Genomic DNA, 144179 nt, shown 5'->3' with positions numbered 1-144179 from the left:
TGTGTGTGTGTGTGTGTGTGTGTGTGTGTGTGTGTCAGCAACATTTCCTTACAAAATATCAGTCTGGAAAAGTTTAAGACAGCAAATGGCAGATGTGCATGACAATTTCAAGAATAATGATGTAATGTTTTGAGAATAATTTCATGATTAGCCTTTTACGAGAATAGAGTCATAATATTACAAGCTTAATGTAGTAATATTTTGAAAACAGATTCAAAATTACGAGAAACAGTCATAGCATTATGAGATTAAATTTGCAATGAAAATAACATCAAAGAGAACAATCTTCTCATAATTCATAATATAATTCTCATTTATTTGCATAATATAGTGACTTTAACAACTATTACGTAACTTTGACATTTTTCTTAAAATATTACTACTTAAATCTCAAAATTTTATGATTTCCCTATTATAAGATTATTCTAAAATCATATACTAGAACAACACAGAACCAGAATGTTAAATTACACACACACACACACACACACACTTACAAGGCAGTATCTCCTAACCAATATTAATTCAAAATAAACACAATAATGACATAATAAACATCCAATATTAACATTTAAAACAATTAAATTGAACAAAAAAGGTATATTTTTGGCTCCAGTGACAGCTTTTGTACCAGTTTGTATGTTTAATCTAATTCCATTAATTTGACCTACTATCCCAGCTCTAAGGAATCCCTTGGATAATACGAGCAGGATGATCCGTTCCGCAGTATCGACACTGATTACGTGTCGTACCACCCACATTGTTTGCAATGGCAGAGTCCCAATGTCTGTCTGTCAGCATCGGCCACTACTGTTTGATTACAGTGTGCCACATCTATCAGTCAACACATGCTGCAACACACATGTGTATATATGTGTTTGGAGGCAGCCGGGGGAGAGAGGAAGTATCAGGTGTGGGTTTGGTTAACAGAGGGCTTTTCCTCTGTCAGTGCGCACCTAAAGAGCAGCCTCCAGGGCCCGCGGGCATCAGGTGCTGAAAGCTCGGCCTCTGTCTGAACACATGTGAAGAGGGTTCAATGCAGTTATACATGAGAGAGACCAAGACAATTCCTTCTGTTTTTCTGTATGGATTTGTGTCGTACATCATTGTAACCTGCAAAACCTGACATAGGAAATAATAGTCTGAAATATATATAACTCTAAACAATGGTTAAATATTGGGTTAAATATGATCAAAAAAAGCAGTTGGGTTAAATGTTTGACCCAGTGTGCTGGGTAGTTTTATTTAACCCAACTATTGTTTAAAAATTACTATATATCTGGCTTAAAAAGAACCTAAAATAGGTTGAAAATTAAAAAGATAAACATTTATTAATAAGCAATTTAATAAATGTTTATTATTTAATATTTTAAGTTTAGTTTAGTATTTATTAAACTTAATAAATGTTCATTTATTAAACATATTAATAAATGTTAGTTTCCAACATATTTGGAGTTCATTTTAAGCAAGAAATACAGTAATTTTTAAACAATAGTTGAGTTAATATATAAATATTAAAGTTATATAGGCCTATATATATATATATATATATATATATAATTGAACTGCCTTTAGTCAAAATACAATAAAAAATAACAAAAATATTGTTGCATGTTTTTTTTTTGTTTTTTTTATATATGAGGCTTTTATAGTTCACATTTATAGCTCACATGAGTAGGAAAAAAGGCCCAAGCTGAGAAAAATTATGCAATTTGATGCATGCTGATATTTACATTGCCAAAAAGTAAGATGAAATTCTGATGCTTATAATGTAAATCATTGAGATCTTTATAACAATATAGCAGAAACTTACATAAAGTGCATATTAATATCAGTCGTCACTCTATATCTGCCAATAATATTTCTTAGTAAGATGATATTGCTTAGTTTATGAACAAAGCTCTGTCATTTTAAAACATATAATGCAATGCAATACAGTGATGATTGACAGATTAACCAAAAATAAAAGTTTGACGCTCAAAAGCCTGATGGATCATATTTGCATGATTTTTCTGAAACCATCTTGAAATATTACTAACAGTTATTACGTTTACTTCATGAAGATTTCACAGCAAAAAGACATTTTTATTTGCATATCAGGTAACACTGCCTTTACCATAATGATATTTAAACATTTTTACCGGTTGACAAATCTCTACAGGTAAATTTCATCCGACTTTCAACTCAACTTACCCTGGGTCAGAAAGTCTACAAATATCCTCAAGCTTTTCAAGATCTTTGAGTGATATACAGTATCAGTAAATCCTTTTATAAATGCAGCCTTCGAGCCAATTAAATATCGAAGAAAAACACGAAACCCTAAATTAGTGGTTGTAATCTAAAAGAATGACTGCATCTTTGGTTTGGTCTTAACACACTTTTAAATGTTGGATATTTCAAACACACATTTGGCAAGTAAATGCAATCCCTCCGGCTCGTACTGTAATTTAGAGAAGAGTTTCTACAGCCATTAAGAGAACATATCATATTACTGTAAAGAGCTGATTCAAATCATTCACTGTCTTATATGTCAAGAGAATGTCTGAATGTGAAATTTGCTTTGTGCTTTTGCTTCAGATGTAATATCTGGCTAAAATCAGACACTTTATTTCAATAGTCGAGACATTCTACAAGTAACTTTGCAACTACATGTCAAACTAACTCTCATTAGAGTATTAGTAGAGATGAAAGTAGAATAACTTAAGTTGACATTTACTTGCAAATTTACTAGTCAGTAGAACGTCTGTTGAGGAGAATCAAAATAAAGTGTTAAAGTCAGTCTACTAATATCATAGACTTTATAGGAAGATGGTGCACTCCTATTACTTATGAATGGGAGAAAGGGCAACACCCAACATGGCGAATAAGCCCCGCCTTCTAGGTGAAAGAGCCAATCGGGCACATGACTGTGCATGTGCATTGGCTGGTCTCACATGAAAAACAAGCTATTAAATGCTATTTGAACAAAAGAAACAAGCTTTATGTTTATGTTGTTGTCAGATTTCATTGGTGAAATTTAATTGTGAGCTTAGTGAACAGTTTTGTAGAATTTGATGTTTCTTCATTCAAAACGAAGAGAGGCGTTTCAAAGATGACTGCCGACTTTGCTAATAGAGGGTATGCACGTGATGTCACGGTCGACCGTTATGTCTGCGGTTACGCCCACTGAGTGGCAAAAGACTTGAGTGGCAGCATTGGTTTTCAGCGTGAATGCAGCGAAAAACACACAAAACACATCCAAAATGGGAAAGAGTCTTGTGATTGACCCTTTGCAGGGAGTTTGATTGACAAGCGATCTAACCAGTCAGAACGCCGAATCCGCCATTTTGTCCGACAAAGCAGTCAGGAGTTAGAAAATTAACCTCGGTGGACTTGAACTTTGAAAAATGGTGTGTATTGACGTCTTTCCGCGTTTGAAACAACATTCCTTCTGATGTTCATTCATGTTTATTTGATGCTATGAATTAACTAGTAGGAAGAGATGATCGGTTCACGAGCCGCTTGAGCTGAGGCGCTACAGCGATCTGTCACGACACATTAAAGAGCCACAAAACGGTTTTTATTGTTTGAATTTCTTTAAAAAAATTACACACTTTGAAAGCTGGGACTTTGTTTAATATCATAAATAACCTGCTCTGTCTTGTCTGTCGACGTGTTGTCAGTGTCCTCTTTGCTCCGCAATGTATTTTTCACTCTGTGTGGCGTGACAGCGCCATGGCTTGTCGGACAAAGCAACAGTAACTAAGGGGGGCGGGTCTCTGCGAAGGGTCAATTGACTGTACAAACAGCTTTGACACAAAATCTGAGGTATATTTTTACAGACTGTTGAAAGCTACAGAAAAAAGAAGCAAACTGATCACTGCAATTCACAGAAACAGCAGGACTCCAGGCAAAGAAACATGTTTTGCAGTTATCATTGTGTGTCAAATGTTGGATTTTGGGGTAAAATCATACCCTATATATTGTATTGTTATATATTGTGTTGACAACTCATCAATTAAATATTTACCATCTTATGTTCTGTATAATTGGGTGCTTTGGGTGACTAAAACTATACAAGTTTTAAGGCTGGACGATATGACGAAATATATAACATTGATATATAACATTGATATTGATCCAATTTATACCTACCGATATTGTAGTTATATAAAGCAGATTTGCTTTATGTATTTCCCCGGCGTCAAAATCAGGCACATATAAATGTCAGGAAACACGACTCCTGGCTGCATGTCAATATCCATGGATTAGGTTTCTTTGACATGTCATTAGGAACACTTTCGAGCCCAACCTTTAATGTAATCGTTTGTTTTACTCGCGTTTTCGCAGTTTCCTCTATTAAATCCAGTCATGCAGCAGCTTCTTTTGCCACTCAGTCCAGCTGAAGGAGCGCGTTCCGGCGGGAAAGTGACATCTATGCATACCCTCGATAGAGTACCTCAGGGATGACGTGTTTTTGTAGGCCAAACCGGAAGTAAGCAGCACACGGGTTTCTGTAGGTTTAAAAGCCTACGCATTTTCCCCATTTGAAAATCTTAAAAAATAAGCTCTGAGTTTAACAAAGGGTTATGACACTTACACGTTTTGTCTATAAAGATAATCTTTACAAGTTAACACGACATTTATACATTTTGAAGCATAAATAAAGTGGTCAGATATAAAAAGCTAACAGTAACGGACTACAGCACATCATGGCAAAGTCCCTTTAAGAAGTCATTTCACTCGGCGGCCATCTTTGAAACGCCTCTCGGGTATCCTGGGTATCATGCAGCTCCAATCTCTTTGAATGGGGAAACATTAAATTCTCCAAAACTGTTCGCCAACCTTACGATTAAATTTCATATTTGAAATCACCAATGAAATCTAACAACAACCGGCTCATAAATTTAGTTTCTAAACGCTCGAATCATGACAAAAAAAAACTGTTTTTTTCAAGCTGGATCAAGCTAATGCGCATGCGCAGACCTAAATGCACGTCTCTTCGGAGGCGCGCGTCTGACTGTTTCTATAGAAACCGGTGATTCTAACGGCCGCTGAAGTGACGCGATGACTTTACCAGTCAGCGATTGGCTCTTATTTAGAAGGCGGGACTTATTCCGCCATATTGCGCGTTACACTTTCTCCCATTCAAAACAATACGAGTGACACGTCTTGTGTTATTCTATAGTCTTTGATCATGGTCGCGGATCAATGTCACCACCACCAAACTTCCTCAAACTTAATTTAAAAAACAACTTTATTTAAAAACATGCTTGCTGATTATGATCTGCGCTGTGTATGTGTAATACTTATCCACTTTTTCATGAGAAATGCTGTCCAAATGTCCTGTTTGTCATGATGACGTCTAAAGTCCCCGCCAAAGGAAGTAGTCCCTTTTAGCAACTTGTTAGCAACCGCCGTTTTTAAGACACAATAAAGGTTTAAATGATCACAACTGGTGTGTTTTATGTCATAGATCAAAATGTGAAAATATTTAGAAGCTTTGTTAACCACAGACCTTATTTCAGGTGATTTAGCAAAAAAAAAACATTGACTTCGGGACATTTGATATTGGTATGTACATTTATAACACAATACTTAGTATTATTACCTTTGCATCAAATTACAAAAAAAAACTGTGAGTGTGTTTCTAATACAGCAGCAGTGGGAGTGACAGTAAAAATGACATATTTCTCTCTTCTGACTACCGTTATCAATCGCTTTCTATTTTTTTTCCTCTTTGAAAGTTGTGGAAACCCTATTGTGGAGTTTTTCTTTTGCTATTTGAGCAAATGGAAACACAAAAAAAATATATTTAATGTATTCTCTCATTCACCGCCATAGAATTTTACCCAACTATGACGACTTCCGCTTCCCGGAAATGTGAAAAGGGTCTATACTCTAATGACTGAATGTCTAAAGTGAACCATCGAAATAAAGTGTAACCCATGACTATCATTTTATCAATTACCATCAACATTTTTTCCCTTAAAGAGTCAATGAAGCATATTAAACCTGTATATGTTCCCACTTCTAAACAAACGAACTAATTGCTAAGCATAACAGATTCTCAAGAGAGGAAATGAGCAGAGATATGAGAAATGAAACAGCAGCTCCTGTAAACTATCCATTCACCATCCTCATCTTTAACCCAAACAGCTCTAAACACTTCACCTCCAGGTCAGAGAAAATTCAATCATTCTGAAAACATAAAACACCAGGCCTCCCATAATCCCCCAGTGGTATGTTTCCACTTTAACAATAATTGTATTTTCTCTTCAGATATCTAATAGAACAGCAGCAGCAATGGCTTGGTGCTTGTTTAATTTCTTCCATCTGTTCTCTTTTGGACCCAAAGAGATGTTGAACAAAAGGGGGAGGCCATTAATAGGAATACAGTTTACAGAAGTGCCAACGGAGCCTGTAGGTTCGGACTGGAACGGGCCAAGAATTTCACCTCATACTTTTAGGCAGAAAAATCTTTCCTCAAATCCTCAAAAGCATGGAGCAGCTCATTCATCTGCATGAAGATCTCCAAAAGACTGTTGTCAAAATGTTTATGCAATTCTGTATATAATCAGCAGATGGAATCTGAAACTCTGAACAATGGGGGATAATAGCAGGGTGCTTTCAGTAGAAAAAAACCTAAATGCATGGACTCAAAAATACCTGTCCTTAATAACTACTGAATTGTGAGGCAGCTCGGGTATTTATGTATGAAGCATTGAGTATTAAGTAATACATTTCACTGCTAAAATGCCTAGACCGCTCAACTTCTCTGCTAAAGCATCAGCCAAGAACCAAACACTTGCAGATGTGCTGAAATCAAAGTTGTTTCCTTGGTCATCAGCGCCATCTAGAGGAGAAAACTGATCATGAAACCCAAATCCTTTTTATACTGTACAAGGCATTTTGGTGGTTCATTTTTGTGCATGCTTGTCACTTGAGTGAGTAATTGTAATGCAACTATAGCAACACCATTAAAGAAAAGATAAAAATGACAGTCCCACTTTGGGAACGTTCATCCCATGCTATATGAGTTTATTCCCTCAATGATTCTGGGACAAAACAGCCTACAAAAATAAAATACAACTGCATGTATCAAGGTATAATCACTCGATGTATGGGGCAAAACAATCAGATACAAAAATATTGTGAGCTGTTTTACAGATATATGTAGCTTTCATTTCAATAAATGAATAATTCATTCCCTGGTTTTCAGCAGCTTCTATTCAATTGTCACCACTCTGCAAACAAATAAATAAAGCATTTTTGTCTTGTTTTGCAGTAAAATATGCATTTTTAAATCAAGATACATTTTCTTGAGAAGCAAAATGAGATATATGAGTCAAGACATAAAGTCTTGTTTTCTGACAAACGCATCTGCCAGTGAAGTAAGAAAAAGAAAACTCACTTTAAAAAACATCCCAAGTTGGGTTAAATATGGACAAACCTGGCGATTGGGTTGTTTTGACCCAGCGGTTGGGTTAAATGTTTGTCCAACCTGCTGGGTAGTTTTATTTAACTCAACTATTGTTTACAAATTACTGTATTGCTTACTTAATATGAACTCAAAATTAAAAATCAGACACTAATTACTAGAGGTAACACTACTAATCAAAAGTTTACCATATATTAATAAGCAATTTAATAAATATTATTTAATTATTATGTATTAATGTTATTAATAAATGTTAATTTCCAACCTATTTTGGGTTCATTTTAAGCCAGACATATAGTAACCAGTTGAGTTACTACCCAACAGGTTGGGTCAAACATTTAACCTAACTGCTGGGTTAAAACAACCCAATGGTTTGTCCATTTTTAACCCAACCAGAGTCCCCTTAAAGGATTAGTTCACTTTCAAATAAAATCTTCCTGATAATTTACTCACCCCCATGTCATCCAATGTTTTCATCAAAAACCTTAATTTCTTTTCGATTTAAGAAAGAAAGACATGAACATCTTGGATGACATGGGGGTGAGTAAATTATCAGGACAATTTTATTTGAAAGTGGACTAATCCTTTAAATCAAGTCAAAAATACTAAGAAAATATTTTTTTTTTTATGCAGTGCACAATCAGAAAATCACACGTGCGAAGCCTTAAGAGTTTAAGATTATTATATTATTATTTATTAGCATCTTCCTTCTTTTAGGACATAATACTGTTTATTTAAAAGTGTTTAAAGTTTAACATATATTAGAATGTACGTGAAGAGTCATGGTCTGAAGTCAGTGCCCCGCATGTCAAAGGCTGTTAATGAGGATGATTTGAAGACACACAGATGCCTTACAGAAAAGGCAAACACGCTTCGGGTAACAGTGAGTAAATCTTCATTTCCATTTGCGTCATAGTCATGTCATTGCGTTTACTTCTGTCAGTATGGGGGACCTGGCTGTCCTGAGATAACAGACAACAACCTGCTAAAACCAACAAGGACATGCAGCAATTTCCAACATTTGTCTCTTCGTTGATGTTATCGTCTAATGACGTCTAAACCAGATCCAATATTGTGATATTCAACAAGGCTATAAAATACGGCCTTGAACTCTAAATGAGGCATATACATAAACGCATAAAAATGTGTTCATGAAATTTGTCATAAACAAAAGTGAAGATGCCACGAGCAAAACTTGTTAAAAAGTTAATGCTTCCTTTTAAAAAATGAATGCACTTTTTGTTTTTTTCTTTTAGAAAAGGCTATGTTGGTGAGAAAAGAGAAAAGGAAATTCAAAGGTGGCCTTAATGGTGTATGTATCTGATTAATTAATATGAGGCAGACAGTTTATTTAACTTTAGTCATGATGTTTGACCTGAAAGGCTGTCTGTTCACTCTTATCTGTGCGGGGTGAGCAGCATACAAACCCTTGTGTAAACTAAGGTGTAAATTTATAGTTGGTTTGAATGCACTGTCACACCAGTCCATCTCAGCTGCATCACAGCAGCAGGTGCAAATTCACACTCTGGTTGTTACAGTGGTCAAATTAAGATCTGCACGGTCAGAGATGAAGTTACTGACCTTTTACCTCTTTGGGATTTTTGCTTTTGTGTCATCCTCCACCTCAACAGATGTGCAAAAGATAACAAATGCAATTAAGATGCGCAACTGGAATGAAATATTCCAGATAAAAGATTTGACACGCAATGTTCCGACCAATAGGAAGGCACCTGAGTTCATGATGGAGTTATATGATGCCGTTGCGGACTCGAACGGAACGCTGAAAAACTCGAAAGTGCTGGAAGGAAATATTGTTAGGAGTTTCGAAGGTGCGTAAATTTAAATGGTGAAATGGCTGATGTTACAGTGGACGTTTGAGATGGTAATGCGGAGATTCTTTCTGATCTAGGACAATCCAGTGGCTCATATCACTTCTTTAATCTGACATCATTCGGACAGGACGAGCGCGTGATCAAAGCAGAATTCCGATGGTTTCGCCAGAAACAGCCTTTCATGGGACGTCGTCGTTTTTACAAAGTAAGTTGGGCATTTATAAGTAGTCGACTTAAGCATGCAGCTGGTTATAAGGTGACTTCAATAGCCTAGTTATCTGAATGTCCCCTGAAAGTTCAAAGCAGTTTAAAACACATTTTATGTTAAAAGAACATTCAATTTTGTAATTTTGCAGACATGCGAACTTTGCTTTTGAAAGTTCGCCGAACGTTCTAAAACAAGTTACATTTAAAAAACAAAACATTACGAACGTTCCATGAAAAGTAGTTACATTTAAAAAACGTTCCATGAAAGATTTTTTTTTGCGTGCTAACATTTTGAGAACATTATTAAAGACTTGATTACTGAACAAATGTTCTGTTAATGTTATTGGAAGAATGTTTGTTTATAACTTTGAGACTACTTTGCCAGAACGTTCTCTGTTAGCTGGAAGGTATCACCCAAAAATGAAAATTCTGTCATCATTTACTCACTCTCAGGTTGTTCCAAATCTGTGTAAATTTCTTTGTTTTGTTGAAAACAAAGGAAGATATTTTGAAGAAAGTTTGTAACCCGGCTGCTTTGGGCCACCATTGACTTCCTACTTTGGGAGTCAATAGTGGCCCAAAGCAGCATAGTTACAAACTTTCTTCAAAATATCCTCCTTTGCGTTGAGCAATACAAAGAAATTTATACAGGTTTGGAACAACCTGAGAGTGAGCAAATGATGACAGAATTTTCATTTTTTGGTGAACTATCCCTTTAATCTGTTGATGTTCATCTCAAGCAACACATACTGTCTTACAGAAAACTCTGTTTTAGGTTGAGCTGGATGAAGTGCTGGACAGCAGACCTAAACCTTGGCGAGGAAACTTGATAAGTGCAAGGTTATCGCCTGTCTACACCAGAGGATGGGAGGTATTCAACGTCACACAAATGGTAAATAAAATTTCACTATGAAGAAGAAATCTGTTTGTGCTGCTGTTGCAATAACTCCTAAATTATTAACAGGTGACCAAATGGATTCTTCACAAGATAAATAACGGTATCCTGGTCGTGACTGCTTTACCTTCAGGTAACTGGTTTGAGTCCAGCATTCAGATGAACGGGCAGTCTGATGAGACAAATGCATATTTGGTTATATATTCAGATGATGGACGAAAGCACTACCAACACCCACCTTTCTACACAGGTAATTATTCCATAAAACATACTGAAGTTTTCCAGGCACAAGTATAATATATGGGTGTTTTCTAGACTATGGGCACTTTTAGCCATGTGGTCTTTCAGAAAATAAACATTCAAAACACTTTTCACACTTTCTCTTATTTATTTATGGAACACTTCCAGTGTTAATTTACAATGTCATTTCCATCACATCCCAAATAGAATAGGAAATGGGTGGACATTTTCATATTTTAAGATTGAAGGTCTGGGTCTGCACCAGGAGTAAAACAACACATTAAGAGCCATTTTAAAAGTAGTAAAAATTATTGATGAAGTCCTGGTTAAGGGTTAGTTCACCCAAAAATGAAAATTCTGTCATTAATTACTCACCCTTGGGTCGTTCCACATCCGTAAGACCTTGGTTCATCTTCGGAACACAAATTAAGATATTTTTGATGAAGTCTGAGAGATTTCTGTCTCTCCATAGAGATCCAACGCAACTACCACTCCAAGGTCCAGAAAGGTAGGAAAAAGACATCATTAAAGTACTCCATGTGACTCCACTGGTTTAAACTAAAATTTTATGAAGTGACATGAGTGGTTTGTTTGCGCAAAAAAACATAATTTACCACTTTACTTTCAAATATTGATCTGCAACGCACATTCACAAGAGCTTCAAGATGCATGCTTTTTGTGTTCAGACTCACGCTTCAACTCAATGCACATGCGCGAGTGTTCACGAAAGCATCACGACGCATGCGTGTTGCGTTCAGACTCGCGCATCAACAACACACATGCGCGAGTGTTCACGAGAGCATCGCGATACATGCGTTTTGTTCATACTTGCGCGTCAACTCAACATACATGCACGAGTGTTCATGAGAGCTTCGCGACGCATGCGTTTTGTGTTCAGACTCTCGCGTCAACTCAACATACATGGCGCAAGTGTTCACGAGAGCATCACAACACATGCGTTTTGTGTTCAGACTCACGCATTAACAATGCACATGCGTGAGTGTTCACAAGCATCACAACGCATGTGTTGTGTTCAGACTCATGACGCACATGCGCGAGTGTTCACGAGAGCTTCACGACGCATGCGTTTTGTGTTCATACTCGTGCGTCAACTCAACATACATGCACGAGTGTTCACGAGAGCTTCACGATGCATGCGTGTTGCGTTCAGACTCGCGCATCAACAACGCACATGCGTGAGTGTTCACAAGAGCATCACGATACATGCGTTTTGTTCATACTTGCGCGTCAACTCAACCGTACATGCGCGAGTGTTCACGAGAGCATCACGACACATGCGTTTTGTGTTCAGACTCGCGCAATAATGCACATGCGCAAGTGTTCACAAGCATCACGACACGTGTGCATCGTGAGTCTGAACGCAACACGTGTGCATCGTGAGTCTGAACGCAACATATGCGTTCAGACTCACAACGCACATGCGCGAGTGTTCACGAGAGCTTCGCGACGCATGTGTTTTGTGTTCATACTCGCGCATTAACAATGCACATGCGCGAGTGTTCACAAGCATCACGACTAGGGCTGCACGATTAATCGCATGCTATTCTCACGCGCATTTCGTCAGTAAAGCCGGTTCCCTGATTACCGCTAAATCGCCATCACCTGCTTTCAAATGAAGCGGCATTTAATAGACAGAGCCGTAGGTCACTGAAAAGCCACGCAATATCGCGTTCATATCGCAGATGAATCGCCTGCGATAATGAACGCGATATTGCGTGGCTTGTCCGTGAACTACGGCTCCGTCTATTAAAAGGCGCTCCGTTTAAAAACAGGTGATGGCGATTTAGCGGTAATCAGGGAACCGGCTTTACTGATGAAATGCTCGTGAGAATAGCATGCGATTAATCGTGCAGCCCTAATCACGACGCATATGTTGCATTCAGACTCACGATGCACATGCGCGAGTGTTCACGAGAGCTTCACGACGCATGCGTTTTGTGTTCAGACTCGCGCATTAACAATGCACATGCGTGAGTGTTCACAAGCATCACAACGCATGTGTTGCGTTCAGACTCATGACGCACATGCGCGAGTGTTCACGAGAGCTTCACGACGCATGCGTTTTGTGTTCATACTCGTGCGTCAACTCAACATGCACGAGTGTTCACGAGAGCTTCATGACGCATGTGTGTTGCGTTCAGACTCACGCATCAACAACGCACATGCGTGAGTGTTCACAAGAGCATCACGATACATGCGTTTTGTTCATACTTGCGCGTCAACTCAACGTACATGCGCGAGTGTTCACGAGAGCATCACGACACATGCGTTTTGTGTTCAGACTCGCGCAATAATGCACATGCGCAAGTGTTCACAAGCATCACGACACGTGTTGCGTTCAGACTCACGATGCACATGCGCGAGTGTTCACGAGAGCTTCACGACGCATGCGTTTTGTGTTCATACTCACGCATTAACAATGCACATGCGCGAGTGTTCACAAGCATCACAACACATATGTTGCGTTCAGACTCACGATGCACATGCGCGAGTGTTCACGAGAGCTTCACGACGCATGCGTTTTGTGTTCATACTCGTGCGTCAACTCAACATACATGCACGAGTGTTCACAAGAGCATCACGACGCATGCGTGTTGCGTTTAGACTCGCGCATCAACAACGCACATGCGTGAGTGTTCACGAGAGCATCACGACACATGCGTTTTGTGTTCAGACTCGCGCAATAACAATACACATGCGCGAGTGTTCACAAGCATCACGACACGTGTTGCGTTCAGACTCACAACGCACATGCGCGAGTGTTCACGAGAGCTTCACGACGCATGCGTTTTGTGTTCAGACTCGCGCATTAACAATGCACATGCGCGAGTGTTCACAAGCATCACGACGCATGCGTTTTGTGTTCATACTCGCGCATTAACAATGCACATGCGCGAGTGTTCACAAGCATCACGACGCATGTTGCGTTCAGACTCACGATGCACATGCACGAGTGTTCACGAGAGCATCACGACGCATGCGTGTTGCGTTTAGACTCGCGCATCAACAACGCACATGTTCACGAGAGCATCACGATACATGCGTTTTGTTCATACCTGTGCGTCAACTCAACGTACATGCGTGAGTGTTCACGAGAGCATCACAACACATGCGTTTTGTGTTCAGACTTGCGCATTAACAATGCACATGCGCGAGTGTTCACAAGCATCACAACGCATGTTGCATTCAGACTCACGATGCACATGCGCGAGTGTTCACGAGAGCTTCACGACGCATGAGTTTTGTGTTCATACTCTTGCATCAACTCAACATACATGCGCGAGTGTTCACAAGCATCACGATGCATGTGTTGCGTTCAGACTCACGACGCACATACACGAGTGTTCACGAGAGCTCCACGGACATGAGTTTTATGTCAGACTCTCGCGTCAATTCAACATACATGTGCGAGTGTTCACGAGAGCATCACGAAGCATGCGTGTTGCATTCAGACCTGCGCGTCAACAACGCACATGCGCGAGTGTTCACGAGCATCACAACACATGTGTTGTGTTCAGACTCATGACGCACATGCGCGAGTGTTCATGAGAGCTTCACGATGCATGCATTTTGTGTTCAGACTTAATTTGTGTTCTGAAGATGAACGAAGGTCTTATGGATGTGGAACGACATGAGGGTGAGTAATTAATGACAGAATTTTCATTTTTGTGTGAACTAACCCTTTAAAATTTCCAGAGCATTTTTAATGTGATATTCGTATAACAAAAATAAAAAGGTGAAATCAGTTTAGATAAAAATCAACCACAGGGACATAAAAGCACCCAAAGTTGAAGAAAGACTCATATGTTGATAACTATAATGCATAATGAAATGTGCATGTCATAAATGTTGTGTGTGAAAGTTCTGATATCATTGATTCTCTTTTAGGGCAAAATATCAACGCATCCCTTAAATTCCTCGAGCCTACAGAAAGTTTAGTGAAGTCAACTATGCGGAAGCGCAGGAGCATGCGCACATTAGCTTCTACATGCCAGAGAACAAACCTCTATGTAGACTTCACTAAAATTGGCTGGTCAGGGTGGATAATATCTCCTAGAGGTTATAACGCATACAGTTGCATGGGCTCATGTCCGTTTCCGCTGGGCGAAGGTCTACGGGCTACGAATCACGCTACTGTAAGATCCATCATGAATGCGCTGAAACTATCGCAGGAGGCGGGAAAACCATGCTGCGTACCTGATGCGCTTCACCCCATCAGCCTCCTGTACTTCGACGATGAGGAAAATGTTGTTCTAAAACAGTACAACGACATGGTTGCGGGCAGTTGTGGCTGCCATTAAAATACAAAACGGCAAGATGTAAACTTATCTGTTGATGTCTACGGTTTGAAGCATTACATGTCACACTTCAATCAAATGTAAATTTAGATAGCATTAATATAAGTTGTTATTTGTATGGGTATTTGTAAGTCTAAACCAAATTAAAGATATTAAATGCATGCAATACGATAATGTCTTTTATAAGTGTGAAACAGATCTACCTCTATCGTTGTAAGCCATCTACTGTGACTGGAAAATGGAAACGTCATACTTGAAGCTCTGCCCACCTATAGAGTTCATCTACCACAACTCTATTAAACTTGTTACAACTTTTTACCATGCCAGTGTGGTATTCGTTTTAGGCTTAAAGTTTGTGTTGCCAGTAGTAAGTCATCCTGAGAAAGACGTGCATATTGTCAGACAGGCTTGACCCCGATGAGTCATCCTGAGTTCCTTTATTTTCTCAGCCAATGATGTGTCATGAGAAATAGCACATAATGTTGCAACCCAACTTTACAGCAGTTTTAGCAGGTGATTTTGCTAAAGGCACTTAATAGTATGATGTTAACTAGATATCCATGAGCAGAACTGTATTTTCTGCTTTGTTTTCTGAGATATGTCTGCGAAATAATCAGCAGTTACGACTTCTGAATGGACAAAAATTCTGGTATAAAATATTTTTCAATGCTGGTTTATTGTTGTGGTGTAAACTATTTCAGATAACCCGGTGGGTTTGAGCAGCTTGTGGTCATGGTTGGTCACTGTACAGTGTGTCGATCAGATGATCTCTTCCTATCTTAAAAGAATAGTTCACTTCGGAATTAAAATTTCCTGATAATTTACTCACCCCCATGTCATCCAAGATGTTAATGTCTTTCTTTCTTCAATCGAAAAGAAATTATGGTTTTTGAGGAAAACATTCCAGGATTTTTCTCCATATAGTGGACTTCAATGGGTTCAACGGGTTGAATGTCCAAATGTCAGTTTCAGTGCAGCTTCAAAGAGCTCTACATGATCCCAGACAAGGAATAAGAGTCTTATCTAGAGAAACGATCTGTCATTTTCTAAAAAAAAAAAAAAAAATAAACATTTATATACTTTTTAACCACAAATACTCGTCTTGGACTAGCTTTGCAATGCGGCACGCATTACATAATCACGTTGGAAAGGTTGCTAGACAAGACCCTTATTCCTCGTCTGGGATCGTGTAGAGCCCTTTGAAGCTGCACTGAAACTGACATTTGGACCTTCAACCCATTGGTAGACTTTAGAGTCCACTATATGGAAAACAATCCTTTTTTGGAAAAATAGTTGGCACCGTTGGTGGTTGGAAAAATGTTTTCCTCAAAAACCTTAATTTCTTTTCGATTGAAGAAAGAAAGACATGAACATCTTGAATGACATAGAGGTGAGTAAATTATCAGGAAATTTTAATTCTGAAGTGAACTAATCCTTTAAGTCTGGCAGAATAATCTGCAGTGGCGGCTAGACTTGCAAGTCTAAACTCTGGCTTTCTGAGACTATAAACTGAATGTGATTTTTCTTCGAGTAATCCAAATGAAATAATTAAACAATTGATCATTGATGATGCTTTTATTGGAATGGTTCTTTTCTGAAGCAACAATCCATTTAAATGGATTCATTCCAAAATGCACCCTGGAAAGTGATGCAATCAGCATTTGTCAAATACAACATTTTAAGCATATAAAACACATTAACTATGTTAATCTCTTAATTTTTACAATACTTTTCTGCTGTGAAAAATACTGTGGACTAGTGTATTTCCAAACCTCAAATACAAGATGTATCAAAATAATCTGTTAAATAATGATCAAATATTTGTATGAAAGCAAAGCTACTTTCAATAAGGCGCAAATCCAAATCTCAACCCTGCTGTTACAAATAGACAAGTGCTTTTAACAGTAAGAGAACTAGGTAATTGCCTTACTTTAAGAAGAAATAAACATTTACAATCCAAGACTTGTGTACTACAAACAAAGAACAGCATCCATACTATAAAAACTTTTCCACGTCACACCAGACTGCAAGATGGAAATGGTGAAAACTGCATTCATCTACAAACAAAACAAATCCCTGATTTCAGTCACATTCAATCTCTAGACCATCCACTGGTTCAGTCTGGATGTTGTCATCTCACACTATCAATTTCCTCTTCAGGTGTATGTTCTTGTGATATATACACTGGCTCAATGTAAGGATTTACTTCTTCATTATTTATCTGATAAAAGTCCTCCTGCATCTGTTTCCTGCTAGGTTCAAAGTCCTCCAGGTCATCGGGAGGAATCATAGATCCTCCAGTCCTGACAACAGACTTCTGTGATGATACGGGCACCGGAACAAACCCATGATACAGCATAAGTGATGGTGTGTTCATTACCTCCAATGGCGGAGCTTGTCGCAAAGCAGCCTCAGGAGACTGTACTGGCAGTTGCACATAACTTTTAGTTTCTGGGTCAAAGAAAGTTTTCGTTTTGACCTGTACTGGCATATCCACCAGAAAGTACTGTCCTGAGTCAGGGTCCTGTAAAAGCCTTCTCTGGGTGATCGGGAAGGACTGTGTTAGAAGATTAGTGGTTGGTGCATAAGTATGTTCAGTGCTGTTTTGGCGCAAAGGCAATGCCTTTGGAGTAGAGTAATGTGATCCATCTTTTGAACCACCAGTGCTACTTGACATGTTTTCGTGTTTTTCCCTTAGAAATCTATCCAGACTTTGAGTCCTATGTTCCAGTTTCTTGGGCAAATGTTTCTCATTGCTTCGACCTAATCGATCACTGTCATTACTTATATTGCCATTCTCCAAATGATCCCCGTGGTTTGATGTGCCATCAGTGCGATGGCCCTTTAAGTCACCAGTTTGGCTGGTTTGTCTTTCTTTGTCTTTGGTTGCATGTTGCAATTTTTTACTAGGTTCATTCTCTTCTATTTGACTCTTGTGACTACTGTGGCGTCTAGCATGCTTCTCACTTCTTTGAGGTTTGGGCTCAGTTGTGTCATTGAGATGCTCGCTGTGTTTACTGCTGATTCTGTCACTGCTGTGTTCTGGTCTGTCAAGTACTGGGTCGATGCTGTGGTGCCTCCTCTCAGCCTTGTGGCTGACACTTTTGTCACTGCTCCTCCCTTTACGCTCCCCTTTGCTTTTAGCTTCAGCCTTTTGTATCCTCCGTGTGGTGAGCTTCATGGCTCGGCGTAGAGCCTTTTCAGTTTTTGGAGGTACAACAGGTGGCTTGTTCTGACCATTACTGTCATTTCCGCTGCAGGCTGAAGCAGATCTCTCGCTGGGTGCCTTGGATCCCTCTGCATCCTCTGCTGGTGCAATGCCAGAGAAGTTCTCCTCCATCGTATCCCCTCCACTTGTTTCATAGCTGTCCAGGCCTTCAGATAAAGTGCTCACAGCAGAGCGCCGCTCCTCTTCCTCAGACACAGAGGCACTTCCAACAGACAGTTTTCCCTCTTTGACTGTGACCAGGTGATTTGTCGGAAGGGACAAGAAATGCATTGCTGGTTGGTTTGGTTGGGGGCTCTTGACTGATGGCATGGCAACTGGAGAATGGACACAGTCTTTGCAGAGGTCCAGATCTTGCTCATCTTTCTCAGGTCTATTCAAGTGGTCCTTCTGAGACAACTGTTGACCTATTTCAGGTTGATCCTTAGAGGAAGTATGACTGTGTGATATTTGTGATAAGTTTCTAGCTGACTCAATCAAGCTCTGCACCCATCCCCTTTTGTCTACATCACTCAGTGAAGAAACATCTGGCTCACTTTCATGGTTGCTTAAGGAGCAGGAATCTGTTGTTGGTTTCTGGAAATTCTCCTTCACCTTTCCATCAACTTTTTCTTTCATGTAGCAGACCTCTGCTTTACTTACCAACTCTTCAGGTTGTGATTGTGCCTCCTGTTCTGATTCATGCAATAGAGAGAGCTCACTTGAGTTTGAAGATCGACTGCTGTGATGTGTTTGTTTACCTTTTGATGAGGATACAGTATGAGATTGTCCAAGGATATCATATACTGTGATACTGTCCTTTCTGCCTTTGTCGGTTTTGAAAGAATCTGAGGACAGTGTTTCCGAGAGTTCCTCCTCATGTTCATCTACATTTTTTCCCTTTTCTGAGTTTGAAAGTCCAAGAAGTCCACTAAAGAAGTCTTTCACATAGCTTTTACAAGGACCTTTGGATTTGTTCTGCTTGTCTCTGAACTCTTTCGGACTTACAGAACCCCCCTCCTTCTCATTCGTTTTTACCTTGTTGTCTTGCATTTCTTCATTTGTGTTGTTTGTGAGATCATGTATAGCTTTTTGGAAGTCTTGGGTGACACTGTGTTTCCTCTTTGAATGTTCCTCACCACTTTCTGATTCTTTCGAGGAGCTGCTAGACTTTCTTTCACTCTCTGAATCCATCTCCTTGTAGATAATGGAGTAAGTCCCACTTTCAGGATCACTGACTGTGAGTTTTGGTGGAACAAATTTATGTTTCATTTTGTCTTTTGCAGCCTTTTCATTGGCTCCCTCTTCTGTAGACTTTTCGCAGCTTGTATCTTCGACAGGCTGACCTTTCTGAACATCCTTGAGGTTCACCTTATTTTCTTTGTCATATTTCTCTTTCAGAGCCGATACATTTCCTCTTACAGGGCCTCGATTCTTTGATTGTCTTCTTGACTGAACTTTCTTAACTTCCCTACTTTCCATTTCCTCAGTTTTAACTGCAGTGTCACCTTCTCTTTTGAAGTCAAAATTACTTTCTTTCTTTTCACCTAGTCTGTCATTACTTTGAGAATTACTTCTCCCTCTTCTTGGGGGTATCTCAGGTTTAAAGGAGCTAATGCCCAACTCTTCCTCACACTGTCCCACACTGCGAACATTGCTACTTTTTAATTGATCACCTGTTTTTGTGCATTTCTTTGCATGACTTATATTTTTATCCTTCAACTCTTTCTTTTGGCATGTTTTATCATCCTTGCTGACATTATCTGTGTTGCTTTTTTGATTGTTTAGGCACAATCTGTCTCTCTCATTATATTTTATAGGTCCTGCATGCTGGCACTGCCCAATAGATGCTTCCTGCTTACAGGGCCTGGCTAATTTTACCTCAGGCACATGACTTTCACCATGTTTGGCCATGTCTTCTGACATCGTTTGAACAGTCTGCCAGTTTGTTTTAAAAGCAGACACAGTATTCTGACCTTTGCCATCTTTTGCACTTTTCCCCGTCTCATTCAGCATGAACATACTAGACAGTTGGTCCTCTCCACTGGTGGGTAACTCACTACCACCTTGAGGTTTTTCACAATCGACTCTTTTTATATCAATGAGTGAACATCCTGCATTTGAGACCTCTTTACTTTTCAACTTTCTTTGCTCTCGTTCAGCAATTACTTCCTCTAAAGCCATTTTGGCAAGGTCGTACTTATCGACAACAGCATTCTCTTTCTTTAAGGGTGCATTTATCTTATTAGGCACCTGTTCCATTGATGCAAATAGTGCTCTCTTTTCAGAAATGTTTCTTTTCATTATTTCAGAGTTTCCTTTTTGCTCTCTTTGAGTTTCCAAACCACTCTTTGATGTCACACTGCTCTGGTCTTTAGCTGTGTTAGCCTCTCCTCTTACATGAACCCTTTCTTTCAATGGTGGTCCATCCATTACTTTATCTTTATGTGTGTTTGCATTATGCGTCTCTTGTCTTATCTCTTTTGTTTTTGCATTTTTGGAATGCCTGGACCACTTGTCATTTTCTGTTTTATCCTGTATAGTCAACAGTGCATTGGAACTATCATTATCATGATGAGTATCATCATCTGTACTTACAAATCTCTGACTTTTAATGTAGTTGTTCTGTCGTGCAGAAAAGACATGCTTTGCTCCTGCCTCCTTTCCGTGTGGTTCCTTGTCTTTTACGGGGCTTTTCTGTGCACTGACTGTTCCTCCAGGTTTCAACCTGTCTGTAATTTGATTTGTACCATCACTAATGACTTGCTCTTCCAGGTTTGTTAAACTTGCACTCAGACCTTTACCAGATTTGTTTTCAAGAGACATTTTGCTATGTAAACCAACAATGGGTTTTGGGGCATTTACCATTGACTCCAAGGGATTAGTTTTGCTTTGCAGCTCTGCACCTTTAAACAGTTTACTTGGATAATTATGCTCAGTGTCATGATCTTTGCTGACTTTATCTGTGAAAGCCTTATTACTGGTGTCAACCACAGTTTGAGCATTTGCTCTAATATTAATCTCCTCAGGACTAGTTTTTCTGTAAAGTTGCAATGAGGGGTAAGATGCCTTGTTAGATGCAGGGCTCCTGTTTGATTTTAATTTTCCAGATTGAAGCAGACTTAATGCCAAATAGTCATCTGGCATCCCGCCATTTGCAGGAGAGCAAGTTTGAGTGTCTGCGGTTTCCAACAAGGGACTCATCTGAGAGATGATGGCTTTGTGACGAGCAGGTGAAATAGTTGTAGCTCCTGAAATCTCTGGTATTTCAAGCCCATCTTTTGACACTTCAGGCTGGAGAGACCCTTTGCTTTGATTTGCCACATCCAAACCTTTAAACTTAGGTGGACTGTACATTGTCTTAACCCGTTTTCTATTGTCTTTGAGATTGAACAACAAGCTTGATGCGATGGATTTGTACCCCTCTCTCTTAATCTCAGGTGACGGATGCAATTCTCTCTCCGGGAGTGGTGGGACCTCGAGGGCAGTGGGTGAGAGCAGTATCTCTGAGGTTCCTGTCCCATGTCTGGAGGGTATCACTGGTGTCAACAGCTGTGAAATACTGAAAGGAGTAGAACTAGCGGAGGTCTGGTCCTCTATTGTCTTCACTTCTTTAAATGCCTGTGCGCTCCCATCTTCAGCGCTTGTTGAGTTGATGGAATGCCCCACAGGAGCAGCGCTTTTTGCTCTACTTCTGCTTTTTCGCCAGGGAACGCAAGGTTCTACCCTTTCTGAATTACATCTCTGTTCAGAGGCAAGCGGAGGGGCCTTTGTAGGAATATTATGCTGGATGTGCTTGGACTCTTTCTCTGGTTTTGGGGGTACACTAGGTGCTGCGGATTGTACAGATGCAAGCTGTGAATGAGCCTCACTTTGTTTAGGGCACTTTTCGACTTCTTTTTCCACTGATGGGGGGAAAGTTAATTGATAGTGTCCATGTGCCGCAGTTAATTCTTTGTAAAGAGGTGAATCATACCACTCAGGTGGCCTATTGCTTAACATAATCTCCGATATGTGCTCCTGACCAATGGAGAATTTATTAAAATCCCTCCATGACAAGAACGGACTGAATTCACTGTGGAGGAAAAAGTTGATGCAATTCAGTTTTCTCAGTTTGTTGTTTTTGCTGTGTTTACACTTAGAGGATTTTCCAGAGGGAAGCGATGCATCCTTGCTTGATTTCTTGCCAGACCCTTTTTCATCTGATTTTAGATGATTCTTGGCTTGGGAAAGATGTTCCGCTGTTAAACTGTGGTAATCTGCAGAAAACTCAGAGAGCTCTCTTTGGATGCTGAGTAGAGCCGATTTGTCCCATGAATCACCATTTGTCATCTTGGTGCTCTCACCATTCTTTTTGGCTGAAAATACTGCAAAAAGTGCAGAGTCTTTGGATGACTTGTTTGATCTACTCAATAAATCATTCGCTCCATTTAGGGGGTAAGAATTAAGTTTTTTGACAGCAGAAACTGAGCTCTCCTGAGTCTTTTTTGAGACGTCCTCCACCACTGGCTTGTGGCAGCTGACTGGAGAAGGGGAAAACTCTGAGTCATTGTAGATTGCTTCATCTCCGATGCACAGACTCTTGAAAGCTCGATCCGTCAGGCTCATGACCTCACGGTCTATTTCATCCATAAAGCTATCGAGATAGCGGAGGTGTTGCATGTTTGTCCTTTGACGTTTCTCCTGGTTGCTCATGATGAATGTGTTTGCCCAGTTTCTTCAGTCTGATGCAGAATTGACCTGGCTTGACACTTCTTGCATTGTCATCACCACATATTGGAGATTACATTGTGATATTCCTGCAGAAAAAGGAAACAGAAAATATATCGGTTTGTGCAATCACAGTCAAAAATCATTTAAAAACTGCTATAAAAAAATATTGTTTTGACCTCAGATGTGGTTGGTAATCCATCCTGTGACTATGTACAGTAAAGAAAGATACACCATGCCAAACACCAACTATTTTTAGAAGAAGGCAGATGTCTCTCTGCCCTTTCACATACACAGGCCACCTGCACAACCCTTGGCAATCGTTTGTTAAAACAAATGGATTTTCAAACTATACAGAGGATTTTTCAGTGTGCCCTGTTCAACAGATCTACTTTTTTAAAATGGAATACTTCTATACCTGAAATGTCAACATTGTTGAATCGTGTCAAAGACGTTATCCAACTTTTTTTTTTTTTTTTTTTTTTGGCATTATTTACAATCCTGACAACACAAATTAGTCATCATGCAGTCATTTGTTTGCAGCTGCTGTACTGTGTGGTTGATCCTGGTATAACTCATTAACCCATATTTATCCTCTGACCCGAATCCGTTAACCAGCACTCATCACAGCTTATATCTGTCATGGAATGGGAATGTGTCTTAAAAGAGCAGGTTTCAGACTACAATATAGCATTATAACACATTTCTGTGTAATTCTTGGAATGTCATCTCAGAAAGCTCAAGTGCTGACCATGCAAGGACAAACCTTGAGATATATTTATGAGCATTTAAAGGCGTGCACTAAGTGGCCAAGAAGTTTTGGGCAGCACAACATTTTTCCACCGCCCATAATTCTGTATCAACTTGCAGTCGGGGTAATTTCCCCCACATCTGTTACTTTATTTATGTGAAAGAAGATCTACAGTACAGTGATAAAGCCCTGACTAACCTCAAGGAAAGTTCTTCAAAATAACAGACTGTTTATCATCAAATTATGAAAATGTGGAAGAGCAGCTGCGCTCAACAGATCTTAGCTTTTTATTATTGAAAGGAAAATATAATTTACTCTAAGAAAATTTAAAACAGAGCTCCTGTCAGGAAAGTAAGCACATGTGCTGAACTACATTAATTTGACAGTAACAGAGTAATGGCCTGTTTAAGTTTATTCCTTACCTTTTTTGAGGTTCTGTATTTCATCCTTGAGCAAATCCTTAAAGGTAAATTTCACACAAGCCACCAAGTGAAGTCAGACTTCTCTGTTACTCCATAAACGAACACTACGAAAATGAACACGACCTGAAGCTCATGGTAGAAATCCATGTTCAAGTAAGCACTTGAAGGAGGCTGAAGAAGGAACTGAACACACCCTACCGAAATAGTTGCCGGCAAGGCCAGCGCTGTAACACAGGAAGAAGTTAGTGAGCGCAAATAACTGAGTGACTGTTTGGTGTCGAGTGGGTGACAGATGAAATAGAAATGGTCATCTGCTATTTTGGTACCGCTAGCTTGAAGACCTTAGCTGTCTATACCTCTCCAGTCCTTCAGAGACTACAACATTTCACATTAACACAGCAGCTCTGAACACATGGGATGTTGTTGTATGGTGGCTGGGCTGGGTAGGAGTCATTTGTCTCACAAACAGGGCAGGCAAATATAGCACCTTGCATCACCCCACAGCAGTGTCACCAAACTCAAAGTGTAGGATGAGTGGCTAATGGAGTCTGATTACCATGACAGGCCGCCCACAGTTGTTAAGCAGGTCCTGCTTCTGTCTTTCTAGTATTTCTGCCTCCAGCCGCTCAGACTGAGAGGAAAACATATTTGCTCATACTCTTTTTAACAGTGCTCTTCGTTGACAACGTTACCGGTTAAAGAAAGTTGTAATTAGAACATATAATGCTGGCCAGATTCTAACCTGAAACTTTTTTAAAACACATTTTTTTTCCCTGACATGGCCTCTCTCTTTTAAAGCAGACCTATTATGCCCCTATTTACAAGATGTAAGTCTTTGGTGTCTCCAGAATGTGTCTGAAGTTTCAGCTCAAAATACCCCACAGATCATTTATTATAGCTTGTCAAATTTGCCCCTATTTGGGTGTGAGCAAAAACACGTCGTTTTTGTGTGTGTCCCTTTAAATGCAAATGAGCTGCTGCTCCCGCCCCCTTTCCAGAAGAGGGCGGAGCTTTAACAAAGCTGGAAAATCTCACGCAGCCAAAATGACGACGGTGTTCAGCCTTACATTGTTCAAACTCGACACTGATGGAGAGACTCAGGAAGAAGTTACAACTTTTAGAATGAAACTGGACGTTTCTGAATGGTTAGTGGATAAATTTATGGATAAATAAGTTGATTCAACTCATCAACTTAGATCTTCACCAGTTGTGGGCAGGGCTTCCCCCGTAAGAGTAGGGGGAAATCTGAAACCACGCGTTTGGAGAGACTGTTTATGATTTATGGGGATTATAAAAAAGGACTGGGTTGATTTTTACCATTATAGGCTGGTTGTTTACACACACTGTTGACACATCTGTGTTCAAACACCTTCATAAAAGTGAATTTTGATTTTCATTAACCTTTAATGCTTCATTATGTAATTTATTTATGTGGCTATGCTCTTCACACCTACACAGTATGATAGAGAGTTATTTTAGTGGCTCTATTTGAAGCAGCCTGTATTTCATACAGTAATGGCCTGCCTTTCTTTCTGACACACCTTTCATATCTCAGCTTATCTGTCACACGCCTGTTTCTCCACTGTACAAGGCCAGACTCTCAAGAATATTGATAGTGCTTTTCAGAGTTTTAACAGTAAAGTCCTGCTCATGATAACTATAACCATAAAGTTTAAATAATCATTCTAATTCTATGAGGATATGAGAAAATCCAAATTACATATTGATAACAACACAGAGGAATGATATAATCACTTTTGAAGCAACTTATTCCAGCTGATGAATGATGAAAACATCGACAGCCAATCAGAATCCATCAGACTTTAATGAGTTCAAGCATTTAAAGTTGCAGAGGACAAAACGTTTTTTTGCAAAACTTTTTTGCATCTTTCATGCATTGCTTTGGATGCTAATATAGTTATCGTTATATTCATTTTTATAGTTTTCTTAAAACATTAAAACAAATGTAATCAAATATTGGCAGAAAACTGATAAAGATTAAGTAATAATGATAAAGTATTTAACAAACAGAAATTTAGGCAATATTTGTTAAAGAAATAGTTCAACTAAAAATGAATGTTGAAAATTAACATTAATTAATATGTTTAATAAATGAAGATTTATTAATACATTTTCTGAATAATAATTAAACAACATTATCAGTTGCTTATTAATAAATGTTCACCTTTTGATTATTATTGTTGCCTCTAGCAATTATGTGTCTGATTTTTAATTTCCAACATATTTTGGGTTCATTTTAAGCCAGACATATATGTCTGGCTTAAAACGAACCCAAAATATTTTGGAAATATATATATATATATATATATATATATATATATATATATATATATATATATATATATATATATATATATATTAATTATAGTTGGGTTAAATAAAACTGCCCAGAAGGTTGGACAAACATTTAACCCAGCTTGGGTTGTTTTTAACCTTGCATTTTTTTAGAGTCTCTGTTTAAATGAAAGTAAATGTGCATTCAACGAGATGCAAGCATTTCTCAATTGAGGAAACACCTTTTGGGCAAAAATTCTGCAAAATCAACAAAAATGAGTGAAAATATCAGCTCTGCATCAGGTCACACACATGCATATATTTGTCCACAAAATGTATGTCGTTCCTGTACATGATTCATGTGTAATGGGGAAAGTCCCTTCCTAATAATATTTAGGGTGTAAGACTCTGCGTCAGCAGTCAGAACACTGTATAGAGTACATTTCCCCTTTACCATCTGCTAATGTGAACCTCAAGGGGAGGAAGGTCACAAGGAGAGGGCAGACTCTATCCTTAGCAACCCGGTCTCACCGTTTCCAAAAGGCTCTCATGTCCACTCAACCTCTTATACCAGAGCGAGCACGCAAGGCTATAATAGGACAACTGGACTCTGTAGCTCTAGGGGGAGTCCAGGGTGGCAGCAGAGAGGAGCGTGATGGACGTCCACACATGGGCCGGCAGTAAAGCAGCCGCGCCAGCTATCATTCATTGCATTGGGACTGGAGAATGCTCGACCATCATGGTAGCCAATAAATACTAGCATGTCTGATGCGCTGGCCTCAACATGCACCCGCTGCCCGCAGAATGACTGCCAACGTTGAGGTTCATGTTACTGTTGTGTATTGACTGCCATGCTGGATTCAAGAGGGAGAATGTATGTAAATGTAACAACATTAGCGCCTAAAGAAATAGTTCACCCAAGAAAAAAAACATGACTTTCTTTCTTCCGTGGAACACAAAGGAAGATGTTTATATCCGAATGTCCAGCTGCTCTTTTCCATACAATGAAAGTGCAATTTTAGTCTGTTCCCCACTTATAAACCTAGTAGTGAAATATTATTAAACAAACTGTTCTCTATTGTAACAAATTTTTAATATGTAATTTATTCCTGTGATCAAAGCTGAATTTTCAGCATCATTACTCCAGTCTTCAGTGTCACATGATCCTTCAGAAATCATTCTAATATGATGATTTGATGCTCAATAAACATGTCTGGAAACTGTTACATTTTTAAAGGATTCTTTGATCAATAGAAAGTTAAAAAAAACAGCATTTATTTGAAATAGAAGCTTTTGTAACATTATAAAATGTCTTTACTGTCACTTTTGATCAATTTAGTGCATCTTTTCTCGATAAACGTTTATTTGATATATATATATATATATATATATATATATATATATATATATATATATATATATCAATAGTAGGCTGCAAATGGGTCATTGACGAAGGTTTTTAAAATTGTAAAAAAAACTACAAAAAAAAAAAACATAATAAAACTTCAAAATTAATGTAATCTCTATTAAGTGTTAACAATGAGATTGTGGTTTTTATAATCAATTAACACTGCTTTTGTCATTTTTTACAAGATGGACAAAATTTGTCACCAAAAAGTCATTTGGTTTAACCAAAATTTCGGTTTTACTAAATGACACTTGGTTATACTGAATGACGATATTTTCAAACAATGCTAACAGGCTGATATTTAGCAAAAGGACAATAAAACATTTTATATTTAGTACAAGTTTTTAACATTTTCCAACATTTTTCATGTTTTATAGCAGTTACACCGAATGACCTGATGTTTCAGGACATGCATATGAGCGAGTGAAAACATTAATTTTTCAAATAGTTTAAAGATAGTTATTTACTTTGCTTCATGACCATGTGGTGCATGCAGGTGTTTGAATGATGTCACATCCTGTCACATGATATTGGCCACATGACTCAATCCAAAATGGTCCCTTTATATTGGTTACTCCGAATGACATCAATGAAATTCATTTTTCTGGACATTCTTCCTCATAACAAAGCAACGACTATATAAAATTTGAATACCATTTTGCACTATGTTGATATTTGATGTTATAAAATCATGCCAGAATAAAAAAATACATACATTTACTACACTCTGATATTTTAATCACAAATGAAATAGCTGTATTGGCCTTTGGACGGTTAAACCAAATGACCTTTTGACACTTAAAAATCTTTAAAATAGCTTTATATGTAGCAAAATATAATTAAAACCTTTTGAATTCAATAAAAGAAATCTAGTTGTACTATTTTACATACTTTGGATGTTATATCTTTGTTTTTTATTATTATTATTAAAGCCTTTGGACAAAAAAATTACCTGTCACATCATTGAACCAAATATTAACATCAGTCATGAAATGAATTTAGTTTATCATGCAATTGAAATATGTATTAGCATTAAAAAAACAAGGAAATTCCATCCATGGTTCAATATCAATTCAGAGATAAACATTTCTCAGAACATCCAGCTCACAGAGTGAGTCAATTGCAACACTGACTCATTGCAACAGATCCAATTAATATGAAACGTTCATGTTCAAAGCCCTGAAGGCCGAGTAATATCTGGAGCCGAGGCAGACTTCAGTTGAGACATCAAGATGTCAACAAATCACCTTGTGATGAAAACAAATCACACAGCAGTACGACATTTCTGAGATGATGCATGTGATTCACAGATCTAAGGATGTACAAATACCCAATCTGCCAAAGTTAAGCAATGGCAGTGTGATGTAAAATCATGTCTAACATTGTTTAGCTATGAAGTTTACCACTAAACCACCTCACTATACTATCATTCGTCCACTAGAAAGTTGTCAAACACAAGCTGTCATTATCACACTCTACTTCAGCTGTAGTATACTTATTAAAATATAAGATTATTATCCTGGTTTTATTTGTTTTGTGTGGTATGTTGATCGAAAACAGCATTTAAAAAAAAATCAATAATATAGAAGTGTCATTCCTTTGTCTTAAGAAAAATGTTGTTTACTATTACCAAAAGAGATCCTTTACACCCTCAGCTTTTCTCATACTGCGAATATAAATAGCAGACAAAGAGCTCTTGTTGTTATGGTTTAAGAGATTATGATAAGCATTTTGGGTAGACGGAGGTTGGGAGGTGTTTCTGCACACAGTTTACCACGTGCTACTGGACCGACACCAGCCTGTAAGTATTTATGGAAGTTCACAAGTGTGTTTGTTTGGAAAGACAAGAAATGGAATGTTGAAGTTATATTGAAAGGCACCGCTTTACTCTTTGAGTGCAAAAATACCACCTGAAAATGTTTTCATTTTCAACTAATGGTAAGTAAAAGGTGTTTAACCTTCAGAAAATGTTGATCGCCATCCCTAGGAGGACAAACTAATTTCTGAAAATATAAAAATATGAACTTGTTTTATTGAGTCCCAAGCCCTGAAAGGTTTGGCTCTGGAGTTGAAACAAATGTGTGGCGAACAGAAACAGGAAGTGTGTTATAACTTTTGCATACATACAGCTGAAGTTTCATCGAAATCAGTTTGTGTGTATTGTAGGAGGCCAATCACATGGATGTGACTATTGTGAGTCAAAGTCATAGCGCCAACAACTGGCAGCAGGAAGTGTGTCACTTTCAAAATGCTTTGAAATCCTATCACCCTCCTATTTTTACTCGATTTGCTTCAGTCTTCGTCAGAATAATGTCAAGACACTGTGAAAAGATTCTTGATATCTTGAATACTGTTGTCATGGCAACACTGAGGGTTTCTGAGGCACTTAGCATGCTTCAAATTGCATGAAACTTGACACATACATCAGAGTTGCCAGGCAGAAGACATAGGCAAAGCCTTAGAAATGGGGTGTGGAGGAGCTATAGCGCCACCTTTTGTCTAAAGTTGGTGGTTAGTTTTACCTACAGTCACCAAACTCCGTGCATATTTTGTTCTTATCGAGCCGGACAACTTTCTAATTTACAGTCACTAGCTCCAGCCAACGGGAAGTCAGCTGTTTGTGTTTGAATGTGGATTTTTTGAACCAAGCTCTCAATTTTTAATTACTGCTCCAAAGGCCATCATACAATTCACACCAAACTTTTTCAACATGAAGTCAAGACATTGAGGATGCTAAATTGCGTATGGATTTTGAATATCTCAAACGGTTTGGCTGTGGCGAGGCAACGTATTTATGCCGAAAAAAGGGAAACAGGAAGTGTGTATATTGATGAAACTTCAGCTGTGTGTTCATTGTGTGAGATCAATCATATGAATGTGACTATTGTGAGTCAAAGTTATAGTGCCACCAACTGGCAACAGGAAATGTGTCACTTTCAAAATGCTTTGAAATTGCCTTCTTATTTTTACCCAATTACATGGCAGATGTAGACCTGTGAAAGGATTCTTGATATCTTAAATACTGTTGCCATGGCAACACATCAAACTTTTATAATATTCTTGGGTGTTTTTGAGACTCTTAGCATGCTTCAAATTGCATGAAACTCAACACACACATCAAAGCTGTCGTCCAGTAGACATGGGCAAAGCCTTAGAAGTGGGTGGGGAGGAGGGGCTCTATAGCACCACCTTTTGACAAAAGTTGAGGGGTTAGTCTTACCTACAGTCACCAAACTTAGTACATATATTGTTCTTATTAAGCCGGACAACTTTATAATTTGCAGTCATTAGCTCTGACCAACAGTAAGTCAGATATTTTGGTTTGAATGTGAATTTTTTTGAATAATCAGGATCTGATTTTTTAAGTACTCCCCATAGGAGATTCATGCAATCGCCACCAAACTCAGTCAATATGAATCAAAGACACTGAAGATGCTACATTGCAAACAATTATAAGATATCTTGAGCAGTGTTGCCATGGCGAGGAATTAAAGTAATGACAAAAAAGGGAAACAGGAAGTGTCTAATATCACGTGAAATCATTTTTTGATTTAAATTAAATTAAGCTTGTAAGTTACCCACCATGCACAGGTTTCCTTATGCCACCGGTGTCGCAGTGCGCCAGGGCTTGGGCCCGTCATCGCTGCTTGCAGCTACATTTATTATTGTTCTCTTTTATAAGGTTTGCAACCTTTATACAAAACTTTGGGGTGTGTAAATACAGTATTTATGTGATTTTGTTAAACACAAGTAAATATCTACATAAAAAGAGGAAACAATTGCTATCACAATTTATCACGCAGAATACAGTCCAAAAGTCCCATTTTAAGATGGCCAGTGGTCAACGACCTTTTCATCCTCTTAAATGAATAAGCATGTTAGAATTTAAACATGGTAAAACATCTTAGTCAAGCTGAGAGTTTGCACTATGTTGAGCTCTTAGAATACAGATGTAACTATAGACATACCTTTGAGGCATTGACAAGGGAACAACTGACAATTAAACATTGCTATTAAACATAGCAAGACACTTTGCATGAACCTCCCAGAATGTCCGGTTGGCTATATATATACTATATATATATATATATATATATATATATATATATATAAACATCAGCCTGTGAAGCTCTCAGAGGTCAGAATTGATATGAATAGCAATTATGCAATAACCCTCAAGTAAATACATTGCTAATACAGTGCTAAGCCCCATCAGATGATAAAAAGATTAAAGCTCTATCACTTTACAATAAAGCCCCATTAGTTAATGCATTAACTAAAAATAACTAACAATGAGCAATTCATTTCTTACCATTTTATTACCATTAGATGATAAAAATACAAAAGCCTTTATGTGTAAAGCATTGTCATAATGTATGTTATAATGCATATTTTCATATTTTTCAAAGTTAAAATACATTATAATATTCACAGATTCCTTGTTACATCAGAAATTGGTTGTTTGTCACGTGTTTTAATGCATTATACTTTCTAAAGGTGTGTCCAATGAATAGATCAGTATTGTAACTGCAGGTTTGTGAGATCATACAATGCATTATAAGGCATAATTAATGCATTAAAAAAATAGTGTTACTAGCTTTGACAGTTACAGCATTGCCTGTTTTAGCTCATTATTTTAACAATTCAGACCACAAATTAGTCACTCTGATTGTAAAACCTAATATAATGATGTTAATGTCATTTTTGTGTAAATGTGAAGCTTCCCAAAGCTGGGATAACCTGACACCCGTTTGAGCAGCTGCGGGAACGGACGGCCAAGGCCATGATTATAAGTTGCTATGGTAAGGCCAGTCTCTGCAGGCAGTTTATCGACACAAAATAAAACAAGGTGGCGTGTTTTGCGGTTTCTGAATGCTCCATTAATCCTCCATGTTTGATATGCCAACCTGTTAGTGCTTGTATAGCAGACATGCACTGCTGACCACCGTAAGGCCCCCTGAAGAGTGAGTCTGCATTCTTTCCAGCAAAAGACTTATTTGTGACCTTTGACTGTGTAACAAGAACCTGTTGATAGAAGCCTGTGCATAGAGCATGTACTCAAGTATATCCATCTAGAAACATTTAAAAGCTGCTCTGGTTCTTTAGGCTCATCTATAGCAGCATGATAACAACATTTTGAGAAGCTGTGTTAGATCTAGTGGTCTGGCTGTACATGCATAAATGTTCTCATATAACATATCTCAGTTAATAACATCAGGATACCAAAATGCTGGGATAAAAACAACCCAAGTTGGGTTGAAAATGGACAAATGCAGCGATTGGGTTGTTTTAATTACACAGCATGTTGGGCAAACATTTAACATTTTTAACCCAGCATTTTAAGAATGTAATTATGACAGAATGTTGAGAATGTTTGGATGAATTACAAATATAATTTTAAATGTACACTATCCTTAAAAAGTTTAGGGTTGGTAAGATTTTTAAATGTTTTTTAATGGAAGTATTTTCTGCTCATCATGATATAATTCCATAATTCATTTAATTGGTCAAAAATTACAGAAAAAAACAGTGATGTTGAGAAATATTATTAGAATCTAAAATAACTGTCTTCTATTTGAATGTATTGTAAAAAAAAAAAAAAAAAAAAAAAAAAGTGATATATATTAAAGCTGAATTTTTAGTCTTAAGTGTCACATGATCCTTCAGAAATCACTCTAATATGATTCGCTGTAAAAAGAAACATTCTGATTATTATCAAACAGTTGTGTGGCTAAATATTTTCATGGAAATGTGATACACTTTTTCTCAGTATTTCTTTGATGAACAAAGTTCAAAAGAACATTTATTGGAAATAGAATCTTTTGTAACATTATAAATGTCTTAACTGTCACTTTTGATCAATTTAATGCATCTTTGCTGAATAAAAGTATTAATTTCTTTAAAAAAAATTCATGTGTTGTGGTCAAACCTTGCACTTATATTTGATTCAGTGGTCTAGCTGTGCCTGCAATATCACAAATGTTCTCATATAACATATCTCAGTTAATAACATCAGGATACCAAAATGCTGGGATAAAAACAACCCAAGTTGGGTTGAAAATGGACAAACGCAGCAATTGGGTTGTTTTAATTACACAGCATGTTGGGCAAACATTTAACATTTTTTAACATTTTTAACTCAGCATTTTAAGAATGTAATTTGACAGAATGTTAAGAATGTTTGGGTGAATTACAAATATAATTTTTAAAAAGTTTGGGGTTGGTAAGATTTTTAAATGTTTTTTTTTTGATGGAAGTCTTTTCTCCTCACCATGATATAATTCCATAATTCATTTAATTGGTCAAAAAAAAAAAAAAAAAAAAACAGTGATGTTGAGAAATAAAAAAAAAGTGATATATATTAAAGCTGAATTTTTAGTCTTAAGTGTCACATGATCCTTCAGAAATCACTGTAATATGATTCGCTGTAAAAAGAAACATTCTGATCATTATCAAACAGTTGTGTGGCTATATATTTTCGTGGAAACGTGATACATTTTTTCTCAGTATTTCTTTGATGAACAAAGTTCAAAAGAACAGCATTTATTGGAAATAGAATCTTTTGTAACATTATAAATGTCTTAACTGTCACTTTTGATCAATTTAATGCATCTTTGCTGAATAAAAGTATTAATTTCTTTTTAAAAAAATCATGTGTTGTGGTCAAACCTTGCACTTACATTTGATTCAGTGGTCTACTGTGCCTGCAATATCACACATGTTCTCATATCACATACCCCAGTTACTGAGCTCTAGTTGCAAAACAAATTGGTGCAACAGATCTCGCTGCAATGCATGTATGTCTCAAAACATTGACTGGTAATTGAATGGAGCATTTTGAGCCTGATCCGATTCTTTAACTTGCAAAGTGTGATGCTTAATGAGCATTTGAAATTACAGAATGGACATATCTCGTTTTGTGGTTTAAAATGCACTTGATACTGTTTTTTAGAAACAATTATCCCCTAATGGAAAGAACATTGAAGAGCTGCACGCTTATCATCAGCATCTCATCTTATCTAGAAATCACTTGGTGAACGTACAGGAAATGGTTTTATTTCAAAAGCAGCACAGCAGAAACTAACGCAAAACAACCAATGTTAGAGACAGACATGAAAAGACGTAAAAATGTCTGAACATGCAAGATTCTGCTCAGCCTTCTGCTTTATATTCACCATCGGTAAGTAGTTTTCATTCAGTTCATTGAAGTTGTGTTGCTAAAATTCTTGTTTTTATTGGTATTCAAATCTGTGACATCAAATTATATATAAACAGAATTAAAGACTGAATGATGATTTTTATGCTTGATTATTGATAAGATGCTTGAGAAGGTCCACCAAACCAAAAGTGTGTTGGACACAGAAGCACATTTTGGCCTAGAATATTGAATGAATTATTTCTTTGTGACAGATAAACTACTTACAATCTAGGTCAACACATATTCTAATATCATCAAGTGTGTGACTGCATGTATCAATTACAGATCTGATGAAACTCTATAAAGATGTTATATATTGTAATATGTGTTGACCTAGCAAGTAGTTTATTTTTAGCATTAATTTGTCTTTTGCATTTTTTGAGAAAGGTTTGCACGTCTCAGTGTTAAATAGGAAGTGATGTCGCAATCACTGATTTAATCTTACTTCCTCTCGATCAGGTGATTTGTGCTTTCAAACTGCTAATAAAGAGACACTGATTTACTTTATGAAGCTAAAAACAGGCCTATATGACAAAATAAACTTTTGCTACAGTATTTTTGGTAATACTTTACATAAATGTGACCTATTATGACTCTTTTTACAAGATGTAATATAAGTCTCTGGTGTCCCCAGAATGTGTCTGTGAAGTTTCAGCTCAAAATACCCCACAGATCATTTATTATATTTTTGAGTGGAAGGAAAAACATGCTGTTTTCATGCATGTATCATTAAATGTAAAAGCTGCTGCTTTACAGAAGAGGGCGGAGCCTGTACAGCTCATGCCTCGGACACTCTGACAAAAACAAAACAACAAAACAGACTTATCGCGGTCACACACACAAGACATTGCAGTTCTTTATCATCACGAAAGTCTATTATCTGAATGCGTTTTAAAGCCATATCAGTCTAAACTGATCAGTTACAACCGAAGCATGCGCACAGAAAGATGGCTGTCAGACGGTGAGTATAAAACTAACTAATTTTTTTACATCTTATTGCGCTTAAACGGTCAAATACACACAAGGCTATGCCAAAAGCACTCAGTTATGTCTGTGAACATCAAGTAAAGAAATTGCATATATTAGATCTGTGTAAGCAGCGTAATATACAGTATCTACTGTTGTTAATATGAACCAAACGACAAAAGAAAAACAGAAAATCTCTCACTGGCTTATTCTGAAACACCGATTATGATTTATGGGGATTTAAAAAAAAGAGGAGTTGGTGGATTTTTACCATTATACGGTGGTTGTTATGTTTAAACACCTTGCAAAAGTGAATTTTGCATAATAGGTCCCCTTTAAAGTCTTTATGTATATTGCATTATAAATGTAAGTTAAAATGCATTATAATATTTGCAGATTACTTGTTACATCTGAAATTGGTTGTTTGAATGGCCAAAACTCATAAAAATGTTTTCTGTTTTTAGCTGAAAATGGTATCTTGTAAACAGTTCAAACTAAAAAATGTCGCTAAATGAGACACAGGTGAACACAATGGGTTGCTATGGAAACAAACAATCACATGTTAGGAAACTAGGTCAAACTAAACATGGGAACAAGTGGCTGTCTACACCACATCATTTTCAACTAAAAACGGAAAACTTTTTATGCGTTTGGTCTACACGAAGATAAAACTTATAATCTTATTTTTACTTCACTCTAAAAAATGCTGGGTTAAAAACAACCCAAGTTGGGTTAAATATGGACAAACCCAGCAGGTTGGGTTAAAGGGCACCTATTATGCCCTCTTTCACAAGATGTAATATAAGTCTCTGGTCTGGTCAAGTTTTAACTAATTTGCCCCTATTTGGGGGTGAGCAAAAACATGCCTTTTACTATATTACTATATTGCTGGCTAAAAAAATAAATCCAAAATTGGTTGAAAAAAATGGCTGGGTGAAAACAACCCAATCCCTGGGTTTGTCCATATTTAACCCAACATTTTTTAGAGTGTTTGTTGTGTAAAAACTAAGCCAAAACAGAGCATATAAATGTGACATTAATATTATTTCAAGGCAACATAATAATCTGATACATTTTAAATAAGGATACACTATTGACTGATCTCTTGCAGATTGCTTGTTGGTGACACGTGTGAAGGGACAAGACTCTTCAGGTGATGAACCAGGTAGAAGATTAAACAAACTCAGAAACCAAACCCATTTATAGAGCTGATAAGTGTCCTAATTAGATGATGTTTTCTTCCTCCGAGCCTCAGAAATAAAATATGCGGTCATAGGAGCAGGGATTGGCCTTTTCTTCTCCATCTGCTTTCTGCTAATGAAAATCTACATAATCAGAAAACAGATGCTTGACAATGAACCATCAGGTAAGTCTTTTCCTAGAAAATAATTTTAAAAATCATACCACACTCTAAAAATGCTGGGTTAAAAACAACCCAAGTTGGGATGAAAATGGACAAACCCAGCAGTTGGGTTAAATGTTTGCCCAACGTGCTGGGTAGTTTTATTTAACTCAACTGTTGTATAAAAATTACTGTATTGCTTGCTTAAAATGAACCCAAAATATGCTGGAAATTAACATTTATTAATGTGTTAATAAATGAGCATTTATTAATAAGATAATGAATAATAAACAATAAACATTTATTAAATTGCTTATTAATAAATGTACACCTTTTGATTATTATTGTTGCCTCTAGTAATTATGTGTCTGATTTTTAATTTCTCACCTATTTTGGATTCATTTTAAGCCAGCCATATAGTCATTTTTAATCAGTAGTTGGGTTAAATAAAACTACCCAGCAGGTTGGGCAAACATTTAACCCAACCACTGGGTTAAAACAACCCAATTGCTGGGTTTGTCCATTTTCAACCCAACTTGGGTTGTTTTTAACCAAACATTTTTTAGAGTGTAATAATCAAAAGGTGAACATTTATTAAAAAATCAATTTAATAATTGTTTATTATTTAATTATTATTTATTAAACTTATTAAAAAAATGTACACTTATTAAACATATTAATAAATGTGAATTTCCAACCTATTTTGGGTTCATTTTAAGCAAGCAATGCAGGTTGGGCAGATGTTTAACCCAACTGCTGGGTCAAAAGAACCCAATTGCTGGGTTATTTTTAACCCAGCATTTTTTAATCAAACGGAAATAAAATATGTATCATTAACACTTTCATATTTTTAAAGATGTATCAGAAAGAAGAGCATCTTCACGGTAAGAATATTTGTATTTGCATGTTACACTTTTCCGTATCAGATGAATGATGTAAGTTTGGTCTGAAAGTAAATCTCATAAAATGACTTCTATTCTTTAGGGCTAATGATGTGGAAAGCAGGAGGGACTGAAATGTCTTCTTTAGCTCAGAGGAGAACACAATCCAGTGTCATTTTATGACAGATTTTATACTGATTTATTTATTCAATAAATGTCTGAATATTCAGCATGAGCCTTCATGAGGACTTTTTGCGCTTTTTACACTGAAAGCTCTTACATGAGTAAATGTATATACTTATATAAATCCACTAATATACTGCATGTATCAAGAGCACAAGAGATTTAAGCCAGCTTGTCTTTTCATTTAAAGTAGAAAGCCTAATGGGTTTTCATTGCCTCTGTTGTGTGACAATTTCTATGCATAATCAAACACGACTGTATTTGTAATTATCAATAAAAAATGAACAGCTCCTTCCAGACCAGTTGAATGAGGTTGAATTAGAGTCATTAATATTTATTAAAATGCATGTGGTGACAGATAGCTGAGGCTGTTACGGACCCCAAACACACACACACACACGTTTGTTTTCACCGCATATTAATGAGGACGTTGCTTAAACTTCCATCGATTGTATATTAATGATATTTTTCGAAGGCCTAACCCAGTAAAATGTCCTCACTAGTTGGTAATATTTCAATATTTAAGTGTCATTTTTTAGTCTTGCTTTTGCTTTCTTCTAATCTTTACACTCAATTTAATTAAAATCTAAAAATCCAGTCTTGCAACTAATGGTTTTAGTGCAGAATCGCATTGCATTTACATTTTTCATTTCTTTGTATCACTGTATCATGCAATGTCACACTTTATCCAGAAGAGGGCAGTCAGTCCTTTCCTGCTGTTGCACAACTGTTGTCACTATTAGCTGAAAAGCAGTGCATATCTGTTTCATTTTTTTTAAACATTTTGATGGGATATTCACACACTATTTGCTTTTAATAACTCTTCCAAAATATGAGTAGGATGTTATATTGGGAAGAAGAATACACAAAACTTGGTTAAGGTATTAAAATGACAAAATTATTTGGAAAGAAAGGCAAACTCCAGCACATAATTAAATATGGGTTTTATCGTATAATGTGTATTATCATGTTATGCAAGCATATTACAATGTAATCAGTTATTAATATTGTGTTAGTTCTCCCTTGTTTTTGATACCCAGCAGCCATTCTCCTGGGTACTGATTCGCTAATCTTCCTTAAGTTGTTCCCAATCGCTGAGCATGAACACTTTCATTGTGCGCAACATTTGATCTCCAAACAGATCCTCCATTCTTAGCTACATTGTGTTCAGCAGGCGTCCCAAGCATTGGTCCATTTTCATAGTGCCAGCAACATTGTAGATCCTTCCAACGCCTGCTTCAGACATGCATCCCCAATAGCACTGTTTCCCCTTAATGGTGCCACACATGCATTTGGTATTAAAACACTCCAGTGGTCTCCGACGAACATACCCGACACCATTCAAAGTTAGGACATTTTGACACTTCGAACTGCAGAACACGGCTCCAATCCTTATGTTCTTTGTCAAATGCAAGGTGTTTTTTGCAGTAAATGGTTTCGGTAACACTTTACTTAAAGGGGTGTGCATAAGACTGACATGACACCTTCATAATCATGACATGACACATGTCATGAATATGAAGGAGGTTTATGAATGTTTATGACAACTGTCATTAAGTGTCATTCGCTCAATTATGTCATTTTTAATGCAAAGATGACATTGTTTGAGATGTCCGAGTTATGACAACTTGACATAAACCAACACATCATAACCTGTCAGTGTCTTTGTCATGACAACATGACATCATTTAGCTTTATGGGTTAACATTACATTAAACTGTCATGTGGTTGGTTTTGACATGAGGCCATTATAATAGTGTCATGAATATGTATCTTGAGCTCAAGTACAGTGGTACATTAAAATGTCATTAAGTGACAATACTCTGACAAATAATTTTATAACAGCGTCATGACTATTTTTCATTTCATGTTTTTTTTTTTTTTTTTTAAGTTTCCTCCAACAGAAGGTCAGATAATAGACAATTTCAAATTTTGTCAAAAAGATGACACTGTTATAAAATAATGGTAACACTCTTTTAACTAGTTGCTTATTACTATTAGCATTCATATGGCTAAAATATTGGCTATTTATTAGTACTTATAAAGCACATATTAATGCCTTATTCTGCATGATCTTATTCTACATTCTTAATCCTACCCAATACCTAAACCTAACAATTAACTATAATAAGCAGTAAATTAAGAGTTTATTGAGGGAAAAGTCATAGTTAATCGTTTATATATGTGTTCCCTATACTGAAATGTTACCAAAATAATGTAATGTAATGTTAACCCATAAAGCTAATTAGTTTTTTAAGTTTGATAATTAATCTGCTATGTCATGTTTATGACAGGTTATGATGTTTTGCTAATGTCACGTTGTCATGACAAAGACACTGACAGGTTATGATGTGTTGGTTTATGTCAAGTTGTCGTAACAAAGACATCTCAAACAATGTCATCTTTGCATTAAAAATGACATAATTGAGCGAATGACATTTAATGACAGTTGTCATAAACATGCATAAAACCTCCTTCATATTTATGACGTGTCATGTCAAGATTATGAAGGTGTCATGTCAGTCTTATGCACACCCCTTCAAGTAAAGTGTTACCATGGTTTCTTTACTGTACACAACCTCTCAATGCAGTCTCCTGCAGCCTAACAGTTAAAGATGTAATTGGAGGTTGGAGATCTCATCCAGAAGCTGTTTTGAGGTGGTCCCATCCTCCTGTCAAAATGCTCACTAGTCTTCCTTAACCAGCACTTCACATTCAGCATGGTGCCGATCTCACTGTGCTTTGAAATAATTCTGTGACCATTCACATTCTGGACATGAGCAATATCCAAAACCGAATGACCAGATTTAGCCATTTCAACAATTGGTTGCAGAGGATAACTCCTTCCATCTGGCCATTTTCACTAAAACCCACAAAATAAAGTCTAATAATATAGCTATTACTTGCCACAATTTATTGAATTACAGGCTGGGAATAATGAGTGCGAGCTTGCATGACCACTTGACCACACAATTTGGTGTTTCATTGCATCATGATAAATTATATAACTGAAATGTGGAACATGCATTGTTGTCTTTGAGATGCTAAACTCTTAAAAATAAAGGTTTCAAATGGGGGGTTTCACAACAGTTACATAGAAGAACCATCTTTCAGTGAACAGTCCTTAAAAGAACCATTCTTAGTCTAAAGAACACTTTAATTATAAAGAACCACTTGTGCAATTACTTCACTTGGATGGATGTTAAAGGTTCTTCATGAAACCAGATGTCAATAAAGAAACTTTAACCTCCATCTGGACTGGACAAGAACTAGATTTCAGCCTCCTGAAGAGGAAATGACATCTCCTTCATTGAGTGTAGTGTGTAGTCCTGTACAAAGGGGGAGGATAGAGGGTGTGCACTAAGTAAAAACAGAGCGTGTCCTGTCTCGGGTTACACAGAAGAGAAGGAGGAAAAAAAGAGTAGAGGAATTCACAGTCACTTTTTGCGAAGAGATTTAACTGGAGTTGCATGGAGCCCATCAGACTGGAGAATGAAGATCTCTGCAGTGGTAACAGCTCTCCTGACTAACGTCTTTTTTGGAAGTAAGTTCAGTGTGTTTGAATTGAAAGCCTAGGTGTCTAATGCATGTATTTCTTTCTGTTTTCATCTATTATTATTATTTATTTTTAGTTCTGAGAATTTGAATATAAAGTTCAAGTTCACCATGACAAGACTAGCTGTGGTCATAACTGTGCAATGCCTCAATATTAACACTGGAGCTGTATGAAATTTCAATTGTTTGTTTGTTTGGTTGGTTTTTTTCCTGATAAGTCACTTTTTCTCTTCAGCTATGAGTATGCTGTGGTTTCTGACTTCTTCACAAGTATATGAGGAACATCCTGATTTTTTGTAACTTAAATCTTATCTGTGAGCGTAAATGTGCGTCACTTTGTGTTTATAGATAGCACAACGTTCTCAGAAAGATCTGACACACCAAGTTGTTTTCTTCCTTACTGCCTAATGGAAAAAAAAAGATTTTGCAGAAGAATGTTTACATCTATTTATAACTTTATATTCAGGATTTATATGCCTATATTCAAATTTCCATTAAAACATATAGGCTACCTATATATTATGGTTTTATGTACAGCAAATATTTCCGGCTGTACAATATTTCACAAAATGATGTTTGAGGAACTGACCTCAAACATCCACAAAAATATCCCTTCCAGGGTATCTGGTTTCAAAAAAAAAAAAAAAAAAAAAATGTAAAAAGTGGCTCAATTAAGTGAAATTAGTTCTGTTGCAATTAAATACAGGCAGTGTAAAAAAAAAATTCACAATTTTTTTTTAAAGAAATTAATACTTTTATTCAGCAAGGATGCATTAAATTGATCAAAAGTGACTGTAAAGACATGTATAATGTTACAAAAGATCTTATTATGAAGCAGCGTAACTGTTTTCCAACTTTTATAATTATCATAAATGTTTTTTGAGCATCAAATCATCATATTAGAATGATTTCTGAAGGATCATGTGACACTGAAGACTGGAGTAATGATGCTGAAAATTCAGCTTTGATCACAGGAATAAATTACATTTTACTATATATTCATATAGAAAACAGTTATTTTAAATTGTAATAATATTTCACTATTTTTACTGTATTTTTGAGCAGCCTTGGTGAGCATGAAAGACCTCTTTCAAAAACATTAACAAATCTTACCGGCCCCAAACGTTTGAACACTATGCTGTATATATAATCTAATATATGTATTTGTGGCGATGTCTGCCTGAGATCCACCCAAATAATGTTCTCCAGATGGCCTGTCAAAAAGTCTCATTAAGCAAAAGAGTCTGGAAAGGCTCTCAGTTTTAATTTCCCAGCATGCATTGCTTTACAATGCTCTTTAAAGTCTACAGACAAATTGCTGGCTTAAACGACTGAGACGCTGAATAAAAAAATTACTCTCGTTTAATAATTGTTCATCCATTTTTCTTGAATACTGTGGCTGTATTAAATGTTGCATCTCTCTCATGAATGTCACGTCGATTCCAGATGTGTGCTCGGCTATCAACGTCACAGTCACTCCCTCTCCGTTCACGGTGGTGGCTGAGGGGGAGAACATCACCTTGTCCTGTCAGGTGAGCCAGCGGCGCCGGTCGGCGAGTCTGCCTGTGGTGCGCTGGATGTTTCAGCCGGAGTCGGGAGGAGAGGAGCTGCTGGTGGCGCGGGTGAACATGCAGAGAGCCAAGTTTTACGGGAACTACACCAAGAGCTTCCGCAAGCCCAAAATGAAACTGACGGTGGTGAAACACGGCAAGATATACAACCTCCTCATCGTGAACATCGGCGAACAGGACCGGGGTCTTTACAGCTGCAGGGTGCAGGAGTTTAAGAAGCATCAGGAACGATGGAAAGCTTTGACCAACAGCTCGGCCTCGACACAGCTCCGAGGTTTGTCTTAACGTTTCTAAACTTTGAATGCAAAATGCTTCACTGTTTCAAAGCCCTTGAAACGTCACAGGCTAGTGGTCAGTATGGTGCAACAAAAGCCCAAATTATACATTAAAAAAAACACCTTTTACAACCAAATGCAAATGTTTTATTGAAGATATAACTTTTAAGGCCATGTTTACACCTGGTATTAAAGGGGTGGTTGATTATGATTTCACTTTTTTAACTGTAGTTAGTGTGTAATGTTGCTGTTTGAGCATAAACAACATCTGCAAAGTTATGACGCTCAAAGTTCAATGCAAAGGAGATATTTTCCTATACAGAAATCACTTTTTAAGGACTACAAACAGACTACAACGAGCTTCTTCCTGGGGTAGTGACATCACAAACCCTAAAATTTACATAAACTCCGCCCCTGAGAAGACACAACAAAGGGGGCGGGGCCATGTTGGGCTGCTTTAGAGAAGAGGAAGAGTTGTTGTAGTCGAGTGTTGTTGTCATGCCGTCATTTTACGCCGGACTGCTTCACAAACGAGGGTCAATTCAACACAAAAGATGAACATGACGGCACATGCTAGTGGATGAGTTGAATCAACTCCACAGCAACTGCATAAATTTATCCACTAACCATTCAGAAACGTCCTGAAAGTTGTAACTTCTTCCTGAGTCTCTCCATCAGTGTCGACTCCGGTTTGAACAATGTAAGGCTGAACACGGTCGTCATTTTTGCTGCGTGAGATTCTCCTGCTTTGTTGTTGTTGAGCTGTTAAAGCTCCGCCCTCTTCTGGAAAGGGAGCGGGAGCAGCAGCTCATTTGCATTTAAAGGGACACACACAAAAATGGCGTGTTTTTGCTCACACCCAAATAGGGGCAAATTTGCTGAAACTTCACAAATACATTCTGGGGACACCAGAGACTTATATTACATCTTGTGAAGGGGCGTTATAGGTCCCCTTTAAGATACGTTCTGGTCAATAAGATCACAAGTGGACAACGCTAAATACTAGGGTAAAAGGTCTAAAATATTTCAGTCACTTCCAGAGGTAGTCGAAAACGCATTCGAACAGATTGTTTTTGTAGTGTAAAATCTCATGTGGTCGAATGTGTTTGAACTACCAAGACTGATGGGGAGTCGACTCCAAAAGAGTCAATTCCTCGACTCTGAATAGCCCCAGATTCGGGGTTGACTCCAGCACAGGAATCCACTCTCGTTGTCAACTCTGTTGCTGTGTCCGAAATCGCTCACTTGGTTACCGATCCCTACATTGTGCGTGGCAGTTTGAGTGCACTGAAAAAAAAATTGATTCATTGAATCACTTTTTCAAAACAGATGATTCATGCCCATCACTAGCACTATTCCATATGCTGTTGTGACTTTTCGCTGATGGTTTCTCTCATCTAGACTCTTAAATTGTCTCGAGGTTAGAAACATCTGACAAAATACTCACCGCATATGCGACGCATGTCGAGAAACTCTTTCGGGGTTTTATGTGTTAGATTTTCCATTAAAAACATGTGGAAAAGTGATCTAATATTTATGCGCTATATATCTGTCTTTTGGCAGTCAGGAGATGACAGAAACAAAGTGAACACTGGCGTAGTGACAGCCAAACGCTGTTGACACTGGCTGCGGAGTGGAGTTTTCCCTTACTAACTTACTGTACCGACAAACAGACACACAAAGAGACTGTCGCTCTCTGGGTCCAAGACAAAATAAGTCCAGACGTATTTTGAATGTAAGAAGGGGTTCACGCCAAAGCAGCAAGAGTCATAAAAGGCGAAGAGAAAAACGAGGTCGGGAACTTGACTAACAGATCAGAGTTTCCCAAAAAGGGGCGCCATTGCTCACTGTGGGTGGCCGTCGCATGGCCTACTGAAAGACATCAGGAAATCAAAATGGGGTGTTTGTGGCTTTTAGTGTTATCTACATGTGAATGTACTGCCAAACATCTGCAAGATTCGCTTTTAGCAAACATTTAAAATTTGCAGTCTTTCCTTTCAGTTGAAACAGACCAAAACAAGTTAAATCTAGTCTGAACTAAGGGACGTATACAATTTTTGTCAAATCGCCTCCGACCACCAAGGACTCAAATCCGACGTAGGCTCATTGGAAAAACATGCCATTACCTACATTTTTGCAGAAAATTTTTAAGCAATTCCCAGCTTAAAAATGAGCACTAGCGGCAGTAAAATGGATCGATTTTAATTCCTTTTCACACAAATTATGACTACATGGGCAAATTATAGAATAATATAGACTTGTTTTCACATGGTTCACATTTACACTTTCAAAACACTTTTAATGCAGTACATGACTTACATTTTGACGTTTGCATCACATCAGCAGCTCTATATGTTTGGCTTTTCTCACATGGTAAACTTGCTCGGCAGCTCAGCTGGTCCAGCTTGTGATTTGAAGCGCTCCGGTACGAGTCCCGTGAAACACGAGTCACGATAAGTGAGATCAAAGACTTGTAGAAGCAGCTGAAATGCATGGTTGATTCAGCAGAAATTTTTTAATTCTGACTTTATATCATGCAAATCTGACTTATATCATGCAATTCTGGCTATATATCACACAATTCTGACTTTATATCATGCAATTCTGACTTTATATCATGCAATTCTGAATTTATCTCACAATTCTGATTTTATAACTCCTATTCTGACTTTATATCACACAATTGCAATTTTATATCTCACAATTCTGACTATATAGCACACAATTCTGACTTTATATCATGCAAATCTGACTTTATATCACATAATTCTGACTTTATATCACGCAATTCTGACTTTATATCATGCAATTCTGACTTTATATCATGCAATTCTGACTATATATCACGCAATTCTGACTTTATATCATGCAATTCTGACTATATATCACACAATTCTGACTTTATATCTCACAATTCTGACTTTATATCATGCAATTCTGATTTTATCTCACAATTCTGACTTTATAACACACAATTCTGACTTTCTATCATGCAATTCTGAATTTATCTCACAATTCTGATTTTATAACTCCTATTCTGACTTTATATCACACAATTGCAATTTTATATCTCACAATTCTGACTATATAGCACACAATTCTGACTTTATATCATGCAAATCTGACTTTATATCACATAATTCTGACTTTATATCATGCAATTCTGACTTTATATCACGCAATTCTGACTTTATATCATGCAATTCTGACTTTATATCATGCAATTCTGACTATATATCACGCAATTCTGACTTTATATCATGCAATTCTGACTATATAGCACACAATTCTGACTTTATATCATGCAAATCTGACTTTATATCACGCAATTCTGACTTTATATCTCACAATTCTGACTTTATATCACATAATTCTGACTTTATATCACGCAATTCTGACTTTATATCATGCAATTCTGACTATATATCACGCAATTCTGACTTTATATCATGCAATTCTGACTATATATCACACAATTCTGACTATATATCACACAATTCTGACTTTATATCTCACAATTCTGACTTTATATCATGCAATTCTGATTTTATCTCACAATTCTGACTTTATAACACACAATTCTGACTTTCTATCATGCAATTCTGAATTTATCTCACAATTCTGATTTTATAACTCCTATTCTGACTTTATAACACACAATTGCAATTTTATATCTCACAATTCTGACTATATATCACACAATTCTGACTTTATATCATGCAATTCTGACTTTATATCATGCAATTCTGACTTTATATCACACAATTCTGACTTTATATCATGCAATTCTGACTTTATATCACACAATTCTGACTTTATATCATGCAATTCTGACTTTATAACTCCTATTCTGACTTTATAACACACAATTGCAATTTTGTATCTCACAATTCTGACTATATATCACACAATTCTGACTTTATATCACACAATTCTGACTTTATATCATGCAATTCTGACTTTATATTATGCAATTCTGACTTTATTTCACAAATCTGACTTTATAATTATGAGTTATGAGTTATAATTATGACAATTATGAGTTTATATCTCGCAATTACCTTTTTTATTTTTTATTTCATTGTGGAGGCAAGCTTAAAAGCTATTAAAAAAATCGCAAATTTAATGCCGTAATCTGGTGAAAAAACAGGATATTTTATCCATCAGGAACTGATTTGATTGTGAAAAGTGAAGATTACAAGAGAGAATAGAGTCACACGATTGAGTGGAGAGGTTTAAAAGAAGGATTCATGACATCAGCTAAAAAAGGAAAGTCATTTGATTTCAATAATAAAAGATTACAAACATGTTTTTTATTTGGAATAACTGTGCAGCATATCATCAATAATAACAACTTGTATTAGTAAAATACTGTAATTTCATGATGGGGATTGCTTGAAAAGGGGAGATGAAAAGACTGTAGAATGATGACATAAAAACATAGAAAACAGAAATCGCACATCCAGCAGCTACTATATGTACAGATAAACTCTTCCATACAGTTACACAAGATAAGCCCTTACTGTTAGTAATCACTTAGAATGGAACAATTATATACTTTAGTTGATGCACAACCTTAACTAACAGCTCAGTTTAAATGAGAATTTGTGTTTCTGATTTTAGGTTATCTATAGAAGTGTAGTCCCAAGTACTCCCAAAACCAGGCCATACCACTAAACTCAAAACTCTCTGTTCCTAAAACATGATCACATTTTCCACTGAGAGTATTTGTAAGGAGAGCCATTGAGCGTCTCTGCCATGTGAGGGAGGATGTGGTGCAGATTTAAATACACAGTAGCACAGAGAAATACTGACCGTGTTTGTGGGTTCGACAACAACGTAGCTAGATGTTTTGTGTGACTCTCGTCAGCACGTGTTGCAAATCAATATAGCCTTATTGAAGGCCGTCTCTGTGAAAAAGCCTAGATTTGAAGTAAATGGGTTGTATTTTTATGCATTTTTGTTGTGCCTGTCTTTATTTCCAATGATAAATGGCAAGTAACTATGCTGAATAAAAGGCACGACAACCATGAAGGCTTAGTTGTTATGGATGTGACAGAATGTGATCATTCATATCGCAGAGACAGAGGAAAATGTTAAATTCCCAACTTTTTTTATACTCATTCATCACTATTTCTTTTCATAGCTGAATGTGCTGTGGCCGTGCAATGAATTCATTAATATATCAACTGATGCAGCTGCTCTATTGAAGCATGCATCTGTGAGGTCTTCAACAAATGACTTTTGGCAAAGGGCATCCTGTACAGCGACATTAGCCTTCAGTAAACCACTGAAGATTTTGTATCTGGCTCTTTTTTGTCCAAATATAAGCCATATGACTCAACAGAGCTTTTGTCCCTCCCCAGTTCGGTCAGGCATGACCAAGGGCTCCAAAAATAAGCACATTTCTGCAAGAGTCATGAATAGAGAAATAAATAGCAGTCCATGTGCAAGCAGAAAACATTTGCAGTGTGGTTAATAAAAATGCATAGCCAACTGGAAATGCTGTGCATGATCTACATTCTAATTCTGTGAGAAACGATACATAGTAGATTCTACAATAAAGACATAATTTCATGTAGCTCTTTGCACAATACAAATGTTGTGTACTAATACATTGTGAAGTTTGCGTCACATAAGCAGCTCCATATGCATGTCTTTTCTGATGTAGTAAACTTGCTCGGTCGCTCACCTGGTACAGCACTGATTTGATCTTAGAGTGTGCATACGCTAAAATCCACACCAATGTTCATATTTATAAAAGGTCTTTGATGTGGAAAAGTTCTTAGTGCCATGTCAGGGTCTAAGCAGACATACACACTTTTCCTATAGTGGCAGAGAGTCAGAGTACTGAAATCGAATGCCAAGTAAAGATTTGGACGTTGACTGGTGCTCTTTTATATGTTAATGACATTAATTAAGCAGTGTTTACAAGGCAGAGATCTGAAACCATTAATCTTTAAGATCGTTTGTGATTTATAAATTTGACATCTGGAAGAGAAGCATATGCATGCTTTTTGTGCGTACTTTCGTTCTCTGAATCACACGTACGCACATTTGAGAAATAATCGTAAAATCAGATTACACTCTAAAAAAGAATGGGTTAAAAACAACCCAAGTTGGGTTGAAAATGGACAAACACAGCAGCTGGGTTAAATGTTTGCCCAATGTGCTGGGGAGTTTTATTGAACTCAACTATTGTTTAAAAATGATTATATCTGGCTTAAAATGAACCCAAAATATTTTGGAAATTAAACATCAGACACATAATTACTAGAGACAACAATAATAATCAAAAGGTGAACATTTATTAATAAGCAATTTAATAAATGTTAATTTCCAACATATTTTGGGTTCATTTTAAGCAAACAATACAGTCATTTTTAAACAGTAGTTGGGTTACATAAAACTACCCAGCAGGTTGGGCAAACATTTAAGCCAACAGCTGGGTTTAAATAGGTTGAAGGTCCAAATGTCAGTTTCAGTGCAGTTTTAAGCTAAAAGCCTTTATGAAATGCCATAGAGGTAACATAATTGTTCAGACACTTTGCATCACAGAAATACATTATATTTTAACACTCTGGGGTCGGCGGTCACGCCGGCGTGATCACCGTGTTTTTTTTCTAACCAGTGTGAAAGAGACTCAAAATACTCCGTTAATGTTGCACATACAATTAAGAGCTATACACCATTTTAATCTGTGGAATATCTTCTTTCATTTGTGTACACTCAGAGTAAAAACAAAATGTTGTGCTTTTTGTAAAATAAAGAAAACTAACATGATGCATGATCTCTCGTCTCCCTCTGAAGGAAGTCCAATCTGATAGTTCTCAGAAAATGAACTGTAACTTAGTGAATACTAATCACAAAAAAATTACACTTATGTCTAAAAAAACGTTGAAATGTCAGGTTTTAAATCGTGTAAGTCAAATCGAAAACAAATATTCTGTGTTTATGTAATCTGTATGAAAAGAGAGCCATGTCAGAAGTCCGTGATTCAGCTCATTATCCGCTAATGCGGCCACGCCCACGGAGCCAGCGCTATTCAGACGCAAATTCAGAGGCAATGCATGCATTCATCGTCTCAATCGTGTATTTATTGTCTTGAAAAGTGTTTTGAATAGCCATAGTTAGCGATCTCTGGCCTCTGTTAGTTCGGTTAGTTCCTGGATTGCCTATTCTTCTTTAGTGCTCAGGCATTTGTGGACTAAAGGTGCACAGAGCACCCTCCGGCTGCAAGTATGAATTGAAAACACAGTATCCAGCACTCATAGTAATGACAATAAATCCTGAATAAATATTACTCTTCTGTATAGAAAATTGACAAACATATGAGAATCCATCAATATTTCTCCAAATGTGCATGCTTTTAAGCTAAAAGCCTATATGAAATGCCATAGAGGTAACATAATTGTTCAGACACTTTGCATCACAGAAATACATTATATTTTAAAGAATATAATAGAATACCATTATTTTAAATTGTAATAATATTTCACAGTGTTGCTGTTTTTTCTGTATGTTTGATTTACACCATGAGCTTGAGACATGATCAATGTCTCACAGGTTTTTTCACAGCCTACCTGACATATTTTGGGTTCATTTTAAGCAAACAATACAGTCATTTTTAAACAATACTTGGGTTAAATAAAACTACCCAGCAGGTTGGGCAAACATTTAAGCCAACAGCTGGGTTTAAACAGGTTGAAGGTCCAAATGTCAGTTTCAGTGCAACTTCAAAGAGCTCTACATGATCCCAGACGAGGAATAAGAGTCTTATCTAGAGAAATCATCGGTCATTTTCTTAAACAAAAAAAGAGATACTTTTTAACCACAAATGCTCATCTTGCACTGCTCTGCGATGCTCCACGTGTGATGTAGACAGAAGTACCAATCCAGTGTCTACAAAATGAATGTGCAAAGACTAAGTCAAACACCCTTTACAAAAAAGGTAAAACAATGATGAAGTACAATTTTGAAGTTGGAGGAGAAAATGAGATGGAGCTTTTTGCCCTACCGCGGTACTTCCACCTACGTCACGCGTGACCTTTCCAATGCAATTACGTAATGCGCGGCGCATCACAGAGCAGTGCAAGACATTTGGACCTTCAACCCATTGAACCCCAGTGAAGTCCACTATATGGAGAAAAATCCTGGAATGTTTTCCTCAAAAACCTTCATTTCTTTTCCACTGAAGAAAGAAAGACATAAACATCTTGGATAACATGGGGGTGAGGAAATTAACAAGAAATTTTAATTCTGAAGTGAACTAATCCTTTAAAAAAATTATGTTTTAATGAATATATATATATATATATATATATATATAGGATCAATTCAACTCATTTGATTTAAGCAAGTCAAATTTGCTCTTTAGTGGTCTGTTGCACACCCAAAAGGCGGCTAAACTTACTCAGTAGCCGAGGTGGCTGTGTTTGTTCGGCCAACTAGCCTTTCTGTCGTCAGCTGCTGTGGTTATGAGTATTTCAGGGCATCACAGTGGGTGTTAGCCACTACGAGCCAGGACCATATCCAGAGAGAGGGAAAGCCTCACTGCTGTCATCCCACACACATCTTCCCCTGCAATTTACTTGATTTAACTGCATGTTGCATGTAATTATGAAGGTCTGGAGCCACAGTGATGAGTGTGCAATTCTCTCTTCTTCCTCTCGCAGTCCATGTTCTCCCAGCCGGCAAACCAAAAGAGGAACTGTGGAGTCTGTTTGAAGGTAAGCCACAAAACTGTGTTCAACCATATTGTCTTGGACCAACAACAAAAAAAAAACGTACTAAACACGTTCTTTCAGATGCAGCAAATAGTCTAATAGAAATGGAAGATAATTCACTCAAAAATTAAAATTTTGTCTTCATTACTTTCATTTACTTTCTTATGTGGAGCAGACAGAATATCCTGTCTCTTTTCCATATAATAAAAGTGAATGGGTAGTATGGGTCTTAAATCAAGATACATTTACTTCTCAATACAAAAAGGTTACACTGAATGCTGTTATATAGGCACTGCAGTGTCGTGGGTATTTTCTGTGCAGTGCAGCTGCGTGAAGTGCTGTTTCTCTTGTGTGTTTCAGACGTGTATCTGTGTGCTGTGCTGGTGTGTTGTGTTGGGCTCTTGTGCATGTGCATGTTCACTATAGCTGTGAGCTGTCAGTATCTGCAGAGGAAAAGACGATTAAAAGGTATGATTCTTGCTGTTGTTGATGTACGGTTGTGCTCAAAAGTTTACACACCCCTTGCAGAATCTGCAAAATGTTCATTATTTTAACAAAATAAGAGGGATCATACAAAATGCATATTATTTTATATTTAGTACTGTCCTGAATAAGATATTTTGCATAAAAGATGTTTACATATAGTCCAGAAGACCAAAAAAAATGGCTGAATTTTTTTAAAAATGACTCCGTTCAAAAGTTTACACACCCTTGATTCTTAATACTTTGTGTCAAGATGATCCACAACTGTTTTGTGATGGTTGTTCATGAGTCTCTTGTTTGTCCTGAGCAGTTAAACTGACCAACGTTCTTCAGAAAAATCCTCCAGCTCCTGCAGATTCTTCAGTTTTCCAGCATCTTTTGCATATTTGAACCCTTTCCAGCAGTGACTGAATGATTTTGAGATCCATCTTTTCACACTGAGGACAACTGAGGGACTCAAACACAACTATTTAAAAAGGTTCAAACATTCACTGATGCTCCAGAAGGAAACACGATGCATTAAGATCAAGGGGGTGAAAACTTTTGCACATGATGAAGATGTCCAAATTTGTCTTTTTTTGTTTAAATATCAATTTTTTTCATCTAGTACTGCCCTTTGGAAGCAACAGAAGATCTTGCATGTTTCCCAGAATACAATAAGTACAATTTACCTTGATTTTCAAATTCAAAAAGTTTTCACCCCCGGCTCTTAATGCATTGTGTTTTGCATTGTGATCACTGCTGGAAAGGGTTCAAATATGCAAAAGATGCTGGAAAACTGAAGAATTTGCAGGACCTGAAGGATTTTTCTGAAGAACAGAGCTCAGTTTAACTGCTCAGGACAAACAAGAGACTCATGAACAACCATCACAAAACATAAAAACAGTCGTGGATCATTCAGGTAACCACACACAGTATTGAGAATCAAGGGTATGTAAACTTTTGAACTGGTCATTTTGTTAAATTCAGCTATTTTTTGATTATATGTAAACATCTTTTATGTAAAAATATCTCATTCAGGACAGTACAGAATAAAAAATAACATGCATTTTGTATGATCCCTCTTATTTTGTTAAAATAATTAACATTTTGCAGGTTCTGCAAGGGGTGTGTAAACTTTTGAGCATGACTGTAAAACAGTGATAAACAATTAATGTGCTTGTTAATAATCTAAATCATATATTCTGCTTATTGACTTTTTTTTTTTTTCATATGCTCCTTTTTGTTAGAAAACTATCATTTGGTCAAGAGCCCACAGAACAGGTGAGAAAAGATGAAAAAAACACATTGTTTCAAAGCAGCTTTACAGAAAATCATGATGTCAATATCTTCATGCTTTATACTGTAGTTGCATGTAGCAGATTAGAGCTGGCTCATTATATAGTTTACATTTTGTAACAATATAAACAATCACGCAGCTGAGATTTGCTATATGGTATATATCGCTTTACGTGTGTGTGCTATATGCATGCAGGCTAAATACACTGAACACAAAATTAAGTGATTTTTTATTGGATATCAGTGGAAGAGAGGCATAACTACAGATTTTGTAAGTAAATAGCTTATCATTTAATGAATTGACAGCCTGTTCGCTAATCTTTAACATGTTTTAGACTAAACAATACTATATGTAGATTTTACCTTGATAAAAATGTTATTTTTTAAGAGAAGTCAGAGTAGGGAATGTCACGATAGGTAGGACTTATTTACCATTAACACATTTTCTGGTATTAACAACAGAAAATAAATAATATCGATGTTTTATTTCTTTGGCTTTCAGGTTTTACTTATTATAAGACGACTTGAATGACTATGACTGCCATGCGCTATGATGCTGATATAATACATTTTATTGAATAAAGAATTTAATTTATTAATTATAGTAGCCAATCACAGGCATATCTGTTGAATGCATGAACACAATGGCCAATCAGAGGTCTTTAAGTTAGTCAGAATCCGCTCAAAATGATTGGTATCATCGCATTTTGAAATATATCAATACCGATTCGACAACTGTAGATATTTGTACTGGAAAAGTCAAATCATTTTTTGCAGTGTATGTTATACTATATATCCAACTTAATATATTGCTGGGTGATAATATAGTTATATATAAAAATCAAGGAGGACAACCTTCCTCATGAACTGAAACTGTGTTCATGTGTGTCCAGTTCAGGGGAGACGGTCACTAGTGTCGTCAGTCTGTCTCCAGCTCTTCCCAAGAAGGTGAGAAAGTACAAGAAAAATAAAAGAGTTGAGCAGCCAGATGTGCCACCAGAGATACCGGCTAAAGGTAGAGTAACATTCCCAAATTCACCTCTGTATATGACTGAAGTGCATACTGTAGATCTCAGTTTAACAAGTACAATATTACATCTCAGCCCCTATTGTAGACAAAATGCGAAAGCCAAAGCTTTTGAAACCTCAACCCAGAAAAGTGGTTTTGGTAAGTTACTTTTACGAAATACACAGAAGTTTGTTGTTTGTATTGCAGAACTGCCAGTTGTTGTATGTCATATTTTATATGCGAGCTGTAACTCCTCTACCATTTTCCCGTCCCAACAGCCCAAAATTGCAGAGGAGAGTCTGACGTACGCCGAGCTTGAACTGATGAAGCCACTGCCTGAAGCCAAAGCTGCGAAGACAGGAACGGTGTACGCTCAGATACTCTTTGAGGACAAGCCTGTGTAGCATTACATTTACTCGGTACAAAACATTATTTATAATAACACAATGCTGATTTTTTTTTTTTTCTGATGTTTTATACATGCAACCTTAGGTGAAGTGTAAATATTGTATATGTATATTCATTTTTTTTATGTTTATGTCTTATCTGTGATACAAGTTTAATATTTAGCAAATCCAAAACACACATGCAGGAAATTGTCATCTGAAAACTGCAAACTGTAACTAAATGGCGTACAAAAGCCCTAATATTACCTATTTAAATTTAAAGTTGGACTCCTATCTGTTAATAAACTAATAATTTATACAAGGACATTTGCACAAATAACTTTTAGCCACAAAAACACACGGAAATCATCTCAGGAATATTCTGGGTTCAATATAAATTAATTTGCACAGCTTCTGTGTCCTGCAATTGATGTATTTTTACGTCAATTATATTAAATACTATTTTGCTATATTAAAGGATCCTAATTTTACGGAAGAGGGATTAAGGCCAAGCAATAATAAAAAAATAAAACCATCTCGAGATTAAAGTTGTTAAATTTTGAGAAAAAAGTCGAGATAAATGTTGAGAATAAACTCGTTAAATTACGAGAAAAAAACTCGTTAAATTTTGAGAAAAAAGTCGAGATAAAATGTTGAGAATAAACTCGTTAAATTACGAGAAAAAAACTCGTTAAATTTTGAGAAAAAAGTCGAGATAAAATGTTGAGAATAAACTCGTTAAATTACGAGAAAAAAACTCGTTAAATTTTGAGAAAAAAGTCGAGATAAAATGTTGAGAATAAAGTCATTAAATTACGAGAAAAAAGTCGTTAAATTACGAGAACAAATTCGTTAAATTATGAGAAAAATGTCATTAAATTACAAGAAAAAAGTCGTTAAATTACGAGAACAAATTCGTTAAATTATGAGAAAAATGTTGTTAAATTTTGAGAAAAAAGTCGAGATAAAATATTGAGAATAAAGTCATTAAATTATGAGAATAAAATCATTAAATTACGAGAACAAATTCGAAAAAACTCATTAAATTTAAATGAGATATGAGAAAAATGTTAAATTTCATTAAATTACATTAAATTAAGAAAAAAGTCGTTAAATTACGAGAACAAATTCGTTAAATTATGAGAAAAATGTTGTTAAATTTTGAGAAAAAAGTCGAGATAAAATATTGAGAATAAAGTCATTAAATTATGAGAATAAAATCATTAAATTACAAGAACAAATTCGTTAAATTACGAGAAAAAACTCGTTAAATTTCGAGAAAAAGGTTGAGATAAAATGTTGAGAATAAAGTAATTAAATTACGAGAAAAAACACGTTAAATTTCGAGAAAAAGGTTGAGATAAAATGTTGAGAATAAAGTCATTAAATTACGAGAAAAAAGTCATTAAATTACGAGAAAAAAGTCGAGATAAAATGTTGAGAATAAAGTCATTAAATTACGAGAATAAAATCATTAAATTACGAGAACAAATTAGTTAAATTATGAGAAAAAACTTGTTAAATTTCGAGAAAAAGGTTGAGATAAAATGTTGAGAATAAAGTCATTAAATTACGAGAAAAAAGTCGTTAAATTACGAGAACAAATTCGTTAAATTATGAGAAAAATGTAGTTAAATTTCGAGAAAAAAGTCGAGATAAAATGTTGAGAATAAAGTCATTAAATAATGAGAATTAAGTCATTAAATTGCGAGAAAAAAGTCGTTAAATTACGAGAACAAATTCGTTAAATTATGAGAAAAATGTAGTTAAATTTCGAGAAAAAAGTCGAGATAAAATGTTGAGAATAAAGTCATTAAATAATGAGAATAAAGTCATTAAATTACGAGAAAAAAGTCGTTAAATTACGAGAACAAATTTGTTAAATTATGAGAAAAATTTAGTTAAATTTCGAGAAAAAAGTCGAGATAAAATGTTGAGAATAAAGTCATTAAATTATGAGAATAAAGTCATTAAATTGCGAGAAAAAAGTCGTTAAATTACGAGAACAAATTTGTTAAATTACAAGAACAAATTCGTTAAATTACGAGAACAAATTCGTTAAATTATGAGAAAAATGTAGTTAAATTTCGAGAAAAAAGTCGAGATAAAATGTTGAGAATAAAGTCATTAAATTATGAGAATAAAGTCATTAAATTGTGAGAAAAAAGTCGTTAAATTACGAGAACAAATTTGTTAAATTACGAGAACAAATTCGTTAAATTACGAGAATAAATTCGTTAAATTACGAGAATAAATTCGTTAATTTAACGAGTTTATTCTCAACATTTTATCTCGACTTTTTTCTTGAAATTTAACAAGTTTTTTCTCGAAATTTAATGACTTTAATTTCGAGATGGTTTTATTTTTTTTATTATTGCTTGGCCCTAATCCTCTTCCGTAGTTTAGTGATGAGACTTTCCTAGGCAGAGGAGATTACTGACATACTGTAATTTTCTCAATGTAAACAGTAGTTTGTGCACTGTTACATCTCATAACTTTATGTTAAAGGATTAATTCACGTTCAAATGAAAATTAGCCCAAGCTTTACTCACCCTCAAGCCATCCTAGGTGTGTATGACTTTCTTCTTTCAGACGAACACAATCAGATATATTTTAATAAATATCCTGGTGCATCCAAGCTTTATAATGGCAGTGAACGGAACCAACAAGTATGAAGCTGAAGAAAGTGCTTCCGTCCACATCCATCCATCATAAACGTGTGCTCAAGTAAAGGCCCTCTGAAGCAAAGCAATGCATTTGTGTAAAAAAATATCCATATTTAACAAGTTATGAAGTAAAATATCTATTTTCCGCCAGACTGCCTTCCATATTCAACGTACAAAGAAAGTGTAAACTGGCATCACGTCAGTTACACTTTGTAGCATAAGCTTTGTGAACATTTTTCAGAAAACAAGACTTAATATGCCATTTTGCTTCTCTTGATTTAAGAGTCTACTGCAAAGACTGCGTAAGGTTATTTTAGTTGTTGTTTTTTTGCAGTGTAAGTCCATTACTGTTAATGTGATTTCTGTTTGTTTATTTTCACAAACTAAGGGAAGACCCAGAATTATTTCTGTGGTAATGGAAAGCAGGCCACAGAAGCTCAACTCGCACTGAACCCGGAAAATTCCTTTAAATCTGTCGAAATGCTCAAGCCTGTTTGTTTTTTTTATAACTTCTTTTTTAATGGAAGAACGTTTTGGATTTAATAATGGAAAAGCTAATGAACAATCAGGGCGTATCCATATCTGGAACAGACATACAGGCACCGCTGATTCGACCCCTTCAGCGTCTGTCTCACTCTTTAAGAATAAATAAGACACAATCTCTCACTCGAAGGGTTTTTGACACTATCACAGACTTGCAATGTGTTAGAAAGTTATTTAACTGTGAAATGTAAAGGGTCCTACTGAGATCCCACAGCCTTCACCACTAACAAGAACCATCTGTGAATGACGTACAGAGACCCACATGCAAAAGATAGACTGTTTTTCTCTTCTGTTTTGTAAGTGTACTGTAAATTAAATGTTTCTATGTGAAAGAACACGACTAAACCTCTCAATGCTTTTATTGTGGACATCATTTGCAAATTCTGTATCTAAAGAAAACAGTCATGTTCAGTTTCTGTGAGGGTTTGTGTGAACTGTGATTTGTGGGATTGCAAGAGGCAAAGTTTCACATGTGTTTGTGTTTAAATGGGAGGTCACGTTCTCAACGGTACTAGATTAGAAAGCAGTGTGGAGAGAAATACATATCTGTAGTCCTTTCATATTAATATAATGGTAAATCAAAAAGATGAAGCATTAAAAGTGTCAAGCCGTGATATTTCATTCTGTCACTTTTATGTCTTACTATTCCTGTTGACCGTTGTAGTCTTAAAGGGATAGTTCATCCAAAAATGTTGTCAACATTTACTCACCCTCAAAACCTATATGCAAATTTTTTTTTAGCAGTGTCTGTTTACACTAAGTGCAAATAGCATCCCTTGTTGGCAAATGCTATTTACACTAGCTCCGCCCACCAATGTCTGGTTGGGCCACTTAAGTTTAAGAAAAGAAAAAAATCAACTTCTTCACTGGTGCAGTAGTAGCGACTAAGGCTCGCAGAACTGGCTTTTAATGGAATCAACGCAGAAAATGCAAAATGAAAATAATGTTCTAAAAGTGGAAATAACCTAAGAAAATATGTTATTTTTACTTGGTGTAAATAAACTAAGAAAATATGAGTGTTTAATAATATTAAAAGAGCTTATTGGGTAGGGTTAGGGGAAGGTGTAGGGAGGGTTTTTATTCTCCCAATAAGGCAGCATCCATTTAATAATTTTAATAGATATAATCATTTACACTCTATTTGATATTATTGCATTCTGTTAATGTACAAAAATACTGAGATGTAAATAGTATCTGCCAATATAAAGTATAGATAGCATCTAATTACTATTTACTCTTAGTGTAATTAGCATTGCAAAGAACTGATACTTTTACTATTTTTATTTAGTGTAAATGCATCTATCGTGAAAAAATTTTTATAGAATCTATCTAAGAAAATATGCTATTTTCACCTATTTTTATTTAGTGTAAATAGCATATCGATAAGAAAATGCTGCTATTGTCACTTAGTGTAAATAGCAACTATTGCTAAGAAAATATGCTATTTTTATTTAGTGTAAATAGCATCTATCGCTAAGAAAATATGCTATTTTTATTTAGTGTAAATAGCATCTATCGCTAAGAAAATATGCTATTTTTATTTAGTGTAAATAGCATCTATCGCTAAGAAAATATGCTATTTTCACTTAGTGCAAATAGCCACTGCCATTTTTTTTTTTCTGCAGAACACAAAAGATGATATTTTGAACCAACTTTGGGCCCCATTAACTTTCACTGTATTGACCAAAAAAAGACATTTTTCAAACTATCTTCACAGAAAATCATGTTTATGTTTATAAAATACTCATGCCTTATGGTCACATTTAGATTTAGCAATGATAAAAGCAATTAAGCAGTTGAGATTTGCTATATATTATATATTACTCTACACAACTGTTTGTATGGCAATGAAGTTGGACATATATCCAATGCAACAGATTAAATCAATTAAATTTTTAAGCCAACGGTTGGGTTGGTCCACATCTGACCCAAATTTGGGTTGAAACAACTCAGCATTTTTTGTGCATAGTTACATTTTGTGACAAAATAAAACTAATTCTGTTCTTGTTCTTCAGAATAAAGAATTGCATACAGATTTGGAGGGTGAGTAAATGATGACAGAATTTATATTTTTGGGTGAACTATCCCATTTACACACCTAGCACTGCCAGTGCATATACACCATAAATTATAGTCTTAGTCAGTGTATGCAAACAATGTTTTATTGACTGTATTTGAACTGCAGGACAAAACTGGTGATTTACACCCAACACTACTAAAGTTTGTTCCGTAACAGTCACCATAAAATATTTCACCAAATGAGGGAAAAAAACATGGCTTGTGTTGCTTTAACATGACCTAAATAAAGCTAAAATAATCTGGGGAGACACGCCAAAACCAGTGAAACGTTATACTAAAAGTAGACACGGTTTGAATTAGCTCATGAAAGAAAGGTTTCCATTTTTGACCATGGGATGAGTCTCAGACAAGATTCTTTGAACGGCATCCAGGTAAACATTTATGAAGGTCTGCACGTGCCCTAAAAAACCCCACATCCTTTCAAAACAACCATGTGCCAGTTTTCCAGAGACCATTTTAGAGCTTATAACACACCTTCGCACATTTAAAAGTTTAACGGATAATACAAGACAGAGTTAAATCAGTTTCAAAACAAGAGATCTACAAGATGTTTACCAAGTCAGGAAATGAAGAATACATAAAACCTGAGGTCACATCAATTATGAAGTGTGTGATTACACGAGGTGAGCGTAATCTTGTAACTGACACTATAAAGCTGCTCCTGACAGCAGGAGCTCATGGACATGAAGATCTTATCATTGTAACACAGACAGATGTAACATCATAGCATGTGGTCTGGAAGCCTCTCCAAAGTGCCTCAGCTAACCAAAACAAATCATTAAAATACATAAATATGTCTCTGCCTCTGAAAACACAATGTATTAAAGGCAAGGACAGTTTGATAAAAGAGATGTATATATATTTATATTTATACATCAGTTCTGTACCACACTTGTACCATGAACTGTAGCTTTAAGAGTTTTTTAGGCAAGAATGTAGTTGTTTAGACCTGAAATATGTGACTCATATTTAATCATAGCACTATTTTACAATTTGTTTAGACGTTTTCGGAGATGCGAGCTCCAGGCAGTTCAGTGCTCGTGTACCCGCCGAGAACAGCTTCATCTCAGCCAGTGCTTAATTATAAAAATGGAATGATTTTTTAAATTAAAAAATGTGCAATGAAAAACATGTGTGCTAAACACTTAAGCAAGTGCATATGGTTTGTCCAATGTAACTGTGATGTCCAAAAATTTAATAATAATAATATTTTTTTAAAGATTTAAAGGGGCGTGAGCAAAAAAGTTTGATGATTTTCTATAGGCACTGTATGTATGCACACATATACTAGCCTATACAAACAATAAAACATTGTGTGCTTACATACAGCACAATCCAAATATAATTTCTATTTAGGGCAGCTTTTACTTTTCTAAAAGATATGACCTTCTCCTGGTGGATGAAAAATGTGGGTCACACTTTAGAGTAGGGTTCAGTTCTCACTATTAACTAACTATTAGACTTTTGCCTCAATAAACTCCTAATTACTGCTTATTAATAGTTAGTAAGATAGTTGTTAAGTTTGGGTATTGGGTAGGATTAAGGGATGTAGAATATGGTCATGCAGAATAAGGCATTAATATGTGCTTTTTAAGTACAGGCAATAACCTAGGAATATGCATTATAATAAGCAACTAGTTAATAGTGAGAATTGAACCCTAATCAAAAGTGTTACCGAATTTTGTAAAGACATAACAACTCCCTGGCAAGTTTTGTACAGTGACCATCTGAACAAGCCTGGCCAAGTTCTTGGCCATGGAAAAGCATCTCTTCAGCGGACGGCATCACAAGCTTTCTCATCATTAACTGTTGCCAGCAAGCTTAATTTCCCAGTCATCACAAATCCCCTGTCCGTCATCATCACTGACCGTCCAAGCTTTTCTAACTCGATATGTGACAGAATGAGCTGGAGAAAACAAGAGGGTGTTTGGCTTCTCAGAACCAGAAACCAGATCCTTGCATGTCTGTGTAAGTGTGAAGCAGCGGTGTGTGAGGAAGCTCTGAAATGTCCTCTCAAGGAGCCCTTAGATCACTTTTCCCACGCAAGCAATTTGCTGATGGTTAATGTCTAAAGCATCTGGAGCAACAACAACTAGGAAATTATAGTGCTCAAAAGGTTCAAAGAAAGCCTTGGTTTTAATCTTTTATTAAATTTTTTGGTCCTCAAAAACACGATTACAATTTAAATACTCAGAATTGTGTGGTCTACACTCATCTGTAGCCAAAATAACAGAACAAATGATATAAACAGGTTCAATATATAGTAGAGCTGCTCGATTAATCGTTAAAACATCACAAACTCGATTCAAACACCCATGCGATCTCATTCCTACATGACAACAATTCGGCTGTGTCATGTACGATCACAGTGAACATTCAGATCTGCGCAGTTGTTTCTTATAGGTATGAAACAGCTTCACAAAGAGTCTTTTCAACCACACAGTATCATTATTTCTGTGTTACATTTATTCAAATTATCACTGAAGCACTGGGATAAAAGTTTACAGTTCAGATATAAACACGGATGTCTACGGTAGCCACCAAATTAGAGCAAATCACTTTTGAAAGTAACTTGATGCTTCAAATAAAGACTGCATCAATTACATCGTTACACCAGTAGGTGGTGACAAATGACTGTTTAAAAAAAAAGTATTTGTCATTGTTGGGTATGTTAATGTGACAACGATGTACTAAAACCTGAAAAGTTTTTCTTTGTACATACAACATTGTCAAAATGATCCCCATTCACACAGATCTACGAAAATGACTAAATGCTGTATTACGCTACCAGGCCAGTAGATGTCACTTTTTTTAAAAGAAACACTACGTGCCAATAGACTGTAATGCATACACGAAATCACCATTTTCTCAAATTCGCATCTTTTTTATGTTTATACAGAGATGGTAACGGTGTCGTTTTCAAAAACTTTGATCTTAACACTTTGAAACCCATTTTCAAAAGTTTGCTTTTTAGGCCCCCAAACACCATTGTCATGTAAATGAACGGCCAAAACACAAAAAAAATTCTGTCTTTAGTTAAAAGTGATGCTGTGTAAACAGTCCCTGAATCATTCATTCAAAAGATTTGTTCAAAAACACTGATTCATCCAGTAATGATATAAATGAAGTCATTGAATCATTCACTCAACTGATTAAAAAATGCATAAATCAAATTAATTATATTTTAAAATAGACTGCAGCAATTAACATTTTGTCAGAACCTCTAGTAAATTATATGCTATTTTATTTAGTTGTCTATTTAGAATTGTGGGAGATTCTCAATTTATCCAGAACCGTGCAGCTTTAATATATGCCATTTATTCAGCATTCTTCGTGGGTGACCATGATTTCGCCAAGTATTACGTGTTCCTGGATCATCATTTTTTTGTTGGTGCTGGATCAAACAAACATAGCCATTATTCCAAACCCTAACCAGGAGGTTGATCTGGGAACACATCCTACTCAGCAGAATGACACACGTCCTACTTAGCAAAATGAGGGGATAACTATGAAGCATCCAGACCAGCCGTCACCTTACCCAAATGACCTAGATAAGATACACAGGTGACTTGAGGTGAAGTATCTTTTGCAATTTTAGTCACACTAAATGTGTTTTGATGAGTAGATGGATTGTTTCGTTCAAACACTGAGTGAGTCATAACTCACCTAGACAGCTAATTTAACTAATGAGTATAAAGTTTGAGGTGGTTGCAGTTTAAAACAAAACTTTAGCATTTCAAGATATCAATTTTCAAGGGCATGCATTTAGTTTTGTTATTTCCTCAAGTAGTTACATTTCAATGCAATTTGCAAAATATTCCAAAATATTTTTGCATGCATCATCAAACAGGTAAATAATCATCAAAACAGTTTACTGCCCTCTCTTGGTGGAAAAATGCAATGACAAATGTAGTGATATTTTGCTTGACTGTAAATGAGCCAACTTTACTCATGATTAAAGATTGAGGTGATGAAAAATATTGCATTTGCATTTTGCATTTTGCATATTGCATTTATTTTCTCACCAGGAATTGTATTTCAAGCGATTTACAAAAAATGCTTTTTTTGATTTTTTTTTTTTTTTAATTTACTCAAGTAGTGAAATAATGATTAAAGTTGCATGATTTCTTTTGCATGCTTTCAAAATATTTTGCATCATCAATCAGGTAAATACACATCAAAGTAGTTTGCTGCCCTCTCTTGGTGGTAAAATGCAATGACAAATGTAGTGATATTTTGCATAAGGGGTCAAAGATGAAAAAGGCTTTTCAAGCATCAAAACAATAAGTGTAATACAGCTTTGAATTGTTGTTGTTGTTGTTTTTCAGTACATCAGAATGGGTCCTGTTTTAATTTATTAGTTTTTTTTCTGAGCAAAAATTAAATATCATATTTAAATACCATGATTTACAGAAGACACCCACTAAAATGTCATTCAGTTTAACAATCTTGTCAGGGATATTTACAACAAAAAAATACATTTCTGCCATATTAAAGACTAATTACTTTTACCCCAAATGCTAATTACTTGTAATTTTAGATTTTTAATCTTTGCCTATTTATCAGCAAGAACTTTTTACTTATTTAAAATTCAATAAAATTCAGTATGCTCACTTGTTCTTTTATATATTTTAAGGTCAGAGGTTTACAGGTCAGAATAAATATGTTTAAATTTTTACATAAATATAAGTGTTACACTGAATGACAACGGAACATTATTTCACCCACATGTTGACATTTTATACTCCCAAAACTTGTTTGAAACCTTAAAAGTAGATGTTTAACTTTATCATACTTTCTATGTATATAAAATCACTTTTGTACATTTCTATTGATGAGGACATCTTAATGTCTTTGACCCAAGACTGTAAGTGAAATGTTATACTTAACAGGACAAAAATAAATCTAGTGGGATTCACTACTGTCAGATATATCATATTCCATGTATGCCGATACTACAGCATACCTGCTACTTATGTAACAGAGAAACTGTTTTCTCCGCTTACTGTAAGATCTAGGTCATGCTTTGTAAAATGACCAGACAGTTTCAGGTCACCAATTATCGGCGTGGAAAGGGTTAAACTTTCAAACAAACAAAATAACTTAAATAAAACGGATTGCATGAAACATTAAATATGGAGTAATTCAAATCACATAAACTGTAAAAAGTTGAGGAATAGTTTAAAATCCTAGCTCTCTGCCAGGTGCTGGTCTCAAAGTGATAACCAGAAAGGGTAAAGGTTAAACACCACAATAATGATGCAAAATATTACGTTGCATACCTGCTGACGTTTATGCATAAAAATCTAATTAAGCATATCCGTCATCTAATAACAAAACAAGCTACGTGCTCCTCGCTCAGCAAACAAAGCAATAAAACTGGCAGGCAGAACGGCACATCTCTGTTGCCTGGAGATACAGCAAAACAAAGCCGTCCTCATGGTGGCCACGGTTTTTATACTAATCCCATATAGCCAGCAATAAGCAGTGCTCTCTTCTCAGAGGAATTGAAGCGAGGCAAGTTTACCCTGCTGGTTTTTACTTACAGGGTTTCCGAGAGAAGCTTGTGCATTATTCACATGGACGGATCTTTGACATAGAAGGCCTGTAATGATATGCACACATATAGTCTCTGAGACTCACAGACGTGACTGTCTTTGGCTCTAAACTGCTCTGAGAGAGAGAGAGAGATCCAATCACAGCAGGTAAGAAAGCACAATTTCTTCTCCAAATATAACATTTCTGTATTAATGTTGCTTTATGCTTGCCATTTACAGTTTAGATATATCTAGACCTGTGAAAACTATAACTGCACTGTTCATTATAAAAGCTGTAATTCTGCAGCACGTTTTGTCTTTAATGCGTTTGTTTTGCTTTTCATTGCTAGGTTACAGAGGTAATTATGTTATTGTTACAAATATAACTTAATGATAAGGTTCCATTTATTAACATTAGTTACATTATGTTAACATGAACTAACAATGAAAAAACTTCTAATGCATTCATTAATATTAGTTACTGATAATTTACTAATGCATAATTAAATTCAAGAGTTAATTTAATTTAAAGGACCTGATGAACTAGCAATGAACAGTTGTCTTTATTGACTAACGTTAACAAATATTAATAAATACGGTAAGAAATGCACTGTAAAAAAAATCCCGTTGTTTCTACGGAAAAATACCGGCAGCTGTGGTTACCAGAACAATACTGTAAAAATGACATCAAACCGTAAACATACTTACGGAGTTACATGTGAATTTTACATTTTAAATCTGTTAAATTTACGGTAAAATAACGTATTTCATTAACTGATATAATGTTAATTTATCAACCTAATGAAGTACTAATATCTGTTTTGTATCTTTATAATACACTGACAGTCACCAAACACAGTGGTGATGAGAGTCACATGATGAATCAAAGTTCATCACAAGCAGATTTTCCACAAGCTGAGAAGCACAATACTAACATATAGAAGGTGCACACAGTGTCATTCACACACACACTAAACACCATCATGGTAACATGCATGAAATTTTAAAAATGCAATAAACATTAATTTAACAACATTAGATGTAACATAAAACCCTAATGTACATAACTGATTAGAAAAAAATTAGAAAAACTAAGAAGAAACAGTTATTTCAACGAAAATATATCAAATGTGAAGTATCACGCAGGGAATTGTGGGAATGTCAATATACGGTTTTTCACTGTAAATTTTACAATGAATTGTTATTTTTCACTTCCAAAAACTGTAAATTTAACGGTATTTTACCACAAAATTACATTAAATGTACCATTAGATCTATTACAGTTATTCACCGTATATAGTACGGAAACTTTCTGTAAACCAATCAACAGTTTTTCACCGCAGCATTTTTACAGTCTTTTACTGTTAAAATCACGGTCATTTTTTACAGTGTGTACTGTTCATTGTTAGTCATTACTGTTACTAACATGCCTGTTTTCTGTGCCAAATAATCACAGCTTGTTTTGTAACATATTAACATAACGAACAACACTTTTATTAATCTTGATTAATAATAATTTCTACATATACTAATAGATTACAGTTATAATACAGGTGTAGCTATAATTAAAAATAGTAAATGTATATCATGAAAAAATCTAGTATAATAGAAAAAAATTCACTTTTTAAATACCCCAGATGATGCACTTAATTAACTGGAAAAAAACTGTACTTTTAAAACTGTACATTTATCTATATTAATAAATGCTAGATCTCTAATGCATTATGTTATGCATTATGTTGCCGGTTGAAGTTGTCTGTGTGGTTGCATAAATTTGTGTAATGGGAAAAACATCGGCTGTTTGATGGCCAGCGTTTCATTTCATTAGACAAAGCGCACGTCTGTCCTTCAGCAGCACTGATGCATGACAGTCACCTCTATCAGACACACTCTCATACACTTTGTCCCAATATGCATGTGTCTCCAGGGTCTTTATTCCTAATCATTATTTTTCTTGGTGTAGAAAGGACAGCTTGTGGAACATTGCAACTCAAATTGACTGATTGAAATTGCACCGTTTGTCTAAGTGCTAAGTTAACAATGAGAATAAGCTTAAAATATAAATTATAAAACAAGACTCTAGAATTTAAAATACAAATATGATTCTTTAAGCAACACACACAAGAGACTCGAGTAAATTGATTTCAATAAAGTTTGGTGGCAGCATGTTGCTAAAAATGCAATACTCTAATAATAGGCATAAAATATACAGGTTAAAGGTGCACCAGGGTAAAAGGCGCATTTGGTTATATTTCCCTTTAAAACCTCTAGATTCACTCACTGCATAACAATCCCTGTTTCACTATGCACATGGAAATGTGGCTGATCCTCGACGCGATTGTGGGCCGATTCTGTACTACATTGATCATTTATTTAATGTTTTCTTTTCATATAGCAAAGAAGAAACACTAAAATTACCAAATACATTTGGAGACAAATGTCTTGTTAATGATTTTCTGTTTTCATCAAGGTCACAAAATCACCACCATATTTATAATCAGGGCTTGACATTAACACCCGCCAAATGCGGGTAGATTTCAGCTGTGGCGGGTAAGACAGCCACTCCCACTAGCCACTTTGGCGGGTTGAATATAATTTCAGCCTACAGCCAAATGAAAAGTAGCCAAGCTCGTCGTATCACAAAATTACAATTCAATCACAATTCTTTATCGATTAACTTGTGGTTATGAAGGTGGGGTAGGCGGAATCGCGCTAAATGACACAACAGAAGCGCTCGCGTGCGATTCAGTTCTCCTTGCGCCTGAATACACGCACACACAGATGTCAAAATGCATCGTGTGGAGTATCTCGCGTGAATACAGTCGGCTATGGCTTACGGCTAAGTGGACGTAAACAGGTGGGTAAAAACTGGATATGTGTCAGTATATGATGTCTATGCATTCAGCAGCCCCCAAATAAATACCCCTCTGTCATTAATGTTAATCAAACATCAAAAAATGTTAAATACATGTATACATGTATGCTAAATAAACATATTTATCTGAATTTTTTTTTTTTGTAAAATTACTATTTGTAATTTGCTTCTTTGTTCTTTTTATATAGCCTAACAAAAATAACTGTATACCTCATGTATAGTCTTGATTTGGGTGGTCAATCTGCATTTGTAAGTTTGAAAGGGTTTTAAATCTTGTAAATCAAGTAAAATGACTCAAAATCAAGTAATTTAAGCATGCCAGAGTCAACTTTAATCATATAAAATGTAATTTCCCAACAGCAAAATTGTGGCCAGTGAAAATGCTGAGTGGCTAGTAACTTTGGAAAACCACTAGCCACATTGGCTGGTGAGCAAAAAAGTTAATGTCAAGCCCTGTTTATAATGGAACTATCACATTTAAAATATGAAATTATTATTTATTAAAATATATTTATTGTTGCTACTTAAACGGCATATTAAAGGATTAGTCCACTTTTAAATAAACTTTTCCTGATAATTTACTCACCACCATGTCATCTAAGATGTTCATGTCTTTCTTTCTTCAGTCGAAAAGAAATTAAAAACATTCCAGGATTTTTCTCCTTATAGTGGACTTCAATGGGCACCAAACTGTTGAAGGTCAAAATTAGTTTCACTGCAGCTTCAAAGTGTTCAACATGATCCCAGATGAGAAATAAGGGTCTTATCTAGTGAAACCATCGCACATTTTCTGAAAAAAAATTGAAAATTATACAAGTTTTAACCTTAAATGCTCATCTTGAACTAGCTCTCTTCTTCTTCTCCTCTATTAGAATTCCAGCAGTGTAGACGCTGCTAAGTGTATTACTGCCCTCCACAGGCCAAAGTTTGAACTAATTGTTATAAGCAATATGCTAGTTCAATAGTATATAACAATTAGTTCAAACTTTGGCCTGTGGAGGGCAAAACTTTACTTTCTTTTCGACTGAAGAAAGAAAGACATGAACATCTTGGATGACATGGGGGTGACTAAATTATCAGGAAAAGTTTATTTAAAAGTGGACTAATCCTTTAAATTACAACGGTGTCTCGTTCAAACAGTCTAAAAACCTTTAAGAATCTGTATTTATAAACATTTTAACTAGATGAGTAAAGTTTGATGACAAACTTTGAAGTTGACTTGAAAAAGCCAGGCCAGAAAGTTTGAAAAAGTTTGAAAAGCTTGAAGTTTTAAGGAGAAGTTTGAAGTTTAAAGTAGTTTTAAAGTTTGAATGTTATGAAGGTAATGAAGTCTGTCAGAAAAACAAATGTAGTTTACAAAAAGTAACAAAATACTTGTTTTTTTAAAAACAAATGTAATTTTACTCTGTTTATTAATGTTTTTACTCCATGTTTGTACAGTTTTCGGAGGATTTATCATATAAATAAATTAAAAAATATATTTTTTTAAATAGGTTTTTATACAAAAACAGCTTTTTATGTAAAATTCACTTTATAAAAGACCCACATTTCTAAATTTCATTCATGGGGTTAACATGGATAATTTGACATGGTTTAGTGTGAGATTTTTGCCCATCTTTTGGAAAATGCAGTTTTAAAAGTAAAAAAAAACTATCATTTTTTACCAGTAGATGGCTGCAGAGCTCCACTATATGCTATGTGCTATTTGAAAGACATCTTTTCATAAGTTTTTTTCAGTTGGATTCATATCTAAATATTATGAAATCACAATTATAACAATAAAGGCTACTTTTTGTCAAAGTTTAGTATTTTTTGTAATGAAAAAAAATAGTTTTGCAATATTGTTACATTATGATGAGACTCCACTGTGAAAATGGACAAAATTCATCCTCAAAATCATTTTGGGAAAATTAATTATGAAAATTAAAATGCTAAACTTTGACAAAAAGTAATTTTTATTGTTATAATTGTGATTTCATAACATTTAGATATGAATCCAACAAAAAAAAAAAAACTTATGAAAAGATGTCTTTCAGTCAGTCAAATAACATAGCAAATAGTGGAGCTCTGCAGCCATCTACTGGTAAAAGTGATTTTTTTTTACTTTTAAAACTGCATTTTCCAAAAGATGGGCAAAAATCTTACACTAAACCATGTCAAATTATCCATGTTATCCCCATGAATGAAAGTTAGAAATGTGGGTCTTTTATAAAGTGAATTTTACATAAAAAGCTGTTTTTGTAAAAATATTTATTTATTTATTTATATAAATGTAAAAGATACGAGAAATCCTCCAAAAACTGCACAAATATGAAGTAAAAACATTAATAAACAGAGTAAAATTACATTTGTTTTTTAAAAAGCAGTTATTTTATAACAAAATTACATTTTATTGCCTGGGGTCTGTGGAGACCCCGAAGACCCTGAGTGTACCTTTTTTTTTACAATAACATAAAAACAAGATATCACTCCAATTTTTTTTTCTTTGTAGATCTAGAAAGTGTTAACAACGGTACAAAGTTTCATGTCATTTGGACAAAGAGAATATTTTTTTTTATTTGAGCAAACGTCGTTTGGGGTCTAAAAAGACCCCAAAGCCCCTATAAGGGTTAAGATAACTTAATGACAGTGTGTTTATTGCATAAAAGTAAAATGGTATCAAAACAGGAAATGGAACAAACTGAACAAATTTTAACTCAGATATTATGCAAAACATTACAAAACATTACCAAATATTTTTTGTTCCGGTATTTTATCCAATTTTTAAACAATAACTACTTTTATGGGGTTTTTTTTTTTCCTACAAAATGTGTTGTTTTATCAATGTTCAATAAAACTAAACATATTTTTTCTTCAACCATACACTATGAAAACAGTGAAAAACAGATTTTCCCTCAGGCCCCTTGTTTATTGATAAATTTGACTCCAGCATATGAAATCAATAATTTCTCTCACCCTTTTGGCTGGATGTTTTCCACAGAGCTTGTCAGAGCATTGTTTAATTTTTCACAAATGATAGATGTGATGTTGCCTACAATGCATATAAATGATGCCTACTAGGTAGTTCACTAGGCTTTGGAACAAAGCCAACATAAAAAAAAAAAAACATTTACACAATGTTCCCTTGTTCACAGACACGATGGTGAAAGGGAAGAAGAAATCGAATGATCCATCAGGCAGAAAAATCACACTCAAGATGGCGAAGAACGCTCTGAAGGTGACTGTAGACGGCAAACGCCGCCTCGACCTCAGCAACATGGCGATCGCCACATTTCCAAAGTGCATCCTGAAGCTCTGTGACGTAGACGAGCTGGACCTCAGCCGCAACCTTCTCAAGAAGATCCCAGACACCATCGACAAGTTTGTGAACCTCCGTTTGCTGGATCTGCACAGCAACCACCTGGAGCAGGTTCCTGCGGCTATAGGCCGTCTGCCTAACCTCTACAGCCTCAACTTATGCAACAACCATCTGACTACCTTCGGCCTACCGCATGAGATCGGGCTCTTGAGGAACCTACAGGTCCTCAACCTGGGAATGAACCGCATCGAGACTCTACCTCCATCTGTGGCTGCTCTCAAAGAGCTTCGTGAACTAGGGCTCTTCAACAACCTCCTGACGCATTTGCCCAAGTGTGTTCAAAACCTCCCAAAACTGCAGAAGATGAACGTCAAATCCAACCCCATCCCTACGGACGAGCCTTCAGAGGTGGACTGCATCCAGAGAGTGGAGAGTCTGTACTTAGTGAGGGAGGACTGTCTGTGTACTGACTGCTTTAAGAGGTGTAAGGAGGAAAGGGAGAAGCTTCACAGTCGAATAAGTGCATCTTCTACACTAAAGAAGTCCATCTTTGCGGGTCTCCTAACGCCAAACTCTGTAGCACAGGAGAACCAGGCTTTATGGAGGTGAACATGTAGACTAGTTCAAATCCTGATATCTCCCTATAATAAGTCTTTGCAAGATGATTTGTAATTGTGTGTGTGTTCAATGCAATACAATGATGATTGAGAGAGGTCCGTAACCAGGCCTTGAACATTGGGGGTACCGATTTTTTTATTATAAATCATAAAGATGTCATAAAGAGGTCTAATTCTAGTTTGAACTGTTTGCAAATAATATTTGCATTAAAATGTGCACATACAGTACAGTCCAAAAGTTTGGAACCACTAAGATTTTTAATGTTTTTAAAAGAAGTTTCGTCTGCTCACCAAGGCTACATTTATTTAATTAAAAATACAGTAAAAACAGTAATATTGTGAAATATTATTACAATTTAAATATATTTGACAAAGTAATTTATTCCTGTGATGCAAAGCTGAATTTTCAGCATCGTTACTCCAGTCTTCAGTGTCACATGATCCTTCAGAAATCATTCTAATATGATGATCTGCTGCTGCTATGATTATTTTCAATGTTGAAAACAGTTGTATACTTTTTTTTTCAGGATTCCTTGATGAATAGAAAGTTCAAAAGAACAGCATTTATCTGAAATACAAAGCTTCTGTAGCATTATACACTACCGTTCAAAAGTTTGGGGTCAGTAAGAATTTTTTTTTTTTTTTTTTTGAAAATAAATTAAAGAAATGAATACTTTTATTCAGCAAGGATGCATTAAATCAATCAAAAGTGGCAGTAAAGACATTTATAATGTTACAAAAGATTAGATTTCAGATAAACACTGTTCTTTTGAACTTTCTATTCATCAAATAATCCTGAAAAAAATATTGTACACAAATATTTTGTACAATTGTACACATTAAATGTTTCTTGAGCAGCAGATCAGCATATTAGAATGATTTCTGAAGGATCATGTGACACTGAAGACTGGAGTAACGATGCTGAAAATTCAGCTTTGCATCACAGGAATAAATTACTTTGTCAAATATATTTAAATAGTACACAGTTATTTTAAATTGTAATAATATTTCACAATATTACTGTTTTTTACTGTATTTTTAATTAAATAAATGTAGCCTTGGTGAGCAGACGAAACTTCTTTTAAAAACATTAAAAATCTTAGTGGTTCCAAACTTTTGGACTGTACTGTATGTACTTTTATTTGAATGCCTAATATGTCAAAAATGTAAAACGTTTCTGGTTTCATCACTTTCAGAATTACCTGAATCATGCAAAAGCACATTTTTAATTAAAAACGGCCATATTTGAGAAAAAATGTTGAGTTTGCATCACTGGATGTTACTGTCGGTTGTTAAACATTTCTATTGCAAAACAGTTGACATGCATTAAATGTTTCGCTATTTAAATCTTACCTTACTTTCTTTTAACATTAAAGTGGTGCTTTGTGCTCTACTTATAGTAAACCCCGCCTACTTTGATTTGATTGGCCATCTCAATCATTTTGGCATTGACAAGCGTTGTTACTGCTGAGGCAGACCAGACTAAAAATGTAACTTTTAAACCTTTTTGTCACCCTAACAACATACAAAACACACAAAAATTGGAGGGACAATTTGGCCATTTCTAATTATTAGGTGGGACTCGTCCTCAAAAGCCTGTTGTATCATACAAGACGTAGTGGTAGACCTTCACAGAAGTTCATGTTAATGTATTTATGGAGGTGTAAGTGGTATGTTTATCCTGCAATAGCTTCTATGTACCACTAGGGAGTAGCAAAGCTCTAAACAGCCTCAGTTCTCACTGCTGCCCCCTAGAGGAGCTCTAATGACCTGATCTGGAAAGTGTGAGCGCTACACTTCACATTTTAATGAGGCTTTGGAAAAAGTGTTACGCTACACAAACAAATATAAATGTAAATTACTTGAAGCTACACATCTGATATTTATTCAGGAAATACCAAAAGGAATCAGAAATTTAAGGGTCTTCTAAAATGAGTTTGATGACTGTAAATGGAGAGAGAACTGAGCATAATGAAATTCCATCTTCAATAAAAGATGTATAACGTTCACCATCATCTATTATGTTGTGAAGAACAAGCGCAGGTAAATACAATTATGTCCATATTGATTTTTTTTTTCTTCTCGTTTCTCTTGAGGAACAGTTTCCTAATTAACACTCGGCTCAATCCTATTGATTTCCTCACATTGGCACCATTTTGGAAATCTGCTCGACATGAAAAGTGGCATTTTAAATGTCTGAAAAGATTTCTCTCCTTTTAATCAGTACATATAACAAATACACAAGATGACACTCACATCAAATCTGTGCACTCTAAAAAATGCTGGGTTAAAAACAACCCAAGTTGGGTTAAATATGGACAAACCCAGCAGGTTGGGTTAAAGTGCACCTATTATGCCTTCTTTCACAAGATGTAATATAAGTCTCTGGTCTGGTCAATTTTCAGCTTAAAATACCCCACAAATTTGCCCCTATTTAGGGGTGAGCAAAAACATACCTTTTACTATATTACTATATTGCTGTCTAAAAAAAAAAATAATCAAAAATTGGTTGAAAAAAATGGCTGGGTGAAAACAACCCAATCCCTGGGTTTGTCCATATTTAACCCAGCATTTTTTAGAGTGTGAGACTGTGAGAGATATTATATCTCTAGATATATGAAATGCCCAGACTTTTTGTTTTCTTTTGGTACAGTAGGGTTAAACTCTAAAAAATGCTGGGTTAAAAACAACCCAAGTTGGGCTGAAAAATGGACAAACCCAGAAGTTGGGTTAAATGTTTGCCAAACCTGCTGGGTAGTTTTATTTAACTCAACTATTGTTTAAAAATTACTGTATTGCTCACTTAAAATGAACCCAAAATATGTTGGAAGTGAACATTTATTAATATGTTGAATGAATAATTAAACAATAAACATTTATTAAATTGCTTTTTAATAAATGTTCATCTTTTGATTATTATTGTTTCCTCTACTAATTATGTGTCTGATTTTTAATTTCCAACCTATTTTGGGTTCATTTTAAGTCAGACATATAGTCATTTTTAAACAATAGTTGAGTTAAATAAAACTGCTCAGCAGGATGGGCAAACATTTAACCCAACTGCTGGGTTTGTCCATTTTCAGCCCATGCAGTTTGGGTTGTTTTTAACCCAGACTTTTTTAGAGTACATGCATAATGTAATTTGAAAGAACTAAGTTCCTATATTATCAAACCAAATTTTGCTTAAATGCTTATTCTTAACTGGATGAACACAAATAACCAGAGTGCATGAGGTTTGAAGTATTGTTATTTGGTGCTCCACATCTTGAAATGAATCTGGAGGTCTGTAATCCGATTACTCCCACCAGAAGTCAAAGTAAACAAAACTCAGCACTGCTATTAGGCTTAAGTGGATCAAAGAGAAGCCAAAATGGTATGGAAGAACTGATATTTTACATAGAAAATGGTGGTCCGAGTGCGAGATCTGTGAAATAACACCAGTAACGCATTCTACGTGTGGAATTATGTTGTTTTATTCACATTTAATTACATCAACCAGTTTAATTTATGATATTTCTCTCAAGTCTGCTGAAAAAATAAATAAAATAGTTTTCAACTCTGGTGGGCGAGTTGAAGATCTGCATCATTATCATTTTGAAAATCTACCATAAACATCTCCTGTTGCTCCATCACCGCATGTGATGTCCCTGGAGGTGCCCTCCTGAATTATTAATACTTCGCAAAATCAATAAGTCACATGACATTGCATCGCAGCAGCAGCGCTAATCATAATTCTTCTGAGCAATCCAAGGTTTATTGAACACTTGGTCCCTAATGTCATAATAGACTGAGGGTTTGACATTGCAACATTAATGTGATGAAAAAAAAAAAAAAACATTTTATTCTTAAATCATGAATGTCGTTTTTAGTATTTTTTTCCCCCCACTGCCACCTGAAAGCTACAGTCAAGGACATACATCACCCAATCTTTTCAGTAAAGCTACAAGGTAATGTATTTTTAGCCTGAGCTGAATAGGTTCTTTAAAGAAATCGCCATATGAAAGACATGACATGTACCACTTCAAGAACACATCTCAAGATCAAATAATCCAGCAGTGGTGCTCTGATCATCCGACTGGAAAAACACATCCCCGGGAGACTAAACATCCTGACCACACGCAATGCATTTTTGAGAATGGACAAAGAAGCATTTCGAACAAACAGCTAAATCATCAACAAACCAGCTCACGGGGGTATAGAATGACCAGACAGTCAAATGCATCCCATCTAAGTGCTTTAGGACATGTGCATTTCCAAAATAGCATCTGCCAAAAAGGATGTTTATGGGAAATAAATCATTTGGCATGGGCATTTTTCCGGGTAGAACTCACATTAGATAAATTGCAATATGAATTTGTCAGAATATCTTTATTAGATAAGTATGCAAGCATAACAAGACTTTGTGCATTAACTGTATGAATACATACGTACAATATTTGAAATTACGAAGTGCATCATCTAATCTGTAATGTTTACATAGTTTTGGAGTCTGAAAGGGCACGGTTTGACAAACACGCACTGGGAGAGAACAAAGCGCTTTATTTGAGATGGTAGAGTATATTTGGGAATTGGCAGGTCAGTGGTGGTTACCCTGCGCCTGAAGCAGCAGCTCTCGGCCCCGGTGGCGGTTGAATGAGGTTTTTATTGCTGTCTCATTTAGGTCTCCGTCAGGCTCCCTCCCGCCCCCATCCTTACTGAGGACCAGCTGCGGTCTACAGGGCTGAGCTTACTGAATGGCATTGGTGGAGCCGCTGCTATTATCTGCCATTCTGGGGGTGGCTTAGGAACAAGACGGGGGAAGAAAAGGAAGACAAGGGCAGGAGGAGAAAAAGGGCGGACCGAATGTTAAATGGAGATTTGAGACGGGCAATTTGAGTAATTTTGTTTTTCAGCACTCCAGTGTCCAGTGAAGTAACACCAGTAATCCAGTAAAAACCAGTAATGGATTGCTTGAAAAATCACTTAAGTTAAAATATAAAAAAATATGACGCATACTACAAATTATCCTGTTTTATTCACAAACATTAGACTACGTCACCCTTACACCATAATTGTTTTAAAAGAAGTTAATTTCATGAGATTTATCATTTCTTATGACAATTCTTGTTTAAAAAAAAATAAATAAATAAATAAATAATATGCATTAAAAGGATATTTCACACAAAAAAATTAAAAAATAATCTTTTTCTTAATTACTGTCTTATAAATACATATTTTGTTTATATATATGTAGTTTTTTTAGCAAATTAAGATTATGATTATATATACTTTTTATTATATAATATTATTATTATTTCAAATACATTATATTTATTTTATTTTATATATAATACATTATTATTATTATTATTATTATTATTATTATTACAATATTGGAGTGAAAATTATTTTTGTTTGTGTGTGTATATATATATATATATATATATATATATATATATAATCAAAACAAATCAAAAATTTGATGTTGCCGTAATGCTGTACTTTTTTTAGCAAATTAAGATTATGATTATATATACTTTTAAATCATATACGTATAAATCATATAAATCATATATATATATATATATATATATATATATATATATATATATATATATATATATATATATAATCAAAATAAATCAAAAATGTGATGTTGCCGTAATGCTGTACTTTTTTTAGCAAATTAAGATTATGATTATATATACTTTTTATTATATAATATTATTATTATTTCAAATACATTATATTTATTTTATTTTATATATAATACATTACTATTATTATTATTATTATTACAATATTGGAGTGAAAATTATTTCTGTTTGTGTGTGTGTATATATATATATATATATATATATATATATATATACATATATATAATCAAAATAAATCAAAAATTTGATGTTGCTGTAATGCTGTACTTTTTTTAGCAAATTAAGATTATGTTTACATATTTTTTATATATATATATTATATATATATATATATATATATATATATATATATATATATATATATATATATATATATATATATATATAATTTATTTGTAAATATATAATGTGTGTGTAATATGTGTGTGTATATACACACACACTTTATTAACAAACTTTTATGTTAGATGCGATTAATCACGATATTTAATTAGTTATATATCAATATATACATGTAAAATTTGTTTGAGAACCACTGTATTAGACCATATCAGCAGCACCAAACACATTCAGAAAACAGCGAGATTTATGTGAGAGATTTAATGGACTCTGATGCCTGCATCTGCAATTTGAAAATAACTTGAGCACTATTTTACCAGTTGACTAGTTACTTGCAAAACACATACTGGACTAGTCCAACAGTGCACATTCCTAATGGAGATGTGTGCGCACGCATATGAAAGAGGCAGATTCCCCAGAGATGGAGGGAGCGCGAGTACACATGCCTGAGACCAATTAGAAGGTGGGCGGCTTTGCTCTTCTGGACAGCCTGCTGTAATCACACACACACTGACTGGTCAATGTAGAGGAGCGCATAATGAATAATGCAACGCTTGGTGGGTGTGGACCAGCGTGCGTGTGTAAGACCCGGAGAGTGAGCATGTGCGCGCGTCAGTGTGTGTGAGAGGAATCCCTCCCCCAGCCCCCGACCAGCCGGTGCCTGCAACATGAGGTCAGCGAGCTAGCGGGGAAGAGAGGAGAGAGCGAGGAGGAGAGGAAGAGGGAGCCACGGAGCAGAGGAGCAGGAGGGAGAATGTACCCAGAGAAGATCTGAGGAGGAGGAATATGCAGAGCAGAGGAAGTGAAGCCCATCGATGGCAGCCATGCTGAGTCCAAAGATCAGACAGACCAGGAGAGGTACAGTACGCTGCATTTGTATTTCATCTGTCACCTCTCAGGGGCCGCGTCACACACACACACACACACACACACACACACACACTACGAGCTTTGATCTCACAGCATCTCTGCTTCAGATGCTCTCATCACACTGGCTGGATCTGCTCCTGATACTTTAACTGTGGGAATATGCAATTGATCGATTATATATCAGTGGCATAATCTCACAAATATAGATATAGATGCGAAAAAAATCTTTTTTATATACATTTAATAATTTGCTGCGTTAATAACAGTTGTTATGATAATCAAAATAATTCTGTTGTATAAATTGTGTAAAAATGTCTATATAGTGAGATATCTGCATCTCATTCAAATTGAAAATTCTCATAAAAAGCAGCAAATTATGATTTTTTTTTTTTTTTTTAATCCCATAAAATATGTGATTGTGAACATCAGGTATACCTATTTGTGACATATATAATGCCTTGACTAGGCTGATGAATTTGCCAATATTTTGCCATATTTAATTATGTTTTGCCATTTTGAAATTATTGACGTCACATTTTATTGGTTATAAAAATGTAGTAATTTCAGTATATATGTTTACATCTCAATTGATGAAATTAAACCTCATTCTTGCCATAATAACTACACATTTTTGGAAATAAATACCCATATCGGTCGATGACTGAAATTGATATATGAACTCTTTTCACCATCAAAAAGCTGAAAAAAGGAAAAAAAATCTTTAAATGCACTCTGTGGCTCAAGAAAACCCACAATAAATAGAGCCCATTGCTTGGCTCTCATTGTGCTGTGGCTGACCATACGACGAACCACGACCTTCCAGCGATGCATGTTCCACCTCAACAGACGAACGTTAAGACACATTCCACTATCGTCCGCTTCTACACACACGCCCACAGCGGCTGATCATCATTCATCAGCAGCCTATAGCACAGTCTTGGGTGAGATGTGAAATACAGGCAGAGGAAGATCTGAAGCACAAGGCTTCATTCGTCATGCATCAACTTGATGGATGATGCGGTGTTAATAACCAAAGCTCAATGCGTAAAAAGAAGCTGAGTGATTTACCCTTTTATGTATTCTTATAGCTCCCTGCCCATCCCCCCATCTGCCTTATGCTACCTGCTGAACATCAAGGCATCTGCTGGGAGGAGATGTCAAAGCACGAACCGTGAATTTATTTGCACGCCGCTCTTGAATGATTGACTATAATTGCTCATATAGTTTTGTATAAAGATGCTTAAAGGGTTAGTTCAGCCAAAAATGAAAAAAATGTCATTAATTACTCACCCTCATGCCGTTCCACACCCGTAAGACCTTCGTTCATCTTCGTAGCGCAAATTAAGATATTTTTGATAAAATCTGATGGTTCAGTGAGGCCTGCATAGATGACATTTCCTCTCTCAAGATCCATTAATGTACTAAAAACATATTTAAATCAGTTCATTGGTTCTACCTTAATATTATAAAGCGATGAGAATATTTTTTTTTGTGCCAAAAAAAACAAAATAACGACTTTTTAACAATATCTAATGATGGCTGATTTCATAACACTGTTTCTTGAAGCTTCGGAGCTTTACGAATCGAATCAGTGGATTGGAGCGCCGAGGTCACGTGATTTCAGCAGTTTGATACGCGATCCGAATCACTGATTTGACTCAAAAGATTCATAACGCTCTGAAGCAGTGTTTTGAAATCAGCCATCACTAGATATTGGTATTGTTTTTTAACTGCTTTATAATATTAAGATATAACTCACATGAACTGATTTAAATATGTTTTTAGTACCTTTATGGATCTTGCTGACTATGCAGGCCTCGCTGAGCCATCGGATTTCATCAAAAATATCTTAATTTGTGTTCTGAAGATGAACGAAGGTCTTACGGGTGTGGAACGACATGAGGGTGAGTCATTAATGACATTATTTCCCACTGATTTCCAACACAGATGTGCTATTTTCATTTATCGTTCCTCATTTATTCATCTATTTGGTAAAAGCCATGTAATATGCCGGACAATGTACAGTCAGTAGGGATGTTATAGTGAGGAATTTTTCACACCAATAAATAAAGTTGCTACAACACTGGTATTACTGATTACACTGGGGAATCGCTATTAATATGTGGTGTATTGAAATCGCTCTTGAATGCGCGCTCGCCTTTTACTTTCGAATTTGCGATCGCATGTTCTCTGTGAATAGGGAGTGGCGGAACTGACCACACATTTTACAAGATATTTGTCAATGATGCTTCGGATCTGTTGCGCACCATATCCTCCGCCATCGTCTTGTCAGTCATCTCTCCTTACACTCGTCACGTGATAAAGCTGCTTGTAGCATCTGTTGTCCAACTGAACTAAATGTTTTTATTTCTATAAAAAAGCAAAACAACGGTGGACAAGTAATGCAATCGGGTGTATGGCTGTCTAACAATGACTACTGCAGCAAGCCTAACAGTTACTCGGTCATTTTCACAAAATAAACCCTTCAGGGCCTCTCTGAATTGCGTCAGGGTCTTACATCACCCTGAAGGGGTTTGTTTTGCGATAACGACCAGATGACTGTACATTATATTTTCTTTATTTCCCAAAGGACATTACATTAATGCACATGGCAGATGCTTTTATCCAAAGCAATTTGCATTGACATTGCAAGGTATACATTTTATCACTTTTATCAGTTTGTCATGCATTCCCTGGAAATGAAACCCATAACCTTGATGTTTTTCCTTGATGTTGGAATGTTACTATGCTGTTTACAGCCACATAAATCAGCCTTTCAAGATATTAATGTAATAAAGAATCTGTGCAATCATTTTTATAATTTTATATATATATTAAAAAAGGCAATGTTGTTCAGAATGAGGAGTTCTACCATGTGGTATGAATGGCATGGGCGTGTGCAAAAAAAAATTGCGTGATATACAATCCTTTATGCATGTTTTTTCGAGATACGCAAATGTCCTCAAAGGCAGTCTTGGCATCTTGGATAAAGACATGCCAATGTTCAAGTCAATCAGATGTCAGGTTGCGTAGTTATAGCCATTTTTAAATTTTATTCATGTTATAGCACCACCAAGTAGCCAGTCACCGCATCCGTTCTCACTTGACCACAGAATGAGCTCTTACATATGTAAGGAGCCCCGGACATGACATGCAGGAAAAAAACAGTAGGCTAAATCGTGCGCACGATTTACTAATTCATTCCCTTGTATTACTAAAACATGCACACAATTTACTATTTCGTTCCCTCGATTTATAAATCATGCTCATGAATTGGTAAATTGTGCGCACAATTAAATTTTTTTTCTTGCATGTCATGTGCAGGGCTCTGTACATATGTGTGCCGAGTTTCGTGCAAATATCTCATTCCGTTCACAAGTTATAGTCATTTTAGCAAACGTGGCTCCACCAACTTTGAATGTTTTGGCGGCCCTTATAGACCGTGAATCAAAATATCAACTTTTTTTGGATAATTATTGACAATCAGACTCCAGAGAATCGTGCTGCACTTGTTTGGTTCAGATCTGGCCAAAAACCTCGGACCAGTTTGCAAAAGTACTGTAGGTTTTGCAAAAAATCCAAAAATTTCACCCAAGCGACGGTCAAATCCGAGGCATGCATTCTGTCCGTCTTGAGCCAAGGATTTCAATGATAGAAGACACTTGAGTCTACGCCTAACGTTTAGGAGTTATGAGCAATTTCATACTTTTCACCACTGTAGTGCACCCGTTAAGCCAATTGGGGTGAGCATTGGTGACGTTGTAGACGATGTGAGTACTACCAGCCCTCAAAGTTTCAAGTCTCTATGATTTACGGTTTGGTCTGGGAGGAGAATGCTGATCCTTGGAAATTTGAACATTTACAATAGGGTTTCAGTGCTACGCACTTGAACCCCTAAATATAATATCACACCTATTTTTCTTAAATGCAGCTGCCTTTATATTTTTGGAAGGGGGTCCATGACATTTAGAGGTTCATGGGATTAAAACGTTTGAAAACCCCTGCTCTCGGTTGTGACTTATTGTTACTAATCTTAATCTGAGGTGGAGTTTATCTAAGGTGCTAAATTTATGCGCCACTGTCATCATGCACAACTTGAAAACATTCTTTCCACTATATTTTAATTGCAACTTTAGAGGCAACTATTCTCAGAGTCGATCCCCACCGTGCCAAAACAGGCAGTTTTGGTGACCACATCCTAGAAACGCCCCTGACAGAGTGGGAAGGTATGAATCATCGTGTAGAGAGATTTGCGCTCTGGGTGTCTGCACTCTATTCCAGCTGACTTCGGCACTGAAATGCTCAATCTTTTCAAAAACTGATTGGCGCAAAACATTTGTGTAAACCAGAGTGCAGTGAAAATTATTCTGTCATGAAGTCCACCAATTTACAGCTTTGAGGTAAGGTTTTAAAACATTGAATGTTTGTATTTCTGCTAAAAACATCAAAGCCAAAAGGTTCCATTAATGCAAAATATTCATAGAAATAAAATTTAGTGAGTGAAGAATGTTAAATATCATATTTATCAATGATTTGTCAATGAATTATGTGTATCTCACACAGCAGAACAAGGCCACTTATTATGACTTGCAACTTTAAGATGGCTATAACTACAATTGTATATAGTGGTAGCTAAATGTTGGCAGTTTTACCCATCAGAAAGTTCTGCTTATGTATCATAACCATATCGAGTAAGACATGCAGAAACCCCTTGTTTTACCAATGCAGACCATCTCTTCCTCTGGTCAGCGTTAGACAGAGCATTGGTACTGAACCCACCACACCCATAGACACAGCTAATACAATCAAGAAGCCTGCAGCTCTGATGACGACGAGACATTACGGAAAAGGCCATTGGAGACAGACCCAGCAGCCATCACACATTTGTCTCACTAAGAGTCTGACTCAATACCTCCACTTCTAGAAAACATTTCATTCTAGTGGAGACGGCAAATTATATATAAAAAGTCTGCAACAAAAAGGTGGAAGAGTTGTCTCCTGCCAATTTGGGGGAAAATTTGAATGTTTTTGTTGTTACACACAGAAGGAAAAGAGAAAGAGTGGTAATTCAAAACATTTTTGGTTTTCCTTCAAGGCTTCAACATACTGCAGAATGATACGAGACATCTAACATGGCTATATTGTAAAAAAGTTCGGGACAGTGGTCAATTATACAATTTAGCGTCATTATATCAAAATAGTTGTGCTGCTGTAACCAATCAAAAAAGCAGGTATTCCAAAGAACCAGGTAATAGAGTGCAACAGTGCCCGCCCACTTTTTTCAGTGGTGTTGTTCCGAAAGTATTTTTTCCTATTCATTTCTCCCATTGGGATTTCAAAAAAAGTCTTTGTTAAAGAGTTATAAGCCATGAATCAAGCCATCAAATCAAACTTTGATTTTAAGCAAAAAAGTATATGAAATCTGGACAAAAATTCAAAGGTATAAGACTGTGTACTTAAAGGGATAGTTCACCCAAAAATGAAAATTTGATGTTTATCTGCTTACCCCCAGCGCATCCAAGATGTAGGTGACTTTGTTTCTTCAGTAGAACACAAATTGTGATTTTTAACTCCAACTGTCGCCGTCTGTCAGTCAAATAATGCGAGTGAATGGGAACTCTATCAATAATCAATGTGTCGTCACGAGCCGCAGGGTTTAATTTGGATTTGTCTATGCAAGTTTTTTCGACTCTTATTGATAGAGTTCCCATTCACTCGCATTATTTGACTGACAGACGGCAACGGTTGGAGTTAAAAATCATCATTTGTGTTCTACTGAAGAAACAAAGTCACCTACATCTTGGATGCCCTGGGGGTAAGCAGATAAACATCAAATTTTCATTTTTGGGTGAACTATCCCTTTAACGGCTTTACTGAGGAAAAGAGGTACAATCACATGAAGCACTGAACACAGCATAATCAAATTAAAAATCAAATATTTAGGTGTTTTGAGAGTATAGAGAGACTGGCTCCATTACATCATTCACAGTGCTTCATGAGCTAATGTTTCACTTGTCATGACTCTCTGGTGGATTTTTCTGTACACCATCATGTGTAATGAAGTTTTTCACCACTAGTTCTGCTGTTAAACACAATTATTTTAAAAATAAGCTTAAATAATGCAGACTGACTGCTTCAGCAAAAGCATAATACCATCCATTAACAACCTTGTAGCTCACAGTAGGTCTGTCTTTAAAGGTTTGTAAGTTATCATTCAAAATCAATTCCCCTATGGAGAAAATGAATGGGACTCTTAGAGACACTCACCAGTGGACTGGGAGTGAAAAATAATATAAAAAAGCCAGACAAGCATTGATTTTGACTCTACAGCCCAAAGGCATAAGATGACTTGTGCTGGACCGAAGTGTTTGCTGGACTGACTCGTATAAATTATCCATGGTGACATAAATTGTCCGTAGTCCAGCCTGAAGCCTCGAGCACCACAGCTTGTGTGTGTGGCCTGTTTCCAAATTTTATAAATCAGTCAAAATCTGTTTAATTCCCAATTTTTTTTATATATATATCTAAATAGGTTATACTCCAAAAATCTTTGTTTGACTACAAAAGAGTGCCGGCATCTCAAGAGTATATTATGTGAAATGGCAAACAGCAGAGGTTTCTATATCAAGTGCACCTCTGACTAAATTACACTCTGGAGATCCTATTAGAGTAGGAGAACTCATTCCCTTTGGGCATGACAAAACAAGCAACTGATAGAGGAGAATCCCAGATAAATTTACCAGAGGGTAACTGGTACAGACCAAAAAGGATGATGCTTCGTATTCTGCTGCAGGAGATGAAGCTGAACACAAAGCAAACACAGCACGGTAGGGCTGGGTAAAAAATATTGATTTCTCGATTTTAATCAATTCTCATTTTTACGAACCGATATCGATTCTTAAATCCCAAGAATCGATTAGTCTAGTCTGTTTTCAGTTGATGAATGAGCAGAATATGTAACGCCTCCCATCCAATTAATCGCAATAATCTTTGTTTCTTTTGATATGAAGCAAAGTCTCAGATTTCAAATGACGTCCATCTTATCATGAGATTCAACAAATAAATACCGTTTTGGCGCTGTTTAATGTGGCGTGACGGATCGCTTTAGCGCCTCAGTTAAAGAGAAGCATGTTATCATCCTCTCCTCCGCTTTAATACCAGTTACAGCGAAATAAACATGAATGAACATCTGAAGGTATGTTAAAATATACAGTACAACTTACTGAAATCCGTATCATGTCTCGTGTAATCGCTCAATCAGTGCTTCAACCTCGGAAAGACGTCAATAAAACAGCTTCAATGTCACGTGACGTCACATTTACCTCAGAAAAACATATTCAGTGACCATAAACTCATAAGTCAGCTAGAAAAGTGAACTCTAGAAAGCAGCATTCTGATAAATATAGCTATGCACCGTTCACATATTCATTATAATGTTCTTCAATATTTAATGCATGTTTGAATAAATCAGTTATTACAGCCACGATTTAAATGTTTATATTTCAAAAAAAGTAGAAATATGATTATGTAATTCTAAACTTTATTTATAATAAAAACATCATTGAGTGTAATTTTAGTGTTTGTATATAAATAAGTTAATTTAATCTTCAATATTATTATAGTAGTACCAGCTGACTCTCATGTGTAGTTTACAGCATCAGTTGAGAGATTTTTTTCCTCTAGAAAATTTGCCATGTACTGAAACTGAAATACTACATCCAAAATAATCGATATTGAATCGAATCGAAATCGTAATTGAATCGAATAGAAAGTATGTGAATCGTAATTGAATCGAATCGTGAAAATTGTGTCAATACCCAGCCCTACAGCACGGTTATAATAATAGTTAACTAAAAAACTAATTTTGTTATTTGAAATAAAATAGATATGAACTAAATTATATATACTATGTATACTCACGACAAAGTTGTTTTTCATTCTTCGTTTAGGGGTAACATGAAGTTTGAAATACATGAGCAGCAATATACTGTTATCGAACATCTGATGTCGCACAACTTCATTTCCTACTATAAAGCGCCTATCCAGCTATCATGTTTTCACCTGTGGAGATCTTACCTCCATGGACTCAACAGATCAAATGAGCCAGAGAAAAGCTCTGCATGAAAGAAGGCGGAGCCTCAGAGCACACCTTCTATTACGTTATAGTCACGGACCAATGGTAGTACGAAGGTGTTTTGCAACTGGAGCAAATTTTTGAGTTCGCTTTGAACTCCCAAAACGAACTTCGTTGTGGCCTGATTTTGTTCGAAATGACGTCACATCAGTTTGTTCTTTGATTTCGTTTGAAGTATATCGGGCCTTTAGAGCTGCACAATTCTGGATAAATTGAGTATTTTTTGTTAAAATATTTATAAAAAACTATTTTTTTTTTTGTTTGTTTGTTTCAGATAGAGATCACGATTCTCTCAAAACCATCAATGGTTGACTTTTTAATATTCATATGTTAATGCAGTTATCACATTTACCTAATTTGCCAATAAACCAGTTTTATTGATTGCAATAAAGACGAAGCTATTGGGACCGTTTATAAATGCCGTGTCTGTAATTAGACACACACACATTATTTTCTCCAGCACTTCAAATGTTATTTTTAATGTGATGACCACAAACATTACTTGTTCATCCTTCTGAGATTGTCCCCATTGTAAAACCGAACGTTTAAAAAAGTAGGAAATTCAACATTTGGTAGAAAACACTTATTTAAAAATAAAAAAGACAATAATTACCACTTTAACCAGCAGGTGGCGGCAAAGTAGCATTTATTTGCGCATATATCAGCCATTTCCTCTAATCACTTTTCACTTCGTTTTTGACTAAATATTAAACATTATAAAATAACTAGGTTTAAAAACACATTTTGTCAATGTGAAGTATGAAATACTCAAATCTGATGAAAAACAATAACTTTTCTTGTGAATGAATGACACAGAAAGCGAGCGTCGCTCTCTCTTTATAATCACAGCAGCTGTCAGTCAGAGAGCACAATGATTTCATGCACACTTGTGAAAACACACACTTTATTCAATTAATCTAACTAAAGCACACAATAAATATTTAATTTTTGAAGCTTTTTTTTCACATAAAAGTGTGAAAACTGATGGTCGATTTGAATTTAGCCAAGGAGGAACACTGAGGTACGTCTTTATTTATTTATTTTTTATGCCGTCTTATATTTGAATAACTAAATTAATGCTATGCCTGACTATTTAAGTGACTATATTCTGATTATAAACTAAGTATTACACTACTGATCCTCAACACACCAGCACATGACTCTCACCGGGAGTTTTCCAGCTGGCTTATATTAATGTGGAAGTTCTAAAGAACGCTCCGTGCATATAGTCAGTTCTGAACAGACAACTAAACAAACATGTAATTTACTAGAGGTTCTGACAAAATTTAAATTGCTGCAGTCTATTTTAAATGTTTAATTTGAATGAATTCTTTTTTTTAAATCTGTTCGAATGAATGATTCAATGACTCAAAGACTTCATTACTGGATGAATCAGTGTTTTTGAATGAATCTCTTGAATGAATGATTCAATGACAAATAAATTTAACAGGCACTTATCGCCACCTACTGGTGTAACAGTGTAGTTGATATAATCATTATTTGAAGCGCCAAGTTACTTTCAAAAGGTGATTTGCTCTATTTTGATCGCTACCGTAGACATTAGTGTTTATATCCAAACTTTTATCCCAGTACTTCTTTAATAATTCGAATATTTGTAAGACACATAACCATACTGTGATGTTGAAGCTGTTTAATATCTATTCATGATAACTGCTCACAATGATACTAAAATGATTTATCATTCACTGAATATTTAGTATCTTCAGCAACTATCCTACATGGTTTTGGTGAAGCTTTCTTTTGTTCGTGAAACTCAAAGAGGACTTTTAAAGAAACTTACTGATCACTTTTTCCATGCATTTATGCCATGAATGGAGACTGAAGCTGTCAAGCTTCAAAAAAGACACAAAAGCACCATAAAATTCTCATAAAAAGTGGTTGGTATGACTCATGAAGTCTTCTGAAGCCATACAACAGACTACAATTCTCCTTTTGTGAACAACATGAGTAAATGATGACAGTTTTCCCCTCTGCTTCTGTGTTTGTCATCCTTAAATCATGGAAGACTTGAAAAGTCTAATTTACTTGTACGTCTCTTTTCATCACCTACAGCCAGGTCCAAGAGCATGGTGATGGGAGAGCCATCACGTGGCTCATGTCGGCCCACCTCTCCAAGTCTCCAAGAGGGGGTGCTAAAGGCTGGCTGGCTGAAGAAGCAGAGGAGCATCATGAAGAACTGGCAGCTGCGCTGGTTCGTGCTGCGTGCCGACCATCTCTACTTCTATAAGGATGAGGAGGAGACCAAACCACAGGTACGTTCAGCTTCAGAGACCTTTCTCTTCACAACTCCAAAAATCTTCTACCTGAAATGACTACTGCTGAATTTGCACCACTGCACTATGGAGATGGTTTTCCAATGGTAGCATGCAAAGTCCTGTACTGTAAATTGAAACTGAATTAGACACACCCATTGGATTAGACACGCCTCTTTCCAAAACTCTACCATACAAAGATGCTACTATAATCAAAGATTGAGAAACAAAACAAACTGTATTTGATTCACTAAAAGGAACTGACTCATAAGAATCATCCCACTTATGCCTTCACATTGCCACCAAAATCCAAGCTTGCACATTGCTTTTAACAGGTTTATGATCACCTCATATTAAGCGATCAATACCGTCCACCCCCGTCAGTCAGACTGATATGTGTGATGAACTGCGTCAATCACAGGAGACTGTCAATACTCATCCAAGCACCATTAATCTGAGCCCATGCTGCGCTGGCTAGGATGTGTGTGAAAATGTCAATCCCACCCACTTTTCCTGCCTTTAATCAATGGGATTCAAAGTGGAAGGGCTGTGTAGGCAAATCTCAGAGCAAATCACACACTGAGATAAAAGGAGGCAACGGAGACCGGCCATATTGAACAGTGTGCGGTCCGTGCAGACCTTACATCATGATCTGGGGCTTTTAATTGGTTGTTCACAAAGAGAACAGGGGCCAGATTAACGAGATATTATTATAAATAAAATTAATTCCTATTTTCTTCTTATTTTCTTACTTAAAGGGTTAGTTCACACAAAAATGACTCACTCACCCTCATGCTGTTCCACACCTTCGTTCATCTTCAGAACACAAATTAAGATATTTTTGATAAAAATCCGATGGCTCAGTGAGGCCTCCATTGACAGCAAGTTAATTAACACTTTCAATGCCCAGAAAGCTACTAAAGACATATTTAAAACAGTCATGTGACTACAGTTCAACCTTAATGTTATGAAGCGACGAGAATACTTTTTGTGCACCAAAAAAACAAACTAAATAACGACTTTATTCAACAATATCTAGTGATGGGCGATTTCAAAACACTGCTTCATGAAGCTTCGAAGCTTTACGAATCTTTTGTTTCGAATCCATGGTTTGGAGCGTAATGAGGCTTCGTTATGTCATAAGTGTTTGGCAGTTGGCAGTTTGATTCACGCTCTGAACCACTGATTCGAAACAAAAGATTCGTAAAGCTTCGAAGCTTCATGAAGCAGTGTTTTGAAATCGGCCAAGATATTGTTGAATAAAGTCGTTATTTAGTTTTTTTGTATTCTCGTCGCTTTATAACATTAAGGTTGAACCACTGTAGTCACATGACTGTTTTAAATATGTCTTTAGTAGCTTTCTGGACATCTGAAAGTGTTAATTATCTTGCTGGCAATGCAGGCCTCACTGAGCCATCTGATTTTATCAAAAATATCTTAATTTGTGTTCTGAAGATGAACGAAGGTCTTACGGGTGTGGAATTAATGACAGAATTCATTTTTGGGTGAACTAACCCTTTAAGAATAAAGCGAAGATTATTTTGTATTCCAAACATTTCTTAAGAATGTTCTAAAGACAAAACTTAAGAAGAATTTAAATTCTTGAAAAGAATGTTCCTTAATATCATTGTAAATAACGTTTTAGGATTGTCTTGAAAATTGCCAAATACATTCAGCTGCCTGGCTAAAAGCACTGGAGAGATTCTGACCCCAAATCTACATACAATTTGCCGCCCTGGTGAATAATCTCTGGAATTCATTCAGTTAGTTTATCTAATTGAAGGAGGCACTATGAAATGTGTAATATGGCAAACCACCATGTTCAAGCTTTTGATAATACAATAGTTTCACATTTCCAGAAGACTATTTGATGATTATTAAAGAATTACATTCAAGAGTGCATAGTAATTAAGTTTGACTGATTTCAGAGATCAATAGAGGTTAAGTGATGCATTTCTAACTATTTATCTGTGCAGGGCTGCATCTCACTGAAGGGCAGCCAAGTGAACGAGCTGACAGCCAACCCAGAAGAACCCGGTCGACATCTTTTTGAGATTGTGCCAGGTGAGCAGATCTTCAAATCAATGCTGTCCTATACTGAAACCAGCATGTAACGCTAGCTGCTTTTCCATTACGCTTCAAATAGTGCAAATTGAAATTGCGAATAGAATGTGAAACAATTCAATTTTGCAAAAAACTCCCATATATCACAAGAAAGTTTTTACGCTTGTATGAGGTGGTTTTTCAGGCAATTTGAAAAAGGAATATTTTGCAAAAACTGCAATGGAAATTTGCATTTACAGATCACCTGGCGTACGTAAAAGTCGATCATTCTTTAAAGATGGAGCGGTATGTTTGGAGAGAAGACGAGACTTTATTAAACTCATAAAAGACAAGAATTACAGGAACACTGGATTCTAAACAACAAAGAAATGCTACACTTTATTAAGACCTCGAAGCAGATATGACGGAGAAAAACCCAGAAACACCTCATACGTGGCTGGTCCCAAGTAAAAGCGGCTTTCCTTGCAATTAGTGCTTGGATAACATGCCTACATCTCCTTTAATTAAAAATAATGGCTGCGATATACTTGAACCTACCAACATACGTTGGCATGATTTTTGTAATGACTTATCGCAAGGGGAAAAAATACGTTTTAGTTGCATAACTAACCATCATTTCGCAATAGTTTTTTATCAACATTTGTAAAATATCGCAAAAGTTTTGTGCAAATCTGTAATGGAAAGCCGGCTACTGTCTATATGGTTTCTGAATGTCAGGAAATCAAATGGGCCTTTCAGAAAATACTTATTACAGAGGGGTCATTTTGGGTGATTTTGCCCCAACCTGATTTACTGATGCTCAATGTCTGTTTGTTTGTTTTATTTATGACAAGTAAATAACACATCAGTGTGACACCCATCAGAGCTCTTGATGACATGCAGTTGGGGTCACAGTGACATTTTTTAACAATATAGCAAAGAAAACAGAATAATTAATTACAGCTGTGCTGTAAACAACATCGCTGAGCTAACCTCCAAATGCCCTCCAAATCCACTGAGTGTTCACAAGATATTAAATTCTCTCTAAATCATGTGCCTGATGTATATCATTGCGCTTGCTAATCATATTAAAATGGGAAATTTTGAAATTCTTATATCTCTGATAATGCAGTCCTGGTCTGTGCAGATCCTGGTTAAAAATAATCTAACCCTTGTTGGTAAACATGCATTTGGTGCATTATTTTCCAGAGCAATGCGCACTAAGAATGGGAATATTTAGGCACATAAACTTAATAATATAACATAACAAATTATAATGTGTGCTATTTTGGTAACACTTTATTTGAAGACTTACATGTAATGTATTATAAAAGTATTTTAATGCATTAACTGTGCCTTTTGTAATGAAATAATTGTAACTGTTATAATACTTATTTATTCATTATGGAAGCTTGTTTCCACCATGAAATAAAAAATAAAAAAGGTAATTGCGGCTTTTTCTCTCACAATTCTGACCTTTTTTCTCAGAATTGTGATATAAGCTCACAAATGCGAGTTATAAATTCAGAATTGCATGATATATAGTCAGAATTGCATAATAAAAACTTGCATTTGCGAGAAAAAAAGTCAGAATTGCACACTTTATATCTCGCAATTCTGACTTTTCTCCGAATTTTTTATTTAGTGGTGGACAAAAGCTTCCCTAATTAATCGCTAAACTTTTAGAAAGTATAATGCATTACAACACGTGACAAACAACTTATTTCAGGTGTGACAAGGAAGCTGCAAAAATTATAATGCATTTAACTTTGGTTACAAATATTTATGAAAAACTATGATGCATTACAGCGTACATTATGAGTATATTTATAATCCATTATACATACAGGATGGTAACACTTTATTTTGATGGTCCACTTTTGACATTCTACTAACTATAAGTATCTTTGCAACTACATGTCAACTAACTCTCATTAGAGTATTAGTAGGCTGTCTTCTAACACTTTATTTTGATGGTCCTTGTAAAACAATCCAGAATCATTCAATAATCAATCGATTTTTCGCCCCTAAAGTGCATCATAAACATTTAGATAACTGAATTCTGTGTTAGCTTAAGTAATGCACCAAATAAAATAAATAAAATAGCTGAACACACAGCAGTTACCCAGCCCCCAATACCACTTTCTCATGCCAGTTCAGTCAACACACCACCTCGTCCCCAGAGAAGAGCCCTTAACCACATCCTCCGCCTGACCGGCATGCTTCAGCTCCTTTGAGTCAAACAATCTTATTGGCAATGTACCTTTTCCATGCAAAACAAACAATAACATGACAAATGGAAATGATTGTGTTGTGACTCAGAAAATGATCTGAAAACACAACTGCACAGACTGAATCAAGGGATAACTGAGATTCAGAAACATCTATAATGAAATATTGAAGCAATCTTATGATGTTTGGGTCCATAAAACATGGAAAATAAAATCCAAAAATATCCAACAATGGCACCATTCAATGCAGGGAAATAAATGACAAGTGCTACTACAAAAAAGGCATTATTTGGGGAGATTTTCATGCTTTGTGTTTGTGTGGACTCCAGTCATGGAAGCCACTGGATCTTCTAACCCATGCTTGCCTCCACAAAGTTTTAGTTATCTGCCAGTGAGGATTTCTCCAAGTATCAGGTCCTCTGAGATTGATGCATCTGGTGTGCCGTTTGTTTGCTTAAGTGCAGTGAGGTGTTTAGAAAGGACTAACAGAGCAGGCCGTCTCCTTCTGTCAGTCTACCGTGAGAAGTCAGAGGGAATGAGAGAAACAGAAGTGAAGTGGTGCTGCTTGAGCTGAACTGAAAAAAGTAGTTTTTTACTCACCAGGATGTACCATATGGACTAGCGTGATCCAGATTTTTGAGATGTGAGAATGTTTTATTGAAGATTTGCTTCTGAAAATGATGGTTTGAAGCAAACACCTCTGCAGCATGACTTCTGTGTGGTGTGAGAACTTCATGTGCCGCGTTGGGCTTCGTGGCCAGTCTGTTGGAGTAAGAGACATGGCACAACATTAGTCTTCTATACAAGCTCAATCCCTCAAGTGCATCATGGGGCAGGGATGCTGTAAGCCACGGAGGCACAAACCACCACTACCCCAAGGTAATGCCTTTGTTCGTGCACTAAGAAATCAAAGTGACGATAATTTTCTAGCATTTTCTTTAAAATACTGTTACAGCATTGTTAGAGTATGGGTCAATACAGAAATCTACAAAGGGCTAGAAATGCTGGATCAGGATGATGTTATTTTCGTACAGAACAGTTGCATTTGGGACGCCACAATATAGAAATGTGTGACATGAATGCATGAACTTCATCTCCAGAGCCGCTTCATGAGCATTTTACCGTTTCATTTGAGAAAATCTATCGTCATATCATAAACACTCAGAAACTCAAAGGTCTTCACGACGACCCGTCAAAATAAAGGTTTGGTTTAACTTAAAGAAATTGTGACAGAAATATATTACTGTTGTACAGTAGAATTTAGCTATGCCTCAAATGTCATAATAATATTAACACTAATAATAGTAATAATTAATTATTATTAAAACTTCATTTTTTTAAGGAATAATTACAAGGTTTTAATTTTAACAGTAAAAGCTCTGTTTTGCAGCATTTTGTTTGACAAAAAAAGTTTGTTTCATGTCATATGATTATAAGATAAATTAAATTAATGTTTTATGTCTTCATTTGATTGCCAGAAAAATTAAAATACACAACTCAGAATTTCTGAAAAAACAAAAACAAAACATTTCATAGAAATGAAATTTTAAAAAAGTAATACATTTTGTTGTTTTTATAAATTCAATTCATTAGACATGCTTTTTGATTATTAAAATTTAATTAAACCATTAAAATGAAATCCAGAAAACTTGAAAACAGAAAACAGAATTTGGTAAAAAAAAAAATAACATGAAATAAAACAAAACATATTTCATAGGGTCCTAAAAAATGTAATTTTTGTTAAACTTTTAATAAATTGTTAAATTGTGTAATTATCATGATTTCAGTTAATTAGACATGCTTTTCGATTACTAAAATTTAATTTAACCATTAAAATGGAGTCCAAAAAATTAAAACTGGAAAATAAATGGAATCCAGAAAATTAAAATGGAAAAAATAGAATTTAGAAAACAAAATAAAATGGAATTTGGGAAAAAAATTAAACTGATTTCATAGGGCAATTCAGAAAATTCTGATATTAGAACAAAACTACATGTTGTTAAGGTTGCAATGTACATTTGAGCCAACACCAATGTCTATGGTAACATCTTAAACTGTAAAATGACTGTAAAAACTATGATTTAAACAACTTTACAGTTAAAATAATAGAAGTTTTGACAAAAACAAAAAGAAAATGGTAAACCTCATATTTCATATTTTGCAAAAAATGGAAAAGCAAAAATACAGCGGTTACCCCTGTACGTAAAGCAGAGCAGCGCTTATAAACTACTTTATCAGGCATCAAACAGAGATAAGATGAAAATAAGACAGTCAGTTTCCTTCAGATATGTATTCATATAATCACCCTTCCCCAAATAAAAACTCTGCGGAGTGTGTATAGAAAACGTTTCCTGTTTGAATTGGGAAAAATAAGCCCTTACGTTATCAGTCAGATACCAATAATTAAAAACAAATGGTGATATAGTCACCAAAGTAGGATGGCTGAAGATGGTCTCATTAGCTTAAATAAAGACAAGTCCCCAGAATTCACTTAATCAGATAACTGTTGCATACTTTTGCCACAAGCCCATTTTTCTTTTCCCTCCCAGAGTATCAGCAGACATTCTGACACTTCCTGAGGAGACATGAATGCTAAACAAAATGCCACACCATGGTGAGAAATGAGGGGTCCTCATTATGCCTTCAAGTCGGCTTCCACTCTGCGTGAGAGCGTTAGCCTCAGATGTCTCGCTGGGTCTGATTGTCTTATATATCTTAATTGCATCAGTACTTTGTTTTGTCACTTCAGTCAAGTCTGCTGTGAACACTTATCTTCTCATGACTTATTCCTTCAGTCATTTTATCTGGCTGGAAGAATAATAATTTTGCCTTTATCATTGTTAAGCTTTAAATTGAAGCCATTATGGAGGTTGTTCTACTTCTTATCCTTTACTGTTGCAAAGCTTATGGGCATTGGGAAATATCTGTATTACTTTGGTGCTTTCTTTCTTTCTAGGTCTGCTTTAAGTTATAAAGTGTGATGATGTCCAGATGGACTGAACCCCAGTTTGATGCTAAATACTTGATATACTATTGAATATATATATTTCTGCTACATGACATTTACCAGTAAGAGATATAACAAAATTACCATATAAAAACTTGCTAAAAGGTGACTGAAAGTGGTGAAAAACATAAAAACGTACAGCACCTATATACTTCCCTTTATAATTTCAAAGTAAAATCTGTTTAATGAATGCACCTTATGGGTCAATGGCATGACATGGGTCATTTATTTTTACCCAAAGGCCTTAATAATAATAAAAAACAAATATATGACATCCAAAGTATGTACAACTAGGTCTCTTTTATTGAACCCAAAGGGTTTTAATTATATTGTGCTACATATAAAGGTATTTTAAAGATTTTGAAGTGTCAAAAGATCATTTGGTTTAACTGTCCAAAGGCCAATACAGCCATTTCATTTGTGATTAAAATATCTTAAAATGTAATAAATGTATATATATTTTATTCTGGCATGATTTTATAACATCATATATCAACATAGTTCAAAATGGTATTAAAATTATGTGTAGAAGTCATTGCTTTGTTATGAGAAAGAATGAATTTCATTGTCATTCGGAGTAACCAATATAAAGGGACCATTCTGGATCATGCAGTCAGTATCATGTGACAGGATGTGACATCATTCAGACACCTGCAAAGGACCACATGGTCATGAAGCAAAGTAACTAACTCTCTTTTAACTATTTGAAAAATTCATGTTTTCACTTGATCATACGCATGTCCCGAAACATCAGGTCATTCGGTACAACCGCTATAAAACAAATATTTTAAAAACTTGTACTAAATATAAAATGTTTGATTGTCCTTTTGCTTGATGATAGCCTGTTTGCATTGTTTGAAAATATCATCATTCAGTATAACCAAAAGTGTCATTCAGTAAAACCTAAATTTTGGTTAAACCGACTGTCAAATTTTGTCCATCTTGTAAAAAAGGACAAAATCAGTGTTAATTGATTATAAAAACCACATAATATCATTGTTAAGACTTATTTAAACTTCAAAATTAATGATATCTCCATTATGTTTTTTTACACTTTTAAAAACTTTATTCATCAATGACCCTTACACAGGTTCACATTTCTATGTTTGCACAGTTAATTACATCTAAATCCATCTTGGGGAAAACAAACAAACAATGATATTCAATTAATTTAGAAATCAACAACAGAAGGATAGAAACTCCTAATTTGTGTCAAAACTTTTAACTGGGCAAATATTCTGGGTTGCTAGCAATAACAGCAATGTTTAAGAATGTTTAGCCTTTTGCAGTAAAAATAAATGCCTTATGCATAATTTATTTTGCATGAATTTACATGAAACTACACAAGACATATAGGGAGATATGAATCTTTGATGTAGTGGTGAAAAACAGGTAACACCATCATCTCACAGATTGACTCTCTTGATTTCTGTCTCAGCTGGTGAGAAAGACAAGGCTGCGATGAGCCATGAGTCTTTTCTGCTCATGGCCAACTCCCAAAGTGACATGGACGACTGGGTGAAAGCCATCAGACGGGTCATATGGGCTCCATTTGGAGGAGGTAAATGCCAGGTGGACCTCAAGCACAGCTACCAATATAAACCACACAATAAATAACATACTGAAGCTAGAAAACCCCTTGTGATTACTTATCTCTGCCATTGGATAGTATGTTCACATGATAGGCTAGAGATAGTCTAAGCTCACAAAAATATCACTGAGCAGAGTAGGATGCCTCACTATCCAGAGATTAAATTACAAAGGGCCTGTTATTAATAGAAAGTTCAAACAAGTAATGTAAGCAAGTTCAAGTTATCTGCTCTCAGTTAGAGACAATGTGGCAACGTGTCTCCACTTCCATTAGCAGATTAAACAGTGAAAGGCTGAACAGCATGTTGATGCTGGCAGGAACGCTGTCTCGCGCCAAACTGGATTTTTAAAAAACGTGCTTTTAAATTTGGTTTGGATCGATATGATTAAAATTAAGACAAGTTTAGGGACTATATCCACACCAAAACATTCTTTCTGTGTGGTATTCTTGTCGTTAGTACGGTTGAAACGCATCAATAGCAGTTCGCGCCACTTTCTACCACAAACAAGAGAGAACCCGGATGCGCTGACAGGACAGGACATCGATGGAAAGAGAATATATATGTGAAAAACGAGTGTTTCTTTGTACTTCGCGTTCTTTGAAATACTTCGATGCCCGCTGTAATTGCGATTCTTCTTGCTGCTGTACTGTCGTGTGGAGTAAAGCTGTCAGTCAGAAAACTGCAGGTGTGGTAAGAATGAAACGGCATGAACAAAGTCATGTGATCACGTGATTTTTACTACCATACTGCATGTACACAAGTACTATAATGTTTTGGTTGTGGTATTAAAGGGATAGTTCACCCGAAAATGAAAATTTGATCTGCTTACCCCCAGCGCATCCAAGATGTAGGTGTCTTTGTTTCTTCAGTTGAACACAAATGATGATTTTTAACTGCAACCGCTGCCGTCTGTCAGTGGTATAATGCAAGTCAGCGGGAACTTTAAGAGTAAATAAAACACGACAGACAAATCCAAATTAAACCCTGCGGCTCGTGACGACACATTGATGTCTTAAGACACGAAACGATCGGTTTGTGCGAGAAACCGAACAGTATTTATATCATTTTTTACCTCTTATACACCACTATGTCCAACGGCATTCATCACTCGATTCGTGAGGTCTGATCGCGCTCTGACAGCGGCAGTAAATATTGTGTTAAAATATTGTTGAATTTCAGCTTAGCTATATGTTAATTTAATTTTACCGTCACATTTCACATAGTATATGGGCCATTGTACAGAATTGGTGCAAACTGAATGTCACTAACAAACACCTTTTTCTGCAATTAAGCAAAGTTTTTTTGGGTGTTATTCCATAAAATTTATTTTTTTTGTGTGTACAACTGTTCAGATGTGCTGATTAGCATCTTTGAGCGGCTCAAAAGTATCTAAAATTTTCATCATTGTTTTGGTAGTGACAAAAGGGACACATAATCGTTTATTTGGGGGAAATAAACTAAATTTTAGTATCTGCAAATCATAAGCATTTTAGTGCATTTTATTAGGCAAATCATTAGTGTTTTAGTATGTAAGTTAAAATTGTGTCATGTGATGTGGTCACTACCAACACATCACTGTCACTACCGAAACTGTGCAGTCACGACCGAAACATGGGATGTTGTGTCAAAAATAAAGTATATTGAAGATGTTATTATAGTGTTTGGTTCAATTTTAAATTCAAACTAATGAACTTTGAAATCAGTATGATAAACTTTATGCCTTTTACAAACAAAGATTGGATTAAAAATACAACAAATCTCATAAATTACACTTGAAATATTGTTAAAATTGTAATTGTTATTGATTTACCTGTAAAAACTTCTTTTAAAAATGTCAAAAAATATATATTTACAAGGTAGATGTAAATAAAATCTTAATAGGTCAATGTGACCCTTCTTATTAAATGATTTATCATTGTGTTTCAGTAGTGACAAATTTGGGGAGAAGAAAAATATTCCAAAACTTTCTTAAAATACAATATGAGAATTAACTGCACAGTTACTAGAAATGCGTACCTTGGATATTATACAATTTGCATACATACAAAATGTGTGGAAAAAGACGTTTTCAACTCTGACTTTGAACCAATTCTGTAGAAAGGCCCACATATATCAGTATACTGTACGTAAATTACCTCTTTAGTTGTCGATATCGGGGGCTGATATTAAAAAATCCATACTGGCCGATGACTAAGTTAATAGGCTTGTTTTATCCCTGTATATATTACCTGAATTACCTTTTTTAAGCATGTGGACTAAATGCCATGGCACACTATCAGTCTGTTTTGACTGCTCATGTACAGTATAAGAATCTGTCGTTTTAAAAATGAACTGATTCATATTCTCTTCAGGCATATTTGGGCAGCGTTTGGAGGACACCGTACAGTATGAAAGGAAGTTTGGTCCTCGTCTCGCCCCTCTCTTGGTTGAGCAGTGTGTGGATTTCATTAGGGAACAGGGGCTTGATGAAGAAGGTCTGTTCCGGATGCCAGGCCAAGCCAACCTCGTTAAAGAGCTTCAGGAGGCCTTTGACTGTGGAGATAAACCTCAGTTTGACAGGTACCTCCGAGCAAAGACACGGAACCAATAAACTGTCTCCAACTGCTGGTACTAACTCTATAATTGCCATCTATAGTAACACTGATGTCCACACTGTGGCTTCCCTGCTGAAGCTGTACCTCAGGGAGCTGCCCGAGCCAGTCGTTCCCTTCTGCAAGTATGAGGATTTCCTCACTTGTGCTCAGCTCCTGGCCAAAGATGAGGAGGAGGTTAGTGACTGCATAACATCTAAACATATATGAAGTGCAGGAACAAATCTGGGTGTATCTGAAAACACCTACATGATCCAAGTGTGTCTTTAACTAGAGTACATGTTTATTTTCTTCATAAATGGTGAGTGGAATGAAGTGTTTAACCTGGATATGTTTAAACACAGTTGTTTTTGTGTTATGATGAACAGTGTTGGGTAAGTTACTCGAAAAAAGAGTAATTAATCACTAGCTACTAATTGCATTGTCAACAGTGTAATAAGATTACTGTACTAATTACTCTCTCTAAAATGTAGTACATTAATACTAATTACTTTCTAAATCGCATATCAAACTCGACCAGTTGAACAATACAACACTTTAAAAAAATGCTGGGTTAAAAACAACCCAAGTTGGGTTGAAAATGGACAAATCCAGTGATTGGGTTGTTTTAGCCCAGAGGTTAGGTTGTTTTAGCCCAGAGGTTAGGTTGTTTTAACCCAGAGGTTGGATATTTTTAACCCAGCGATTGGGTTGTTTTAACCCAGAGGTTGGATTGTTTTAACCCAGCACTTGGGATGTTTTAACCCAGCGATTGGGATGTTTTAACCCAGAGGTTGGATTGTTTTAGCCCAGCAATTGGGTTGTTTTAGCCCAGCAATTGGGCTGTTTCAACCCAGCGATTGGGTTGTTTTAACCCAGCGATTGGGATGTTTTAACCCAGAGGTTGGATTGTTTTAGCCCAGCAATTGGGCTATTTCAACCCAGCGATTGGGTTGTTTTAACCCAGAGGTTGGATTGTTTTAGCCCAGCAATTGGGCTATTTCAACCCAGCGATTGGGTTGTTTTAACCCAGAGGTTGGATTGTTTTAGCCCAGCAATTGGGTTGTTTTAGCCCAGCAATTGGGTTGTTTTAGCCCAGCAATTGGGCTGTTTCAACCCAGCAATTGGGTTGTTTTAACCCAGAGGTTGGATTGTTTTAGCCCAGCAATTGGGTTGTTTTAGCCCAGCAATTGGGCTGTTTCAACCCAGTGATTGGGTTGTTTTAACCCAGAGGTTGGATTATTTTAGCACAGCAATTGGGTTGTTTTAGCCCAGCAATTGGGCTGTTTCAACTCAGCGATTGGGTAGTTTTAACCCAGAGGTTGGATTGTTTTAGCCCAGCATTTGGGTTGTTTTAGCCCAGCAACTGGGTTGTTTTAGCCCAGCGATTGGGATGTTTTAACCCAGAGGTTGGATTGTTTTAGCCCAGCAATTGGGTTGTTTTAGCCCAGCGATTGGGATGTTTTAACCCAGAGGTTGGATTGTTTTAGCCCAGCAATTGGGTTGTTTTAGCCCAGCAATTGGGTTTTTTTAACCCAGCGATTGGGATGTTTTAACCCAGAGGTTGGATTGTTTTAGCCCAGCAATTGGGTTGTTTTAGCCCAGCAACTGGGTTGTTTTAGGCCAGCGATTGGGATGTTTTAACCCAGAGGTTGGAATGTTTTATCCCAGCAATTGGGGTTGTTTTAGCCCAGCAATTGGGCTATTTCAACCCAGCGATTGGGTTGTCTTAACCCAGAGGTTGGATTGTTTTAGCCCAGCAATTGGGTTGTTTTAACCCAGAGGTTGGATTGTTTTAACCCAGCAATTGGGTTGTTTTAACCCAGAGGTTGGATTGATTTAACCCAGCAATTGGGTTGTTTTAACCCAGAGGTTGGATTGATTTAACCCAGCAATTGGGTTGTTTTAACCCAGCAATTGGGTTCTTTTAACCCAGAGGTTGGATCATTTTAACCCAGCAATTGATCATTTTAACCCAGCAATAACCCAGAGGCTGGGTTAAATGTTTGCTCAACGTGCTGGTTAGTTTTATTTAACTCAACTATTGTTTAAAAATTACTGTATTGTTTGCTTAAAATGAACCCAAAATATGTTGGAAATTAACATTTATTAATATGTTTAATAACTGAACGTATTAATATGTTTAATGAATAATAATTAAACAATACACATTTATTAAATTGCTTATTAATAATATTCACCTTTTGATTATTATTGTTTCCTCTAGTAATTATGTGTCTGATTTTTAATTTTCAACCTATTTGGGGTTCATTTTAAGCCAGACATATAGTCATTTTTTAAACAATAGTTGGGTTAAATAAAACTACCCAGCAGATTAGGCAAACATTTAACCCAACCGCTGGGTTTGTCCTTTTTCAACTCAACTTGGGTTGTTTTTAACCCAGCATTTTTTTAGAGTGAAGGTTACACACAAAACTGCTCTTTTAATTCTTTCAAATGAATAATATGAAAGTGCATTACATTTTTCTTGAACTGACCAATGTATTTAAAGGGAGAAGGTTACATTTTAACATTAGATGTTCAAGTTTGATGATTAATCCACTATTGTTTTGTTCTATACAGTATTCAATGCAATTACAACAGCAGTGATGGTAATTAAAATACAGAAAAAAACTGTTATGTTGGAACAATATGAATGAATATGGCTGCTCTGACCTGTAGGTGCTTATAGAATAGAGTTTTGTATTGAGCTGTTTGCTGGTATTGGTGCAAAATATTTCTGCAGTTATATTGTGAAAAAGTATGTTTGTGTGCTCATAAATAAGAAAGCTGTTACAGTCAGTATGCGGTTTGCTAGCCAATATTCCTCCCACATATTTCACAGCTGACATGATGCGATGCACAGATTCAGAAGATGCGTGAAGCAGAAGTCAAGATTTAATTACATTATACACATAATCAGAGTTTCCGATTAAATGTGGAAAAACGTCAATATTGTTATATTGTATATATTAACATATGTTTCCACAGGGAATACAAGAATTAGGGAAGCTAGTGACGACTCTTCCAGCTGCCAATTACAACCTTCTGAAATATATATGCAAGTAGGTCCAACACAATCATTTTAGACACATTCTTGTCAGTCGTTTTCATGGTTCAGTGCTGAAAGTGAACTCCATCTTTGTAGATTTCTGGATGAGGTGCAGTCTCACTCAATTGAAAACAAAATGGGTGTGCAGAACTTGGCCACCGTGTTTGGACCAAACATCCTTCGTCCTAAAATGGAGGATCCAGTAGCTATAATGGAAGGTAAGCACTTAACGAATGTCAAAGCAATTAGTTTGTAAAACAAACCTGGACACCTGTGGGACGGTTGCACGGTGGCATAAATGCAATTGTTAATACAGTATGCACTACTAAATATTTGAGCATATATCACACATATAAACTAAATAATATTTAATAATTTTATTTATTTGTTTTAGATTTTTGGAGGCTTCTGTTTGGATTTAAAATATTTAGTAGTATGTTGTTTATAATGAATGCCACTATAATTTATGTATGTTTTATACTTATATTTTTTAATTCACAATTCACAAAGGATCTGTTGTGGTGTGAGGCATAAATACATGTTTATAAGGGTTTCTGCATATAATAACACAATTTAGTTTCTCTTAATGCAATTCCGACTCTGCAAACCATAGTCAGGTGCGACTTATTTTTCTGAAAATATGGTAAATGTTATAATGTGAAACTATACAGAGAGCTTAAGTTCTGCATTAAGAACAAATGATGCAATGGAAATAAGCAGAGACTAAGCAAACTAACCATAATGTAAATAAAATAGTGCTGTCAAATGATTAATCGCGATTAATCGCATACAAAATAAAAGTTTGTTTACATAATATATGTGTGTGTACTGTGTATATTTATTATGCATATATATATATATAATATATATATATATACACACTGTAAAAAATCAAAAGTTGAGAAAACAATAGTTTAAGGCAACAAACTTCAGCAGATTTTTGAGTTTTCTCAACTTGTATTCAGTTTATACAACAAAAAGTTGAGAAAACTCAAAAATCTGCTGAAGTTTGTTGCCTTAAACTTTTAAGTTTTCTCAACGTTTGATTTTTTACAGTGCACATGCATGTATATATTTAACAAAAATATATTATATATTTATTTATAATATAATTTATATATAAATACACATATACAAATATTTCTTATAAATACATGAATTTATATATACATATACATCTATATACAGTACAGTCCAAAAGTTTGGAACCACTAAGATTTTTAATGTTTTTAAAAGAAGTTTTGTCTGCTCACCAAGGCTACATTTATTTAATTAAAAATACAGTAAAAAACAGTAATATTGTGAAATATTATTACAATTTAAAATAACTGTTTTCTATTTGAATATATTTGACAAAGTAATTTATTCCTGTGATGCAAAGCTGAATTTTCAGCATCGTTACTCCAGTCTTCAGTGTCACATGATCCTTCAGAAATCATTCTAATATGCTGATCTGCTGCTCAAGAAACTTTTATTGTGCACAGATGTACAAAATATTTGTGTACAATATTTTTTTTCAGGATTATTTGATGAATAGAAAGTTCAAAAGAACAGTGTTTATCTGAAATCTAATCTTTTGTAACATTATAAATGTCTTTACTGCCACTTTTGATTGATTTAATGCATCCTTGCTGAATAAAAGTATTCATTTCTTTAATTTCTTTTCAAAAAAATAAAAATAAAAATTCTTACTGACCCCAAACTTTTGAACGGTAGTGTATAATGCTACAGAAGCTTTGTATTTCAGATAAATGCTGTTCTTTTGAACTTTCTATTCATCAAGGAATCCTGAAAAAAAAGTACACAACTGTTTTCAACATTGAAAATAATTAGTGGTTCCAAACTTTTGGACTGTACTGTATATATATATGCATTTATGTATATAACAAGAATATATATTTATATATAATATAAATATACACATATACATATAAATATTGCTTAAATACATACATGTATGTGTGTGTATTTATAATAAATATACATAGTACACACACACATATATTATGTAAACACGAACTTTTATTTTGGATGCAATTAATTGTTTGACAGCACTAAAATAGTTACTGTGAATAGTAACAAAGATTACCGAAGTACGTTTTACAAGACAATATCAGTCTTATACTTCAAATTTTCAAATATAATTCAATTTCTTTGTAATTATTTGTGAAATGTACTAGCAATTTCTGAGTGAAAATTGTGATTTTAACAGACTAAAAATGAAAAAGAACAAGTCATTGTATAATTTACAGTGAAAAACCGTAAACTGACATTTGATGTGTTTTCGTTGAAATAACTTTCTTCTTAAGCTTTTTTTGTACATTAGGGGTTTATGTTACATCTAATGTTGTTAAATGAATATTTATTGCATTACTTTAGTGTCATGTGTGTTACCACGATGGTGTTGAGTGTTTATGTGAATGCAACTTTTATATATTATAGTTTCTCATCTTGTGGAAAAGCTGCTTGTGATGAACTTTGTGTCTTTCTCATCACCGTTTGTTTTTGGTGGATGTCAGAATGGTGCAAAACAGATATTAGTTCTTTAATAGGTTGGTATATTAACATTGCATCAGTTAATGAAATACTGTAACTTTGCATATGTGTTTTACAGGCACCTCTCTTGTTCAGCATCTCATGACGGTACTGATTAGCAAGCATGATCGCCTGTACATCGAAAAAGACTCTGAAACGTCACAGAACCAGATGGAGGTAAAGGACCAAAGCCAGCAACATCAGCAGTCCAACCTGGTTGACTGGATCTCTGAGGAGGATCTCCATACCTGCCCACCCACAGCCAAGAATGACCCTACCAGTAGCAGTGCCTCATCTGCGGATGCCGTTTGCACCTCCAAACCGGTGCCTCAGGGAAAGGGAGAGACGGCCGTCAGCCCTAGTAAGCAGGTTAAAACACTTCCAGGGTGGAAGTACACCTTCAAAGGCTCCTCTCCCCGGCCACAGTCCGCCAAAGTCAGCGGCTCCGCGGTGGACGTGACCACGGCCTCCAGCGGGAACTGGCTCATGAACGGGCTGTCCTCGCTGCGGGGACACCGCCGCACCTCCTCCGGAGAGCGCTCCAGAGATTCGGGCTCCTCTCAGAGACTGTCTACCTACGACAACGTCACATCTTCTTCGAGTCTGGGCAGCGTGCTGAGTATAGACAGCACGCCTTGGTCCACCTCGTCATGTGACATATCGGTGCCAGACTCCGGAGGTGACCCGTTAGGGACCGAAGACGGGCCGCAGCCGGAGGAGGAACGGGCCGAGGAGGAAGCGAAGCCCAGCGAACACGAGGACGTCGTCAGCGCCGCGGAGAACCGCGCGAGCGCCGTGTTTTGCGGTGACAATGGGAACGTGGCGCCGGTCATTAGAGTTGTGGATGAAGATGCAGATGAAGGATCCTCGTCTCTGACCAGCGTCGTGGCAGAGCTGAAAGAAGAGCTGAGGAAGCAGAAACAGACTTATGAATCAAGAATTAAAAAGTAAGGCTGCTGTGTTTTAAATGTCATGAGGACGAGTTGAATTGCTTAAAAATACACCCATTTTCAAACTCTATTCAGATGGGACTAGGGAACAGAGAAGTTGTGTTTCTCAAACATATGGAAAGCAAATGAAAATAATTTGTATGTTTAGCATAATATTTTAATGTCAACAAAGTCAAGCAAGGTGTAAGAGGCTATGTGCACAATATTGTTTTCTTAATTTGTTCCGTTTACAATTAAGTAAAGCTGACAATACTCATTTTTAGTAGAAACAAATCAGTTAAATTAAGTTCATGTAGATGCACGAGTTAAGTAATGTGAACAAGGATTGTTTGAGTGAAACTAACAACAGTGAAAGTTTTGTGTTTGAGTGCACAAAATAATATGATCTTCTTGCAAGGGTTCAAGGGATAATATTTTTTTCCACAAAACAAGAATATTTTTTATTTTTATATATATAAAATTTGTGGGTCCTCTGAAAAAAATCAGACATCCTCTGGTAATAATAATAACATTGTTTAGAAATGAATTCTGTCTAAATATTGTTTCTCTAAAAAATAATTTATTGCTAGAATCGGTACTTTTTAAACTTATTTTTGGTGAATACATTTTTTGGTTTTGCCTTTGAATTCACCTTTACCTTTAAATTTTAATGAATTATTAATAATAATAATTGCGATTTTTTGCATAATTATTACTAAAAAATAAACAGTTCTGAGAAGCATCAGTCAGAGATTTTCAAATATATGTGTATGTGTGTGTGTATATATATATATATATAATGTTTTTAAAAGAAGTTTCGTCTGCTCACCAAGGCTACATTTATTTAATTAAAAATACAGTAAAAACAGTAATATTGTGAAATATTATTACAATTTAAAATAACTTTTCTATTTGAATATATTTCACAAAATAATTTATTCCTGTGATGCAAAGCTGAATTTTCAGCATCGTTACTCCAGTCTTCAGTGTCACATGATCCTTCAGAAATCATTCTAATATGATGATCTGCTGCTCAAGAAACATTTAATGTGTACAATTGTACAAAATATTTGTGTACAATATTTTTTTTCAGGATTATTTGATGAATAGAAAGTTCAAAAGAACAGTGTTTATCTGAAATCTAATCTTTTGTAACATTATAAATGTCTTTACTGCCACTTTTGATTGATTTAATGCATCCTTGCTGAATAAAAGTATTCATTTCTTTAATTTCTTTAAAAAAAAATAAAAATAAAAATTCTTACTGACCCCAAACCTTTGAACGGTAGTGTATAATGTTACAGAAGCTTTGTATTTCAGATAAATGCTGTTCTTTTGAACTTTCTATTCATCAAGGAGTCCTGAAAAAAAAAGTACACAACTGTTTTCAACATTGAAAATAATCATAAATGTTTATTGAGCAGCAAATCAGCATATTAGAATGATTTCTGAAGGATCATGTGACACTGAAGACTGGAGTAATGATGCTGAAAATTCAGCTTTGCATCACAGGAATAAATTACTTTGTCAAATATATTCAAATAGAAAACAGTTATTTTAAATTGTAATAATATTTCACAATATTACTGTTTTTTACTGTATTTTTAATTAAATAAATGTAGCCTTGGTGAGCAGACGAAACTTCTTTTAAAAACATTAAAAATCTTAGTGGTTCCAAACTTTTGGACATATATATATATATATATATATATATATATATATAAGCATATTATTAAACATTTTATTTGGATATTTTAAATCCATGGTGTTGTTAGATGTATGAACCTTGAAAATTTAGCTGTTGTTTTTTGTCTGTCAATACAGTAAAATAATAATAATTTGGCCAGTCTACACTAAAAAATACTGGGTTAAAAACAACCCAAGCTGGGTTGAAAATGGACAAACCCAGCGGTTGGGTTAAATGTTTGCCCGTGCTGGGTAGTTTTATTTAACTCAATTATTGATTAAAAATGACTATATATCTGGCTTAAAATGAACCCAGTATATGTTGGAAATTAAAAATCAGACACATAATTACTAGAGGAAACAATAATAATCAAAAGGTGAACATTTATTATTAAGCAATTTAATAAATGTTTATTGCTTGATTATTATTCATGAAACTTATTAATAAATGTTCATTTCCAACATATTTTGGGTTCATTTTAAGCAAGAAATACAGTCATTTTTAAACAATAGTTGAGTTAAATAAAATTACCCAGCAGGTTGAGCAAACATTTAACCCAACCACTGGGTTAAAACAACCGAATCACTGGGCTTGTCCATTTTCAACCCAACTTGGGTAGTTTTTAAACCCAGTGTATGAACTATGAAAAAATACACTTTTACCATAAGTAACTGTTCTTGGTGATGTTTGTATTGTCCACTTACACACCTGTGTTCTGCCCTCTGCAGGCTGGAAGAGTCCAGTGCAGCCCTGTGCGCGCAGATGGAGAGACTTGAGCAAGAGATGGAACAGGAGAGAAAAAGAAAACGAATGCTTGAGATCAAACTTAGAAACTCTGAACGTGCCCGTGAGGACGCAGAAAACCGCAATCGCCTCCTTGAGAAAGAAATGGAAGACTTCTTCTCCACGCTGGGGGATCTGGCTCTCGGGAGTCGTACCAGTGACATTTAATGCAAAAAAAATAAACAGCCAAAGTCACAAGGACCACGCAAGATGATGTTGTCTCAGAGCACTCAGGCAGCTCCATAAATTATATGGACAATTCATCAAATCAGTCCTAAAATACAGCTCTGATTCTATCAGTTTGTGTTTCGCCATTCCAGCAGTGTCGTTTTAAAGCGACTTCTTTTTGAAGGTTTCAGCTGAAAAAGAAACGTAATGAACATCCGAATCAATCCGGTCCTGAAATCAGTTCAAGCATCGTTTGCATGTTCCAGTCTGAATGCTAATAAGGACAATTAGAGCAGATCTGTTGGCTTTGGCACATTAAGCGAACCACTGCCCCAGAAAAACACGTCACTTATAATGACAGCGGGACAGTGCCTTTGACTTTTGCAAAATGTAACGCAAGCGTACTTGACTAAAATAGCTCCAGATCTTGGCATCGAATACTTTTTCTCGCATAGTCGGTGGCATTTTGAGACTGTCAAAGTGCCGCTTTCATTTAAAAGAATCTAGAAATGTGACTTTTTGTCAATTGAGCAAATTTTTAATTTATTTTACACTGTTTAAGTGCATAGAAAGTCTAGAAATGCTCTGTGGATGTTTCTTAAAATGAGTGGTCAAATACTGTCATAGATTTTGTAGACTCAGCTCATCCTCTGAACTGTTTTCTGACTGCATAGTAGGTCATATTATATATCAGCATGATGGCCGTAGCCTAATGGTTAACTTTCCAGGCTGCTAATATGAATGTTTCAGGTTCAATCTCAAGAAGAAGAGACCCAGAAACTGGACATCACCACTGTGCCCTCAAGCAAAGTGCTTTTTGCTGCTCAACATGTTACAGTTATCAATCCATTTGGATATTATTACTAGAACGACAGCTTTTACAAAAGTCTTTAATGCATATTTAGAGTATGTGAAGATGTTATACATCATTATGATTAGATTATTATCCTGCGGTCATACATGACGATTAGTCTTCTGTGCTGTGCTGAAATGTTACCATGTGTCACTGTGGTGGTATGTAATTATTCACAAAGAACTAAATTAAATGGTAAACTGAACAAAAGCGACCTGATCATCTACTTTGTGTGGCTTTTTGTTATCTAGCGTGGCTAATACGGCAATAAGGATGCGTTTAAGTCCAATTTTTCATGCCCTTCCCTTGCTTACCTCCCTCCATCTCGTTCACTCGATGTACGTCATTGCTTACATTGCATGAGCGCTCACTACTGGCGGAACCCTTGAAATAGGTTTAAAGGGTTAGTTCACCCCAAAATGAAAATTTTGTCATTTATTACATTCCACACCCGTAAGACCTTCATTCATCTTCAGAACACAAATTAAGATATTTTTGATGAAATCCGATGGCTCAGAGAGACCTGCATTGCCAGCAAGACAATTAACACTTTCAATGCCCAGAAAGCTACTAAAGACATATTTAAAACAGTCGGTAACACTTTATAATAACTCACGCTATGAAGCATTAGTTAAGCATTAGTAAATAGTCAATTCATCATTTATAAAACATTAGTAAGCCATTTATAAATACAGCTATAAATGCTTTATTCTTGATTTATAAGCATATCTATAATGAGTTTAATAATTGTATTTTCATACTTAATTTAGAAATGATAAATTGATCATTAAAAATGTATTACATTAGTCACAAACCAGTTATTTAGGAGTTGTCAGTGGTTCATAAGATCATTTAGGAAGTGTAAGTAAATGATTAATAAAATATTTAAATGTACATTTATGCATCTTATTATTTAGACATATAATATTAGTTACTTAGTGTGTTAATAAATGCTTTATTAACACATATTCCTAGTGTGAAAATGACCTCAGTACTAACTTTAAAACATTAGAGAACAGCAGTGCAGAAGATCACTGAACCTTTAAAGGTGCCCTCAAATGAAAAATTGAATTTATCTTGGCATAGTTAAATAACAAGAGTTCAGTACATGGAAATGACATACAGTGAGTCTCAAACTCCATTGTTTCCTCCTTCTTATATAAATCTCATTTGTTTAAAAGACCTCTGAAGAACAGGCGAATCTCAACATAACACTGACTGTTACGTAACAGTCGGGATCATTAATATGTACGCCCCCAATATTTGCATATACCAGCCCATGTTCAAGGCATTACACAAGGGCAGCCAGTATTAACGTCTGGATCTGTGCACAGCTGAATCATCAGACTAGGTAAGCAAGCAAGAACAATAGCGAAAAATGGCAGATGGAGCAATAATAACTGACATGATCCATGATTACATGATATTTTTAGTGATATTTGTAAATTGTCTTTCTAAATGTTTCGTTAGCATGTTGCTAATGTACTGTTAAATGTGGTTAAAGTTACCATCGTTTCTTACTGTATTCACAGAGACAAGAGCCGTTGCTATTTTCATTAAACACTTGCAGTCTGTATAATTCATAAACACAACTTCATTCTTCATAAATCTCTCCAACAGTGTAGCATTAGCCGTTAGCCACGGAGCACAGCCTCAAATTCATTCAGAATCAAATGTAAACAATATAACAGTATACAATACTCACATAATCCGACGCATGCATGACGAACACTTTGTAAAGATCCATTTGAGGGTTATATTAGCTGTGTAAACTTTGTTATGCACTGTTCAAGGCAAGCGTGAGCTCCGTGGGCGTGGAGCACGAGAATTAAAGGGCCAGTAGCCCTGAATCAGTGCATAGTTAATGATGCCCCAAAATAGGCAGTTAAAAAAATGAATTAAAAAAAATATATGGGGTATTTTGAGCTGAAACTTCACAGACACATTCAGGGGACACCTTAGACTTATATTACATCTTTTTAAAAAAAAGTTCTAGGGCACATTTAAATCTCATTTATAAAAGCTTTACAAAGCATAAACAGTCCTCACTTTAGATGATGAGATCACAAACATAGTTAACTAAACACTTCTAAATGATTTATAATTACCTGAATTAATCATGAAATGCAGTAGGAATATGTTAAGCATTTATTAACACACTAAGTAACTATTACTATGTCTAAATAATAAGATGTATAAATGAATGTTTAAATAGTTTATGAATCATTTACTTACACTTCGTAAATGATCTTATGAACCACTGACAACTCCGAAATAACTGATTTGTAAATAAATGAAAATACAATTATTAAACTCATTATAGATATGCTTATAAATCAAGAATAAAGCATTTATAGCTGTATTTATAAATGTCTATTAATGCTTTATAAGTGATGAATTAACTATTTACTAATGCTTAACTAATGCTTCATAGCGTGCAGTTATTATGAAGTGTTACCGAGAAATTTTAAAGAGAAATGTTCGATATATCGTGTCACGAGTTACTCATTTTGACGAAGTCGACTTGCGCATTCTGCGTGCGGTCGTCCGCTGGAATTATTTGAATTTACAAAGTTTTAAATATGGATATTTTTCTTACAAAAACACATCCCTTTGCTTCAAAAGGCCTTTATTAACCCTCTGGAGTCGTATGGATTAATTTTTTTATGGATGGTCTTCAGAATTTGGCCTACCATTCACAACCGTTATAAACCTTGGAGGAATAAAGATATTTTTAAATATATCTCTGATTGTGTTCGTCTGAAAGAATACAGTCATATACATCTAGGATGGCTTGAGGGTGAGTAAATCATGGGATAATTTTCATTTTTGGCTGAACTATCTCTTTAAATGCTTGAGTAGGATGGATTCTGATTGGTTGTAAATGTTTTTTATCATTCATCAGCTGGAAAAAATCGTTTTGAATAAGCTATAATGACAACAAAACAGAGAATCACTTTTAGAGTGATTTTTCAGATGAATCAGAATCCATCCGACTTTAAAGAGCCTGAGCATATAAAGCGTCAGATGACAAAACAGTGCATGCTTATAATCTACAAAACATTATTGTACTTTAGTGGACGCTAATATAGTTATCGTTACTGGTATGAATGAGCCTTTTAAGAGTAGTATGTTATTCCAAACTCATTCAAGTTCTTTGTAAGAGAGTTATTGAAACATTCACTTAACCGTTTTATTCAGTAACGCCACTATAGGCGGAGGAATAAACAAAATAACTGACAATATTATGTCTAAGATGTAAACATAAGCTTCTTGAGACAGATTTGATTCAAACTGGTGTTTATTTGCAGTACATGTACAATTGGTATAATAAGATCCCAGTGCATTCTTTGCAGTAGTGCACTTCTCATTGTCTGTATGCTGTTCGGTGCACACAGAGTTAGCAATTTAATAACTGTTGGGCTGGCATTGCTAGCAAATATTACATACCAGCACCAAATCTTAACATATTGGTAATTCAAGATATTTTACAGACACTTTTGAATTGGACTTACCAGGTTGATCAAAGTCCTGTGGCTAAACATGGAAACTTGATAACATCAGCCACAGAATTTCATTTTTGGTAAGACAGGTTATGTAACATTGACAATAAAAGCCAAAAAAAAAAAAAAAATCTGATTTAAAAAGACCAACAAAAAAAAAACGTGTTTATTGGACAGTACCAAATATATCTCTACCTCTGGGTACATAAAACTAATAAGTCTAGATCTACCGATTACAACTAGCATGACAGCAGTGGGTATTGCACATGAACTGTAAAAAATGAGTACAAAGAAAATTAAACAAAAAGATCAAATTTACATATCAGTTCTTTTACTTCTAGGTGAAGTATACATAATGTACAAAACTATACGTTGCCTACTATTGACAATAGTTCACTTTAGAAATAAATAAATAATGAAATCTGTATTAACATTTTACGGGCAACTACGTCGCAAAAAAAAAAAAAAAAATTCTGTAGAAATTTAGAGTGAGGTAGTTCATCAAAGCCTACTTTGATCTGAATTATAACATTTTTGAGAGATGAAATAAAAGCGAAATATGAAATAAAAACAGCAAAGAAAAATTAACCCTCTGGAGTCTGAGGCTGATTTGGGGCCTGGAGAAGTTTTGACATGCCCTGACATTTGTGCTTTTTTCAGTTGTTCATAAACATATTAATGACACAAGTGCCATTACACTGTATTCAGCACAAACTAGACTACCATAATATGTGAGGAACATGTGTGTACATGTTTGTGTTTTTGAAGGAATAACATTTATGCGTGGTTACTGAAAAAACAAAAAACTTAAGTCACTGATATAAGGCCAATAAAAGTATATTAAATCTGTGTTCACAAGACTTTTGGGTATTGAAGGTTGTAGACTAGAGTTTTTGCTTCAAAATTATGTAAAAATTATGCTAACCACTCTTTCATTTATAACAATATACTGATTTAGTTTTTGTAAGACACTTTTTGCCAAGAAACACGGTATGCGAGGAGGCGTGAATCTCCATGAATAATGGCTCATTCTCACCTGTGAAGACAAAAGAATTGAATAGTAATGACCTGAAAAGACTTGCATATTAATGAGGCATTTCAGTCAGGTAGGCTGTGAAAAAAAACTTCTGTGATGTCTCAAGCTCATCATGGTATATGAAACATACAGAAAAATTTTATTACAATATAAAATAATGGTTTTATATTATACTTTAAAATATAATGTATTTCTGTGATGCAAAGAGTCTGAATATAGGCTTTTAGTTTAAAAGCATGCACATTTGGAGAAATATAGGATTCTCATATGTTTATGTCAATTTTCTATACAGAGGAGTTATTTTTTATTTAATATTCATTGTTATCTCTATGAGCGCTGGTGTTTGCAATTCATACTGCAGCCGGAGGGCGCTCTGTGCATTTTAGTCCACAAATTCACCTAAGAAGAAGACGATATTCCATGAATGGTGTTTACCAATTCATACTACAGCCGGAGGGCGCTAAAGAAACAAAAACTCACTTAAAACTTATCAATAGAAGAAAACAAACAGGAATTTACTGAATGTCTTCCAGAGATCGCTAACCATGGCTTTTTCATCCAGATAAACAATTTTCAAGGCAATAAATACACGATTGAGATGATGAATGCATGTGTTGTCTCTGAATTTGCCTGTGAATAGCGCTGGCTCCGTGGGTGTGGCCGCATTAGTGGGTAATGAGCTGAATCACGGACTTCTGACATGGCTCTCTTTTCATACAGATTACATAAACACAGAATGTTTGTTTTCGATTTGACTTGCACGATTTAAAACCTGACATTTCAACGTTTTGTTAGACATAAGTATGAATTTTTTGTGATTAGTATTCACTAAGTTACAGTTCATTTTCTGAGAACTATCAGATTGGACTTCGTTCAGAGGGAGATGAGAGATCACGCATCATGTTAGTTTTCTTTATTTTACAAAAAGCACAACATTTTGTTTTTACTCTGAGTGTATACAAATAAAAGGAGATATTCTATAGTTCCAATTGATGTATTACTTATGTCTCTATGACAAAAAATGACAGAGTATTTTAAGTCTGTTTTGCTGCAATGTGAAAAAAAACCTGCAAAACGCGCCGGCGCGTTTTTAGACCTCAGAGTGTTAAGAGCACTTAAAATGAAACGAAAAAAAAAAAGTTCAGGATGCAACTCAAATATAAGATTATATATGCCAATCATTATGCAAACACAAACCTTCTGTTCCTACATCCTCCCAACTATCACCATACATACTCATGTACATTCGATAGCATTGCCTCATGGGAAATGTAGTTCCCATCTACAGCATTTGTTGCAATATCTTGCATATTTCCATAAACTAAAGCTGCAAACCATATACGAATACCAAAACATGTTCCAATTTGCTATTACTTTGATGAAAGACCTTGCTTGAGGAAACGTCCCATTGCATCCTCTCAACATGCCCCAACCTTTCAATCTACATCATATACATCCAATACAATAGAAAAATAGACACTCCAACATGATATGAACAGTATAACTTTGAAAAACCTCACCCAAATTTCTTTATCTTTCTAATCATTCAGGAATGAATGCTGGACTCAGGCACTTTCTCCACTTTGAAAGCAAAATAAAAACCCAATGATGAAATTTTAGTGATGGATTTAGCTTGTAGTCGTAAGGGTCGTGTTGTGTACAGTAGGAGGAGCAGAGTTTACACTACATACATTGTAAACACATAATTACATTCCAAAACATTACATTTTTTTTTTTTTCTCGAAACATTGGAAAATTGTATCTGATTATGACAGGATTTTTTTTTTTTTTTTTTTTTTTTTTTTTTTTTACAGTCCATAAAAAGCGGCAGTTGTTTTGTGATCCATTTTGAACCTCCAATCTAATATGTCTCCATTCATTTAGCATTGCTTGCTGCATCCAAAATGACTATTAAAAGAAAATCACAGCAGTTCTTTTTTCTCATGGCATAATGAATAAGATTGCAATGGTATATGCAGTTGGGTTGTGAAGTCTAAATAAATCAAAAGAGTTTCATATACCAATTTGGGTTTCATATCACATACTGAAGTGTGTTGTGTTCCTTTTACAGGACTGTACAGCACTGAAGGAAAGCGTAATAAAAGCTGTGAGTTACTGTTTTCTGTGTTTCGACTTGAAATATGTACAGGCTAGTTTACATACGGTGACATTTGAAAACACAAGCGTGTTTATACAGAGAGAATAGAATGTAAAATGCTGTGTTAAAAACAACCCAAGTTGGGTTGAAAATGGACAAACCCAGTGATTGGGTTAAATGTTTAGTTTTATTTAACTCAACTATTGTTTAAAAATTACTGTATTGCTCGCTATGAACCCAAAGTATGTTGGAAATTGACATTGATTAAATCAACTCTGCTAAGAGTACATATGGTCCCTCTCTAAATAGTGTTAAAATAACACTGAAGCAGAGTTAAAGTTAATGAGATAATTAAGCAATTAATAAGGCTGTGACTGAAGTCAGTTGTAGTTCATGCGTTTCTCTTTTCTTCAGTGATTCTGCTTGTTAACAGCAGGCGTTCATCACTAATGCACAATCATCACTTAATTGCTTAATTAACTTTAACTCTGCTTCAGTGTTATTTGCAGAGTTAAAGTTAATGAGATAATTAAGAAATTAATAAGGCTGTGACTGAAGTCAGTTGTAGTTCATGCGTTTCTCTTTTCTTCAGTGATTCTGCTTGTTAACAGCAGGTGTTCATCACTACTGCACAATCATCACTTAATTAATTGCTTAATTATCTCATTAACTTTAACTCTGCTTCAGTGTTATTTTAACACTATTTAGAGAGGGACCATATGTACTCTGAGTTGATTTAACTCTGGGGATTTTGCTGTGTAATAAGTGAACATTTAATGAGTAATAATTAAACAATATTTGTTTATTAATAAATGTTCACCTTTTGATTATTATTTTTGACTCTAGAAATTGTGTGTCTGATTTTTAATTTCCAACCTATTTTGGTTCATTTTAAGTCAGCCATATAGTAATTTTAGTAAGTTTAATAAACCTACCCAACAAGCTGGGCAAACATTTAACCCAACCGCTGGGTTAAAACAACCCAATCACTGGGTTTGTCCATTTTCGACCCAGCATTTTTTAGCGTGTAAAGTAAATCTTGTGCACTGAAATTAGAAAGAGTATTTTACAGACCCTAAAAGAGCTTTAAAATGTGTTTTTGTAAAACCAAACCAAATAAAACTTTCAACCAAACATGTGTTTTAGGTACACAGGTCATATTAAAACCATCTCTGCCTCTTAGACCAAAACAAAATGCAGCCGAACAAACTGCGATCAGATGCATTTACACACCACCGACTCCCAAACAGTAGTAACAATGTGGAAACACTCATTTATCCAGGAAATGGATGTGCCATTTAATGAACCTCCACTAATTAGTGATTAAAATGACTCTTAAAAAATAAAACATCTCAAAAATATATTCACCGTCCATCTTTACAAATAAACTCAAATCATTCCACATCCAAATGGCAAGATGACGTAGCGCTAGCTTCAATCTGATGCAAAATTAAAGTACAAAAACAAAATGAAAGCAATCAAAGTAACGCTGGTTTGGTGTAAAAGCTTTTAAGATGCCCTCAAAAACTCTTACCTCCGTTCTTAAAACTTTTTCAATTCAAAAGAACTTGTCAGTTTGAGAAAGAAAGGAGGACACGTTTCCAAACTGGCATGAACGTTGTTGTGCCAGTGAAGACGGATGGTAGCAGGAACTGGATGAACGAGGATAGTCATCTGCAGCAGCCCAGCGGTCCCGTGGACGCCTCCTGACTGCTGTCTGTGTCCGAGGTCAGGGTGGGGTCGGTGGACATGGACGAGACGTCGTTTGTGGAGGAGGAGGACGTCGTCGAGGGCTCGTGGGAGTCATTGCTCACTGCTGCACCTGTGCTGAGAAACACAACACATTTTTATCAGACAGGTACTGCTGAAACTGGAAATGTGTGGCCTTTCACACTTCACAATGCTGGTAACACTTGTAACTTCTTCCTGAGTCTCTCCATCAGTGTCGACTCCGGTTTGAACAATGTAAGGCTGAACACTTTCCTCATTTTGGCTGCGTGAGATTCTCCAGCTTTGTTGTTGTTGAGCTGTTAAAGCTCCGCCCTCTTCTGGAAAGGGGGCGGGAGCAGCAGCTCGTTTGCATTTAAAGGGACACACACAAACACATTGTGTTTTTGCTCACACCCAAATAGGGGCAAATTTGACAAGCTATAAATATATGAAGAGTTTGGTTCCAAACGCGATTTTAAAAAAAATTAGTTTCTGCCAAAATCAGTATTGTATCTGGTCGGTATTGAAAAGTAATTTATTAATTTTGCGTAAAATGCGATATCCGTCGTGTTATTCTGTCATGTTTTCTCCCTTTCTTTCCAAAACGCGACAAACGCCACTTTCCCTTATCTGCAGAACGTGATATATCCGCTCTCAACCAATCACAGCGCTCCATTCCACCCACTGTAAACAGTAATGGTTGCGCTCTGAATACACCCGCCATCCTAGTTTTCCTTATCTGTTTTGTACTTTTTGATCAACAAAAACAGAAAAATGAATAATTTTGACAGCATTGATGAACCTGTGGTGGTTTCTGCGGTGGGGAAGAAACGTAAGTCATGGAAACGTAATCATTAACGTGAGGAGATTCAGAAGATGAGGCACTCGGTAAAGCTGTTGCTTGTTCCACGACAGCATCAAACTTCTGTCACAGTCCCCAAAACTGAATCATGGACCGTTTTTAATATGTACTCGGCAAATGTGTTTATTTAACCGTGCGGTGGCGCCAGATACTCTTTAATTGGTAACGACAAAGGGAGACATAATTCATTTATAACATTAACAAGATGACTCGTTGAATTCATTTTGGGAGCGACGGCTGAATGTATTTTTAGTCAAATGCCTGTATATGAGATTAGTGTTGACAAAGTTAAGAGGCTGTCATATATGTGGATCAGCTTACTTTGTTGTGTATTTTCAATATGAAAAATAACTTTTATATTGATGGATTAATTGCATTTTGAAACATACATTTGTAATCCTTGGGTTGATGTTCCTATTTAGATGGAAATGGACTGGATATTTTTATAACTACTGTGAAAATAATTGTAAACATAATACTTTCTTATCAAGAAAGTTAATGCATGAGTTGACACTGTTTGACATTTAATTTTTTCCCCATGCAGCACGTGTAGGTTCTTCTAACTCTAAACCTGCTTCAGATCAAGGCTTCATAATCCAGGGTTAAAACATACCTTAACCTGGGGTTAAAAACAATTAACACAGGGTTAACCATAGTTTGAAAAGCCTAACACAGAACTGGTTTCGTAAATCAAGGAGGAAACTAACCTAGTGAGGCCGGCTGTCCTCGGATCACCCCGTTTTTCGTTCGCTCCTCCCAGTCCAGCACTTCCTTATATATCAGCTCTGATCAGAGAACAGATACAGAGGAGCATAAGGAGCATGTTAGGAAACATTTGAATCTTAGGTGTTACATAAGTTATTACAAATATTTCATGTGTCAATAAATATCCAAATAAAAACAGAAAATAATCACGTGCATAAAAATTATTTTATTTGAAGTGCATTTAATTCAATGGATTCCAAAAATTGGCATTATATATTTATTGAATTGTGCAATATATAGTTAGCTTGATATAAAGCTGAATAAGACTGCATATTCAGTCATATCTTAAATATTATGAACGACACCATATTAAAATAGTCAATGACATTAAAAAAAAACACCTTTCCACTCTTCCACTGTGTGTTCTCTCTCATCTAGCTGTTTATCCATGATCGCCGGTGGCGGCTGAAACCAAGCAGATAAATGTCAATCGGATACATCACAAAGGAAAGAAAATAAGACGTCATGCGCTCCACCAGTCCTGCTCTCTGGAGAGTTCATGCAGAGCAAGCTCCCATCTGGACTGTGAAGTCAACGAGCACCCCGCTGCCGCCGGGGCAGAAATAATGAACTCTGAAGCACTCACCGCTTCCACCTCCGACGGATCGTACCACACGTTGATGTAGGGGTGCTGGAGGGCCTCGTCCACTGAGATTCGCTTCGACGCATCTATTACCAGCATTTTGGATAACAAGTCTCGCGCCTGGCTCGCTGCAAAATAATTGCATTTAATTTAGAAACTGAATTGAGAGGAAATTCACCATGAACAATCATGCTTATCTTGGATTACTGCAGTTTAATGAAGGGAAATGTGTCTGGAGAAGCCAAACTGAAACAGACTTTAGTCAAGTATAATTGTGAATTAAAGGCACCTTTAATTAAAGCAATAAACTACTGTGAGTCATGGATTATCACAGTTAAAGACCCCATGAAGTGGCTTGATGAGCAGTTTCCTGTGTTGAAATATTTCCTTTTGAAGCAGAAGGTTCATCCCTTTTTTATATATTACCCAATAGCCAAAGGATTATGACTGTGAACTATGGAGTAACAAGAATACCCAAGTATTTCAAAAAAGTGCCTAATTTTTAAGTTTGTAGCTAGTTTTAGTTTTTTTTTTAAACTCTTTAAGCCCTGAAGGCATTTTTTCTGAGTGACACACACAAAAACAAAGACTCATAACTCCAAAACTTTAGCAAGGAGACTCAAAAGGTAAATATCGTTTGATATAAAATTTTTAGAGAACATTTTCATGCTGAGAAATGGCTGATATACAAAAAAATGTTATTTAATTTATCATAATTTTACATCTTTCTTATTATTTGACATGCAATACCTAAGAAAATAAATGAATAAATGAAGTTCCCCTACATGTGAGCTGCATCTGGATCAAATTTTGTGGTGATCGCATTATGAAATCAAAAGTTACAGCATTTGGAACTGCCATTGGCGCCCCCTAATGGACATTTTTAAAATTGTCCTTTCACGTGGAGTAACTCGTGATCGAAGCATGGGATTATGTTGATCTTGGACTCATTTCAATCGGAAGCATCCACTGTAAGTAATAATGAGCCATTTTCTACAATCTATGCGTGTTTCATGAAGCTTTAAGTGGAAATTTCACGTGATAGCTAAATTTATAGTTTTAGTTAGCATCTGTCGTTATTGCGTGATCGTCTTATAGGATTATGCTGATGTTGGACTCATCTTAATCGTGAGAATCTGCAGTAAATAATGATGTCCACAATTGAAGCATGTTTCATGTAGTTACGAGCCAAAACATGACATAAACGCTGCATCGGTTTACATATGGATCTTGCGGGGCTTCACGTACAAAAACTCGCTCAAGTTTAGTCAAAGCCCAAAACATTTATGCTTGTTGTATTCTACTCCGTGAGTCCTTTCAAATGACATATGACACATGACTATCTGAGCCGTATGATTTTTTGACACATTGCAGTACAAAAGAGTAATTCATAAATTATAAACTGTCATATAAGGAAAGTGAAACCTAAACCAGGAAAAAAAGAATATTTACCTTGGCTAAATGAAACAATTCGATTACTTATGAAACAAAGGGATCATGCTCTTAAGTTAGCACTTAAGTCTAAAACAGAACATGATAGGCGTCTATTTGTTATATTAAGAAATAAGGTTGTAAAGGAACTTAGAAAAGCAAAAGCTACTTTTTTTATTAAGGTTATTAGTGAAGCTAAAGGAAATACTAAAGAAATATGGCAGAACTTAAAGAAATTAACTGGAACATATAAGATACATAAATCAATAGAATTAAATACAGATGGGAACATGATTAATGACTCAAGAAAGGTTGCAGAAGTATTTAATGATTATTTTATAGATTCTACAAAAACATTGATTAAAAATGACACTGGTTCAGGTGATTTAGTTTTATCTATGAATTGTAATGCTCCAATTTTGAATTTTAAAGAATTGACAAATACCAAAGTACACACAATTATTTCTTCTCTTAATAGTTCAAGGGCAAAGGATGTGTATGGAATGGACACAATATTTTTAAAAACTTATAAAGAGGCACTTATTATTCCAATTTTAAAAATTATTAATTGGTCTATAAAAGAAGGAGTGTTTCCGAATACTTGGAAAACTGCAGTAATTACACCAGTGTTTAAATCTGGTGATAATATGTTAGTTAGTAATTATAGACCCATTAGTATTCTCCCAGTAGTTTCAAAAATTGCAGAAAAATGGATCTCCGAGCAGATAGTATCACATTTGAATAATACTCCATTCTCATTGCATCCGATGCAGTTTGGTTTCCGAAAGTATCATTCAACAGAAACTGCGAATTGTCTTCTTTTAGAAAATATTAAATTAAAATTGGATAAAGGTGGTGTGGTGGGAGCTGTTTTTCTGGATTTAAGTAAAGCATTTGACACAGTAAATCATGAGATTTTAATTAATAAATTATTAAATTATAATTTTTCAATAAAAGTAATTAAATGGATAAGATCATATTTAACCGATAGACAACAGTGTGTTCGAGTAGATAATACAATTTCACAATTGCTTACTAATTCAGTTGGTGTACCTCAAGGTTCCATATTAGGTCCTTTGCTATTCAGTTTGTACATTAATGACTTGCCTGATGTTTGTTCACCTACTGTAAACTGCCAGATGTATGCTGATGATACAATCATATATTTGCATGCTAAAAGTAAGAAGCAAGCTGCAGAAGAATTATCAGCAGAAATGGATAAAATTACTAAATGGTTAAATAACTCTTGTTTACATCTAAATGTTAGTAAAACTGTATGTATGTTTTTTTTCGAAGTCTGCAAATAGAGATCCGGACCCTGATGTTACAGTAGCAGGTAGAAGGTTATCAGTGGTTCATGAGTATAAATATTTAGGTATAGTACTTGATTCACAACTCACATTTAAAAAACAAGTTAAAAAAGTTGGAAATAGAATTAAATTCAATTTGGTAAATTTTAGACATATTAGGAATAATTTAACCACTGAGGCTTCAAAGTTATATATTAATGTTATGATTTTATCACACATGAATTACTGTTTGACCAGTTGGACACAAACAAGTGGGACTACTCTGCAATCATTAGAAAGACTCTATAAGCAGGCTTTGAAAATATTGGACAAAAGGTCTAATTCATATCACCATTGTAAAATTTTAACTAAATATGGGTTTTTAAGTTGGGAAAATATGATTAAATTTGCAGATATCCTACTTGTGTATAAAATTTTGCATGGTATGGCCCCACCTCCACTTAATGAATTTATTAAACAAAATTTTAACTTATCTACTAGAGCCACTACTAGAGGGGACTGTATAATACCTCATAGAAGAAGTGCTTTTGGGCAGTCAGTATTTTCTTATAGAGCAGTACATACTTGGAATACTATACCCATAGAACTAAGAAATATTACATCTCTTTCTTCTTTCTCTAAAATGATAAAAGGGTGGTTATTGGATAATCAAATATGTATTCATAAATAGTGGTTCTTTGTTTGTTTTTTGGTCTTGTATGTATTTTTTTGCTTTTGTGTGTGTGTGTTTACCATCAACCTGCCAGGGACTGCAGATGAAAATTAGCCAGAATGGCTAAATCTGGCACATTTACATAAGAGACTTGTTTCTTGTGTTAATTAATGTGCATTGTCCTCTTTTAAAAATAAATAAAACAAAAAAAAAATAAAAAAAAATAAATTATGATTTTTTTTTTTTTAACAAATAACTCAGCACTATTTAGGAGTTAATCAAATTGGCTACATTCATTGTAAAGTTCAGACTCTAGGCTTTCAAATGACACCTATTTTGTGTTAATCAAGGCAGTAGTTTTGAAAAATATGATTATTAATTTTTTTTCAGCTAGGTGGCGCCGCTAAAAGTACACTTCGGTTTAGAGGGATTACTCAGCACACATTAAGATGGTTGGATGCATTAAAAGCTGAGTTCCTAAGATTTAAAATGATACCTATTTTGTGTTATTCCTGATTAGTAATTTAATTGATTTTTTTTTTTCGCGGGGGTTCAAAGGGTTAAAGCCCGAAGCAACAGCAAAATCTGAAGGGCTTTTAAATCTCAACTTAAAACATGTTATTTTCTTTTTCTTTTTTTTCAGATAGCTTTTAACTATTGGGCTACTGGTTTAATATGCATTTTCATTTATAAATATTTGTATTTGTTGTGTCGTTTTTAAATAATTGCTTATTTATTGCATTTGTTTAAATGTAGTTTCATTATATTCTGCTGTTTTTTTTGTCTTTGTTGTAAAGCGCTGTGAGAAACCAACTTTTAAAGGTGCTATACAAAATAAAGTTATTACTATTAATTTATTTTAAAAAAAATAATAAATAAAAAATATACCTGAACTTAGTAGATTTGTCTTTGCTACTCGCTATTGCTAGTCAGTGGCAGGTGATATTTGTTTACTTCTATAAAACAACTATATAATATAAAAACAATATTTGCAACCAATAGTCTAGCATCATTCGCCTAACTCTTGCTAGTTTTTGGTTGCATATAGTTTGCATATATCTGCTATTTGCATCTTTAAACATTCAATCAGGGTCTGAACAATCAATTTCTAAAAGCAATGTACAAAATCAATATTTACAGTGTAACAGCACTATAAAGCAATAATGGGCTTTGTGGCAGACCTAAATATCGCACATGTATCCTTCACCTTTCAGTTTGTTGTGGTCCGAGTCCGCGGGGAAGAGCACGTCAGGGAAGAGCTTCTCAAAGCTGTATCCGGCATAGCGAGGTCTGTTCTCCACATAAGTCCTCACAGACTGGTTGAGCTTCATCATGAACTCCTGAGACGGTGTGCCCAGCTGCTCGATCACCTTGTTCCACTGGTCGATATCTTTAGATTACTTGCTAAGGAAAACTACAGACTGGAGGCACATCATCAGGAGTCGGCTACATATGATGTTTCACTTTGAGTTAAACTCTTTATTATTTAAGAAAGACTCTAGCACATTTCCTAATCCAAGTCTCCACTGAAAGTGAAAATGTAGCATTAACAGTGCTGGATAGAACCTGATTTAATGTAATTTGGATTACGTAATCAGATTCCAAAAATTACGTACTTGTAATTAGATTATATTACATTTTAAAGGATTAGTTCACTTCAGAATTAAAATTTCATGATAATTTACTCACCCCCATGTCATCTAAGATGTTCATGTCTTTCTTTCTTCAGTCAAAAATAAATGAAGGTTTCTGAGGAAAACATTCCAGGATTTTTTTCCATATAGTGGACTTCAACAGTTACCAAAGGTTTGAAAAAAATGTCTATACTTTTTGACCACAAATGCTCGTCTTGCACTGCTCTGCGATGCTCCACGCATGACGTAATCATGTTGGAAAGGTCACGCGTGACGTAGGCGGAAGTACCAAGCAAGTTTTTACAAAGCGAACGTGCAAAGACTAATGGGGCGTTCACACCAGACGTGACTTGCGCAAATAAATCGCGTTATTCGTGCATAGTTGGACGCTTGAACATTTTGAGTTTACTCTCTTCATTCGCTCCTTTAATTATGTGTCCCAGACTCTTCCACTTCTTTCTGCACACTTCCTCTGAATAAACACATCAACTCTATCTATTTATCTATATATATATATATATATATATATATATATATATATATATATATATATATATATATATATATATATATATATATAAAAATATTAAAAATCTCGGTAAGATTTTTAATATTTTTAAAAGAAGTTTCGTCTGCTCACCAAGATTGCATTTATTTAATTAAAAATACAGTAAAAACAGTAATATTGTGAAATATTATTATAATTTAAAATAACTATTTTCTATTTGAATATATTTGAAAAAGTAATTATTCCTGTGATCAAAGCTGAATTTTCAGCATCGTTACTCCAGTCTTCAGTGTCACATGATCCTTCAGAAATCATTCTAATATGCTGATCTGCTGCTCAATAAACATTTATGATTATTTTCAATGTTGAAAACAGTTGTGTACTTTTTTTTCAGGATTCCTTGATGAATAGAAAGTTCAAAAGAACAGCATTTATCTGAAATACAAAGCTTCTGTAGCATTATACACTACCGTTCAAAAGTTTGAGGTCAGTAAGAATTTTTTTTTTTTTTTTTTTGAGAAGAATTTAAAGAAATTAATATTTTTTTCAGCAAGGATGCATTAAATCAATCAAAAGTGGCAGTAAAGACATTTATAATGTTACAAAAGATTAGATTTCAGATAAACACTGTTCTTTTGAACTTTCTATTCATCAAATAATCCTGAAAAAAAATATTGTACACAAATATTTTGTACATTGTGCACAATAAAAGTTTCTTGAGCAGCAAATCATCATATTAGAATGATTTCTGAAGGATCATGTGACACTGAAGACTGGAGTAATGATGCTGAAAATTCAGCTTTTCCAACACAAGAATAAATTACATTTTCAAATATTTTCAAATAGAAAACAGTTATTTTAAATTGTAATAATATTTCACAATATTACTGTTTTTACTGTATTTTTAATTAAATAAATGCAGCCTTGGTGAGCAGATGAAACTTCTTTTAAAGACATTAAAAATCTTACCAATCCAAAACTTTTGAACGGTAGTGTGTGTGTGTATATATATATACATATATATAGCTCAAATTGAGTAAAGAGCGTTTTTTTACAACTTACCAGATTGTCCGACCTCCTCACTCAATTTCTTTAAAACAAGATCCTTTTTATTCCTGTTTCTATAAAAACATGAAGATGTATCGTACAGCAACGATGATTTTGTCCTCCATTGTTGTTTCGGATTTCTGCCTCCGTCACTACTAGAGCAAGCCCCTGATTGGTTAACGCGACACGAATTTTCACTAAAGTTCAGATTTTTCAACTTTATGTGCGTCAAACACCTGAAATGCTCAATTCGCGCCGCGACATGCATGTGAATCGAGTCATTTGCACCGCCTCATTCGCGCAATTCGCACCGCAGGATGTCTATTCGCGTCTTTGCATTGACTTAACATTGTAAATCACTCCCGCTTAACGCTTCATTCGCATCTGGTGTGAACGCACCATTAGTCATACAGCCTTTACAAAAACAAAAAAAAGTAAAAGAACAATGTCAGACAATTTTGAAACTGGAGGAGAAAATTACATGTTTTTAGCCCTTGTTTTTCACGTGTGACCTTTCCAACATGATTACGTCATACGTGGCGGATCGCAGAGCAGTGCAAGATGAGCATTTGTGGTTAAACTGTATATAATTTTAATTTTTTTTAATAAATGTCTGATGGTTTCTCTAGATAAGACTCTTATTCCTCATCTGGGATCATGTAGAGCTCTTTGAAGCTGCACTGAAACTGACATTTGGACCTTCAACCCGTTGAACCCCAGTGAAGTCCACTATATGGAGAAAAATCCTGGAATGTTTTCATCAAAAACCTTCATTTCTTTTCCACTGAAGAAAAGTTAGACCTTTGTTCATCTTGAGAACACAAATTAAGATACTTTTGATGAAATCTGAGGGTTTTTTTTCTTTATCCCCCATAGAAAGCAACATAAATATCACATTCAAGGTCTAGAATAGTAGTAAAGACATTGTTAAAATAGTCCATGTGACTACAGTGGTTCAACCTTAATGATATAAAGTGATGAAAATATCGTTTGTGCACAAAAACAAAAAAAATAATGACTTCCCTGTCACTCTACTATGCTGTTTACATTGTAGAACGAAGATTAACGAAGATCTTACGGGTTTGGAACGACATGAGGGTGAGTAATTAATGACAGAAATTTAATTTTTGGGTGAACTAACCCTTTAAAATGGTTATGTGGAGTAGGATTTTGGACTGAAATGAGATTTCACTGTGGCCGGGGGGAAACCAAAGAGTGCCAAACAGAAACCAAGTGACTGAATAAAATCGTCTTGACCCTTTATTGTGTTGTGAAAACATTGGGACACTGAGCAAACTAGTAACTACCTTCTGTTAACAAAACATTTAATCCGGATCTTCATTTCAGCTATTCAATCCTTTTCAAAGACTCGCACATCAATGAAAAAACACGTCAAGGGTAAAATAACAAAACAAAAAACAAACACTTACAATGGGACAGTAAAGACGACCAGGTAAGGATACGGTCTGTGCCGGGAAACAACACACTACCTCTGACCATTTCAGCCATGATGCAGCCAACAGACCAGACATCAACTGAAAAATGAAATGACAACCAAATTAAACTGCCAAAAATTCACAAATGAAATGCCACGATCAATGCAATAAAAAAAGAAAAACAAATGCACAAACACACACATATCAAACAAAGAACAGGGTGCATTGATGTGGATGCAACGGAGGTGACAGGTGCATGCAAACATCTCAGTGTGCGTCAGGCAGGATCACGGGCCAACAAACCGTAAGACATCCAAGTGGTCCTACTCTTCAGAAAACAGCACAAAATCTAAGCAAACAAGGATACAGTCCCTCCCTGGAAAAAGGATTTTGTGCCGCACCATCTCTGCCATAATGCAGCCAACAGCCCAAATATCCACTACACGAGTGTAGCATAGAGGAAAAAGAGAAGACATAAGCAAAGCAAAAAGGGCAGAGCGACCGGTTGAGATTGAGTTTGACCCGCTGCCAATTATTCCTTAGCGCTACCGCCTAGGACTAAACGTCAGCATTTTACGGCCTTCAAATTGATCAGTTATTTTCGCACTGCAGTGAACTACTTCCACTTCCCAAGTAAGACTAATGCTTTTCTAAATGCTCAGTGCTACAGGCAAACCCATCCAGTGTGCTTGGGCATGCAGAAACTAGTTCAGCTGGACAAAAGAAGGGCTTTTAATGTTAAAACACCACAGCCATTTGGTGAGATCCAGCAGAATGGTGCTCTGGGGTCGTGTGGGACCCGTTATGTGGGCATGCTGCAAAGCAGTGACATCAGGGTAGCACTCACCATTGGCTTGGTAACCCATGCCCAGAATGACCTCCGGGGCACGATAGTAGCGCGTCACCACGTAAGGGGTCATGAGGAGGCCGGTGGCGGCCGTCCGGGCCAGGCCGAAGTCGAGGATCTTCAGCGTACAGTCGGATTTCACTACTATGTTACTGGGTTTCAGATCCTGGGAAGAGAAGAGGTCAAGGGTCAGAGGTAGGATTCTGCAGTGTACAGTTTAGAAACTATGCAGTGCTTCCCACACATAGACTTTACTTGGGCGGGCCGCCCACTTATAATAACGGCCGCCCAAGTATATTTGTAGACACATTTTTGCTTTTATTATTTTTATCCTCTTATACTTTTATATCCGCGCAAGATAATGAAACCATCGCGATCGAAAAACTAGTCGTTTCATATCTGCTCGTTACGTGTGCGTCAACTGTTTACTCCCGCTAACATTCCCACGTGTGCTGCATTTTGCAAAGTCACAAGGGGGCGCTGTTGCGCGTTCTACAAGCTCGCAAAACAGCGCTTCAGTCTGCTTCAAAGTGATTCTCAATCAATGAAAAGCGCAGATTTATGCCAAGCGATTGCTAATGAACTCAAGTTGATGAATTATTACAATGTCTGCTTTATGGCCTTTATATAAAATGTTTTAGATGATTGTAAGAATCTGAAGGATCAGCCTGCAATAGTACAGACATTTCAAAATAAGAGTCCCGGTGTATTTCGGGCTTGTTTATAATTAAAAGTCACACGCTAAGTTTTTTCTTTTTCTTTTGGGCATTATTGGTATTTTGGTTACACAATAAATTGTATTTAATTTGATTTCCATTTAATTCATAGTAAATTATTGAAGTCTCTCTCACAGGAAGAAAAGACTACGAACATTATTTGACACATATATTATTAATTTCATAAATTTTACTAGTAAAATCTGTGTCCCATTCACTGAGAGAGACACTATATGACAGCAAGGAGAACATAGGAAAAGGTGAACCATTTAAATGCTGTAATTTTGCATAATTTACAATGCATAATAATGCATAATATTAGTATGTAATTATATGCTATGTAATTAAAATTAATTTCAATAAATAAAAATACTGTTAAAACTCACACATTATTTGTTTGTCACATGTAGTAGACCATTTTTGTGCCGTGGGTAATAGGAGGATTTTTCGCCCGGCTACCACCGCATGTATATTTCAAACCTGTGGGAAGGCTCATTTTTTCCTTTTAAATTTTCTTTCTTTCTTTTTTTTTTAACGCCATGCCAGCTTCTATGGCTATATTCATGGCGAGAGTGAGGTTTAGTAAAAAAAAAAAAAACTAAATAAGATTATTTTTCCTAAAAAAAACACAAAAAACAACAAAAAAAAAAAAAACGTAAAACTAAATTCAGATTTACTTGGTAAAAAACCTAGAAGTGTTAAGGCCTTTGCACACTGAGTCCGAAATTCGCAAGGTCGTGCAAGGTCTCTGTGCGTGACGATTTTTTAAGATTACGAATACGAAAAAACGCATGCGAAAATTTCGGACTCAGTGTGCAAAGGCCTTTACAGTCCAGTAAAATATGTTTGATTGACAGTGGATTCAGGCAAGATGGACACATTGGATAGTTTTCTCCTGAAAGTAAAAATTTATGTTATAAACATTTTTGTATAAACAACTTGATCCCAGTGATTATTAAAAGGGAATATATGTTTTGAATATATGTTATCCGGATTTAATTCATGTAATTTGTTGTTTAAACACTGATCCCATTCCAACTGTCTTTTGTTTTTGGTGTATGTATTTAAAGCAGTTTTCAAGTCTGTAAAGGGTTAAAAAAAATTTTTTTTTTTTTTGAAATGATTAAATTGCATTTTAGTAATCAAAAAGCATGTCGATTTAATTGCAACCATAAAATGTAAACTCAGTTTCCCCATTAGAATTTTTCTGAATTCCATTTTAATGGTTTATTTAAATTTTAATGATCAAAAAGCATGTGTAAAAAATTGAATTCGACAATTTACAATAATAGGGCCCTATGAAATGTTTTATTTTTTTCAGAAATTCTGTGTTGTCTTTTTTATTTTTCTAGATTTCTGATTTATTACACAATCACTGTTTTTTTTTTTTTTTTTTTTTTTTTTTTTTTTACAAAAAAAGAGTGGTAATCAAATAAAAGCATTAACCAATAACAATTCAATCTTGTTGAATTGTAATGTAATCAAATGAAAATATAAAAATGTATTTTATGTTTTGGTGAACAACAGGGTTTATTTAACTGGATGTTAGTACAGTTATCTTTCTTTAACCTTATTTTTGGCATCAAAATGTTTGAAAACTCCTGTATTATAGTATCAAGTCATTAGTTTAGCAACATGATAAAATAAAACTCTACTGACAACAACTGAATATTAGTCTTTTTGTGCTTTACATGTGGAGAGCTTTTTCTGTGACACACATAAGTGACCGTTACCGAAGCATTTCAAAGCCAGTAACCTATGGAGATGCTGCCTATGTAGAGAGAAGATGGTTCATTAGGCTTTGAAATATAGCAATACAGTGTCAGTATTGTGTGTGTGTGTGTGTACCCGGTGTATGATGCCGGCAGCATGCAGGTGTTTGATGCCGCAGAGCATCTGATAAAGCAGGTAGGAGAGTCTCTCGTGGTCCAGCTCCATCTGGATGACCTGGCACAGGTTCGCATCCATCAGCTCCATCACCAGATAACTGAGGACAGAGACGAAGTTACACACAAATAAACAAGCATACATGGCACATATAAATTTGTGCTTTATGTGGGTGAGCTCTGGCAAATATGACAAATGTGTATATAATTCATTCAGAACAGGACATCTCAGTTCCATGTACTGTAATGATATAAGCAAACTTATCAATTCCATGTTACACCTCTTTATTTAACCTATTTGAATTAATCCAAGGCCAAACTTATATTATGTGTCATACATCATACAGTCCCATTCTAATTCACAGCAGAAAAAGAAAAAAACTTACACATCCTGGAATTCTTCAAGTGTCTTCTGTGGCGTGAACACATTTAACAAGCCAATTATCTGTGAAATGAAAGCACACTGCATGAATTGTTCATTTATGACAATATTAAGTTCTCACTATGCAAAATATATAATTACTATGATATACACTACCATTCAAAACTTTGGAGTTAGATTTATTTTCTTAAATAAATTAATACTTTTATTCAGCAAGGATGCATTAAACTGATCTAAAGTGACAGTAAAGACATTTATAATGACATGTTATGATTATGTTATGAAAAATGTTATAAAATAAAATGCTTTTCCTTCTTTTCTGCTCTTTTTATTCATCAAAGAATGCCAAAAAAAATGCATCACTGTTTCCACAAAAATATGAAGCAGCTTTTCAACATTGATAATAATCAAAAATGTTTCTTGAGCATCAAATCATCATATTAGAATGATTTCTGAAGGATCATGTGACACTGAAGACTGGAGTAATGATGCTGAAAATTCAGCTTTGATCACAGGAAAAAATTACATTTACATTAATAAAATAAAATGAAAATAAATATAAACACTAAGGGTATGACGAGATTAAAACGTGACAAGATTTCTCGTCGAGGTGCAAAGCTGTCTCGCGATATTGCCATGACGGATTGTGAGGGTAAAATTAGGATAGAATATGCCACAGCTACGTTTGCATTACGCAAAACTTAGAAATAAAAACATTTAATTCCGTTGGATAATGTTCGCTTCAATCCCATCTAGCTCATCAAGCACGAGCTGAAGAGTCGTACGTAGTGCAGCAGGAATCAGAGTTCATGTGACGAGAGTAAGTGGCGAGACGACTGACAAGACCATGGCGGAGGATTTGTTGCACAACAGAGCTGTCTGAGCGTCTGATAAATGTCTTACCTTGTCTTATGCATGCTATCGTGAAATCTACACAGCAAAATCTCCAGAGTTAAATCAACTCTGCTCAGAGTACATATGGTCCCTCTCTAAATAGTGTTAAAATAACACTGAAGCAGAGTTAAAGTTAATGAGATAATTAAGTGATGATTGTGCATTAGTGATGAACACCTGCTGTTAACAAGCAGAATCACTGAAGAAAAGAGAAACGCATGAACTACAACTGACTTCAGTCACAGCCTTATTAATTGCTTAATTATCTAATTAACTTTAACTCTGCTTCAGTGTTATTTTAACACTATTTAGAGAGGGACTCTGAGCAGAGTTGATTTAACTCTTGAGGTTTTGCTGTGTAAAGTAAAATGCATGCACGCATTGAAACGCAATATCAATACCCCGCATTTTGAAAGCAGCTCTCTGATGCATGCAAATTTCTCCCAATATGAAAGCTATCTTAGGCTGGGATATGCAGTTGTAACCATCTCTTAGCTCTGTATCATGATTGAAGAAAAATATGGTCTCTATTTGATGACTTTGATTATGGTTGCACTTATTGTTTGCACTTAAGACTAAGAGAAAACTGTGTTATTCATGCCGTTTTATTTCTATGATCAATTTATAGAAAAGAGTTTAGGAGGTCAAAATTTGTAGAAGCTCATAAATCATGTACAGTTTTAAGGTCTGAAGAGACTGAAATCATACAGAAGAGAAGTCAGTCACTTGAGTTTGTAGCAAAACCTTTTACAGTGATTGAGTATTGTTGTCTTTTACTGCATATGATCATTCATAGTCAGAAAGCAGAACTGAAATAACATTCATTATAAGATGATTAGTTAAAACATTTCAAATGCATCTGCAGACTACTGTATTTCATCATTGAGGATTTCTTAAAAACATTGTGCAAAAATTTCGTCTCGTGAACTCAATCTCGTCTCACCCCTAATAAACACAGAGAGACGGAACAAAACATGTCTTACGTTTTTGTGGTTGACACATTTCATCAGGACCAGTTCTCTGTAGGCCCGTTTGGCATGGGTTTGGTTCTGAAAGGGTCGGCTAAGTTTCTTAATTGCAACATTTCGTTCAAGGACGTGGTCATATGCAGAGCTACAAAAAAACAAAAGAAAAAAAACACACGTTTTTCATTCAGCATAATTTTATTTATTCTAATAAAAGCAGAAAGTATCTGTTTCTTTCATATTATACAGGCTAATTAAATTGATTAAACTTACCAGACGATGCCTTGTGCTCCAGACCCGATTGGTCTTAAATTCTGATAGCGCTTCAAAACGGTGAACGTTGAATCTCCTACATCTATGCTGTAATATTCTTTCTCACGCTTATTCCTGTTCATGTTGAAAACCGTACTGACTGTGTCTTGGGCATTCAAGAAAAACTTCACCTTCAAAATCTGAAAAGACAAAAAGAAAAAGAAATGAGTGAGTACACTTTCATCTGGCCCTGGATTGGTTTTGGGTTTACCAAAACATATAATCTGGTTTGTCATCAGACAGAAAGCTCTCAGATTTCACCAAAAAGATCTTCATTTGCCTTCTGAAGATGAAGGAAAGTCTTACGGGTTTGAAACGACATGACAGAATTTAGAAACTAACCTGTTAAGCATAAAAGTGCAATAGTTTGTATATTGCAATTAATGTAACATGTTTTTTTGCCAATAAAGCAAAGGCATAAATATCAAGTTAAATATTGAATATCATCAAAATGGTGCAAATTATCAATACATTTACTGGCATGAAAGTCCACACAAATACTAAAACTCTGGAAAGTGGGTGACGAATCTGACCTAAAAAGCCTCGTCTTTACGCATCATCAGCGTTATAGTGACTCGAAGCAGAAATACATATTTAAACAGGTACACTGCTCAGGGAACTGAAAACAAATGACCCAAGCTGAGGCAGTCATTACTCAAATTTAGCATATTATGCTGAGGATGCTGCAATGACAGGCGCAAATATGACTTTCCCTCTTTACATTGGTATCAGGTCAGCCGTTTTGCGTATATATAAAAAACATTATATTATAAATGTTATTCCACATCCTGCCCAATGTTGAAGGCATTAAAAACAAATATAGCGAATGCATCTACGTAGGCTATAGCCCGGGAAACACCAATATTAGGGATCCGCTGATAGGCGCCTGCTTTTACGCTCCCGTGTGTATCTGTGTAAGCGTTAGCATCAAAGATGTCTGTTTACAACATGTTTTTGAAGAATTAATCATTGTAGCCAATCACAGACATATCTGTTGAGTGCATGAACACAACAGCCAATCAGAGTCTGCTCAGCAGTGCTCAAAATGCTAGGAGGAAATGCTGGTATTGTCACATTTTGAAAAATTTCAGTACTGACTTGTTACAACCCTATCTGAAACTCAAGTACAGAACCATCAATGATGAGAGGACTTTGGTCAGCCCTACTGAGCTGATGAGGAGAACCAATAAGCACGACCTCAGTCTTATCAATGTTAAACACAGAAAATTATTATTAGCCATCCATGATTTTATCTCAGAGATATATTTAGTGAGCAATGAGAAACTCTGATCATGTTTATTGTGTGTCATTAGCATAAAAGTGAGACTTGATACCCAAAATCCGTAAGAGCTGACCAAATAAAGACTAAAAAGTAAGGGTCCTAAAACAGAGCCCTGAGGGACGCCAGTAGAAACTGACCCAATATCAGACCTGTATTCCCCTAAAGCAACAAGCTGTCTGCATCTGGTCAAATAGGATCTAAACCAGTTTAAAACGGTGACAGAAATACCAAAAAAAGAGTATGATCGAGGGTGTCGAAAGCAGCACTAATGTCTAAAAGAATAAGAATAGCTTGTCCACCATTTTTAAGTTAAAATCACTAATTAACAAAATGATAAAAAAGAAAAACAAAAGCACAGACAAAATGTTAACTCTTACCAGACTAAACTTATCCTGCAACAGCTCAGTGATTATGGTGTGTTCAAGTCCACCTGGGAAGTTTGTATTTACGAGTTAGGAAGTCGTGTTTATGACATAAAAATGGTGGTGTGTACCTTCTCTTAATAGGCTTTATGCACGGTTACTTCCTGGTTGCGGGCATTTCCAGTGAACTGTTAAATGTTCATTCTGTAGCCACTGTACATCGACACAAAACCATCAATGGTTGACTTTTTAATGTTGTATTCATATTTTAATGCAATTATCACATTTACCTAATTTGCTAATAAACCAGTTTTATTGATTGCGATAAAGACGAAGCTATTGGAAGCGTTTAAAAACGCTGTCTGTAATTAGACAAGCACATGCATTATTTTCTCCAGCACTTCAAATGTTATTTTTACTGTGACGACCACAAACATTACTTGTTCATCCTTCTGAGATTGTCCCCATTGTAAAACCGAACATTTAAAAAAAGTAGGAAATTCAACATTTGATAGAAAACACTTATTTAAAAATAAAAAAGACAATAATTACCACTTTAACCAGCAGGTGGCGGCAAAGTAGCATTTATTTGCGCATATACCAGACATTTCCTGTAATCGTTTTTCCACTTCGTTTTTTTGACTAAATATTAAACATTATAAAATAACTAGGTTTAAAAACACATTTTGTCAATGTGAAGTATGAAATACTCAGAAAATCTCCTGAAAAACAATAACTTTTCTTGTGAATGAATGACACAGAAAGCGAGCGCCGCTCTCTCTTTATAATCACAGCAGCTGTCAGTCAGAGCAGCACAAGATCAATGATTTCAGCACACTTTATTCAATTAATCTAACTAAAGTGCACAATAAATATTTAATTTTTTAAGCTTTTTTTCCACATAAAAGTGTGAAAACTGATGGTCGAATTGAATTTAGCCGAGGAGGAACACTGAGGTACGTCTTTATTTATTTATTTTTTATGCCGTCTTACGTTTGAATAACTAAATTATTGCTATGCCTGACTATTTAAGTGACTATATTCTGATGATAAACTAAGTATTACACTACTGATGCTCAACACACCAGCACATGACTCTCACCGGAAGTTTTCCAGCTGGCTTATATTAATGCGGAAGCTCTAAAGAACGCTCTGTGCATATAGTCCATTAACTACACAAAAATACAACAATGTTCTTAAATAGAGGAAAAAAGAATGAGCATCAGGTGTGTTTTTGTTTTTTTTAATGTTTTTAATTAACTTACAAAACCACTGTAAACTATCATTACATATTATTATATTACAATGATATTATATTTTATGCAGGCACTTAACAAATTTTGTTGTAAATAAAAAAGCCTGACAACATCACTGCTTTTATTGTTGTATTCCTCCATGTTTCTCACTGACACGTCTCCAACTCGTAAGCTATAAGAAAATCCAGAGCTTCCCACTCATATTTAAAACTTTGTGGTGCCGTTCCTGTGCGTTCAACTCATAAATATGATCCTGAATGCACCATGTGTCCTTTGCTATATTTCAGATGCACGAAATGTGTTATTCACTACTGTATACTTGATAATCAAATTTGTAGCAGATTATTTTCATTATTGATATTATCAATTAGTTGTTGCTGCCCTAAAGCTAATCAATATTTAAATCCATTTCAGCACACTGTTTAATGGTGCCTCAATACTTGAGGAATCAGGACTTTGTAATTAAAGGTGCAATATGTAAGATTTTTGCAGAAAAATATCCAAAAACCACTAGGCCAGTGTAATATATTTTGTTCACTTGAGTACTTACAATATCCCAAATGTTTCCAACTATTTGTAAATCGTGAGATAATTGCAATTTTAATGTGTGAGGAGTCGCCTGTCAATGGCGTCATACCAGCGTTACCCTCGGTTTCCGGTTTTATTTTGTAGAAACCATGGAAACACTAAAGACGCTTTAATATTTGCATGTTTTAATAGACAACGGAACAACTGTTTTGATATATTTATAGACAAAAAACGAATTATTGTTATATAGCTCAACAAGTTTAGTCTTATTGTTTAGCTAAATCTAATTTTCTTGATTTTTTTGAGTACCATGCTTTACCATGCCTCAGAGAAAAACACTATTTTGTCAAGTAACTAACATAGCATAATCAGATGCAGCTTTATTTTTAGTTACAGTAATACAGAAACTCCATCATACAATATGTTTTAAAATTAATTGCATTTATCAACACAAGACATCCAGCATTTAATATGATATTGTAAAATCGATCTATCTTACTGCAGTGTGTAACAGTGTCTCACAGCAGCCGCCGAGCGAACGCACAGAGTAACGTTATAACATAATTTTCAACACGCTCAAATGTATCTAATATGATAAACAGAGCTGCGTTACCTCATACTCATGACCGGAAAAGCGCCAGCGGTGCCGGCGACTGTGTCATAATAAAAGTCCCGCTGCTCGTGAGGCGTGTGTTGATCAATCGCTCCAGCTCCTCGTTCAGCTCCACAACACTTGCTCCTGCTCTGCTTCATACTACAGTAACGTTAATAATCGCATCCATGAACATGATTTCTTCCCGACTGTAATGCCTATTCTTTTGCACCGTCCGTTGAGGTGAAGACCACAAACTTGGCATCACCAAGCCTTTGTTTTGAATAGGCGACCTCTAGCGGACAGAAATCTTACATACTGCACCTTTAATTGAATTTTAATTCATACTTCAGACATTGCATTCCTTAACATCAACGTGAATGGAAAGTGTCAATCATCTCCTAAAATAATATTAAGAACCGCACCCGAATGCCCCGAATTCAACATCTCGCAACACCATCCACCACAAGCAATGACCTCAGTTTCTCTGATCAGACTCCTCACTGCACTGAAATCAAATCAAAACCGGTGTATACCGTGAAAGGCAATCTGTGCGATCACAGCACAGTGAGAGATGCATGGACACAAATGGCTGTCTATCAAAACTCATAAACATAAACAGCATTTGGAGCATCATAGGAAAATAAATGCTCTCAATGTGTAGATTGATGTCAGTGTAATGTCATTTACAGAATGACAAAAAGTAATTTTAGAAGCATAAAATAAAATGTTTTAGACATGTACTATGCATATTTGATTTGAAGCACCATAGTGTAAGAATCATCATGTGGTAAACATCCATTACCATGGTATATATATCAGTATTGCTACCATCACGTGCCACATCGATATGGTACATTATACAACAGACTGTAAAACACAATAATCCCCAATAAGTTAAATAACGCCCTAAAATGTTGACTAGCCTAAACTAGCGATGTTTACTGTGGTGTTTCACCGCGTTACCCTCCCCCACCACCCACCTTAAACACATCAGCGGTGAAACTGCAAATGTTTACTCACCTCTCAAAAGATAGACAGATAATTCAAGCGCAGATTCATAAAAGGACGCGTGTCTTCACACCGAGCACAGCAGTATGTTGTATTCGTCTTGTTTTCCACTTGAAGACACAAGCTCTGCGATCACTGTGTGCTTCCGTCCACTGGCAGGCCTTGAGCTGCGGACACTTGCGTACTACGTCACCGTAACTTTGCGTGGACGTGACGTACGCAGTTTCTGCGTTTTGTGAGACGTCATCGAGGTCGTGCGATGACGTCGCGTTTCTTAGTATTGAGTGAATACTGATAAAAATAAATAAATAAATAAATAAAAATCAAGGGACCTTTCGCTCATTTTTCCAATATTAATTTACGTTAAGTTATATTACCTCTGGCTCATAGTTTTTTGTTGTTGTTGTTGCTGATGTTGTTTTCCCCTTTGTTTATTTATTTATTAATTATTCTTTGTTTTTGTTTACTTTTTTGTTTATTGTTTATAATTCTATTATTGCTGTTAAATTCTTTGACCTGTAACATTTGCTTTTATATGTCAAAAAAAAAAATAATAATAATAATAAAAAAAAATTATTTATTAAAAAAATCTCACATTTTACAGAAGAGGTATATAATAAAAAAAGAGAGAATAATAAAAAAATAAAACCGTCTCGAGATTAAAGTTGTTAAATTTCGAGAAAAAAATCGTTAAATTACGAGAAAAAAGTCGTTAAATTACCAGAACAAATTCGTTAAATTATGAGAACAAATTCGTAATCGTAATTTAACGACTTTTTTCTCGTAATTTAATGACTTTATTCTCAACATTTATCTCGACTTTTTTCTCAAAATTTAACATTTTTCTCATAATTTAACGAATTTGTTCTCATAATCTAACGATTTTTTTCTCGTAATTTAATGACTTTGTTCTCAACATTTTATCTTGACTTTTTTCTCGAAATTTAACAACATTTTTCTCATAATTTAACGAATTTGTTCTCGTAATTATCGACTTTTTTCTCGTAATTTAATGACTTTATTCTCAACATTTTATCTCGACTTTTTTCTCGAAATTTAATGACTTTGTTCTCAACATTTTATCTCGACTTTTTTCTCGAAATTTAACGACATTTTTCTCATAATTTAACAAATTTGTTCTCGTAATTATCGACTTTTTTCTCGTAATTTAATGACTTTGTTCTCAACATTTTATCTCGAGTTTTTTCTCGAAATTTAACATTTTTCTCATAATTTAACAAATTTGTTCTCGTAATTTAACGACTTTTTTCTCGTAATTTAATGACTTTATTCTCAACATTTTATCTCGACTTTTTTCTCGAAATTTAATGACTTTGTTCTCATAATTTAACAAATTTGTTCTCGTAATTTAACGACTTTTTTCTCGTAATTTAATGACTTTATTCTCAACATTTTATCTCGACTTTTTTCTCGAAATTTAACGACATTTTTCTCATAATTTAACAAATTTGTTCTTGTAATTTAACGACTTTTTTCTCGTAATTTAATGACTTTGTTCTCAACATTTTATCTCGACTTTTTTCTCGAAATTTAACGACATTTTTCTCATAATTTAACAAATTTGTTCTCATAATCCAACGACTTTTTTCTCGTAATTTAATGACTTTGTTCTCAACATTTTATCTCGACTTTTTTCTCGAAATTTAACGACATTTTTCTCGTAATTTAATGACTTTATTCTCAACATTTTATCTCGACTTTTTTCTTGAAATTTAACGACTTTATTCTCAACATTTTATCTCGACTTTTTTCTCAAAATTTAACGAGTTTTTTCTTGAAATTTGACAACTTTAATCTCGAGATGGTTTTATTTTTGTATTATTGCTTGGCCCTAATCCTCTTCCGTACAAATTGGCTAAATTTCACAAACAAGCTTTTCTGACCTGGATGCTGGTGTTTAAGAACAATGTTTCCCCAAATAAATACATTATTTGGAATAATAGGTGCATTCAATATAAAAATGGATCTCTCTTCTATAATAGTTGGAATGAAAATAATATTGTGTTAGTTAGACAACTTTTAAATTCAAATGGTAATTTATTATCTGCATACCATCTACCCTGTTAAATCAGTAATTTCAAGATACTCTGATATTGATGATTTATGCTCCTTTTGCAAAAATTAGAAAGAAGTGTTAACACATTTGTTTTTTGATTGTAAAATTACCCAAACTTTTTGGAAGGAAATGGCAGAATTTAGTAAAGGATAAATACTGTTTTTCTTTAAAGGATATTAATGTGTACTATGAAAACAATGTTAACAAAGGTCTTGAATACATTGTTACTCATATTGCTGGAAATATTGTATATACATAAACAAAACTGATTAAATTCATCCCCAATATTTAAGGTATTTTTACTGGAATTTGATTGTTTGATATCTTCTCTGAAATTGTAAAAAAAAAAAAAAAAGTCATTGCTTAAAATATTATGATTTTATTTTCAGATCCCCTGTTATTAATTAATGTCACACTTTGTATTGCACTGTCTTATGCTATGCTCTGTTTGTAAATTGTTCTATTTTCATTTAAAAAATAAAATTAAAAAAATGGATAAAAATATCCATATTTTACTTGGAAAATATCACATTCATGTGAAAAAATGGACTAAAGCTAAGCCAAACTTTGAACATTTTATAAAAGAGATTAAACAATATGGTACTGGACAAAATCAAGAA

General features: G+C 35.4%; 6 protein-coding genes and 1 long non-coding RNA gene across 11 annotated transcripts; 4 read left to right on the top strand and 3 right to left on the bottom strand.

Annotated features, from left to right (window-relative positions):
* The first annotated feature begins 8417 nt into the window (after positions 1-8417).
* LOC125255729 (bone morphogenetic protein 2-B-like) lies at positions 8418-15229 on the top strand. The gene is made up of 5 exons (XM_048171163.1): positions 8418-9249; positions 9330-9457; positions 10235-10351; positions 10424-10604; positions 14504-15229. Exons 1-5 carry the CDS (start codon positions 8988-8990, stop codon positions 14914-14916), a joined length of 1101 nt encoding a protein of 366 aa, XP_048027120.1. The 5' UTR covers positions 8418-8987; the 3' UTR covers positions 14917-15229.
* A 1240-nt stretch (positions 15230-16469) lies between these two features.
* Positions 16470-24473, bottom strand: LOC125255593. Its single transcript, XM_048170940.1, has 2 exons — positions 24002-24473; positions 16470-22917 (listed from the first exon to the last, which is right to left on the bottom strand). The coding sequence occupies exon 2, from the start codon at positions 22811-22813 to the stop codon at positions 17045-17047; it is 5769 nt and encodes a 1922-aa protein (XP_048026897.1). The 5' UTR covers positions 22814-22917; positions 24002-24473; the 3' UTR covers positions 16470-17044.
* A 16333-nt stretch (positions 24474-40806) lies between these two features.
* Positions 40807-56085, top strand: vstm4b (V-set and transmembrane domain containing 4b). The gene is made up of 8 exons (XM_048171437.1): positions 40807-41818; positions 43276-43674; positions 52351-52404; positions 52762-52869; positions 54114-54147; positions 55056-55177; positions 55266-55330; positions 55450-56085. The coding sequence occupies exons 1-8, from the start codon at positions 41767-41769 to the stop codon at positions 55573-55575; spliced, it is 960 nt and encodes a 319-aa protein (XP_048027394.1). The 5' UTR covers positions 40807-41766; the 3' UTR covers positions 55576-56085.
* A 10144-nt stretch (positions 56086-66229) lies between these two features.
* lrrc18b (leucine rich repeat containing 18b) lies at positions 66230-73474 on the top strand. The gene is made up of 2 exons (XM_048170790.1): positions 66230-66550; positions 72392-73474. The coding sequence occupies exon 2, from the start codon at positions 72397-72399 to the stop codon at positions 73162-73164; it is 768 nt and encodes a 255-aa protein (XP_048026747.1). The 5' UTR covers positions 66230-66550; positions 72392-72396; the 3' UTR covers positions 73165-73474.
* A 5871-nt stretch (positions 73475-79345) lies between these two features.
* On the top strand, positions 79346-112093 carry si:dkey-191m6.4 (rho GTPase-activating protein 22). Of its 3 annotated transcripts, none has more exons than XM_048171165.1 (10): positions 79346-80005; positions 90225-90424; positions 92401-92488; positions 99144-99266; positions 101649-101856; positions 101933-102065; positions 104859-104932; positions 105016-105137; positions 107534-108401; positions 110799-112093. In XM_048171165.1, exons 1-10 carry the CDS (start codon positions 79963-79965, stop codon positions 111019-111021), a joined length of 2082 nt encoding a protein of 693 aa, XP_048027122.1. In that variant the 5' UTR covers positions 79346-79962; the 3' UTR covers positions 111022-112093. The 3 variants fall into 3 exon arrangements, with proteins under 3 accessions (XP_048027122.1, XP_048027123.1, XP_048027125.1); XM_048171166.1 differs by lacking the exon at positions 79346-80005 and adding an exon at positions 84300-84417; XM_048171168.1 differs by lacking the exons at positions 79346-80005; positions 90225-90424; positions 92401-92488; positions 99144-99266 and adding an exon at positions 99336-99982.
* Positions 94062-100172, bottom strand: LOC125255732. The gene is made up of 3 exons (XR_007181974.1): positions 100127-100172; positions 95299-95460; positions 94062-95211 (listed from the first exon to the last, which is right to left on the bottom strand). It is a non-coding gene; the product is annotated as an uncharacterized LOC125255732 (long non-coding RNA).
* A 5812-nt stretch (positions 112094-117905) lies between the features above and the next one.
* mapk8b (mitogen-activated protein kinase 8b) lies at positions 117906-141724 on the bottom strand. 3 transcript variants are annotated; one of them, XM_048170027.1, is made up of 12 exons: positions 141495-141724; positions 136413-136591; positions 136158-136287; positions 134285-134343; positions 133861-133999; positions 131297-131462; positions 130477-130548; positions 127032-127214; positions 122435-122559; positions 122190-122253; positions 121791-121868; positions 117906-120338 (listed from the first exon to the last, which is right to left on the bottom strand). In XM_048170027.1, exons 2-12 carry the CDS (start codon positions 136532-136534, stop codon positions 120322-120324), a joined length of 1155 nt encoding a protein of 384 aa, XP_048025984.1. In that variant the 5' UTR covers positions 136535-136591; positions 141495-141724; the 3' UTR covers positions 117906-120321. The 3 variants fall into 3 exon arrangements, with proteins under 3 accessions (XP_048025984.1, XP_048025983.1, XP_048025982.1); XM_048170026.1 differs by lacking the exon at positions 130477-130548 and adding an exon at positions 130817-130888 and having other exon boundaries at positions 119373-120333; XM_048170025.1 differs by having other exon boundaries at positions 119373-120333.
* Between the last annotated feature and the right edge of the window lie 2455 nt (positions 141725-144179).

The sequence above is a fragment of the Megalobrama amblycephala genome, linkage group LG20 (genome assembly GCF_018812025.1).
Source record: "Megalobrama amblycephala isolate DHTTF-2021 linkage group LG20, ASM1881202v1, whole genome shotgun sequence".
Taxonomy (NCBI): domain Eukaryota; kingdom Metazoa; phylum Chordata; class Actinopteri; order Cypriniformes; family Xenocyprididae; genus Megalobrama; species Megalobrama amblycephala.
This window is presented reverse-complemented; position numbering and strand designations above follow the sequence as displayed.

Coding starts and splice junctions, on each gene's coding strand:
- LOC125255729 (XM_048171163.1), top strand. CDS start 8,988: ATGAAGTTACTGACCTTTTACCTCTTTGGGATTTTTGCTTTTGTGTCA. Junction 9,250..9,329: donor TATTGTTAGGAGTTTCGAAG/GTGCGTAAATTT, acceptor TTTCTGATCTAG/GACAATCCAGTGGCTCATAT. Junction 10,352..10,423: donor TATTCAACGTCACACAAATG/GTAAATAAAATT, acceptor AATTATTAACAG/GTGACCAAATGGATTCTTCA.
- LOC125255593 (XM_048170940.1), bottom strand. CDS start 22,813: ATGAGCAACCAGGAGAAACGTCAAAGGACAAACATGCAACACCTCCGC.
- vstm4b (XM_048171437.1), top strand. CDS start 41,767: ATGAAGATCTCTGCAGTGGTAACAGCTCTCCTGACTAACGTCTTTTTT. Junction 41,819..43,275: donor GACTAACGTCTTTTTTGGAA/GTAAGTTCAGTG, acceptor CGTCGATTCCAG/ATGTGTGCTCGGCTATCAAC. Junction 52,405..52,761: donor ACTGTGGAGTCTGTTTGAAG/GTAAGCCACAAA, acceptor TGTGTGTTTCAG/ACGTGTATCTGTGTGCTGTG.
- lrrc18b (XM_048170790.1), top strand. CDS start 72,397: ATGGTGAAAGGGAAGAAGAAATCGAATGATCCATCAGGCAGAAAAATC.
- si:dkey-191m6.4 (XM_048171165.1), top strand. CDS start 79,963: ATGGCAGCCATGCTGAGTCCAAAGATCAGACAGACCAGGAGAG. Junction 80,006..90,224: donor GATCAGACAGACCAGGAGAG/GTACAGTACGCT, acceptor CATCACCTACAG/CCAGGTCCAAGAGCATGGTG. Junction 92,489..99,143: donor TCTTTTTGAGATTGTGCCAG/GTGAGCAGATCT, acceptor TTTCTGTCTCAG/CTGGTGAGAAAGACAAGGCT.
- mapk8b (XM_048170026.1), bottom strand. CDS start 136,534: ATGAACAGGAATAAGCGTGAGAAAGAATATTACAGCATAGATGTAGGA. Junction 136,288..136,412: donor GGAGCACAAGGCATCGTCTG/GTAAGTTTAATC, acceptor GTTTTTTTGTAG/CTCTGCATATGACCACGTCC. Junction 134,000..134,284: donor CTTGAAGAATTCCAGGATGT/GTAAGTTTTTTT, acceptor CTCTGTCCTCAG/TTATCTGGTGATGGAGCTGA.